The sequence below is a fragment of the Capricornis sumatraensis genome, chromosome 6 (assembly GCF_032405125.1).
Source record: "Capricornis sumatraensis isolate serow.1 chromosome 6, serow.2, whole genome shotgun sequence".
In the NCBI taxonomy this organism is placed as follows: domain Eukaryota; kingdom Metazoa; phylum Chordata; class Mammalia; order Artiodactyla; family Bovidae; genus Capricornis; species Capricornis sumatraensis.
In genome coordinates, this window is record NC_091074.1 from 53681774 (window position 1) to 53825952 (window position 144179).

At 44.4% G+C, this 144179-nt stretch overlaps 1 protein-coding gene across 1 annotated transcript; it reads right to left on the reverse strand.

The window, feature by feature from the left end:
* Nucleotides 1–20937: 20937 nt before the first annotated feature.
* Nucleotides 20938–102796, reverse strand: APBA1 (amyloid beta precursor protein binding family A member 1). The gene is made up of 12 exons (XM_068974432.1): nucleotides 101609–102796; nucleotides 62092–62187; nucleotides 57697–57736; nucleotides 54133–54278; nucleotides 43043–43075; nucleotides 41922–42008; nucleotides 40847–41032; nucleotides 37144–37323; nucleotides 33591–33803; nucleotides 23854–23973; nucleotides 21726–21866; nucleotides 20938–21009 (listed from the first exon to the last, which is right to left on the reverse strand). The coding sequence occupies exons 1-12, from the start codon at nucleotides 102794–102796 to the stop codon at nucleotides 20938–20940; spliced, it is 2502 nt and encodes an 833-aa protein (XP_068830533.1).
* Between the last annotated feature and the right edge of the window lie 41383 nt (nucleotides 102797–144179).

Consider the following 144179-nt stretch of genomic DNA (forward strand, 5'->3'; position numbering starts at 1 on the left):
ATTATTTCTAAACATATCCACGTGTTCCTACCCCTGAGCTTTGGTACCTGCCCTCTCCCTGCTGGGAACAGTTTCCTATCACTTGCGCCCTCACCTCCATCATGTTTTAAACATCTCCTTATCAGTGAAGCCTTTCTGCCTCCCCCATCCCCCACCCGCCTCCACTGCCAAACTGTAACTCTCTGGCATTCCCATGTTTTCTCTGCTTAATTTTTCTCCCTATCATACATCATGATTTTAAATTAACTATATATTTTATTTACATTTTTGTCTCTTTCACTGGAATGTAAATTGCAGGAGAGCAGGAATTTTATCTGTATTGTTTGCTATGGTCTCCCCAGTTTCTGGGGCACAGAATTAACCATAAATAACTGCTATTTGACTGAATGAATGCCCATAATCTAAATAACCCAAAACATTCCATTTACCCCCCAAAAACCATCAGATTTACCATTGTTAAGTAAAGGCTATTAGATGGTTAGATTTCTTGGTGCATTTAGAGTCCATTAAAAAGAATTTTATTCCCACATGATTTTGTTTGCTGGTTTCTTTTTTTGGGGGGTGGGTGGGGAATAACCTAACTCTATTTGTGGCTTAGAAATTAGGGTTGGAGGTAGGTGGCTGAGTTGGGGAGCCCAGGATTGCCAAGAGCATATGAAAGCGCCATCTTTGGTGTGCTTGATCCAGCACGGTGCGCTGGATGCTCTGGTAGCACTTTTTAAAAAAACTTAATTTACATGTTTTTTTTTAACACCAAAACATCTTGTACTGGGGTATGGCCAATTAACAATGTCGTGATAGTTTCAGGTGAACGGCCGAGGGACTCATCCATACATATACATGTTTCCATTACCCCCCAAACCCTGGTCTTTGGTAGCAACTTTGGGATTGGTTCTGGGTTGAAGAAGTGCTAGTCCAAGGGTGGCATCAGTGGTTTTCTTTTGGGGGGTTCCTGGCATCAATACCCAGCCTCCACTGAGAAAGCGACTCCAGGCCAATGTTAAAACATACCCGGGTTGCATTGTGCTTGTGGCATTTGAGGTGGTGTCCCTTGCTTTTAGTGTCAAAAGCTGCAGAGTTCCAGCCCAGGAAAAACACCCCTGCCTCAGCTGGACTGGCCTGAACCCCTGGAACCTTGGCCAATGAAAGCCACTGTGCTGAGTGGAGGGTTCTGGAACTCAGGGTGGGGTTCTTGGAGACCTCACTCCTGCCTCCTACTTCAAGCCAGATATTTCCTCTCTACCTATTTTTTAAATTAATTTTTACTGGAGTATAGTTGTTCTTGGGCTTCCCTGGTGGCTCAGCGGTAAAGAATCCACCTGCCAATTCAGGAGACATGGGTTCGATCCCTGGGTTGGGAAGCTCCCCTGCAGAAGGAAATAGCAATCCATTCCAGTATTTTTGCCTGGGAAGTCTCATGGACAGAGGAGCCTGATGGGCTATAGTCCACGGGATTGCAAAAGGGTTGGACATGACTTAGCAACTAAACAGCCACCTTAGTTGCTTTACAGTGTTGTGTTAATTTCTGTTGTACAGCAAGGTGAATCAGCTGTCTGTGTGCATGTATGCATGTATACATGTATCCCCTCTTTTTTGAATTTCCGTCCCATTTTGGGCTTCCCTGGTGGCTCAGATGTTAAAGCATCTGCCTACAATGTGAGAGACCTGGGTTCGATCCCTAGGTTGGGAAGATTCCCCTGGAGAAGGAAATGGCAACTCACTCCAGTGTTCTTGCCTGGAGAATCCCATGGACAGAGGAGCCTGGTGGGCTACAGTCCATGGGGTCGCAAAGAGTCGGACACGACTGAGCGACTTCGCTTTGCTGGGTCACCACAAAACACTGAGTAGGGCTTCCTGTGCGATACAGTAGCTTCCCATTGTTTATCTATGTTATGCATAGTCTCAATAGTACATACATGTCAATCCCTCCTCCCAGTTCAGTCCTCTCTTCCCCACTTGATGTCCATACTCTTGTTCTCTACATCTGTGTCTCTCTTTCTGCTTTGCAAATAAGATCATCTATACCATTTTTCTAGATTCCACATATATATGTTAATATACGATGTTAGTTTTTCTCTTTCTGACTTCATTCTGTATGCACCTAGTCTATTTTTGTACGGAAGTAAATCACTGCAGATGGTGACTTCAGCCATGAAATTAGAAGACGCTTACTCCTTGGAAGAAAAGTTATGACCAACCTAGATAGTATATTCAAAAGCAGAGACATTACTTTGCCGACTAAGGTCCGTCTAGTCAAGGCTATGGTTTTTCCTGTGGTCATGTATGGATGTGAGAGTTGGACTGTGAAGAAGGCTGAGCACCGAAGAATTGATGCTTTTGAACTGTGGTGTTGGAGAAGACTCTTGAGAGTCCCTTGAACTGCAAGGAGATCCAACCAGTCCATTCTGAAGGAGATTGGCCCTGGGATTTCTCTGGAAGGAATGATGCTAAAGCTGAAGCTCCAGTACTTTGGCCACCTCGTGCAAAGAGGTGACTCATTGGAAAAGACTCTGATGCTGGGAGGGATTAGGGGCAGGAGGAGAAGGGGCCGACCGAGGATGAGATGGCTGGATGGCATCACTGACTCAATGGACGTGAGTCTGAGTGAACTCCGGGAGATGGTGATGGACAGGGAGGCCTGGCATGCTGCGATTCATGGGGTCGTGCAGAGTCGGACACGACTGAGCGACTGAACTGAACTGAACATGAGCAAAGCCATAGAATGGAAAGTGTGTGCTCCATGCTCTGTCTTCACCCACTGTAGAAGCCTGGAGAGGAGATGAAGTAACTTACCGAACACTTCCCTGCTGTTAAGGGCCCAGGTAGTGAGGGAACTAGAACTCACCACGCACTTACATCCCTCCACACAGCTGGGGCCAGGTCCCGACTGAGCCCCCAGCACCTGTGGCCCCTCGGGTCCAGTTCCCCTGTTCCCTCAGTTCCCAGCACAGTGGTGGCACCTAGCCGTGCTCAGAAGTTGAAGAAATGAACCAAGGAAGTCTCAAGGGTGAGAATGGAAACTGGCAAGTATCAGTACAGGTAGAATTTCTGTGTGCCCTCGCATAGAGCTCTTCCGTAGTGAAGAGGGAAATCACATGAGGTTGCAAATGGCCTTGCTCCCGGCTGCAGTGAGTGGGCCTCAAAATTTGAGTCTAGTCAGCCTTTCCAGATGTGCTGTGACTTGACTGTTCCCCACACTTCCTGATCCTAACCCCTTCCTCTAAGGTGGCTGCTCATCTATCTCCTCAACCCTCTGTCCTCACCCCAACCACATCCCCCACCGCCAAGCTTGAGCATGCTGCTTGGCAGAACACATACCTGTGTACATGGAGGCCATGCCCCTGACCACACCCTCCTGCAGGGAGAGTCGATGGTTATGCGTAGCCAGGACTGACATGAAGTCATCTCTCTGGTACTTTGGGCAACTTCCTTGAGTTCAAATCTTTGCTCATGGCTGGTTTGGGACACTGCTGTGTGATGAAGTGATGTAACTGACATACATGTAACTCCTCTGCCTGCATCTTCGAGGCGGTCAAAGGATGCAAGTTTTCACTGTGACTGGTTAGCGGGGCTGGTTGGAATTTATCAAACCCTGGTGAGTGGTGAGTGTTTTGTTTTGCAAATAAAGATTTGCAAGCTAACTCTCCACAAGTAAGCTTGGAAATGACCCAAGCCAACTGGAGAAGCTGGATTGGAGCAGGTGTGCTGGTAAGGGCTTAACAACCGGCTCTCTGGTGGAAACATATGAATGTGTGCATAGCCATGCACATACATACACATATGTGCACTTATGTACTGTAAATTCAGTAAGTCCCCTACACGCAAATGAATTCCATTCCAGGAGCACATTCATAAGTCTAAGTTGCCCAGAAGTCCAATGAAGTTAGCCTAGGTACCCAACTAACAGAATCAGCTATATAGTACTATACTGTAATAGGTTTATAATACTTTTCACAGAAATAATACATTAAAAAACAAACATAAAAATAGACATTTAAAATCTTACAGTGTAGTCCATTGGAAATTACAGTAGTGCAGTACCCCAGCTGGCGTACAGGGGCTAACAGCGAGTGAACAGGCAAGAGTTACTGACTGGAGGAGCTGGGAGATGGTGGAGCTGAAGGGCTGTCAGCGATAGGAGATGGAAGTCAAGCTGCAGCCTCACCAATGCCGGCCCTGATGGCACAGGTTCTGGTTCGGCGTTGCTGGAAGCAAAGGTACGTTTGCATCTTTGCAAGTTCGTATGTAGGGGACTTCCTGTGAGGACCTAGCTCAGGACTCAGACTGGAGGAGCGGTTGAAGGGTCCCACCCTGAGCTGACAGTGGACCCAGAGCCCGGTGACCCTGTGTGTGCTGTGGCAGCATTCAGCTCTCCGCCTACTCTCAGTGTATTTTGGCTGATGCCTCCTATCTGCCCTCCAGATCTCACTCTGACTTCTCTTGTGGTCAACCAACTTCTCCTGGAATCACACAGGGAAGGGAAATCTTGAAAACCAAGACTACATTAAGTCTTAGCTAAATTAACTCAGTGTAAAGGCAACCACCACACTTCCATAGTACCAAGCGCTTCTGTTTTTTAAAAAATGTTTATTTCTTTGGCTGTATTCGGTCTGAATTGTGGCATGCGGAATCTTTTAATTATAGCGTGTGAACTCTTAATTAGGGCAGGTGGGTATCTAATTTCCTGACTGAGGATCAAACCCTGGGCCCCTGATTGGGAGCATGGAGTCTTAGCCACTGGACTGCCAGGGAAAAACCCCAAGTGCTTTTAGAACCTCTTGCCACATTCTTCCAGGCCTCTGTGCCTCTTCATGGAATGTTCTTCCCAACCATGGCACCTGGCAAACTCCTATCGCCAGAAATATTACCTCCCCTGAAAATTCCCTGATGGTTTCCCTCCAGGACTATCTGTACTTTGTACAGGATGACTGCCTATATTGCACTTGCTAAAGTTTCAAGAGCAGAATCTCTAATCTTAAGAACTGAGCCAAGCTGTGCCTATTTTATAAATGAAGAAATAGTGGCTCAGAGTAGTTAATAAACGTGCCCAGGGTCACACAGGGAGAATATAAGTAATGTAACAGCTGAGCTGTAGTTTACATCCCTGTCCGTGACTCTTCTAATTATAACCTGTCATGACTAGAAAGTTGAGAAAAATTAGGTCCCTACCCCTAAGCAACTATGTAGAGCAGGGGAAGAGAGCTGTCGTGTAGCTGGACAGCTGATGAGACGGCCGGTAGGAGCAGAGCGGGCAGTGGGCTCTGGGAAAGGGGTGCAGAGCAGTGACAAGGCTGTGCTGCTCGCCTTCTCCCTTCTCTCTTTCTCACGATGGCATCCTCAGCCCTCCAGGCGTGGCTTCTCCCAGCCTAGCCAGGAGGGTTGGCGAACCAGCAGTTTGCTGTGTTTTTCTGTCTAGCTCTCACAAAGGCTCTGGAGGTGGCCCAAGGCTGAGGTCACAGCAGTGCTGAGCCTGTCTCCAGGCTGCCCCCAGCCTGGCCAGTAGGGAGAGGATGCTCCCCTCACCCCAAGGGTCAGCAGCTGGGATTAGACCAAGGAGCGGGAGCCTGGGGGCCAGGGAGTGCGGATCTAGCTGACTACTCACTGTATGGCTTTCTGTGAGTCTTATTCTTGTTTAGGACATTTGTTTCCTTATTTGGAAAACAAGGGGCCTGTAATGGATGGCCAAGATTCCTCATTCCCTCAATCACTATCTGAGATTCTAGCTTGTCTGAATTTGGCATTTCCAAGGTTATAGGGCACAAGAGGGCGCCAAATCCTAGGTCTTACTAGTGATGAGAGCTCAGAGGAGCTGATGAGGAGTGTGAGCTGAGTGTGATGGAGTGTGTGGGTTTGAGTGGAAGCAAAAGCACTCAAGGGGAGTGTGTGCGTGTGTGCATGTGTGCATCACCAGAGTTCTTCCACCACCGACATTTACCACCATCACACCCCACCCCCTGCCTTCATCTCTTGCCACTTGCTGCCTCCCTCTCTGCTCCAGCAGCACTGGCCTCCGGCTCTCCCTCAGGCCTGTGTGTGCTGTCGCTGCAGCTCGGAACCCTCATCCCTAGACATCCACAGGGACCCCTTACTTTCCTTCAGTGAGGCCTTCTCTAACTAACGCATATAAAATGACACCTCCAAACTCAGTCCATATTTGTGTATTTTTATTTGGAAAAATTTCGTAAAACATGCAGAGTACACCATGAGAAACGCTGGACTGGAAGAAACACAAGCTGGAATCAAGATTGCTGGGAGAAATATCAATAACCTCAGATATGCAGATGACACCACCCTTATGGCAGAAAGTGAAGAGGAACTAAAAAGCCTCTTGATGAAAGTGAAAGAGGAGAGTGAAAAAGTTGGCTTAAAGCTCAACATTCAGAAAATGAAGATCATGGCATCTGGTCCCATCACTTCATGGCAAATAGTTGGGGAAACAGTGGAAACAGTGTCAGACTTTATTTTTTTGGGCTCCAAAATTCCTGCAGATGGTGATTACAGCCATGAAATTAAAAGACGCTTGCTTACTCCTTGGAAGAAAAGTTATGACCAACCTAGATAGCATATTGAAAAGCAGAGACATTACTTTGCTGACTAGGGTCCGTCTAGTCAAGGCTATGGTTTTTCCTGTCGTCATGTATGGATGTGAGAGTTGGACTGTGAAGAAGGCTGAGCACTGAAGAATTGATGCTTTTGAAGTGTGGTGTTGGAGAAGACTCTTGAGAGTCCCTTGGACTGCAAGGAGATCCAACCAGTCCATTCTGAAAGAGATCAGCCCTGGGATTTCTTTGGAAGGAATGATGCTAAAGCTGAAACTCCAGTACTTTGGCCACCTCATGCGAAGAGTTGACTCATTGTAAAAGACTCTGATGCTGGGAGGGATTGGGGGCAGGAGGAGAAGGGGCCGACCGAAGATGAGATGGCTGGATGGCATCACGGACTCGATGGACATGAGTCTGAGTGAATTCTGGGAGTTGGTGATGGACAGGGAGGCCTGGCGTGCTGTGATTCATGGGGTCGCAAGGAGTCGGACGTGACTGAGCGACTGAACTGAACTGAGCTGAACTGATACATAACATGAAATTTACCTCTTTAACCATTTTTACATGTAAAGTTCTGTAGCATTAAGTATATTGCCATTGTTTTGCAACCATAAATTCCCACCATATCCAGAATTTTCCCTATCTTCCTAAATGGAAATTGCATATCTATTAAATAATAACTCCCCATTCTGCCCTCCCTCAGCCACCATTCAACCACCATTCTTCTTTCTGTGCTATGAATTTATCTACTGTAGATAGCTTATCTGAGTGGAGTCATACAATATTTTCTCCCTTTTGAGTAGCTTATTTTACTTAGCATGTTTGTCTTCAAGCATCGTCCACGTTGTAGCAGGGGTCAGAATTTGCTTCCTTAGTAAGGCTGTATAATATTCCATTTTATATGTATATGACACGTTGTTTATTCATTCATCCCTTGATAGATACTTGGGTGGTTTTCACTCTGATTTCTGTGTATACAGCTACTACCAACATGGGTGCACAAATATCCGTTGGAGCCCCTGCTTTTGATTCTTTTTCGTGCTTTATTCTTCTGCATGACTTTTATTATCATCGAACAGTCCTCCTTCTCACCCCAACTAGAGATGCAAATGATTTCTGCTTAGAAAAGAGGATTCCAAAGGTGACAGTTATAGGGCCTTAAAGGACATTAACCAATTTTATCTAACCTAGCAGTTTCATTCTAATTCCTTTTTTAAAAAAACTATAAATATTTAGTTCTTCAAAGTACTCTTTAAATCAGCTTTATCATCTTACTTGTTTCATCGTTAATGAGTTAATAAACATTTGATACATGTTCGTTCTATATTTGATACATGTTCATTCTGTATTTGCATGAGATTCAGATGTAGTTTAGTCTCTAAGTCGTGTCCAACTTGTTTGCAACCTCATGAACTGTGGCCTACCAGGCTCCTCTGTCCATGGGATTTTCCAAGCAAGAATACTGGAGTAGGCTGCCATTTTCCTCCTCCAGGGTATCTTCCTAACCATGGGATTCATAAGTGTGTATATATGTGTATATATACACATATATAAATTCCTTTTAAATATTCAGTTATATATATTATATAACACATATATAATAATACACACACACACACACTCACACTAGAGTAGGTTGCCATTTTCTTCTCCAGGGGATCTTCCTGACCCAGGGACCAAACCCAGGTCTCCTGCATTGCAGGCAGGTTCTTTATTATCTGAGCCACCAGATAAGTTGATATATGTATATATATTCTTTATAATTTGGTTTATCACAGGATATTGAACATGGTTCGCTGTGCTATGTGGTAGACCTCGCTTATCTGTTAAACATATACTAGTCTGCATCTGCTAGTCCCAGCTTCCCGCTCCATGCCTCCGCCATCCCCTCCACCTTGGCAACCCCAGTGCTCCTCAGCCCATGGTTCTATTTCTGTTGCATAGGTTCACTTGTGGCTTATTTCAGATTCCACATACAAGTACGATATTTGTGTTTCTTTTTCTGACTAAATATGTCATTTAGTATAATCTAACTTTGCGTCCATGTTTCTATAAATGGCATTATTTCATTTAAAAATTTTTTTATTGCAATGTATTTGCTTTAAATTGTTGTGTTAGTTTCTGCTACACAGAAAACTGAATCAGCTATATATATACATATATCCCCTTCTCTTTTGGGCTCCTTTCCCATTTAGGTCAACATAGAGCATTGAGGAGAGCTCTCTGTGCTAAACAGGCCAACACTAGTTATCTGTTTTATGCACAGCATCAATAGTGTGTATATGTCAATCCTATTCTCAAAATTCATCCCACTCTCCCTTTCCCCCTTGGTATCCATCTACATCTGTGTCTCTCTTTCTTCATAGATAAGAACGTCTATACCAATTTTTTCCGATTCCACATATACGCATTAACATGCAGTATTTGTTTTTCTAACTTCACTGCTTGACAGTCTCTAGGTCCATCTATGTCTCTCCAAATGACCCAATCTCATTCCTCTTTATGGCTAATATTCCATTGTATATATGAACCACATTTTTATCCATTGACGTGTCCGTGGACATTTAGGTTGCTTTCATGCCTTGGCTCCTGTGAACAGAGCCGCTGTGAACATAGAGGAATGCATGTTATCTCTTTGGATTCGAGTTTTGTCTGGATATATGCCCAGCACAGGGCTTGCTGGACCATGCAGTAATTCTATTTTGAGTTTTCCGAGGAACTTCCATAGTATTCTTCATAGTGGCCACACCAACTATGCACCGACCACCCACGGCGTAGGAAGATTCCCTTTTCTCTCCAGCGTTTGTTCCTTGAACAGTTTTTAACGATGGCCATTCTGCCTGGTGGCTCAGACGGTAAAGAATCTGCCTGCAATGCAGGAGACCCAGATCTGATCCCTGAGTTGGGACACTGTCCTGGAGAAGGGAATGGCTACCCACTCCGGTATTCTTACCTGGAAATTCCTTGGACAGAGGAGTCTGGTGGGGTACATTCCATGGGGTCACAAGAGTCAGCCATGCCTGAACGGCTAACACACTTTTTAATCAGACTGATGTGAGTGGTACTTCGCTGTAGTGTTGATTGCATTTGAGAGTGAGATTTTTGACTTTTAAAAATTGAGGCATTGACATTCCAGAAGTTTCTACTAGGAACTAAAATCGGCATTTGTGGGAAATTAAATGCTTTAGTAGTCCATACTACTACTACTACTACTACTAAGTCGCTCAGTCGTGTCCGACTCTGTGCGACCCCATAGATGGCAGCCCACCAGGCTCCGCCATCCCTGGGATTCTCCAGGCAAGAATACTGGAGTGGGTTGCCATTTTCTTCTCCAATGCATGAAAGTGAAAAGTGAAAGTGAAGTCACTCAGTCGTCTCCAACTCAGCAACCCCATGGACTGTAGCCCACCAGGCTCCTTCATACATGGGATTCTCCAGGCAAGAACACTGGAGTGGGTTGCCATTTCCTTCTCCAATGCATGAAAGTGAAAGTGAAGTCGCTCAGTCGTCTCTGACTCTTAGCGACCCCATGGACTGCAGCCCACCAGGCTCCTCCGTCCATGGGATTTTCCAGGCAAGAGTACTGGAGTGGGGTGCCATTGCCTTCTCCCAAGCCAGGCTGGGGCTGCAGGTGTGCTGGGGTCCTCTCTCTAAGTGGAGCCACCATCAGTACATATGCCTACAGGGTTGGGGCCCTCCTGAGGTGGGGCCCTTGCTTGCACAGTCCGAGGATATGCAAATCCCAGGGAGCTTATGAGGACCCGGATCTGTGGGGCCAGGAGAGAATGAGCCCCCTGACCCTCACACAGTCTGCACAAGGCAGACACCATTTTGCAGACGAGGAAACAAGCTTTGAGGGGTTAAGGAACTGAGGTCATGGTGGTGTGAGGGGAAATGAGAGAGGACAGACTGAGATGAAGGTTCTGTGATGGTTCTCACATGAACGGTTCTATGTGTGATGCAGTGGTCGGTGGATTTTTTTCTGGGTTCCACAGTTACAGTGGAGATCAGAGCTGAGAGGGAAAAGTGTGAGGTCCTGTGTGTGGTAGAGGCAGCCTCACCCATGGGGGCAGACACCACCCACAGGGCAAGGTGCATCTCCAGGGCTCTTGTGAGAGGAGCCAAAGGATAGGAGCCTTCAGCAGCTGCCGTCCCTCATCATCCTGGTGACATGAGGACTGCCAGGGGGTGGGCGTGCCGCCTTGTCGGGGAGAGAAATGCAAGAAAGAAGCTCTTTACCCCCCTTCCTCCCATGGGGTCTAGGCAAGAATGTTTTCTCCTGCCCCATGCCAAGGGAGGGGACCCCGAAAGAACCACTTGTGAAGTTGGGGTGCTCAAACCCACCCCCCACACTGGTGACCATCTTATCTGAGGGACTGGCTGATGGGAGGCATTGTTGGTGGAGACAGGGTTCATGGGATGGCCACATGAGAGGTCAAGGGTGCCTGGCCTTGTGCCCTCTGAGGGGTGAGGGGAATGGATGTCACTGAGCTTGTAGGCTGTTGGGACTAGGGGCTGCAGACTTGCTCAGGACAAAGCTCGGGTTGAAGATGGGTACACTTTGGAAAACTGTGGTTTGAGGGGCCAGTGCAGAGGATGGAGCCGAGGGCTGGAGGGGGCTTCTCATCATTTGTCTCTGTTCAGCCCCTAGACAGTGAACTGGATCAGCAGAAGGACCCAGAGAGGGAGAGGCAGGTAACCTTGCCAAGAGCAACATCTGAAGTGGGGAAATCTCCCCCCATGGGGACGCACCCACCCATGCCCTTCCTTAAGGGGTCTGTGCAGAGAGGGAGGGAGAGGGGGAAGCTAAGCCCTGCCCCCAGCACCTGGAGCCCAAGTCTAGCCTGTAGGTAGGGCAGCTTTTTGTTTTTTTTTAAGATTAAAGTATAGTTGGTTTGCAATGTTGTGTTAATTACTACTGTACAACAAAGTGAAACAGGTGTACATATGTGTACATTCTTTTTTTCAGTCTTTTCCATTGTGGTTTATCACAGGATGCTGAATATAGTCCTCTGTGCTATACAGGAGGGCCTTGTTGTTTATCCATTCTGTATATAAAAGCTTACGTCTGCTAGCCCCAACCTCACACTCCATCCCTCCCCCAGCCCCCCACCCCCCACCTTGGCAACCAGCAGTTGTTCCCTATGTCCGTGATTCTGTTTCTGTTTTATAGATAGGTTCATTGTGTCATATTTTGGATTCCATGTATGGATAATATCATATGGTATTTCTTTCTGACTTACTCCACTTAGTACGATAAGCTCTGGTTGCATCTGTGTTGCTGCAAATGGCATTATCTGATCTTCTTTATGGCTGAGTATTGTATGTATGAGCCACCTCTTTATTCATTTATCTGTCCAAGGGCATTTAGGTTGTTTCCACTTCTTGGCTATTGTGAGTAGTGCTGGTGTGAACACAGGGGTGCATGTATCTTTTTGAATTTTAGTTTTGTCTGGATATGTGCCCAGGAGTGGGATTGCTGGATCATAATGGTAATTCTATTTAGTTTTCTGAGGCACCTCCATACATTTCTCCACAGTGGCTGCACCGACTTATATTCCCACCAACAGTGTAGGAGGGTTCCCTTTTCTCTCTACCCTCTCCAGCTTTTGTTATAGACTTTTCCATGATAGCCATTCTGCTTGGTGTGAGGTCGTACCTTACTGTAGTTTTAACTTGTATCTCTCTAACAATTAGTAATGTTGAGTATCATTTTATATGCCTATTAGTTATTTATATTTCTTCTTTGGAAGTTTAGGTCTTCTGCCCATTTTTGTTCATGGTTGTTAGGTGCTTTTTTGTTTGTTTTTGTTGAGTTGTATGAGCTGTTTATATATTTTGGAAGTTAAACTCTTGTTGGTTGCATTATTTGCCAATATTTTCTCCCATTCCGTAGGTTGTCTTTTCATTTTGTTTAAGGTTTCCTTTGATGTACAAGAGCTTGTAAGTGTATTAGGCCCCATTTGTTAATTTTTGCTCTATTTCTTTTGTCTTGGGAAACCTAAGAGCATACTGGTACAACTGATTTCAGAGAATGTTCTGTCTACATTCTTTATGAGTTTTATGGTCTCATGTCTTAAGTTTAAGTGTTTAAGAGGTGGGACAGCTTTAACAAAATAGCCATTGAGGTTTGCAAAAGATAGGAACCTGGAAAGAAAATTGTAAGGACCAAAAGACCAAAAAATATAATGCTGAGTTCATCATTTGTGACAGAACCGGAAGTCCTAGCACAGTTGGGAGCAACTGGAAAAATAAATGTAAGTCCTTGATTTCTATGTCTCAGTTTCCTCATCTAGATAATGGGCACACTAGCTGAATCTACCTCTAGGAAGCGCTGTGGGGATTGTGTTAATCTGTGGAAAGTGTTGGAACATTGCCCTGTCCACATACAAGGTGGTAAAAGATGGGCTATTTCTCATTCTCCAAGTCGTGACTTCCACACACATCAGTGAGATGTGTTTTCTCTCCACTTTCCTTGAAGCGGACATCTCTGTGTGATGAGATCTGCCTTTGGTGAGAGGGGACGATGGTGGGGAGAGGGCCCCTAGGGCCAGGCTGCAGAAGGCTACCACAGGACCCCTGGTATAAGGCACAGTTCCATCCCAAAGGCTTGCAGCAGCCCTGACTCGCAGACCCTCAAGGACTGGACTGGGCTTTGCAGGAGGACTGGGCAGTGTGTCCACAGAGAAAAAGCCTGAAGGGCATTTTGCTTTAGAAACAGGACTAGATACTCGACTGGGGAACTGGATGCCCCCAACCCACCACTGGCAGCAGAAGGGTTACACAGAGTGAGCTTCAGAAAGCAGAATTACAAAGAACTCTGAAGAACACTCAGTTAGATGATGTCGGGGGAGATGCTACGGGAAACATTTCCTTCTGCGCTCCCAGTGCAGGGGGCCCAGGTTTGAGCCTGGGTCCGGGCGGCCTGCATTGGGAATGTGGAGCCTTAGCCACTGAATCACCAGGGAGGTCCCTCAAGTGCTTTGGGATCCTCTTACCTCGTTCTTCCAGGCCTCCAGCACTCCATGCCTCTGCACAGAACGTTCTCACCAACCATGGTATCTGGCAAACTTGTATTGTGCCTTAAAAACTCTGCAGAAATATACCTCCTCCAAGAAGAGCTCCCTGACAGTTTCTCTCCAGGACCAGTTCTGTACTTTGTAAATGACTGCCTATATTGCACTTCCTGAGCCTCATGGACAGGATCTCCAATCTTAAGAACTGAGCCAAGCTGTGCCTATTTTACAAATGAAGAAATAGTGGCTCAGAGTAGTTAATAAACGTGCCCAGGGTCACACAGGGAGAAAATAAGTAATATAACAGCTGAGCTGTAGTTTACATCCCTGTCCGTGACTCTTCTAATTATAACCTGTCATGACTAGAAAGTTGAGAAAAATTAGGTCCCTACCCATAAGCAACTATGTAGAGCAGGGGAAGAGAGCTGTCGTGTAGCTGGACAGCTGATGAGACGGACGGTAGGAGCAGAGCGGGCAGTGGGCTCTGGGAAAGGGGTGCAGAGCAGACAAGGCTGTGCTGCTGGCCTTCTCCCTTCTCTCTTTCTCACGATGGCATCCTCAGCCCTCCAGGCGTGGCTTCTCCCAGCCTAGCCAGGAGGGTTGGCGAACCAGCAGTTTGCTGTGTTTTTCTGTCTAGCTCTCACAAAGGCTCTGGAGGTGGCCCAAGGCTGAGGTCACAGCAGTGCTGAGCCTGTCTCCAGGCTGCCCCCAGCCTGGCCAGTAGGGAGAGGATGCTCCCCTCACCCCAAGGATCAGCAGCTGGGATTAGACCAAGGAGCGGGAGCCTGGGAGCCAGGGAGTGCGGATCTAGCTGACTACTCACTGTATGGCTTTCTGTGAGTCTTATTCTTGTTTAGGACATTTGTTTCCTTATTTGGAAAACAAGGGGCCTGTAATGGATGGCCAAGAGTCCTCATTCCCTCAATCACTATCTGAGATTCTAGCTTGTCTGAATTTGGCATTTCCAAGGTTATAGGGCACAAGAGGGCGCCAAATCCTAGGTCTTACTAGTGATGAGAGCTCAGAGGAGCTGATGAGGAGTGTGATGCAGTGTGTGGGTTTGAGTGGAAGCAAAAGCACTCAAGGGGAGTGGGTGCGTGTGTGCATGTGTGCATCACCAGAGTTCTTCCACCACCGACATTTACCACCATCACACTCCACCCCCTGCCTTCCTCTCCAGCCGCTTGCTGCCTCCCTCTGCTCCAGCAGCACTGGCCTCCGGCTCTCCCTCAGGCCTCTGTGTGCTGTCGCTGCAGCTCGGAACCCTCATCCCTAGACCTCCACAGGGCCCCTCTTCCTCTCAGTGAGGCCTTCTCTAACTATCCCATGGAAAATAGTACCTTTAAACTCATTCCATGTATGTGCACTTTTCTTTAGAAAAATTTGGTAGAATATAATACGTAATTTACCTTTTCAAGCATTTTTAAGGTTAAAATCCTGAGGCATTAAGTAAATTCTCACTGTTGTGCAACTATAACCACCACCCATGTCCAGAATATTCTCCATCTTCCTAAATGGAAACTATATCCATTAAACAATAGCTCCCCATTCTGCCCTCCTTCAGCCCTTAGCAACCACCGTTCTTCCTGTCTGTGAATGTGTGTACTCCAGATAGCTCATGTAAGTTGAATCATACAATATTTGTTCCTTTTTGACTAGTTCATTTTACTTAGCATGTTTATCTTCAAACATCAACATGTGTCAGAATTTGCTTATTAAGGCTGTATAATTGTCCATTTTATATGCATATCTTGGGTATTCATTCATCCCTTGATAGATTTGGTTGCTTCCTGTGTGACTACTGGGTATTAAGCTGCTATGAACACGGGTACACAAATATCTGTTGGAGCCCCTGCTTTTGATTCTTTTTCATGCTTTGTTCTTCTGCATGGCTTTTACTATCATTGAACAGTCCTCCCTGTACCCCCAACTAGAGATGCAAATGATTTCTGCTTAGAAAAGAGGATTCCAAAGGTGACAGTTATAGGGCCTTAAAGGACATTAACCAATTATACCTAACCTAGAGGTTTCATTCTAAGTCCTTTTAAAAAACTCAATACTTAGCTCTTCAAAATACTCTTCCCATCTTACCTGCTTCATCAATTCAGTTCAGTCGCTCAGTCGTGTTTGACTCTTTGTGACCCCATGAATCGCAGCACGCCAGGCCTCCCTGTCCATCACCAACACCCGGAGTTCACGCAAACTCATATCCATCGAGTCGGTGATGCCATCCAGCCATCTCATCCTCTGTCGTCCCCTTCTCCTCCTGCCCCCAATCCCTCCCAGCATCGGTCTTTTCCAATGAGTCAACTCTTCGCATGAGGTGGCCAAAGTATTAGAGTTTCAGCTTTAGCATCAGTCCTTCCAATGAACACCCAGGACTGATCTCCTTCAGGATGGACTGGTTGGATCTCCTTGCAGTCCAAGGGACTCTCAAGAGTCTTCTCCAACACCACAGTTCAAAAGCATCAGTTCTTCAGTGCTCAGCTTTCTTCACAGTCCAACTCTCACATCCATACATGACCACTGGAAAAACCATAGCCTTGACTAGATGGACCTTAGTCGGCAAAGTAATGTCTCTGCTTTTCAGTATGCTATCTAGGTTGGTCATAACTTTCCTTCCAAGGAGTAAGCATCTTTTAATTTCATGGCTGCAGTCACCATCTGCAGTGATTATGGAGCCCCCCCAAAAATAAAGTCTGACACTGTTTCCACTGTTTCCCCATCTATTTCCCATGAAGTGATGGGACCAGATTCCATGATCTTCGTTTTCTGAATGTTGAGCTTTAAGCCTACTTTTTCACTCTCCTCTTTCACTTTCATCAAGAGGCTTTTTAGTTCCTCTTCACTTTCTGCCATAACAGGGGTGTCATCTGCATATCTGAGGTTATTGATATTTCTCCTGGCAATCTTGATTCCATCTTGTGCTTCTTCCAGCCCAGCGTTTCTCATGATGTACTCTGCATATAAGTTAAATAAGCAGGGTGACAATATACAGCCTTGTTGTATTCCTTTCCTAATTTGGAACCAGTCTGTTGTTCCATGTCCAGTTCTAACTGTTGCTTCCTGACCTACATATAGGTTTCTCAAGAGGCAGGTCAGGTGGTCTGGTATTCCCATCTCTTGCAGAATTTTCCAGTTTATTGTGATCCACACAATAGGCTTTGGCATAGTCAATGAAGCAGAAATAGGTGTTTTTCTGGAACTCTCTTGCTTTTTCGATGACCCAGCGGATGTTATCAATTAGTGAGTTAATCTTTGATACATGTTCATTCTATATTTGTATGAGTCAGATTTTTGTTATTATTTACAATGTTGATTTTTGCTGTGCAGCATGGTTCAGTTATTGTTCCGTCGCCAAGTCGTGTCCAACTCTTGCCACTCCGTGGACTGCAGCCTGCCAGGCTCCTCTGTCCTCTGTGATGGGGCGGGGGATGGGACAGGGAACTTTTCCTTCTGCAGTCCACTTAAGCAGGGCTACCTCCCCTCCCTGGAGATTTCTTGGGGGAGGTAATTCACTTCTACTTCCCTTCCCTCACTGAGAAGCCCTGAGGGTTCCTATGTCGCATTCAGTGTGCTCCCAGGAGATCGACGAGACAGTGGACTTTCTGACAGCTGACGCCGCCGCTTCTGTTTTCTAGCCAAGTTGATTCACAGAACCTGCCTGTTTAGGCAATGGGCTCTGAGCACTGAGCAGGCCCCATGGGATGAGTAGGAGGTGGCCTTTGGGATGATGACATCTTTCACCCACCTTCAGTCTTGTCCCTCACCTGAAACATGGAGACACTCAGCCAGGGCCAAGAGGTGACGTTCTTGTTTATTGTTGCGGCAACTCTTACAGACATTAGCGTTCAGTTAAATAAAGGAAGAGAACACATTAAATACATCACAACCCCCAAAACAGTACGGAGGAGGGGAGGGCGGGCCAGCCCAGTGACCAGACTGTCAGGGGAAATACATTCAGTGGGTGTGCGGCATCAACATTCCAGGCTCACGTGTATATATATCTTATTTATATATATTTATAATTATATATAGAGATCATTGAGTTTTGTGTATACAAAGAACCATATTGTTACAAATACAATACTATACTTCTCCCAACGCTTTACAATAAGCTCTATTTCACCCTCTTTACAGAACAATAGTACAAGTCGAACTCTAGGGGCTGTGCTGAGTATGTACAAGGAATATTCTTCCCACACAGTCCTCACCATGGCCTTGACGGAGGGTCGGGACGTAAGATCCGGGTTGTGTGTTCAAGTTGGCCTCAATCAGGGAAGGGGCGAACGGACATGAAACTCAAACCAGCAAGTGGCCTTGGGAGTGGGAGAGTAAACACGCCTCAGAGGAGGTGCCCCTAATTGTAAACATTGGTAACAGCCTCACTGCTGGGCTCGGGGGCGGGTCTCATCTGCGTGCAGACAGGGTGGCGGGTGTGACCGGGATAGCGGGAGCGATGGGGAGGTAGCAGGTTACTCTGGGACTCTCTGAGGCCGGGGCTGATGGGCAGTGTTGGGAATGCAGACCCGGATGCAGGGACTCAGAGTCCAGCGCCCCGTGATGGGCTCCAGGCCCTGGTCTCTGGGGGCTTCATCCTCGCGTGAACCCAAGGCTGAGGGTGGCTCCCTGAAATGGTCACATTTGAGAAGGCAGAGGCAGGGCAGGTTCTGGTGCATCCTGGCTGGACCAGGAAGAGTAGATGGATCTGGGAATGTATCCCCAAAGCTGAGTCACCAGCACGTCCAAGCCAAGTGGCAAGAGTGGCTTTTTGCCTAGGGCCATGTTTGGGAAGGCTGCTCTGTACATAGTCTTCACCATTACACAGGGTTTTCAGATATTTACATATGTAACTATATATACTGGGATGTCAGAGGGAAACAGGCCATCACTTCCCGTGAGACTTCCCAGTTACTGTTAAGATCCTGCCTCTTGGTTAACTTCTGAAGATGGGCTGACTCCCCTCGGGCAGCCAGGCAGGGAAGAATACACGACAGCTGACTGAACCTCCACCAAGTTAGAGATCTGACTCTCTGGGCATGAGGAGCCACTCTTACTGACACAAAGGTATGTGGTGAGATTATCTTATACTAAAACGTTAGTCTCCTAACTGGCAAAAACACCCATCAGACTTTCCAGATATTTGTGCAGTAGCAATAGCAGTGTAGCCTGCCGCCTCCTCTCCTTTGGGTGAAGACACTGCATTGTAATGACTTGGGGGGCTGCACAGGGATGTGCTGGCAGGGTTCCTGTCCAGTGGCCGATCACAGACACCTCTGATCGGCCAGAGGCGAGCCCCCTGGGGGCCGGGGGCTCGAGAGTTCACTTGGGAGAAAACGGCACAAGCCTCTCGTGGTTATATCCCAATACCACTCAGAATGCTGCATTCCTGTTTTACCCACTCTCTCTGGCAAAGGTAAGGTGAACTCAGGACTCTTTAGTATTTAATTGTATGTCATCAGACACTACAGTTTGGTAAATGGTACTGAGGTTCGTGGCTCCTCATCTTGGGGCTGGTCTCCTGCTTAGCAACATTGAGCTAATTGTCCTCAAAAGTTTTCCAGGGGTCCCATACTGCCCACCTTGGACCCTTGGAGAAGGGGCAGCCCCTTCCCAGGGGTAATGTGTGGGCAGCATAGCCCCTCTTTGGCAGGGTCTGACCCATGGTCACACTGGGAGTCCAGCCACTAACACCACTGAAGCACCTGGCTTTCCTGCCTAAGCAGAAAACTCAGCACAGAGATCCCAGACTGCACAACCTCTCTGGCAGAAGTTTCTCGTTCCCAGTCTTTTCTCATTCACTTTCTCCCTCCCTGAAATCCCTCTGTTTGAGGTATAAATCCATACTATCCAACATGTGCTCACCAGGTTGCTATTTCCACAGACACAACATAAATAGCCCAGATGTTGAGAACAGGGACTATAATAATATCACAAAATAGTTTCTCTTACCCTGTCTCTGTGGAGGTCACAAACGGAACAAAAACGAAAACCAAACGAAGCCACACCCCACCCACATGGAAACAAAAGTGCTCTTTGGACCAAGAGTAAGTGAAGACTGGCTCAGAATCATGGTATTACAAAAACATCTGCACTGACCTGCGACGAGCGAAACCCACGGACGTGAGGCGCCTGATGGGAACACGTAACATCCCACACTAAGTAAAAGCCTTTTCAGGCCCCCGAGGCAGCAAGATGTTTTTGGAATTCATCTGGGGATTCTTAGGCATCGCTTGAGGTCATGACTGTCCCTAGTTTGGTGGTCTATGTACCGTGCTGGCCTCTCAACTGTCACATCCTGCCTCGTGGTCCTGAGAAGAGGAGGCTGGTCCCACCTTGGACCAGGAAGCCTAACACGATCACACCAGGTTCCTCATCTTCAAGGGCAGCAGTCCATCCTGTCCAGACTCCCAGTGTGTGTGGGCTGTGTGTGTTGGGGTGAGGGGGGTGCATGGGAGTCCACCAGAGCCCCCTGAGCCAAGGAGCTGCTGGCAGGGCCGGACCTCAGCCTCAGAGGGCTGTCTCTCTCCGGGCAGGGCTCACCAGCCCCTGTGGCCCTCACCTGTGGGGGAAGGGGCCTCACAGAGAGGCCATGCGGGTTTTCCAGGGGCTCTGGGTGCCTCACTGGTGGTGGGTAGGAGGGCAGTGTGGAATATATGCAAGTGAGACGTGTGTACATACGTGCGGTGTAGAAGGCGGCAGAAGTACCTGCCTGTGTTTACCTAACAGTTGGTAACCGCGGGAATCGCCCAGTTCTCTGCACAGGTATCTGCGTCCCAGCAGTTCCCCTTCTATCCCGGGGTGAAAAGGTTCACATTAGAAAATACAATTATGTTGAAACTAAAACTGGCTATAGAAGAGGCATAAGGTTGGCTCAGAAATTCTGGGAGGAAATAGCGTATGATGCCCCAAGTACCCGGTGGGCCGGCCCCCCATTACTGCCACATTCCCATGAACTGACCGGAAGAGAGCAGAGATCAGCCATTGGATCGTAGGCACTGCGGAATGGGCTTCTTCACCGTCCCTAGGGGCTCCTCCGAAGAGGTCTGCACCTCCTGGAAAGGGAGAGTGCGGGGTGGTGACAACCCTCCTCAGGCCCCCTCCCGCAAGGGCCCTTCAGGAAGGTCCTCGGCAGATTCTGGGTGGCTTTGACCTGCTCTCCAGCCTCAAAGGAGTGTATACAAAACTGCCCTGGCATTTAAAACAAACAAAGCAAACCGGGGGGAGAGAGAGGGAGGTCGCTGCGGATTCTCTTCCTCCGGTTCGAACCGAGTGCTGGGCGTGAGGGGGGAAGGTCCCGGTGGGCACACAGAAGCAGCACGAGAAACACAACCACAAGTGAGGAGGGGCCTCCATGCATGCCGCCGCGGGGCGCGGCCTCAGATGTAGACGGGCTGCTCCTGGGCTGTCAGCAGTCTGTACATGGCAGCCGGCATCGTCTTCATGTGGATCTGCGGGCAGAAACACACGTCAGCGGCGGGCTGGCGCTCCGGGGCTGTGTGGGGGCCGCCGCAGGCTGGGGCGCCTTTCAAGGCACACCCCTCTTCCCCCCTCCCCCCATTTCTAACCTGACCCAGGCAGCCTCCAGCAAGAGCAGAATCCATGGGCTTTCTAAAACATTAGGGGTGACAGTGGAGACTGGAAACCAGTATGCTCTACTTTCCCCAAAGCTCTAGCTCTCACCAGGCTTTGGCTTTTCTTCTTTTTTTTTTTTTTTAGGAGAAACCCCCTTAAAACAGGAGGAGGACAACTGTGGGGTTTTGGCTGCTCCTGCCTTCCTCCCTTCCCCAGCTGTTCAGACCCCTGTTCAGCCTGGCCATACCAGGGAGCTGCGGATTAGACTTGAATCTAAGACTTTAATCTTGCAGGCTCATTTGGTGGGATTAGCTGGGAAAAATGGAGAAAACTGGGTAGCCACAGAGAGAATAATGCCCAGATTAGAGAACTAGAAGAGAAGGTGGGTAGATGCTGCCGGAGGAGAAGGCTGAGGTGATGTGATGATGTTTTTGAGGAATAGCTCTCAGACAACCACTTGTTATTGGGTTTCAATTCTGGTCCAAGACAGTTTGGTTGTGAAGACGTGTTCAGGATATGGACGAACTCTCAGGAGGGCTTCCTGGCTGGGACGAGGGGAGCCAGGGGACTCCCACCCAGGCTCCTCCCCTACCTCCCCCACGGCGTTGGAGAGGATGTGGACGATCTTCTCATGTGGGGTGGCCACCACACTCTGCCCGTTGATTTCAATGATGCGGTGTCCCACGCGGACGCCTCCTCTCTCTGCTATTCCCCCTCGCATGAGGCTGCAGATCTGTCAGAGTCGAAGGCCAAATTTAGCCAGAGGTCAAGTGACCCATCCTGGGGGGGCAGTGCCTGCTAGGAAACCCACTGGGGCAGGAGAGTGTCTTTTCTGGAATTTTCCACCCCCAGTGCTCTCATCTCTGAGAAGCTGCCATGGTCAGGCTTTGGACGTTTACATCTTTGTTTCTACAAGTGAGAGGACACTGGAGCCCCAGACGGCCCCCCTGTGTTCGCACACTCTGCACAGAGAATGCAGCATGTCCCCGGATCTCACGGCACCGTGAATTCAGACTACTTTCATCCAAGCTCAGCTTTGGTAAAAAGAGCTGTCTGGGCGTGTCACAGAGCTGCCAGTGTTTTCAAACTGTCAGACGCAGGTTAGTATTATCTGGGACTCAAACACTGAACTGTGTGATGCTAGCAGCTGGCTTTTTAGGGTCAGTTACCTGACTTATGCTGGGGCTAGAACCTGCTAGAACCCCACTGTGTGTGCCACAGTTTGGCCAGCTGGAGGGCAGAAGCTCACTGGCCTTTTCAACTCAGTGGTCCTTGTTCCACTCCCCGCTGGCAGAAATGCTAACGTGGCTATTTCCTGTCTCAGTGCAGCCAGGCATGGTGGTGGGCAGAGGCTGGAGGCCGGGGGAGGGCTCTGGCCTGCACACGGCAGCCGCAGGCACCCCACCTCACCCACAAAGCAGGTGGAATTGTCCCAGAGGAACAGGGCTGACTTTTCACTCCTGACTGTGCACCTTTCTCTAAAAGCCGATGCAGATGACACTGCCTCAGCTCGGGACAACACGCTTTCTGTGTCTGTGTGCGTGGGGACCCTTCAGCCTGTCAGGTACTCGGGGAGCCAGGCCCTTAGGTGCTTCCCACACTTGAGATAAAACTGAGGGCTCTGCATCTCTTATAGGACAATCCTCTGTTAACAGCTGAACAACTTCTAATGTTATTCAACTTTGGAAAAACATACCCAAGGAAGTTTAAACTGATAAAAATAGGTTGTCAGATCAAAATAAACTGATAAAAATAGGTTGTCAGATCAAAACTATAAGAAGTAACCTTGGCTCTTCTCTTAAGAAGGAAATGAGGCTACATGGGTACAAAAAACAGATAAAGTGGGTTAGGTATTTCAACCCCAACTGGGAACTTCAAAGGTATTTCTTAAGACACACTTGGAATAAAATTTTAATTACCTACAAGTCAATGAAAATTTAAGGGAGGAAAAAGTATAGGTTTTTCTATCTGAAAAGATGAACGCAAAGAGAAGGAAGGCACGTCCAAAATCTATAATATCCAGAAGGTTACAGATTTGTCACCAAAGCCCAGAATTACTATGAGTCTAGAACAAGGCAAACCAGGATGAAAGGGGAGGAGTACCGAATATGGAGTTTCTGTCTGGGATAAAGAAAAAGTTTTGGAAGCATGGTTACAACCACTTCATGAATGTCCTATAAAGGCTCTGAACTGTATGTTTAAAAATGGTTTAAATGGTAAACTTACTACTGTGTATGTTTTATCACAATAAAGGGGAAAAAAGGGAAGTACTGAGTTGACCAAAAATTTGTCTGGGTTCATCCCATAACATCTTGTGGAAAAACCCAAATGAACTTTTTGGCTAACCCAGTATTTGAAAGCAGACATCCAAGTGATGAAAATACACTTTATCCCCAAAGTGCCAAATTCAGGTCAAGAAAGCAAGGAGGAAATCATTCACACATAAGCCCCACAGGGCTGGGTTCTCAGCCAAGGCTGTGGGGAAGGTGGGCACCTCCCAAACTGTCTCAAGTTGGCAGCTGGGAGGACCATTCTCCTCCCAGAGGAGGCACTGAATTCTCTGCCCATGGAGGAAGGGGGTCTGCCTCACCCATCCGCCCCTCTCTTGCCAGATTCTTTCTGGGAACTGACCAGCTTTAAAAAATACCCCCCAAAGACCTAAACCCTGGGCCTTGGTTTCGTGGGTCAGACTTCTGGAAGAGGTATGGGGCTGAACTTACAATTCCGTTCTGGACGCTGAACCCCAGCTGGTAGCGAAGGTCTGGTCTCCTGATCAGCACGGTGGTTACTGGGGGACACCTCACGATATTCAGCTTCACCCGGGCCTGATTCTTCAAGCCCTGCAGTGTGAATAAAAGGGAAACTGATGACCATCGAGGCTGACACAAGGTAAGAGCAGACGGCACTGAAGGCAGAAGATGCTGCATGGAGCCTCGGTACCTGGTCAGCCCGTGCAGTGCCCCTCGTCCAGCTGGACGGCGCCCGAGCTGGACAGTCCAGGCGAAACTGTTAACCTAGGGGAGAAAACTGCTGGGCTTACATGGAGCCCTTCTGTCCTGCGAAGAGACTAGTTTCTGTGAGCAGGGAAATGGGCTGCGTGTAAGGCATCTGAAAAAAGCAGTCATCTGTACCGTTAAGAGAAAAACTGCCAAGTGTGGTTTCTGGCTTGAAGGATGAAGGATGTACAGTCTCGCTTCCGGACAGGTGAGAGACAGGCTTTCGAAAGGAACTTTACTCTGAAAGTCACAGTCGTAGCAATTCCTCCTTTTCTAACAAAGGACATCTACCTCACAGCAATGGCCCAATTCATTGGGCTTGTTCTCTCTCACCCCTGAGGGTCCTACTTCCTCATTCCCTCTGCCTGTTAGGATCTTACAGTTAGTGACCATTTCCAGGTGCACGTGGGGAGAAACAGGGCGCAGGGGCAAGACGGCAGTCCGGGAAGACCCCCTTGGGAGACTGAAGGGGGTGTTAGGACCAGCGCTGGTAGAGCAGGAAGTAGACGGAAAAAGGTCTTGGAAAGCATCTTCTGATTTCATGCTCCCTGGTAACTTACCCCTCCCTCTAAACCAGAATGGAGTGTAGAAGCATGTCGGTCTTTTGAAGATAAAGAGGGACTTCAGCTGGTTTCTGAGCCTAGACCTCCTGCACCTGATCTGACTTCAGCTGAGCCCAGGCCTGTCTTCCTGCCCTCTGAACATTTGCTCAGCAGGGACCAGGGCCTGGGTCTATGCAGAGGCACTCCTAGAAAATCACCACAAAGCCCCTCTTCTCCTCACTCAGGCAATGGGAAGATTCTGCCCCTGCTGGTCCCACCACCAGCTTGTGAGCCTCACCCGAGAGGAAGGGGCTAGACAAAAGTCATTCAGTCCTGAAATGAGCTTCCCTCTCCTGTCTGCAAGGCTGTGTGCTCTGCCTCAGAGACATCCTACCTGCCCTCTGGTCCAAACTGAATGGCTACAGCAGGTGCTTTCCAGCCTGCTTCAATCGCGGCATGCAGGAAGAAAGGCTGGGTACACAGACTGCTCGGCTTGTGGCCAGAGGCCCTGCTCTGAAAGGCGAGACGGGGGAGAAGTCAGTACTCCTGTCAGACGCCTGCCTCACTGGACTCCCAGCAAGTGAGGCTAGCTGTTCAGGAAAGGTTTCAGGCCTGCCACAGCTCCTCTCCTCCAAAGGGGAGAAGCTCTTCCTAAAAGATGCTACTGCAGGGTTGAGGCAGGAGATGGATGGACCCCAGGTTGAACAGTTTCTCCCCTGTGGACAGAAACTCCATATAAGCAGGATGATGTAGGAGGCCCTGTCTAGATAAAAGACAAAAGACCACATATTCCTCATTCCTGAAGTTAGGGAGACCTCCCCGACGACACCTGTGCAGAAACTCTCCTTGGGGGTCAAAAGAGAGAGGGTGTCACCCCACAGTAAGTGATGGCAACCTACCCACAGGCCTCTTCACTAGAATCCATCTTGGCTAAGAGATACATACACACCTGGGAGGATCCTGAGATACCTAGTACACTCAGGACCAGGCAAAGCAAGATGACTGAGCAAAGGAAACTCACAAGAAATGCCCCATAAAGGTGATTCAGACTACCAGAAAGGCACAACTCTGGGCCCGCATGACATCTATCCACATAAACCATATTCTTTTTCTTCCTAATCAGCACTTTGTTTCACTACTTTCCGACTGTGTGTGGAAATTTGTTTCTGCACAGCTGATGGGTTAGGATCTTGCCACTGGTCCCAGGTGGTCTAGTTCCTGCCCTTGATATCTGGCTGGGAACCGAAACCCTCCCTCAGGGCGCTGCAGGCCAAGGGCACCCGAGATCAGGGGGAGTGGACATCCCGTCCTCCAGGAGGGAGCAGCCAACAGCGGAAGGGCAGGGAAAGGTGGGCTCTGTGCCACCCAGTCTGGAGCATCCCCTGGAGACGCCCCCTCCCCGCATCCCACCACCACCCCCATCATTTCACAGATGGGTCCAGTGTGTGCCCCTTACAGGTGAAGCAGAAAGAGAGGGCCCGGAGGACAAGGACAAATCTGTTTCAGCCTGCAGTGTGACCTATGAACAGAAATCTGTAAATCGCCTAGTCGCTGGTGCCCGCTGTCACTCTCTAAGCAGTCTGCAGACACTCTCTCTGCAGTAGGTCAGGACTCCTACTTCAGGTTTTTATGGATGAGGACACAAACACGGACATTACACCTGCCTTGTCCGAAGCTCAGTGGGGTCAGCAATGGGGTGACGGAAGACTCTGCTCAGGTCTCTGCCTTCCTCACAAGTGTCCTGCCAAGCTGAGAGGTGAAACTGGTGTTAGATAACTTCAGTGTCAACAGAATTTGCAGCAAGAGCGTGACCTGCCCCTCTGAGTGGCAGGAGTGATCCACACTCCTTTTGCTTCTAAGTAATGAAGATATGCTTTAGACTAAGGGATGGATAGCGGGGTTTTTGGCCTCTAGTTGTCTGGCTTTATGCTGGGCCAACATGTTCTCAAAGTGAGGACCCCACACAGCAGCCCCAGGATCATCAGCTACTATTGTTAGAAATGCAGGATGGGGGAGGGATGAATAAGGAGGCTGGGATTAACATGTACACACTACTATATAGAAAACAGATAATCAACAAGGGTTCACTGTATAGCACAGGGAACCAAACCCAGTATTTTTTAACGAGCTCCAAGGGAAAAGAACACAAAAAGGAATATATACGTATATAAATAATATACCTGGGCAACTGCATCACCGTGCTGTATACCTAAAACTAACTCAGTATTGCAAATCAGTCCTACCTCAATAAAAAACCTGCCGAGTCTGGGCTCCAGCCAGAACTACAGAATCAGAAACTCCAGGGGTGGGACCCAACAGCCTATATGTTAACAAGTCTTCCCAGTAGCAGGACACACATTTCCTGGGGATACACTCAATTTTCAGAACAACCAACTCACCTGCGCTCAGGGATGATCTAAGGTGTCAGTTTTCTACTCACACCGGTGGCCAGTGTGCTCTGTGAGAGCATGGACTAGCCACACCAGTTGGCCTCGTGCACAGATGCAGCCACCCCATGTGTGTGAGCACCCCAAGGTCACTGACCATCAAAACCCACCCTGATGATGAAACCAGCCAAACCACCTGTCACTGCACGCTGACTCCTGCCAGGCACCAACCTGGAGAGTCACAGGAGCTGTCTCCTTTAATCTCCTTGACAAACCAGCAGCTCTGATTATGCCCATTTTATAGAAGAGGAAACTGAGGCTCCACAACTCACCCAAGTTCACCCACAGCAAGACAACATCCCATGTGTTTGTATTTAAACTCAGAACACATTCTACTCAATGATCCGCCACTTAGACAACTGGATGATGTGCACTATTCATGAATAAGGCCTGCTCAACAGAAGCCAGAGAGAGTGACTGGAGAACGAACTTGTGCCCCCAGCCTTGCGTGGGGCCATGGTTTTACTCTCTTACTTGGGGTGAGAGTTCCTCAGGGCTCCTGCTCCCTGGCTGCCCACTTCCTTTGGAGGTTCCGGGCTATCCTCTCAACATGTGCATTGTGAGGGGTTCAGCTGAACTCCCCACCTCCAGCTGCACCCTCAGGGTCCTGAGTTGCTGTGTTCTGTGGGACTGGAGCTCCCTATGGCTGGGATTTGGCTTGCGGTGGTGTGTGCGCATCGCAGGAGCTGTCACCAGCATCTCTCTGTGGTTCTAGAACAGCTCTAGGAGGCTTCTCTGGTTCCAGAAAGGTTTTCAAACAGGAGCAACAGAATGAGCTGAGGTGAGGGCAACCTGTGCAGATCCAGGCATCCCTCCTGCACAACAGGCAGTCCTGTCACCTGTGCCCAGGGGGACATGTGCTGGGATTTTGCCTGACAGTGTGACCAGAGGGACCTGTGGAAGAGGCCTCTGCTGTGGCAGCAGACCTGGGCTCTAGCTGTGTTTCCCCCACCACAGCCCCGGGGGTCTTAGGCCCTCTGTTCTACCTCCTTCTATCTCAGTCTCCATGTCTTCAAAACAAAGGCTGACACCCACTAAGGGCTCTTCCATCTCTAGTTGTGACAATTTTGGCCCTTGTCATGCATTTTTATTCTTTCCTAAATGCACTGGCTGACAACACCACATCTCAACCATTGTGCTTAGAAACAGCTATTGCTAACATTACAAGTCAGCTTCTCTTCTGGGGGTGCTGCTCAGATACCATTTGTACATGTATTCTCTCCCCCTTGAGTGCTTCTTTCTCACCCAATCAGTAAATACTTACGGATCACCTGCAGTGTGCCAAGACACGAGGTGCTGGGAGTTGGTGGAGCTGGGCCACGGTGAGCTCAGGGGAGGGCTGTGGGCATAGGCAGGGCAGCCAGAGTCCCTTCCCTCTGTCTCCTGGTTACAAACCCCCAACCCCGACCCTGAGACGAGGGGGTGGAAAACAACAGCAAAGAATGCTGCAAACAGGGCAGCCAGAGTCCCCTCCCTCTGTCAGAAACAACCCTCCAGACAAAGCTGCCTGCTCTAAGTGTTTAACCCTGCGAATCACTGGGGTGGCTCAGGTGTGCCTGTGAGGTACAGGAAGACCTTGGAGAGCTCCTGAAAAGCAAGAGAAGAACTCTGGGTTCTCCATGGTACCCAAAAAGTTCACATAGGTCCGGTAGGCTCTTTCCTTTTCTGTGAACTGATTTCAAGATGCTGATGTGTCCCTTGATCTAGACTCGGGATACTTGCTGCAAGATGAAGCTCAGAGAGACAGCAATTGAAACAGGCAGACCACACATGCACGTGCTCTGCTGTTCTTCATCTATGCTCCAAGTTGGGTTCCACGAACGTGGATTTCTCAGCTGCCCTTTTATTGGAGGTGCCAATTTAAATAAATGGTCATTTCATCCCCATGACAACAGCGGAATGGTGCAGCAAATTAAGGAATATGGTGGGAGGGTAAGAGTAGGGAAGAGGGGACGGGAAAGGCGAAGGCAGAATGGTCTCCATAGCAACAGGAAAGCAGACTTGTGATGATCCTGTTGAAGGTAAGAAAGCGGTGCTCTACTTTCAAAAACAAAACAAACCTGAAGGGCAGGACCGTGGAGGTGAGGGTGTGAACAGGTGGTGTGCTAACACGCTTGCCTACCACTAATTATGCTTTAGGAATTATGACAGGAAAAGTAAGAGCTAGCGAAGAAAGTAAAACAATTCAATACCTGTAATCTAGTCTAGAAATGTACTCTGTTCGCTGTAATCAGGGAGAGAAAAGGCCAACATGCATCACAGTGACAAGATGCAGAACTCTCGGCTTTAGACTCTTGTTTCTCAAAGTCCAAGGCTGGCCAAGTCATCATCCAGCAGTTTATTGAAAATGCAGAATCCTATCCCAGACCCACTGTTTCAGAACCTGTAGTTTAACAAGATCCCTGAGTGATTCAAATCAGAGTTTGCAAAGCACTGATTTACCAGGATGAGAGCTGCTCATTAGATTCATCGCAAGGAACACAGACACAGCACTGAAGCAAGTAATACTAACGTGAAGCCTTGAAGAAGCCCAGAATGGTCCCCTGCAGTGGCCTAGAGGGTGGGGTGGGGCAGTGTGAGCACCTGCTCAGGTGCAGGCAAGAGAGAGAGGTTTTTAGATAAAAACAAGAATATAAGCCATTAAACATCTTCATCCCATCCTGGTAGTTCTAGCTGAAACCAGTGGGAAAATCCTCAGGGTGGGAGTGGGGAGGGGGGATGTGGTTGGGCCGATCACACTTTTCCACTTGACAAGGTCGTGCATCCTGCAGCGCCATCCTAGCTGGGGCCTGCCTGCTACGTACTTCTCTGCCAGGGGTGGCCACAAAGGTGCAGTCTTTCCTCCTTTCCATCTTCATCAGTTACATCTGTTTTCATCACCACATGGCCTTTTAATTTTCCAATTCCAGAGAGACTCCATTTATAGACATCAAAGGTCAGCTACGTGTGCAAACAAACCTTTTCCCCTTAGGAAACTGCCCAATGTGCTGACTGAATCCTGCGCTAGTCGGTCTCCACCTTGCTGTGTGAGGCACCAGGCAACAGGCCAGTCCCTGGGTGGCACCACGGGAAGGCAGCGCAGGCCTCATGGGTCTCACAGCCTCACCCTGTCTGCCTCCTTTGTGCACAGGCAGCGAGCGGTGGAGGGGGTACTGGACATGTCTGCACCTTCTGAGTAGCTGATGACTTATCTGTGAACTGGATGTCTGCCATTGCCTTCCCTCGTGGGCTACCTTTTATGAAGAGGAAGGAAGGTGGCCAGTACCAAGAGCTGAGCGCTGCCCGGCTGGTGTGTAATAGGCTCGGGTATACAGCCCCACAGTCCTTCGGAAGCCTGGCTTCTTCCCACCCAGGCCCCAGCCCCAACTCAAGTTATCCTCTCTTCTGGCTCCTCCTCCCCAAACTTCTCCCCAAACCAGGTACAGATCAACCTCCGCCTTCCCTCACCAACCTCCCTTTCTCTCCCAAGGCAGGCTTTCTCAACCTACAGACACTGGGCTGGGTGTTCCTTAGTTGGGCGGCTCATCCTGTGTATTTCAGGACATTTGGTGGCATCCCTGACCTTAGGAGAGTCCCTTGGACAGCAAGGAGATCAAACCAATACATCCTAAAGGAAGTCAACTCTGAATATTCATTGCAAGGACTGATGCTGTAGCTCCAATACTTTGACCACCTGATGCAAAGAGAAGACTCATTGGAAAAGACCCTGATGCTGGGAAAGATTGAGGGCAGGAGGAGAAGGGGACGACAGAGGATGAGATGGTTGGATGGCATCACTGACTCGATGGACATGAGTTTGAGCAGGCTCCGGGAGTTGGTGATGGACAGGGAGGCCTGGTGTGCCGCAGTCCATGGGGTTGCAAAGAGTCGGACATGACTGAGAGACTGAACAACAACTGACCTCTACCCACTGGATGCCAGCATCTCCTCCTCCCTAGTGGTGATGACCCAAACTGTCTTAAGACACTGCCCAATGTCCCCTGCAGAGGTCAAGATCCCCCAAGCTGAGAACAACTTCCCTAGGGTCTGATCATAGATGCTGCTGGAATGATATCAGGGTGGCCGAGCAACCTGGCTTCAGGCAAAACAAAGTGAAAAGACAACCGTCAGACTGGGAGAAGATATTCGCAGACAAGGCAACCAAGAAGGGCTTAAAATCCAAACTATCCAAACAGCTCTTACAACTCAACAACAACAACAAAAAACCCCAATTGAAAAATGGGCAGAAAACCGAAATAGACATTTCTCCAAAGAAGAAATACAGATGGTCAACAGGCACATGAAAAGATGCTCAGCATTGCTAATTATTCAGTTCAGTTCAGTCACTCAGTCGTGTCCGACCTTTGCAACCCCATGAATCGCAGCACGCCAGGCCTCCCTGTCGATCACCAACTCCCGGAGTTCACTCAGACTCACGTCCATCGAGTCAGTGATGCCATCCAGCCATCTCATCCTCTGTTGTCCCCTTCTCCTCCTGCCCCCAATCCCTCCCAGCATCAGAGTCTTTTCCAATGAGTCAACTCTCCGCATGAGGTGGCCAAAGTACTGGCGTTCCAGCTTTAGCATCATTCCTTCCAAAGAAATCCCAGGGCTGATCTCCTTCAGAATGGACTGGTTGGATCTCCTTTAGAGAAAGGCAAATCAAAACTACAATGAGGTACCACCTCACTCCAGTCTGGATGAACCTCATTAAGAAGTCTGTAAAAAACAAATGCTGAGAAGGTTTAGAGAAAACAGAACCCTTCTACACTGCTGGTGAAAATATAAGCTGGTGCAGCCACCATGGAAAACAGTATGGAGGTTCCTCAGAACACTAAAAATAAAATTACCATATGATCCGGCAATCCTACTCCTGGGCACATATCCAGACAAAACTATAATTCAAAAAGATACATGCATCCCTGTGTTCACAGCAGCACTATCCACAGTAGACGAGGCATGGAAGCAAACTAAATGTCTGTGCACAGATGAATGGATAAAGAAGATGTGGTTCACATATACAATAGCACGCCACTCAGCCATAATAGCGAACGCAATAATGCCATTTGCAGCAACAGGGAGGCAACTGGAGATTATCACACCAAGTGAAGTAAGTCCAAGGGAGAAACAGATACCATATGGCATCACTTATATGTACCTCTAAACTATGACAGAAATAAGCCCATCTATGAAACAGAAACATGAAAACAGACTAGACTGGTGGTTGCCAAGGTGGAGGGAGCTGGGAGAGGGATGAAGTGGGAGGCTGGTGTTAGTAGATGGAAGCTTTTAGACACAGACTGGATAAACAGCAGGTCCTACTGTCTAGCACAGAGAACTATAATTCAGTATCCTATGATAAACCATAATGGAAAAGAATATAAAGAATGTATATGTATGTATAACTGAATCACTTTACTGTACAGCAGAAATTAACACATTGCAAATCAACTATACTTCAATAAAAATACTGAGTAAAAAGCAGGCAAGAAGAGAAAAATTCCTGTATAACATTAAAAAAGGAAAAAACAAGCTTTCCTATACACTTACCTTGACCTTTCCTCCACCCGAGGCCCCTTGGCCAAGGATATTGTCTCTTGTGATTTTCTCCTGCTTAGAATAACTATTACATGAATTCATATTTATTCTCTCTCATACTCACACCCAGAGCTATGTTCTAGTTTACAGGCTTTACAGGAAACCCCAAGGAACCAGAGAAAGTCATAGGATCCCAATGTGCCTGTACCTCAGTGCTTGCTACAGAGCTAGAAGGGTCTCCAGATACTGTAGTGGGGGGAAATATTCTTGTTCCTATTGGCCATGCAATCAGAAAATTCCAATGTGCTCCAGAGACTACACTTGCATGCTTTGTTTCTAAGAAAATCTAATTTCTTCCCCTTAAATACTCATATTCAATATTCCTTTAAGTAGCTCTTCTCAGTCTTATGAAACAGCATAAATTCAGGTTGAACAAGAAATAATTATGTTCAGGTTGCAGAAGGTGTACACAGATGGTACCAGTTTCCTTCCTTCCACTTGGCATGTGAGAATCATGTTATGCAGGCTCTGGGGAGCACACACTCACCTGGATCACAGTGGAGGACAGTGCTCTGGCATCTGAAGCATTTCCTTGACGTGTGATAGGGATGGCAAGTCACCTCAGGCACACCTAGCTGACTCTATGTGGTGTCTTGATTACTGAGCTGAGGAAAATTCTGTTGAGGCTGAGTCTTAGTGGGAGATAGTGCTGTGATTGATTAGTGATGTCTGCAATGGGCATGGTGTTAGTCAGTGGTGTTACGTGAGCCAAATATACACCATCACTGAAAAAACAGTTTCAGGGAGGATTCTGTACAGAGGAAAAACAGCTCAAGTGCAAGTCCATGCCTTTTGTATTTGTGTCTTTCTTAGTGTTTGGTACTCAGAATATGTTCAATGACTTCATGTCATTTTGGGTCTACAATGACATTGGACTTTTCCCATCTCTGGTTACCTTAATAATGCTCTGGCAGGTCGACAGAGGCAGGCCCACCAGGCTGGTGCCATTGATGGACATGATCTGGTCCCCAATATTCAGCTTCCCTGACTTCTCTGCTGGGCCTCCGTGCATCATGTTGGCTATGATCACAGTTGGCAAGATGGATCCCCAGCCAGACTCCACGATCACCACACCTAGGATTTCCCCTTTCTGCTTCTCTATGAAGACCTGAAAGGAGAAACACAACACTTACAAAGGCTGAGTCAGCAACCATCCAGGGTAGAGAGAGAAGTCAAGGCATTTCCCCTGTTCCTGTCCTGATGAAACATGACAGACACTTCCCTGATGACTCCAACCCAGACGAATGCTGTCCTCTCTGTATTCCATGGCATCTGGGGCTGGTAAGAAATGATGTCATGCAGGCACATACCCCTTTTTTTCTAATTCTTATTCTGTAAAAGCCATCCTGCCTTGGGGCTTCCCAGTGGCTCAGTGGTAAAGAATCCACCTGCCAATGCAGGAGATCGAAGAGATGCAGGTTCAATCCCTGAGTCAGGAAGACCCTCTGGAGTAGGAATGGCTACCCACTCCAGTATTCTTGCCTGGAAAATCCTGTGGACAAAGGATCCTGGCAGGATACAGTCCACAGGGTCACAAAGAGTCGGACTTGTGCAAGTCAGACTCAGCACTTGTACCTGCCTTGGTGCTACAACCACAAGGGGTGTCATATTTTGTTTGTTTTCCCTGTAGTCCCCAGCGAAGGGCAAAAGAGACTGTAGGCGGGGGCTCTGGTGGGATCTTATGGTTTCCAGAATAGCTTTTGGATTCTAGCACAGATCCCCTGTTTCACAGTGCCTCCTAAATTCCCTCCAACATTTAAGATTTTTGAGTTAAAAATAAACATGCATTATAGAAACACTTCTCTGCAACAAGAAAGTTAAGAAAAAGGTTGGAAGTGCAAAAACACCGGCCCTAGATATGCGTCATTACTGTGGCTTTCCCCAGCTGGGCAGAGAAGCCGGGAGCCGATTTCAGATATGTTCAGTTTGATAAGGCAGACATACCATAGACAGGTAAGACGCTTCTTGGAAGCAACCAACAGAGTATGTGTGTATTTCTTTCTTCATATTTACAAATCCACACATGCTCAAACACATACTGGAATGGGGGCTGCTGGGGCCTGACAAAGTCCCTTCATGGGCTGGTGTCCTCCTCGCTGTTGCTGTCGCTCACAACTGGCCCTTTTCCTGGAGAACTGCCCTAAGCCACATGGCAGTCACCACCTCCTGGGAGTTTAACCGTGTGCCCCTTCACCCCCCAAATCCATACATTGGAGCCCTAACTCCTAGTACCTCCAAATATGAACTTGTTTGGAGATCGGGCCTTTTCATAGGCAATCAAGTTAAAATAAAAATGATTAGGGTGAGTCCTAGCTCAATATGATTAGTATCTTTATAAAAAGGGGAAATGTGGCCACAGAGACATGCACAGAGTGAAGACAGAGCGGGCAGAAGGTGACCATCTACAAGCGAACGAGAGGCCTGGGACAGATCTTCCCCCTCACAGTCCCTCGGAGGAACCAAGCCTGCAGACACCCTGATCTCAGGCCTCCAGCCTCCAGAACTGGAAGACAATGCATTTCTGCTGTGGAAGCCCTCAGTCTGGGGAACTCTGAGCACAGGCACACTTACCTGCCTCCGTCTGACCTCACTGCCAATGACTGATGAGCGCTGGGCACAGGCCTGCCAGCTCTTTTGGCTCCAGGTGGGACAAGAGAGTCCTGTGACGTGTGACCCAGTGCTTCCATCTGGATCAGAGGATGCTCATCCCCAGCGAGGCCACAGTCCTCCGTGGCATCCCCACCACCCTCGTGCCCACACTCACTGTTTCCTGCGTGCACCCTGCCCCCACCCCCCTACAGATCCCTTGAACCAGAATTCCCATCTCAGGTTTTGCTTCCAGGGAACCTAGGACACCTAGTATCCATGAGTGAATTAAAAGATCACTGGCCCGCATCTTGGGCATAAAGTCCAGGCCCCTCACCTTGGCTGGACTCTCAAGCCTGCCATTTCTGACCCAGGCCCTGCATCCTCTCATACAGTCCAGCCTCAATGCCTCATCCGTGGCTCCCCAGATGATTCCTGAGTGTGTGAAACCTCATGCTTCTGTTACTGGGGGCAGCCCTCTGCGCTCCTCTACACTTCTCAGAGAATACCCAGACCCCAGAGCAGGTCAGATGGCCCTGCTTTCCTCTAGCTGTTCCTGCAGAGCTCTGTCCCAAGGGGAGCCCAGCACCCCTCATCTGACCCCAGAAAGCCGGGACCAGCTTCACTCTGCCGGGCACAGCTGTCTCTGAACAGTGCCCATCCAGCATCATCATTTAAGATCCTCCCTGTTATAAATCATGAGAAACGCTGGACTGGAAGAAACACAAGCTGGAATCAAGATTGCCGGGAGAAATATCAATAACCTCAGATATGCAGATGACACCACCCTTATGGCAGAAAGTGAAGAGGAACTAAAGAGCCTCTTGATGAAAGTGAAAGAGGAGAGTGAAAAAGTTGGCCTAAAGCTCAACATTCAGAAAACGAAGATCATGGCATCCAGTCCCATCACTTCGTGGGAAATAGATGGGGAAACAGTGGAAACAGTGTCAGATTTTATTTTGGGGGGCTCCAAAATCACTGCAGATGGTGACTGCAGCCATGAAATTAAAAGACGCTTACTCCTTGGAAGAAAAGTTATGACCAACCTAGATAGCATATTCAAAAGCAGAGACACTACTTTACCGACTAAGGTCCATCTAGTCAAGGCTATGGTTTTTCCACTGGTCATGTATGGATGTGAGAGTTGGATTGTGAAGAAGGCTGAGTGCTGAAGAATTGATGATTTTGAACTGTGGTGTTGGAGAAGACTCTTGAGAGTCCCTTGGACTGCAAGGAGATCCAACCAGTCCATTCTGAAGGAGATCAGCCCTGGGATTTCTTTGGAAGGAATGATGCTAAAGCTGAAACTCCAGTACTTTGGCCACCTCATGTGAAGAGTTGACTCATTGGAAAAGACTCTGATGCTGGGAGGGATTGAGGGCAGGAGGAGAAGGGGACGACAGAGGATGAGATGGCTGGACGGCATCACGGACTCGATGGACATGAGTCTGAGTGAACTCCAGGAGTTGGTGATGGACAAGGAGGCCTGGCGTGCTGCGATTCATGGGGTCGCAAAGAGTCGGACATGACTGAGCGACTGAACTGAACTGAACTGTTATAAATGTGCCCTTTCCTAGATCGGGAGCTTGTAAAGACAGGGTTTAGGTCCTGTCTGGTTCTGGAACCCATCCCCAAAGTCAGCTGTGGGTCACAGGGGGCAGAGGACACCCTGCCTCACTGGCCACGGCCCTCAGCTGAAGTCTTTAAGAACCTGGGCCACACGTGCGGGGAGCCAGAGACAGGCCTGAGCGCTCTGCCATGTCCTGCGAACACCGCGCTCCACCCCAGCACCCTGCCTTCCCCTCCTCGGTGGGCAGGCCCAGCCGGCCCAGCCTGGGCAACAGGTTCAGGGAGGTACTTGCATCTTTGCAGTTTTCTGACTTGGAGAAGTGGATGAGGTCGTCGTTGTACATGTCTTGGGTGTTGAGCAGGTCGCTGTACTCCTTCTGGCTGAGATCTTCGGGGTTAATCCCATTGGCCCTGAGGAACTCCTGGTAGGCCACGCTGAAGGCCTGCCCGATGGACTGTGCGATCAGCTGGGCCTGGAGAGGAGAGACAGGGTCAGCAGGCCAGTGCTGCCGGTAGATGACCCGGGTCCCTGAAGTCTGCCAGGCCCTAGGCACTGGCTAGCCCAGCGGGTCTCCATGGCGCAGCGGCGCCTTCTAGAGGGCATTTCCAAAATTAGCGGCAACATTTTTTACTATGACAATGATCATAGGGAGCTCCCGGCATTCAGTGGACAGGAGTCAGAGATGCTCTGACACAGCTTACTGCTGTGCAAAGGACAGTCTTGCCCAGGATGAGCTGTTTTACATCCTGCACAGTCTTAAGATATCCCCCCAGACAGTCATGTACATATAACACCCGTGCTCAATTACCTGAGTCTAGGACTCAACTCTAATTTATATAAAACCACAAGACTTATTGCGTGGCTCTAAAACACAGTGAATGTTTCAAGAATATAACTATTATGTGAATTGAGAAAAGATGTTTTATCCAACACTTTACCACGAGTAAGCTTCATGACTTTAGAAAATCATCAGCATCAATGCTGTTTGTGAAATTATCTCCGTCATTCTGCACACTGGCTATGGAGTGTAGAGGTTCTTCATGTGTGCATGCGTGTGTGCGTGCACGAATGTGTCTATCAACTATTTTATTATAGCTATCAACAATCTTATTTTAGCTTTCCTTTTATTTCTCCTTTGTATTACATTTATGGCAATAATTTGGTTATTTTGTGAAAACTTTTTCAGAAAAGGAGATTAAATGATCTATGAATTTCATTCATATTGTCTATGAGTGGGGCATTACAAAATATTTGCTATGTGAAAGGACTGTTGGGTCCAACAGAATTGAGAACCCTGATCGAGTCCAACCCTGCATTTTCTAGGTGAGGAGGCTGAGAGGCCCAGAGATACAAAGGAACCTGTTCAGGGTCACACAGCTCACAGGATGGGAACTCTGCTTCCGTTGATCTTTTTCCTGCACTGGAATATGATAACCTTGCCCTGCATTAATCAACATCACAACTTGGGAGAGCCAGCAGCAACCAAGTCTGTGCCACATCACATCCCATATAAACAGCATCACATAAATTCACATCAAGTCTATGATGAAAGTATGACTGGTCCACAAGCCTTCATCCTAAGCTCTGAGGGCAGTGTTTAAGAATTCAGATATGTTCAAATTTTATAAAGGTAACAGAGTGCATACATCATACATTGTGTAAAAACCCCACTAGAGCTTGGAGAAGTGCCTAAACACACTGAGTAATATTCCTGCAGCAAAATGTGTGAGATTCACAGTAAGCTGGACAAATCCTATAAAGTGTCTCATCGCAGCTCAGAGCAAGCTTATCAGCCAAATGAGTACAAAAATCTCTTCTGTTTCTCAGAGCTCTTAGACTTTAAAACTGCGTATGTATTGTTTCCTTGTTTGCACTGGGGAGATGAGGAAAAGGAGGTTGAAAGCTTAAGTTGGGGTGGGGTTGGAGGCTGAGAATCCTGGCAGCTTAATTCCAGAGCCGACCTCCTGCCCACCCCTGGTACTGCTGCTCTCTCAAATTCCAGTGGGTAGAAAACCCACAAAACAACAACATGCTCTAGGGCAATGTTTCAAACACACAACTCTCATCTCAATCCCTCCTTTCCCTATCTTTAGTCATTTTTGCTGAAAGCAGTTAACTAACAGTGATATCAGAACTTTCTGCGTGGTTGGCTTGAGGGAAAGAAATGCTGCTTAACATTTCTCACTCTGAGAGTCTGGTGACATCACATGTCATGCCAAGGACCACCACACTGCCTCCTGCCAAGGCATCGCTGTGGGCATCAGAGGTTCGTGTGAACAGACAAATTGAAAAAAGTGTCTGAGAACACAGTCAGTGGGCTTTCCGACCATCGTGAGCAGAGGCACCGGGCCAACAGCTCAGACTACTCTCATCTCTGCTGGGTCTACCTGAGCCACACGGCAGCCTGTTCTATAGAAACTGAGCAGCTGCACAGCCCTCACATGGAGGTGGGCTTCACATGTGGGTCTCCCAGCTCCGGAGCCCATGCTCTCCTCTTCTATCCTGGGCCTTGGAAGCAAAGATTTCTAGGTCCACTCTTGCTTCTTCCTTCTTCCCCTTCATTGTCTCCCCTACAGACCCAAAGGAGCCCCAAGGGAGACAAAGTCCTCCTTTAGGAGCACCAAGCCTGGGAGAGGTGGCTGAGGGCTGAACGGGCACCTCATGTCTGGTAGGCAGAGCTAATGCCATCTTTTCACAGGCCTGCAGGACACATGAAACAATGTTCTAAATGTTACTCTGTTGGAGCTTTATAAGAACCTTCTCCCAGTTTGCAAGTTTGGTCTCAGTTTCACAGGAAAAGTGGAGACAATGGCCAGGACAGGTGCTTCAAAGCTCTCTGTCTTCTCAGCAACCTGTCTCTGGAGCTGAGAACCAGACTAGTAAAAGCTGGTACAAACATGTAAGTGTCTCCTCCTGTCTGAGGCTACAGCCATGAGGGCTCTGCTTCCCTGGAGAATTGCCTCTGACTTCTAACTTCTTAGAGGCAGGCCATTACTGTGGCTCAATGAATACTCTCTGGCAGAAAAACAGCCCCTTTTAAGGAGCCAAGGCTACCGGCGGCAATTTTCCTTAAGTAGATAAGGTTTCTCTGCTCAATATGAGAAAGATAGCTTGTTTCACTGTGGCAGGAGGAAAATTTATCTCAGTCAATGGCACTGACCTGGCCATCTCCGGGCAGGCTCTATAGTTTGAAACCATCATGGGGCTGTGGCCCTGGCCTGGAGGGAGCTGCCAAGGCCTGTTGAGCTTTGGGAAAAGGATGGTGCTGAAATAGCTTGAAGCCCGGTGGCCTTGCCAGCAACTCTAGGGACAACTGGAGAAGAAGGCTGAAGGGAAGGAGGAGCCCCACCTCTGTTTTAAATTAGCTTCCTCTGCTGACTTTATCATGTGGAGAGATGGGTGTCAGGAATCCCTGGCTTTGTGACTGGAGGAGCAGTTGGGTTTGCAAAGGAGTGGGCGGCTGGTGCTCATGCCATGTGGTGGGGAGGGGCAGGGACGCCGACTTTCCTGTTAGGAAAGGGCAGTCCTGCACAGCCCTCTAGCGGCTGGTCTCCTTGCCTTTCCCCATACTCCATCAGCAGGCCTCTGTCTCAGGGCCTCTGCACCTGTTCTTTCCTTACTCTCAACTCTACTCAGGTTTGGCTCCAATGTGACTTCTGCAAGGACTCTGATCACTGCTCTACCTGAAACAGCCCCTGCCCCTCTATCCCTTGACCTAGTTTTTCCTGAGTAAACATTCCTCTGCCTAACTTTACATTAAGTATATTTATCTATTCATTTTCTGTCTCTCTACAACCTTCACGAGGAGTACCTTATCTGTTTTACTCAGCCTCATATCCCCAGCACTAAAACAGGGCTTGATACATAGTAAGTGCTCAATAAGTATTTGTCTCACCTATGATTAAGGTTCTGAGAACTAGAGGGAACCAACCCATTTACCCAAGGGCAGCTCAGATCAGATCACGGGGAGGGAGATGAGAGGAGGCCACCCTTACATCTTCAGACTCAAAGACATGGCAGATCATCTTGTACTGCCTTTTTCCATCCTGGGATGGGTGGGAGGCTTCCACGTTCTCCTGGGAGTTGGAGCGGGGCATCCGCCTGCGGGCCATCAGCACAACAATGTTCCCGATATCCGCGATGTAGGAAATGGTCCTCAGAGGGTGGTCCATCATCGTTTCCTGGAGGGGAGACGGGAGAGGCTGGTGAGTTCAGAGCATCATCTAAGACCCCAGAGAGAGTCTGCCACCCATAGCGTAGCCTAGTACAGTCCACACATGCTGCGGGTGTGGGAGTGGGTGGCGGTGCTCTGGGGCTCACTGCAAACACTGTGTTCGCAAATTTACATGTACCTACCCAGACCTGGGGGCAATTCCCTTGACTGGTGATAACCCAGAGCAGGAAGTGGTCTGTGGTATGTGAAAAGGAATTTAAATCATTTTACGACCAGTAGGATATCTGTGGGTGTGTGCTAAGTCGCTTCAGTCATGCCTGACTCTTTGCGACCCTTTGGACTACAGTGCCCACCAGGATCCTCTGTCCATGGGATTTTCTAGGCAAGAATACTAGAGTGGGTTGCCATGCCCTCCTCCAGGGGGTCTTCCTGACCCAGGGATCGGACCCGCATCTCTTGCACTTCCTTCACTGGTGGGTTCTTTACCACTAGGGCCACCTGGGAAACCCCTGGTGGGGAAGCTAAAAAAATAAAAAATCTGCATGCAATTACTGTGTTTTGCTTAACGTGTGTACGTGTGGCTTTAAACAAAATTTCTTGAAAGGCTAATCTGTTTAAATTCATGAATCTTCTGACAAAGGTTTGTGAGAATTATTAACAAACAATATCTGTGGCTTGTTTTTCCCTTTGATCTTTAACAGCCCCAACCTTCCTTACCAAGTCCCTCCCTAACCCCCACCCCCTACATCAGCAGCAGACACTGCAGACAGGGCCTCCGAGCTTGTGTGGAAGCCAGCCAGCATCTGGGCACAGCTGCCTGACAGACAAGGGCACAATCTCCTGGTTGCCATGCTAAGCTTCACCCCCTAGGAAGGTGGGAGCTGGCGAATTAATACCTGTGTGTCGGCGTTCAATACTTTGATTCTCTGGGTAGAAATGAAGAGATCCACCTCGGTCATTGGCTGAGATTCACCTTCAGGAGCCTGAGAAGGAAAACGCACCAAGGGAAAGCTTAATATGTTGCTCTGACCCAGGTGCGTGGGAGCAAGCTTAACTCAGACAGAGAAGCTTCGAGACACAGTCACCAGAACAGCGATTCAGACTCCAGAATGAGGCTGCCAAAGCCAGAGGGGCCACACAGAGGAGGGACACAGGGACAGGAGTGAGCACCTCCAGGCTACAGGGGAAATGCGGACGCCCTTTGCCTCTTCCGCCACGGAAGCAGTAGCTCACTGCAGCAGATCTAACTCTCTGAACAATGACGTGAATGGCACTTTCTGCAAGGGTTTCAGAGCCCAACAGATTGAAGGAATCAGGGGGACTCACTCATACCCCCAGGACCTTGGAGAAGGCAGAGTTTGCTCCTGCTCAAGAGATTGGGGCGGGGGTGTCGATGTTTACAGCAGGTGCAGACAAGGCAGCTGGAGGCAGTTCTGGTAAGAGGGTCTTCACGTTCCCACATACCACAGCAGCACAGAAGCAGCGCCCACTTCAGAAGCCACCCCATTAAGAGCGAGCCCCAGTGCCTCAATGTCCCATGGGTAGCTCTTAAGCACCTGGAAGCTCCACAACCAAAAAAAAGCACACCAATCTGGTTCATTTAGGGCTTGACTCTGCACACATGTGGTTATTAGCGAGTTTTCTTTTTTGCATCCAGCAATCTGACAAATCCACAAATCAAACGTAACTAGAATCGAGCAGACCCAGGTCCCTGCCATGTGAATGCTCCTGAACGGTGGGCACTTGCACAGTACTGCAGGATCCCTTCAGCATTCCCAGTCTGCCCCCTGGCCTTCCTCTGGAGTGAGATGACTAATGAGCAACAGAAAACAGCCACTTTGGGCAACTGAGTTTTGAGAAACGTTGGCTTATGGGGCGGTTCAAAAAGAAATCTGAACAAAAACTTGCTGGATGCAGAAAACAAAAACACGAAATAAGAAAAAAGGCAAAACATAAATAAATGAAAAATAAAAAAAACAGGCATAACATCAAGCTGATGAAGTCGTTTGTACTGCACCTTCTTCCTGCTTTTGGCTAATTTCTGGGCCATCTGCTTAGCATGGAACAAACAGAGACAGGAGAACAGTTAGAAAAGAATTTGCAGAGACTCAAAGTTGAAAAGGGAATTGACAATCTAATATCGACAGTGGTATAATGCATTTCTGTGGGAGGTGGACTGGCTTTAAAAAAAATCCCACTCGACTACTGATTTCCTAAATCAGAATTTGGTAGTTGGCGGGGAGGAAGGACATGTACTGAGGTGCCTTATACTTAACTGCAATTGATGCTTTCAAAGAACCAACTTTCGGTTCTGCTGATTTCCTTTATTGTATGCCTATATTCTGTTTCATGGATTTCAGCCTATATCTTTGTTTCTACTTTGGGTTTAATTTGCCAATTTTTTTCTAGCTTAAGATGAAAACTTACATCATGGATTTTCAAACTTTTTTCTTTCCTGATAATATTTAAAGCTATGAATCTCCCTCTAATCTCCACTTTAGCTATATCCCACAAATTTTGATATGTTGCAATTATCCTTTCATTCAAAACACTTTCTAATTTCCACTGTGATTTCCTCTCTGAAACCTTACTTATGTTCTTAATGTAAACACATTTGAAGATTTCCTAGTTATCTTTTTGTTATAGACTTCTGAATCAACTGTTCTTCCTCTTTATTAACTCCAGTAATACTTCTTGCCTTAAATTTGTATAATATTAATAGAACTTGTGTGTGTTAGTCGCTCAGTTGTGTCCAATTCTTTGCAACCCCATGGACTATAGCCTGCCAGGGTCCTCTGTCCATGGAATTCTCCAGGCAGGAATACTGGAGTGGGTAGTCATTCCCTTCTCCAGGGACCTTGCTGACCCAAGGATCAAACTCTCATCTCCTGCACTGCAGGCAGATTATTTACTATTTGAGTCACCAGGGCTTCAATAAAGCCTACTGCTAACTAGAAATGGATATAAGATTTATTCAAGATAGCAGAGTTCTGTAAGAGTAGAAACTCTGAGGCCAGACTGTCCAAAACTGAATTCTGGCTCTGCTACGTACTAGTCATGTGACTTGGGATAAGACACTTAACATCTGTGTGCTTCAGTTTCCTCAAATGTAAAATGAAGGTAAAACCAGAATTTACTTCATAGGGCTGTTGTGAGGATAAAATGAGTACAGCTGACTCTCGAACAATGTGGGGTTAGGGGTGCCAACAACCACGGGGTCATCCGGGTATCACTTACAGTTGGCCCTCTGTATACACAGTTCAGCTCCTCTGCACCCACTGTTCTGCGTCCTCAGAGTCTACCAATCACACAGTCAACTGATCTTGGACCACATAATACTGTACTATTTACTCCTGGAAAATATCCAGGTATAAGTGGACCTGTGTCGTTCAAGGGTCAACTGTACACACAGTGTTCTCAAAACAGTGCCTGGTGTGTTATAAGCACTCTATTTGTGTTTGCTCTTTAAAGATTATGATGTTGGACGATTATAATTTGCCTGGGTCGGGATGCAATCTCTTGGCTTTGGTAAGGCCTGCTATATACACGCAGACATTACCTGAACGACGGTGAGTCAGTGGCCGAACCACGGGCACTGCTGTGGTGATGGGGGTGGGGTGTGGGAAGAGCAGCTCCCTCACACCCTTGGTACTCACCTGGCGCCAAAGCTCTTGCTCTCAGCCACACGCCACTACTCATAAGCAACTAATTGTGTTGTCTGTGCTACCTCATGGTGGAGAAACTGGATGAGTCAGCCACCCAAACACTGAACAGCTGATCTGGTACACCCAGGAGACCAGGGCAGCCCCAGCCCCACAACTCATACTGATGGTCAAGACTTCGTGATGAAACAGTCTACTATGGGAAAGTCTGGAGGCAGCAACTGCAAGTGTTATCCTAACTGCTACAATGACCGAGGAAGTATCTGTGCATCCGAGGAGCGGCCCTAGGCTGATGCTGTGCCACACAGATTCCTGATCTGTACCAGTTATAATCCTCAAGATGAACAACTGCTGTAAGAGCCTAACCTCTGTCTTCTTACCTCTCCTGAAATGATACAGCAGCAATATGTGAATTTCCATTATTTTTGATACCAAAACTTAATGGCCTTTGGTCAAAATTCTTCGCCTGCTGGATGAGAAATCTAATCTGAAGGGTCCCTCTCAAAGGAAAGCAAGCCTGCCACCAATGAAACGCCCACTTTCTGTTTTTACGGGGATGGGTGATGAGGAAGAGGATCCAAAAGGCAAACCGAGGCTTCCATGAAAGGCGTTTTGAGAATTTTTTTATGAAGTCAAAAATATTTTGTACACTTAAGAGTAACACCACCTTTAAATCACTTATGATGTCCAAGTGCCCTGAAACAAATTAGAATTAAAAATTTAGGCATAAGTTTGGAAATCATGATGGGGGTCAGGGCCAGAATGAGCAGCTGGAGCCGCAGAGAAAGGTTTTAGAGCCTTAAGGCCCACATGCATCTTGAAGCAGGGGCTGACAACATCCATTTAAAGCCCTGGCTTTCATGAGACTTGGGGCTCACCACCAGCAGGCTGGTGGTCACCAAAGGACACGTGCAGCACAGTCCATCCAATCACTCCATCTACAACGTGTACTGAGTACCTGCTGTTGCTAAGACCCTCTAAGGCTAGTTATGCCCGGGAGACTATTCTAGCTTTTCTTTCCCCAGCTAACCCTGGCTGAGCACTTAGCACATGCCCATATCCTTCTAAGCACTTCACATGTATCAATATAGAAGCTTACAATAACCCTGTGAGGCAGGCAGTGCATCATCCTCATCTTTCAGAAGAGAAAACTGAGGCACAGAGAGGCTCATTAACTTGCCCATGGTCACACAGCTATTAAGTGGCAGAACAGATAATTAAAGTGGAGACCTAATTCTATATTCCAAATTGCTACGGTGCCAGCTGGACACGTCTCTCCTCTCTAAACTTCTCGGTCCGTCTGTAAAATGGGGTTAATGATACCTACCTCACAGGATTCCCCACCCTCTCCATTTGGAGGAGTAAATGAGATAATGCACGTAAAGGGGCTGCTATCCATGTCAACATCTTCTTTATCAACCACAGACTTCTTTGGGTCAGATGGGAAGTCAGCTGGCTTAGACAAGGTTACACTAACAGAAATTCTCATTTTACAATTCAATCATAATTTTGAAACACCTAAATAAAATCTCTCCATAAAAGAATGGAAAAAAAAATCTGATCTTTTGGGGCAGGCTAGTAAAGACAGATATAAGAATATTTGATAATGAACACGCCTTACAAAAATGTGTGGACCAAAACAATACCAAAATGCCATGGCGACAAACACACCACATTGCGTGCACACGAAGCAGTTTCTACAGCTCAGGCAGTTTCAGCACCTCGCCCCGTCTTCAGCGGAGGAGCAGAGAATGAAGTGGGAATGAGGGTGAAACGGAGCATGGAGATGCAGTGAGAGGAAGGGGCGAGTGAGCTGGCTGTACAGGGGATGTCTCTGCCTGCTTTAGATACTGACTGAGAGTAGGGCAAAGCTCCCTCTGGAATTTCTTCCTAAAACATATTTAAAAGAATCCCAGCAACAAGACGATCAGGTATCACCATAGGGATAATGTATTCGGCTTTCAAGTAATTGTGGACGCTTCTGGTTAAACAAACTGAATTATATCTCCTTAGTACAGGACTTCTCAGAGCCTTTACTAGGAAAATACATGTGACAGATTCCAAAAATATCTATTTGGCGGCGTTTCTTGTGCTTATCTGCCAATGGGAGCCCATCAGTGAGAAGCGCTGCACTTGACCAGAATGTGAGAGCACAGCTGGAGAACAGAGGCTCCTTCACACTGGACGGATGGTCCACACTTCTCGCAGGGGCCAGCTCCCGACCTGCAGCATACATTACCACCTCCTGGAGGGCGTATGAAAACAGGTTCCTCCCTGAGTTTCTGACTGGGTTGGGGCCTGAGAGTCTGCACTTCTAACAAATTCCCAGCTGGTGCTGCTGTTGCTGGTCCCACTTTGAGGACCATTGCTCTAATGCATTTCTGAATCATATGGGAAGCTTTCTGGAAGGTTATTCTTACTTCTCAAAAAAAGATGAACTAAGGCAGAAAGAATAGATTAGGGAGGGTGCAAAGATGAAAAAAAAAAAAAAACTGCAAAAAAATGGCAGATACCCTCTAGCTCTGCTGCTGCATTCAGATGTCCCTTGTATCTTACATTTTGGTAGATGGAAATGTCTTAGTTACAGATTCCTCAGCCTGCCTTGTATTTCAGTTACCTAAACACTCTCCCTGGCTCCCTCACGAGACTGCAGGTTTCTCAGGGTCAAGGACGTGGTTGATTTTTATCTGCTAAGAGGCCTTATCACAGGGCTCCTGTATAGGGACAGTTTGCTTTTTGAGCCAGATTCATACCTAGAAAAATCACAACTCCAAATCTTCCCCCCATTTTGGCAAATAAACCTGCACATTATTTGTAACTTAAGAAAACTGCAATTCTTCAGACTCCAAGTGTAAAGCCAGTATCACTATTAAATGTCAGCCCACAGTTGGTGCTACGTGAGTGACAGACACCACATAATTGACGGACAGACCAGGAATTAAAGCCTGCTTTGAAATGGAAACCCAAACATCAGGGGCAGAGCTGGCTCAGAGCAAAAGCACCTCACACACAGGGCCACAGCGGGGCTCCTGAGAGGAAGGCCTCCCTGGCATCCATCGTGTCAAATGAACAATGCAGGCAGAGGAAGGAGAGGGTCAAGCCAGGAATTACTCCAGTTTGTGGTGAGGATATCACTAAATGGATTTCCAAATAAATCCACAGAGCATCCCTCCCCTCTTCCTTCCTGGATGGACGTGGCTAGAAAATCGGCAGCCTCATTCTGCTTGCACTGCATCTCTCTAGAGGTGGCCCAGAGTAACTCATTCCTGAAAGGCCAGCCTCTTTAGGAAGAAGCATGCAGCACCTTCCTCAGAGAAGGGAGTGCATGTGGGCACCCCAGTGCAGGCTTCCCCGGACCACCCGAGTTCATCTGGAGACCTGCTCTCAGCCCCTGGTTCCCCGTGCACGTGGTAAAGTCTCTGTGAACTATCCCCACAGTAACTTTCTTGGGGGCAAGGAAATAAACCACAGGTTCTGAACACGGCCTTCTCCACTTATAATCTGAAAAAGTGGCAGGCTGGTTGTAAAGGCAAACAATCTGACAGGCATTTAAATGGATGTAAAAGGAACACGAGGCAGAAAATATTTAATGATAGGCAACATTCCTTTCAGATGCAAGAAGCACATTGTGAAATGATACTTATACATGAAATGCGACTGTTTAATCTCACCACTCTATAATGAATTCCTCACACTAGAGCAATTTGCTGTAAAAATAAATATACATTTTCCAGCTGCTTACTCTGCTCTAGGCAGGTCTAAAATGGATTTATAATCAGAGAGCCTGTCTTGCCTGTTCTGACTGACAAAGCCTTCTAATTTTTTGTTCAAATGATTTGTGGAACTTCTGGATACTAATCCTTTTTGAAGATTCAAAAGTAAACTTTCTGGTTTCTCATCAGGGAGCTGGACTTTAGAAATGGAAAAGAACACTCTCAGAAACCACTGGGGAAATCAGAAAGTATAACGTGCAGAGCACTTGGCCCTTGGAGGGGTCTGGCATGAGGATGCTGGAGTCTGGGGTCTCTCCCAAGACCTGCCCTACATTTGGGTGATGTGGCTGTGCCTGCTGTCCCCTTAAGGTCACTGAACACACACACGTGTCTCAGGGCAGCAGAAACACAGACTACTCTAGCTGTGGAAGTCAAGGACGACCCATCAGGAAGTCAATAAACAGAAACTAGGAAAAACTCATCTCAAAGCAACATGCAATACTTGGTCTCAGGGCTCCTCAGTACTCTTTCAGGAGTGGACTATTGCTTTGTTCTGGAGGATTCACCTGAATGGACCCTGGTAGTGTGCCTCAACAGGGAAACAGGTGCTCTGGCAATCTGGAGGAGATAAATCTTTGTCACGTGGCTCTGTCTTGGATCTAACAGGGAGGCAAAGATCTCTGGTTCTAGATTCTCATGCCAATAAAAATGTCCCAGAGGACACTGCAACAACCAAAAGCACTGCCTCTTTTCCAAACACCCCCTTTAGTGGTGGTCCCTGCCTATCAGAGAACCATCCAGGGTCTCTGTACTCCCACTGACCCAGGGAGAGCTAACAGTACCATTATTAACCCAGGAAACTCAGCGCTGGGTCAAGAATTCAGCTAAGTTACTCCATGGTATTACTGCCTCAGCATCCATTCTGTTTGGCCAAGCAGCCTGCCTGAACCTTAAACTGGTATTATTCCCTTCATGCACGCAAATGCTGTGGAAAGCAGCCTGCAGAGTCACACGCACATGTCAGCTCCTAAAGGGACCCCACCCCCACTCATCAGCCCTGTCTCCCCTGGCTGCCCAGGGCCTTCCCCAAGGCGCCCCTTAGGTAATACCTCCACTGAGCTCAAAAAAGCCCCATTCTGGTTTGCACTGACCAATCTGGCCTTCATCTGGGAACCTCAAAACATTCCACCCATGGACCCCAGTAAAGGCATGTGCCCAGGTCCTGCCTGCCTCCCCGAGTGGCCTCTCTAGGTGTGCAGGTGCTTCCTCCAGGACTGCTGAGTCTTAAACTTCTCCATCTCAATTTCTCTTGTAGTCTTCTGCTCACCTGGGGGGTTTACTTAACAAATGCTGATGTAACAAAATTATAATCATAACATATCTGGTAACCATGGGGACAGGAGGAGCCAGAACTCTGTCCCTAAAGATTGTGCTTTTCAAGTTCTCCTGTATGAGATAAGGCAGGATAACGCCTGAAAAGCAGCTTATTCTCAGGGAGTTTTGTGCATTCTTGAACTCTATACCTGGGAGATCCTAAATTAACATGGAAAACACTGTGGGGACATCTCCAGGTATTAATGGCACCTCTTTATGTTCAGGGAGAGGGTAAAAGATCAAGCAAGCTCTGACACACAGCTCAACAGAAACCTGAGATTCTACCAGCAGCATTATTGCGTCTGAAGGACCCAGAGGGCAGGAGGGTCGGTCTGATACATAGGCAGGAAGTGGTCTAGTTGGGAGTCACAGGGTAAGATGCACCTCTGGAGGTAGGGGTGGGACTTGATATAGTTGTAAATTACTCTCTGGATCATACATCCTAAATCCTAAAATGTCAGTAGTAGTAGTAGAAATAGTAGTAGTAGTGTTGGTCCCTCAGTCGTATCTGACTCTTTACAGTCCCATGGACTGCAGCCCACAAGGCTCCTCTGTCCATGGAACTCTCCAGGCAAGAATACTGGAGTGGGTTGCCATTCACTTCTCCAGGCAATCTTCCTGACCCAGGGATCGAACCTGGGTCTCCTGCAGTTGCAGGCAGATTCTTTACCATCTAAGCCACTAGGGAAGCCAATAAATTGTCAATAGTGCTATCAAAAGTTGCAGCATGGGCTTCCTGTGCAGTGATGGGTAATGAAGGGCAGGGCCAGCGCTGACCTTGTCTACTATTCAGGGCATAGCAGAGCCTGGGCAACTTCGTGAGACGAGCACCAGCCCTGGAGGAGGGGTGTTGGAGCGGGGGTAGAAGGACGTGAAGTACCACCCCTGCTCTGTGTGACCTCCACGACCTCCGTGGTTGCTGCTCTCTCCTCCCTCAGGCTTCCAGGCAGTGTCTCACCTCACAAGGGCGCCCCATGCTCCTGTGGCCTTTTGATCCTGACACCCCTCTCTCCTCCTCCGGCACCCCCTTGTACATCTGCTGGCTTAATTCACTTCTCATTTGTGCTGCTGAACTTGAGGGTAAGGATCTCACCTTATAAATCACTATTTTTCCTCCCTCCCAGGACCCTGCACAGCCTTGCATACATAAATGCTCAACAAATATTCTTCCCTTGATGAAGAGAGTTAAGGACTCTTGCTTCTCGTTCCACACTGCAATACAAAGCTCAGGATGAAGCCTGGGGATGTGTGAGAGAGAAGACACATAAAGGGAACAGCCCCTTGAGGAGGGAGTTGACTGACCAATGGAAACTTGACAGAACCTAATCTGGCAAGTCCTAAGCTATTTCAACTTGCTCGACGTCCCCAGCTCTGATTTCAGTGGTGATGAAATGCCTGCGGCTCTAGCTGAGAACAGCCTCAGGAGCTCGCGCCCGAATGACACGATGGCACCCTCAGGGTCCCTGTCACCACCGGCTTGGCCACGGTTCTAGGGGCACTAGCGTCGTTGTGGGTATTCTAGAGGCTGCATTTCCATGGGGTCAGACCAGTTCAAACCAGTTCAAGCTAGTTTGGCTGGTTCAAACTAGCTGTGAATGACTTAAAACTAGACAAAAGTGGTTTCAGGGATCAAACAAGCTCGCTCCTTTTAAATCTTGACAAAACAGATGCAAACAGGTGATGGCTGGTTTGAACCGAGTTAGCCTTGCACTGACTTGGTTCAGATTAGCCAGAGAAGATCTGATCAACTGCTTACTTTTAGGTGAAGCAAGCCAGTTCAGCTGACTGTGGCTCAGATCATGAACTCCATATGGCCAAATTCAGACTTAAATTGAAGAAAGTAGGGAAAACCTCTAAACCATTCATGTATGACCTAAAACAAATCCCTTACAATTATACAGTGGAAGTGACAAATAGATTCAAGAGATCAGATCTGATAAAGTGCCTGAAAAACTATGGACAGAGGTTTGTAACACTGTACAGGAGGCAGTGATCAAAATCATCCCCAAGGAAAAGAAATGCAAAAGGCAAAATGGTTGTCTGAGGAGAGCTTACAAATGGCTGAGTGAAGAAGAGAAGCAAGCAAAGGAGAAAAGGAAAGATATCCATTTGAATGCAGAGTTCCAAAGAAGAGCAAGGAGAGGTGAGAAAGCCTTCCTCAATGATCAATGCAAATAGAGGAAAACAACAGAATGGGAAAGACCAGAGATCTCTTCAAGAAAATTAGAGATATCAAGGGAACATTTCGTGCAAAGATGGGCACAATAAAGCACAGAAACGATATGGACCTAACAGAAGCAGAAGATATTAAGAAGAGGTGGCAAGAATACACAGAAGAACTATACAAAAAAGTTCGTCATGACCCAGATAATCACGATGGTGTGATCACTCACCTAGAGCCAGACATCCTGGAGTGCAAAGTAAAGTGGGCCTTAGGAAGCATCATTATGAAGAAAGCTAGTGGAGGTGATGGCATTCCAGCTAAGCTATTTCAAGCCCTAAAAGATGATGCTGTGAAAGTGCAGGACTCAATATGGCAACAAATTTGGAAAACTCAGCAGTGGCCACAGGACTGGATAAGGTCAGTTTTCATTCCAATCCCAAAGAAAGGCAATGCTGAAGAATGTTTGAACTACTGCACAATTACACTCATCTAACACGCTAGCACAGTAATGCTCAAAATTCTCCAAGCCAGGTTTTAACAGTACATGTACTGAGAACTTGCAGATGTTTAAGCTGGATTTAGAACAGGCAGAGGAACTAGAGATCAAATTGCCAACATCCGTTGGATCATAGAAAAAGCAAGAGAATTCCAGAAAAGCGTCTACTTCTGCTTTACTGATTGTATCAAAGCCTTTGACTGTAGATCACAACAAACTGGAAAATTCTGAAAGAGATGGGAATACCAGACCACCTTACCTGTCTCTTGAGAAATCTGTATGCAGGTCAAGAAGGAACAGTTAGAACCAGACATGGAACAATGGACTGGTTCAAAACTGGGAAAGGAGTACGTCAAGGCTATATATCATCACCCTGCTTATTTAACTTACACGCAGAGTACATCAAGCAAAATGGTTGGCTGGATGAAACACAAGCTGGAATCAAAACTGCTGGGAGAAGTATCAATAACCTCATGTATGCAAATGACACCACCCTTATGGCAGAAAGCAAAGAACTAAAAAGCCTCTTGGTGAAAGTGAAAGAGGAGATTGAAAAAAGTTGGCTTAAAACTCAACATTCAAAAAATGAAGATCGTGGCATCTGGTCCCATTACTTCACAGCAAACAGATGGGGAAACAGTGAAAAGGGTGATAAGACTTTATTTTCTTGAGCTCCAAAATCACTGCAGGTGGTGACTGCAGACATGAAATTAAAAGATGCTTGCTCCTTGGAAGAAAAGCTATGACCAACCTAGACAGTATACTAAAAAGCAGAGACATTACTTTGCTGACAAAGGTCCATCTAGTCAAAGCTATGGTTTTTCCAGTAATCATGTATAGATGTGCGAGTTGGACCAGAAAGAAAGCTGAGTGCTGAAGAATTGATGCTTTTGAACTGTGGTGTTGGAGAAGGCTCTTGAGAGTCCCTTGGATGGCAAGGAGATCAAACCAGTCAATCCTAAAGGAAATCAGTCCTAAATATTCATTAGCAGGACTGAAGCTGAAGCTCCAATACTTTGGTCACCTGATGTGAAGAACTGACTCATTGGAAAAGACCCTGATGCTTTGAAAGACTGAAGGCAGGAGGAGAAGGGGATGTCAGGGGATGAGATGGTTGGATGGTATCACTGACTCAATGGACCTGAGTTTGAGCAAGCTCTGGGAGTTGGTGATGGACAGGGAGGCCTGGTGTGCTGCAATTCATGGGGTCACAAAGAGTCGGACACGACTGAACGACTGAACTGAAGCCAGTTCAATCTAGCTTGAACAGGATCGACACATTCAAAAGTAATGACACCTAGTTTGAACCACAGTGTAGCATGAATTTTCAAGGCACTGATCTCTGTCAGCAGAAATGCAGTGATATTGTGCTCACATATTGGAAAGATAATATTTAAAATGCTGTCCTTCCTCATCTTTCCACCTTTCCAAAGCTTATCATCGTATATACTTCTTCCTCAAGGCTGGCCATTAAGAACAATCAAATTATGTAGCATGTATGCATCAAGACTCCAACACACTTTGCAAATCTTTTTTCTGTTGAGAACTTTGGCAGGTACAGGTATAAGCCCTGCCTGTCATGTCACCTCAGTCCTCTCCACTAAACTTGGGACATGTGGTGCGGGGTGACCACTCTGGACGGCTCAGCTGCCCACATTGGCCCACCACCCCCCCTCGAAGCACAGAGTACCCCCTCACCTTGATCCTGCTTACTGCTTCCTGGGCCTGCATCATTCGCACGTTTTTGGAGGGAGTTTTGTCTGAGAGCAGCTGGGTAGAGCCAAGGTAATTAGCAGCAAAAATGATTCCATCAATCAAGTCCTCAGGGTCACAAGGTCCAGGAACTGTAACACACAGACCGTGGTGGTGAGTGAGGCCACGTGTGCCCCTCATCACGCCCCCTCCCCTCTGCTACACGCCTCCAACACAGGTGGTCAGCTTCCGACACCCCTGAGCAGGTGCATCTACCTGAGACTCTACGGCATCTCTCTGATCTCCCTTCACTATGCCCTCATTTTCAAACAGAAGGGAAAATTCTTCCTTAGAGGAGTCAACTTCACCCAGACCATTTACTATGAGAAACAATGTGAATATTTATTTAAACATGAAATATAAAATCCATTGATAAATGATGTTGTTTTTTGGGACAAGGAGCACTATACCATCACCTCTGGCTCTCCTGTGTCTAGTCAGCTTCTGTCACACAGTGGGTATCAAATAAATGTTTGCTGGACAAATGGTTAGATGAGCAGAAGGCCATCTTGTTAGACAGCCTCATCATACAGTAGTTCCTCTGCTTGCCACTGATTCATATCACCTACCCACTCCATTTTATCCATAATGGGGAAAATAAATATTATAAATCAGAAAAATGAGTATTTGCTGCAGAATGTCTGGATTCCCCAAAGAGCCTCTAACCTAAAGTCTGCAAGAGAGGTAACACGACCTCAGAGTTGTGGTCTTGTGCTAATAACCTTGTTGACTTACCCGCTATAACGTGCCCGGCCTGCGTCCACATACATACCAATTCCAAGGAAGTTTGGAATTTCCTGTTCTCATTCACCAGCCTTTTAAATCAAACCTTTAATTTTAAATATTTAAAATGGAAGCATCTGATTCTAACCACTGTTGTTGTTTAGTTGCTCAGTTGTGTCTGACTCTTTTGTGACCCCATGGACTGTAGTCCATCAGGCTCCTCTGACTGGGATTTCCCAGGCAAGAAGACAGGAGTGGATTGCCATATCCTTCTCCAGGGGATCTTTCTGATCCAGGGACAGAACCCATGTCTCCTGCATTGGCAGGCAGGGTCTTTACCACTGAGTCACCCGGGAAGTTTGATTCTAACCATGATCACCTATAAACGCCACTGAAAACTAAAATGTGCTGGGACTAATACATAACTTTACAACAGATGTGATAAGACAGGCATTTTAATTCTGCAATGAAAACATATGTATTTTCTTTGGCTTGAATGCTATATTTGGAAAGACTAAAATATACTTTTTAACCCACTGTTAAAAACTCAGGGTCTTAAATTAGACAACTCGAAATGGAAACAATTTGCTTTTTCCTCTTGAGGAGCTAATCTGGAATGATTTTTTATTTTTATCCTTACACATCAAGCTCATCTTGAGTTTAAACAGCTGGTTCCCATGATAAGCTGCTTATCAGGGTACAGACAATGTAATCTATTTGTTTTCCTAAAACCACGGTGCTGGTGGAAAAAAAGAAATTAACTGTTTTAGGAAAGGTCTTCACAAAGCATCTGGATAGAAATTTAATCAGGAAACCTGTTAAGTTTTCTGATTCTCAATCTTTCTGAGAAAGGTTTCTGGACAAACACTGAGGGATACAGCCAAACCTGCCTCTACCACATACCAGTCATTTCTGTGCTTCTTGAAAGACACATGCTTCCTACCCTGAAGGTTTTACAGATATGAGCAGAATTCAGGTTATTTACAATGTATAACTTTAGTTATATGGCAGGGAAGCACTGTCAAAGTAAAATAATACATGGACAAGTTTGGATCTATACTATGTCTTGTAAAAAGTAAAATATCACCATAAATCCCAGTGATGGATTTACAATGTTAGATAAATATAATCATTTTTGACAAACAAGAGAAAAAAAGACCTCATCCGGAATAGCAACTTTTAAAAAACTTCCATTTATTTTGTGAAAATAATGAATGTTAAAAAAAAAAATGAAACATCTTCTCTATGGGACTTCCACTATCATACATTCATCGGTGGGTTTAGCTCTCTTTACTGAAAAGGGTCCCTTTTCAACCACAGTAAGTATGAATATGCAGATATGTTTAAGAGTAATCCAGGTGATATTTAAAGCGACTATATAAATGTCAAGAAGCTGAGAGAGAGAAATATTGGACCTAAACAAATACATATTTGAGATACAATTTCATGTCAATTATTTTCTAGTGAAATTGACTAGAATCAAATGTCACTGTACTACACTCACAAAAAAGATCCTAATTTCATTTTACGCTTAGTGCTAGTGTAACTTTTTTAAAGTTAAAAAAATTAAAGTTATAGTTCTCCTAAGTCAAAGAACTGCAGACTTTCCTTCTCAGCGATGCCTTTGTGTTGCCCTCTGGGTGAACAAGCACACACATTATAGCTTCACATTCATGTTGATGCTGAGCTTGGAAATCTTGAAGAATAATAGTTTCTAAATTCCTCAAAACTCCCCCAAGTGCTCTTGTGGAGTTCTGGATCTTTGCAAAAACAATGCATACAATTTCCAGGTTACTCAAGAAAGAAATTGTCCTGGGCTTCAGGCCCAAGGGTTCAGAGGAAGGTTTATGGATTCAGGTAACTCTCGGGCAGTGGAACATACATAGAACCTAAAGGTCAGACACAATGTCTGGGTATCCTATGGCCCCAGAAAACCCTCCTTCAAGAATATGATAATCCCCCTGCTCCCTCAAATCATCTGCCATCCTCCCTGGTAGAGGATCAGTAGCCGTACCATGTGTGTGGTCTGACCTCAAGTTGCGGCGCCTAGTCTGCACCGAGTTTTGGCCCCACCAGACCTGTTGATGGAGTACACTTGGCCAGGGAATAACCTGCGCGACCACATGTGGCTCTCCTGCATAGATTATCAATTCCATGGAGAATGGTGAAGTTAAGACTGCCGGTTTCCAGCCTGTCTCTGAGACTCTCACTGAAGGATCTAGGGAAGGCTGCTCACCCTCACTCCATGCCTTAGTTCTCATGCATTACATGGGGATAATGATAAAAGCCACTTCACAAGATCAATCTGAGGATTCAACTAGTTATCAGTACCTGGGAGAGTAAGAGAGCTTGATAAGTGTTACTATAATTAGCTCACCCAAGCAAGAGACAGGAATTACTGGGAATTTTTTTTTTTTTTTAAACTTCCCCGTTAGTTAAGCACTGTTTCTAATTGAATGGTTCCTGATAAATGCAAGAGGTATACTGGATTGGAAATAAGGAGACATGGGTTTTGAATCCAATATGGCCAGTTCTAGGCTAGGCAAAACCCCCCAGACACCCCCCAGCCTCACTGTCTTCTGGACAGAATCAGCAAGGGCAGGGAGGAGGGTCTTTTGAGAGATTCATGGCTATTGCTGTTTTAGTCTAAGATTCTAAGACTGAAGACTGAATAAGTGACTCTGCGGCCTTTCCCACTAGTATCTTACAGCCCAGTTCTTCCAATACTCAAAATGCTAAAAGATTCATGAATGACTCAGTGTTTAGTATTTCCTTTTCAGCTCTTACCTTCAACGTAGGTTGGGAATGAAGCCAAGCTTTTTCTTGACTGTAATTAAGACAAAAAGTTTCAAAAAGGGCAAAGCATCATTAAAAATGCATTAACACAACCATCCATGCAAAATGAAAAATAAATATATCACCAATGGCAGATATTAACCAGATGTCAACTATTTTTGGCTATGGACAATGAAGTGTGAATAAATATACGCATTTATTATTAAAAGCTACCTGCAGCCCAGAACCATCCATTCATATTTTAGATAATCTAAAAACCCTACATCCCACAACCAGAGAAATGTTTGTTATCTTAAAAAATAATCCATGGACCAAAATTCATAATCAGCAGTAACAATAGAAGGCTCAATGTATATTTGTAAGAATCTAGGTGTGTGAGAAACTGTTGGTTAGTAAAGGCACCAATAATATGATTATATGTTAAAATTAAGAATTCCCGTTGAGAATTTTATTCCACTTTAGGTCTTTGCAGGGCAAATTTTATTTGTACTTTAGGTCTGATCTCTCACTGTGCTAAAAATGGTTGCTAGGGTTTTTCTTTTATCTCTTCCTTTCATCTCTTACTGGTGTATTTTAGTTTAAAAATTCCATTACATAAGTCATTATTATGTGTTACCATGTATTATATATTATTCTTAAAATAAGAGTCCAATAAACAAAGACGTTTAAGAAGCAGTTAAAAAATCTGTCACAATAATGATTTATGTAATGGAATTTTTTATATTAAGTAAAACCCCATAGCAAAGGTTAGTCTCCCAACAGCATCCTTGAAGTGGATATAATCAGTTAGAAAGTTTATAGAACCTGACTGGATGACAGTTTAAATGCCAGCTCTCAGAGGACCAACACTTAACCCTTGGTTCCTTTCACAAGCAAATGTCCCAGAGATAACTCTCAGTGGAATAAGAGTCAGTAATTCATTTCTACTTCAACCATAACAGAATTTGCAGCTAACAGTCTGGGGCAGGATGAGGTGAGCATTGTAGGAGGGTCGAGAGCTAGTGTAGAAGTGTCCCTAAAATGGGCAAAATCAGAGTCTGCATGGCCAAGGGTTATCTTCAGAAAGCCTAAGGACTGTCACTGCTAAGAATCTACCAGGTGTTAGGTGATGATTTCAGAACAAGACTACCTAATACAACACAGCTGCTCAGCAGGGTGACTTGAATTGATGGAATACTCTGGGCTGCCTAGTGGACTGATAGAGGGAAGGGCCCTGGGTGATGGCTGGGATATCACGGGGAACAACTTCACATCGCAGCACTTGATATAGTTTATACAGTGCTCTTCATTTGGAAGATGGGAATGGTAAAGGGGTGATAAATTAAATTTGCATAACATTCAAAAAAGAAAAACAGTAATGTTAACTGTTATGTGAAAAACTGGAAGGAGTAAAAGAAACAATTTTAAGACTTTAAACTCAACCCAAGACAAGGACAAGAATTCAACACTAATCACACAATACACAATTCAGGGTAATCTCAGTAAATGTGCTGGAGATGTGCTCACTGGGATGAAAAAGCTCCTCATACCAAAGGAGGGTTTCTGGTTTCAGAAAAGAATTACCTTTAGGGACACTAAGGATACAAGTTCACCAGGAATGAAAAGTTCCTGGCTGCTAAAGCATTTATGGCAAAATGTACACCTACTGAACTTATGTGGATAGGATTATGTGGATAGGAGAAAAAGGGAACTCCGATTTCAAAAATGCTTTACGTTAATTTTACTTTCTATTTACTCAAGTGAGAAGACAGGCCCAGTTGAGTGCCTGCTGGCTTAAAACTCTGTTTCTTTAAAGAAAAAAAATCTATAATTTCATGGTATGCAGATGAAAGCTAGCTTCTTCACAAGTGCCTAAGACTTTTAGATTAGTATTCCCCAACCATTTCCCTCTCCTTGCCCTCAGCATTTAGGGGCAATAAGGGCTTTATTTCATCTAATCAAAATGGTTTAAATTCCAGGTACAACTAAGAAGCCAATTTATATTTTCTTGGACTATTTGGATATTTTTCTGAATGTGAATCTCAAGGACAGTGCCCAGATTTGAGCAGAAGCTACAAAAGAATCGCTTTAGTCTACAGCTCTAAAAGCTACCATTTTCTTTAGAGTCACAACGAAGGGCATGTGGTTCATTCGTGTATTCTCTATTCATGGGCTCATGACTGGCTTTCTTTAGTCTCGAGGGCAGTAAACTTTTTTTTTTTTTTTAAAGAGTTTTGTGAAATGAAAGAATCTATAATTATTGCACACAACGAGGATTTTCATCATTATTTCTAAAGATATGCAGAAACATGTGCCAGGTCCTGTAGGAACTGGGAAACTAACAAATTTGCCTTGCTTATTATATCTGATGAATAATCAAATGCTGAAGATTCAGATGTCTGATGAGACCTTTGTTTTCTCACATGTGGACAGAAATGAACATTAGTTGATCCTTCACATTCAAGAATTAACAGAGACACATTCAAGAAGATAAAGGCCAAATCTTTGGGATGTTCAAGAGGTCACACAAATCGTGTGTAGAGCCTGGAGTCCTGAACAATGAAATAATAACACACAAGCTACCTGTTCATACAGTGTTATGTCCTGCAAGTGCTCTTTACCCCAGGGACAACCGACTGTGATGTTAAGAGCTTGGGCTCTCCAGAACTCTGGATTTTAAACCTGGCCCTACCACTTGTGACATCTGGGACGTAAGGTCAGTTACTTAACCTCTCAGCTTCCTCCATGAATAAATGAAGACAATAATTCCTACCTCATAGAAGTCATTTAATGCTTAAATGAGATACCATGTGATTTGCTTGGCCTGGTGCCTGAATGCTATAAATGCTCAAGAAATGGTAACTCTCACCACCGTTATCATCACTGTGGCTTTCCTTCTTGCCATTCTGCCACCTATTCGTGTGCTATGAATAAAATATATGGCGTGCAGGGCCAGAAGAAACCACCCTGTTACTCCTGTTCCCGAGGCCTGATCAAGACCAGAGGAGGACAAAGCATATTTCAAATCTAAATTCTAATGTTGCTGTCATTTCTGAGACTGTCTCCCTGTGTTTGTTTGCTTTAAAATGAATAGATTAATAAAAAATACTTATCCCCTGCATGAATATTTAATGGCAAACGCATGTGTATTCAATGATACGTCAAGGGTAAATTTTAACTAAGACTCCTTTTTAGAAGTGATCTGCCACTCAGGTTAAAATGGAGATCACTTTCTCCACTGAATTTAACTTCTTTTATCAGCAAAAGGAAGGAAAATGAGACAATCATTCATTATGTGGTTTATCTCTTTCATGCATATCCCCAGTGCTGATTAGGCATTATCTATATTTAGAGTGAGCTGAGCCCACACATCAGATGATCGTGCAGGTCAGTACTGACCTGATGCTAGTTCATACACAGGTGGGAGGAGCAGTTAGCCAGGTGTAAAAGGACAATGGGTGCTGGAGAAGGCAATGTTTCCCCCTCAGGGAAAAACACCTGCCCTTTTCTAGCCTCAGAAACCTTCGTAGGAGCCAGCAGCATCTTCTCTCTCAAATATTCTCTGCCAGAGCAGAGCATGGCCTCCATCAGCAGGGTGACCATATGATTTGCAGTTCAAAGAGACACTTTACAGTTGCACTTCCCAGCAGCCCCTAGCCACACGTAGTTATTTAATTAAAATGCAATAAAATGAAAAATTCAGTTTCTCAGCGCTGCTGGCCACATCTCAAGGGCTAGCGAGGCACACAAGGCTAATGTGTGTCTACCAAAGAGGACAGTCCAGAAGCAGGACGTTCCCAGCAACACAGGGACTCCTCTTGGATAGCACTGCTTTAGAGTGAGAAGGGGTGCTCACCAGGTGTACTGCTTGGACAACAAGCATGAACAAGAACCACCCCAGATAAACAGGACAAGCAGTCGCCCTGTTGTCAAAAAGCTATTTCACTTGTGCCTGAAATAAATGAGTATTTAAGAAACCAGCCCACTTCCCAAACCACACAGCAACTGTAATGCCATGGCATCGAGGCTCATAACCTCACGGCTCAACAGTTTTTGATGTTTCACGTTCAAGAGAATTTTCTGCAATCAAGGAAATGTTCTGTAAACTCTGCTTCCAGTACAACAGCCACTAGTCACGTGTGGCTACTGAGCACCTGAAATGTGGCTAGTGTGCCTGAGGAAGTGACTTTTTCATCTTATTTATGAATTAAAATAGACACAAGTGGCTAGTGGCTATTGAACGGGATGGCACAGCTTTAATCACTGAATTCCATGCTGGAGAGATGAGGATTGTTCTCCCTACGGTACTCTGGGTCAGCAACTCTATGGGAAGCCGGGTAAAGCATAAACCAGAATTAGAATAAAACGTAATGGACTGATGGCTTTTGAAACAAAATGGTATCCTACCTCTTTATTTGTGGAGGCTTCCGCGGGGTCACCAGGATGAAGGGGTGTGCTCAAAGACTCTGCACCCAGGGGTGAGGAACTGCCCGGAGATGGGGACTGGAAAACAGCAAAGAAAAACACAGTGAGAACTGCACGGGGAAGGACAGGGTGAACCGCTTGGCCTTGGGGACCTGGGGAGAGAGGAGAAAGTTGCAGGACTGAAGAACATTTCAGTAGTGAGAAAACTTCCTGGAACGGAGCTGCCAGTGGTGCCTAGAAGGCTTGGATTTGTCAAGCTTTCTTTAAATTCCTGCCCTGTTTTCAAAGAGGCCCTTACAGTTCCCCTTCTCCCTTCATCCACCACCTCAGGCCAAGTGCTGAAACACAGCAAAAGCTGATGACCGAACTTCAAGCACAGATGAATAAAGCTAATAGTGATACTCAAGTGGTTGGTTTCTGTTTTTAAAACATTTTTCTTATTGAAGGATACAAAGACTTTGGATGCTAAATGTCTTAAAAAATCACCTGTCCAAGATGACCTAAATGAAAAAGTAAAAATTAAAGCATAAAATTTTTAAAGAGGCAGCTGGGACTGGTTTTGATGAATGGAAACTGAACCAGTTGTAAAATATTTTGTCTGATTTAACTCAGCAGCCACGGAAAACAGGTATTTCAGCATCCAAACAACATTACCTTGGTGACTCTTAGAAGAGTTAAACTCTTTGTTAAGCAATATGTTTAAAAATAAGGCTTATCACTTAAAATGAACAAACTACAATAAAAGATACAACACGGCTCAATCTCAAGAATATTAAGAAAAAGTTAAAGGCACAGAGAAGCAAAAGCAGTTTGATTTCTTCAAAAACAAGGAAAATGAAATAATTTATTACATAAGGAGAAGGAAGAGAAGGGTATAGACTTGAGGAAGAGAAGGAGCCTTCAAAATTACTGGTAATTTTCCATTTGTCAAATTAGGTGATGAGAACACTGTTTTATTTTTTATAATAAACACATCTTTTTTAAAATCTATTTTTAATTGGAGGATAATTGCTTTAGAGCATTGTGTTCATTTCTTCCCTACCACAACTTGAATCAGCCCTAAGTATACATATGTTCCCCTCCCTCTTGAACCACCCCCCACCCTATCCCACCCCTCTAGGTTGTCACAGAGCACCAGGTTGAGCTTCCTGTGTTACACAGCAACTTCCCAGGAGCTATCTTTTACCTATGTTAATGGATATGCTTCAATGCTACTTTCTCAATTTGTCCCATCCTCTCCTTTCTCCACTTAAAAAAACACTTTTAAATACTCATTGATCTACTATAATCTAATATACTATAAGATCTACTATAATAAAAGAAAAAGAAAAAAAAGAAGACTTAGAAAAGGTTTGGAAAGCAGGGGTTCCATCAGGCATGTTACTGCCCCCAGGTGATGGGCTCAGGCTCCCTGTGCGGGCCCCTGCTTGAATGGATCTGAAGCTCCAGGCCAGTGAAGGTGTTTAAAACTCTCCCCAGCTGATCCCCAAAGATTTCTGCATGCTCCCAAAATCTGGGGGATGAAGAAAATCTTCAGGTAAGCCACAGGGATGCTTAAGAATTCTGTAGCCATGGTCCTCTGAGAGCAAGAACACACCACTTTGATGGAAGGCATAAAACCTAGTCCAGGTAAAGACCTATTCTCTGAGGAAGTGTAGGGATATGAGTGAGGAGAGGTACATGCTGGGCAAAGAAAGCAAAATCACACGAGCAGTAGCTTGAGCCTGCTCCTGATCTCTGGAGACCGAGCCCCAGGGGAAGTGGGGGTACAGAGACATCAGGAATGTATCTCTGCTTGGGGAAGGTGAACGTTCCATGGAGCATGGTGCAGAGGAGGGGAGGGAGCATGTTCATACATGGGGGGCGGGGGTGGTCAGCAAGCACTGGGTGAAATCACAAAAACAATAAATTCTTTCCAAAAAGTCTCAGTTACAGGAAATACCCAATGAACTGAAGGATGATGTGAGACAGAGTTACATGCACAGACATGGTGCTGTCTCATGTTGCTGCGAGGCCTGGATGTGTTTCCCATGAGCTGATGTACCTGATTCTGAGCAGAGAGGTGAGGACTAGCGAGCCTCTTCATCACACACGTGCAGAATCAGCTGCTCCATAGTTAAGCCAAGAGGACACACATCAGGGTGACATGAGGTACAAAGTACCTGAGCCCCTTGGTCTCTGGATGCAAGAAAGGTGCCCCGTGTGCCTCTGAAAAGAACACACAGAACTTTTCATTTGGCACCCCCAGAGAGGTGGTGGGGACTTGCTGAGTTAGCTCTATGTCTGGCCTACTCAAAATTAATGGAGTAGTTTTCATGAGAATTTAATGCCTTTACATTTTCCTAGTTTTTCAAATATAAAGCACTTCTTAGATATTTATGTCTATTTTTCCCCAAGTAATTTTCTCTGTCACAAAGATTTTAAAGGTCTAGTCCCTGGGGAAGCTAGCACAGCTGCTTTTTCTTTAATTGCTTGGTTTGAGGGCCAACGTATCACTTTCATTAAAAAAAAAAAAAGCTCCCAAAGTATCCCATAGTGCCTATTTCTCTAATTAGTTTCTGTTGCAAAGCTTCTAAAAATGGAGGCTTTACAGTGCTGTGAGCACCAGGTCATCTCTGGATGATGTGAGAAGACAGGTTATCTGCAGAGCAGGCTGGGGTACAGAAGAGGCAGGTCGGACCCCACGATAAGGCTTGGTGACCAGCGCCAGTCACCCACCACGGAACCCCAGAGAAGAGGGTACACGTGACTCTGGTGGGCACTGTCTTGCCGAGGCTCTCACGGGACCCACACCAGGCCTGATTAGGAGCCACTTCTCTTCCCTAGCCTTCCACATGCAAATGAGGCCCCTTGAGCTTCCGTTTGCACATGCAATTACTGACCTCCATCTAGAGCGTTCTCCCTCGTTCTCTCCTTCGAAACTGCTCATCTTGTTGAAGCCTTCTCAGACTCTGTTCAAGCTACTATTCTCCCCTGATGGCACGTCCCAGGTTTTGTAATTATCTGTTTCTGTGTGTGCCTCCCCTTTCCCAAGAACTCTTTAGAAAAGCTCTTGTGTTCATCTTGGTGATCCAAGTGCCTCGCCCTGGGCACTTGTGAACAGCAGGGACTCACTCAGTAAATGTTCACTGACTAAATGATGTCAATGTGGTTTTCAGCCTTACCATGTTTTCCAGCTTGTGCCCAAAGCAGTCAACAACTACTCTCTTGTATTATTTCTGGAGGTCAGTCATAAGCCTCTTTCTGTTATGGGACCCCTACAGTGCTACATCTGCATTTTGAAGTAGAAAAGTAGAGAAATGGCCTTTGCCAGTGAAGACTCCGACCTTAGCTCCGGCAAAGTTCCTTTAAAGCACAAAACTGTCCCCAAGAGATTACCCTACCTGGAAGCCTACTACCCAGCTACACCACTGCTGACAAAGTCAAGATGGACAAACACCTTCAGAGCAGACACGGACTCCACGGAGCCCAAGCCAAGGGGTTAATGTCAATTCATCTCAAAGGTCTGCTTTAAAAGTCCTTTGCCCCTCACCCCAACTTCTGCCTCATCATATGCTGAAGAGTGGAGAGAAAACCAGAAATTGGAAAATAGTTTTTACTTTCAAAGAATGTATGGGAGGCAAAATTTAACCAATGATATGAGGCAAAAAGTAAAAACTATCATTACATATTTCTGTCTGTAGTTTCATGCTTTCTGGGTTACTGCATGGATATTCAATTTCAGGCAAATGAGACCAAGGGTGGGAAGCAAAGGTGGGCTTGGAGATTCACAAAGGTAAGTGCCATATCGGGTCTCTAGGAAGGCACTGTTCAAAGATGACTCGACAACTCCCTGCTCTGGAATTACAGGAGGTCTCCTTAAGCTCAACAATTTGTTTTCTATAGATTATGTTCTAGCTCTAGGGTGGTAAAAGCAGAGCTCCCAGTCTTCAGACTTAGGCTCTTCAATGCCAGGACAAGAGATGGATAATCCTGTCCTTAGGTCCAAGGATGCAAGAGCATCTGGAGGGAAAGCCAACCAGTCATTTTCATTCACTGGACATCTCTTAGGGGCACATAAACTGTTGATGGTTGGGGGAGAGATACACAAACAGTTTGTGGCACTTTCAGGCTATGCTTGTAGGGGTGAAAAGCAGTGCACGATTAATTATTACTTATTTATTCCTCCAGTAGATATTTCAACACCTCCTTGTGTTCCTAGCACTGGACCCAGAAACAAAGAGGCAAGAGATGTTATGGTTGTTCCATCCACCCTTTTCCAAGGAGGAGGAGGAAACGTATGAAGTCTGCGCCACGGCAGGTGGCGCAGACATGCATTCATACACGGAAACACAGAGTTGGGAGGGCCCACTTCTGCAGGAGGGAAGGAGTGTGTACCGGCAGTGCTACTGCACTGGGAAGGCTCTGCTTCAGCTGAGCCCTGAAACCTGGACGGTCTTCGTGCAGCAGGATGGGACTGGGAAGAGGTTGAAGGTACTAGAGACAGAGGCAGGGAGGGAGGCACAGCTCTGCAGGGAGGTGAGAAATGGGCTGAACAGCGGGGCTGGGACCAGTCACTGGAGCCCCACTTGGGGACAGACTGTGCCTACTCTCTGCCTAGAGGCTATTTTCTTTATAAGTCACTGGCCTGTTGTCCTCATTGGAGAAGCACAGTCTAGGCACTTTAATAACTATTTCCTGAACTGAACTGGAAAATCTAAAGGACTGAGGGGCTGAGTTACCATTTTGGTCTTCCTTTCCCCCTAATCCTCTTTCATCCTTGGATATCTGCAAAAAGAACAGATTATCACCCAGAAAAGCTGACGGAATGACCCTGAGAACAACCCAAGGCCACGGGTAAAGAACCGCTGGCTCTCTCCAAATGGACAGTGCTGTTTTCAGAAAAGCCTAAAGACTGAGGCAGTGCCGAGAGCAAGGCTGTGATGTGGAGAGGTGCACAGGGATGGCGAGAGACTTCTGGAGGAAGTCTAGTCAAAAGGCACAAAAAACTGAGCTTGACCTGGGTCACTCACTCGCTTATCTAACACGGAAGTGCTGGCAGTATCTGCAGAAGCCCAGGTCCCTGCCTGTGCCCAAGGAGCTCCTGGTCTGGCAGGGCAGGCAGACCCGTGAACACATGTGAGATGTCCTCTGTAAGGAATGTCACTGAGTCCCTGAGAAAACAAGTTACCTTAACATAAAAACCACTAAGGAGCTAACTACTTGCAGGGTTAGTGTCTGTCTTCACAGTCTTCCCTCTCAAACACTAGCGTCTATCTGGTCCACATCTTTGTCAGCTGATCTCTGTTGACTGCTGGGACCATCTGGTGTTTCCAGACAAAACCAAACCAGAACTAAACAGCAACTGCATTGCAGGGCAGAAGTGCAAATACTGCAAAAATAAAGAAAAAGCAGAATTTCAAAACTGAAGGTGGTAAAACCGGAGAACTGCTCAAACCCACTATGAGCCTTCGAAAAGCTGGTGGAGCTACACCAGTTAACAATTAAAAAGAGAAAAATGGAAGGATAATGATGTTCAGGTCAGTCGCTCAGTTGTGTCCGACTCTTTGTGACCCCAAGGGCTGCAGCATGAAAGGCCTCCCTGTCCATGACCAATAATGATGTTAGAGGTGCTTCAAAACAAGCATGACTGGAACATCTGATAACAGAGGCCCTTGGGAAAACAGTCTTTAAATATTTTTGCTGAAATGGTCCTTTCTGTGATTGAAAGGACTGTTTCTGATCATGCTGCAGGAGTCATGTGTGGATTGAAGGCAGTTGTTCTAGTGTATGATTCAATGACTTTTTTCTGAGAAAAATTATGACTCTTTAAGTCAATACCTCTTCTCTAAGCTCATACAACTCAATAACAAAAAACAAACAGCCCAGTAAAAAAAATGTGGGCAGAACTAAGCAGACATTTCTCAAAAAAATTCATACAAATGGCCAATAGGCACATGAAAAGATGCTCATTACCACGAATTATCAGAGAAAGGAAAATATAACTACAGTGAGGTATCACCTCACACTAAGAACAATGCTGGAGAGGGTGTGGAGAAAAGGAAACCCTCCTATACTGTTGATGGGAACGTAAATCGGCGCAGTCACCATGGAAAACAGTATGGAGGTTCCGTAAAAACTAAAAATAGAGTATGAGCCAGCAATCCCACGCTGGGCATACATCCAAACAAAACTATATTAAAGAGATAAGTGTACCCCTATGTTCAGAGAGGATGAGATGGCTGGATGGCATCACCGACTTGATGGACATGAGTTTGAGTGAACTCCAGGAGCTGGTGATGGACAGGGAAGCCTGGCATGCTGCAGTCCATGGGGTTGCAAAGAGTCGGACATGACTGAGTGACTAAACTGACCCCTCTGTTCAGAGCAGCACTATTCACAGTAGCCATGGAAACAACCTAAATGTCCGTCAGCAAAAGGATGGATAAGGAAGATGTAGTACATATATCCAACGGAATACTACTCTGCCACAAATAAGAATGAAATAACGCCATCTGCAGTAACCTGGAGGGACTGAGATCACACTGAGAGAAGTCAGAAAGAGAAAGACAAATACTATATGGAGTCTAAAATAGGACATAAATGAACTTATCTGTGAAACAGAGACAGACTCACAGAGAGAACAGACTTGTGGTTGCCAAGAGGGAGGGAGGGAGGAAGGAGGGACAGATTGGGAGTTTGGGGTTAGCAGACGCCAACTATTACATCTTATATATAGGGTAGATAAACAACAAGGTCCTACTGGGGACAGGGAACTACATTCAATACCCTGTAGTAAGCCATAATGGAGAACAACATGAAAAATAACATATATATGTATAACAATCACTTTTCAGCACAGCAGAAATTAACACAACATTGTAAATCAACTATACTTCAATGAGATAAACTGAAAAAATACTTCTCTAAGAATTCATATACAGATGAAATTATAACTGACATGTTGTTAATCAAAAAATAAACTAAGCTTATGTTTGTAATTTTTAGTATGGTTTTTCAAGGTAAAGTTCTAATCAAATCCCTTTCTCCCCATACTTACTTTGAAACCTTGGCATTTGCTGTAAGAGAATGAATTTTAAGTAGACCTTTGAAGGTACACTGACACGAGGATCCTTTGGGACAGTCCCTCTGTCTCCCCTGGTTGGTTAAAATATGACATGACAGCAGCCATAACAGATATGAGCAGGTGGGAGCAAAGACCATCTGGACCAGAGAAAGCTTCCAGTGGAGAAGACACAAGTCTTCTGTGCCACAGTGCCCAGGACTTGGAAGGCCCTGGAAAGGCTCCTGGTTGTTGGGAAGTTAAAAAAAAAAAAAAATCAATGAATTCCTAAGACACTGGCCAAGTTTTCACAGCTACCATGTTCTGGCTTTCCAATATTAGAGTCCATTTTCAAAAGCATAGGTGATTACAGGGAACACAAGTTACATATCTCCTTTGAAAAATACTGACGTTTTAATTTTCTATTGTGGCAGAACAAGCAAGATTGCAACTCAGGTTTCAGGATACTGAAAGGGCTAAGTGCTCCAACACCAGCATCTGGCAGACCTGCACTGCGTGTGAATCCTGGCTTCACCACTCACCGCCAGGTTCCCAGCCTCTGACTCTTTTGAGAATGACATGAGGATTGGGAATGACATGAGGATTAATTGGTAACAATGCACAGAGAATCAGCTCAGTGCCTGGGCATGCACAAAGCACTTAACCAATATTTGAGAATCTTTTAAGATTACAATAAAAACAAAAATTACTTTGCCCTTATGGGAGAGTGTTCACAAGGACAATGCATACCCATGGGGATATTTTCTTCATCTCATCTTGCTTCCTTCCTTATTAACATTTTATTCATGAATAAAATTAAAAAGCACACAGAAGGTTCTATAAAAATCATGCCACAAAGATTTTAAATTACTTTATAAGCCCCAAGACTCTTACTGGTATAATGGCAAGAATAGCTCATTACTGGCTATGGCTAGGGGGTACACACAATGACTGCATGAAGTTTCTGGCATGTTCAATTCAAGACAGTGTGTTGGAGCATGAAGACTGAGTATGATGCTATTATGGTGATTGATTTACAAAAGAGAGCCATGTTCGTATTCATTGCTCTAGGGTTAAATGACGACAGCTCACATAGACCATGACACACTGATACACTCCACTGTTTAGGACGCCTGCTACAAGATCCCAGCTGGCTCCAGCCAAGTCTGATGAATCCCAGCACACAAAGGTCCATTTCTTCAAAGGGAACTCAGGGACAAAAATCTCACTGCAACCAAGGGTAGGAGAAATAATCCTTTAAAATCATAGTTTTACCAAGCCTATGAAGTATTTAGCAACTTCAATTATATGGAGAAACTCACAGAGCCTGAAAATAAGGTGTTGTTTTTTTTTTAAAGTCACCAAACAGCTGACATATAACATGTAACCCAAACACTAAGAACTCATAAACATTCTTCACCAGTGTTATGGATAATGTCCCTCTCAAACATATATATTAAAACCTCAACCTGTCCCCCTCCCCACAGTGGGATGAAATGGGAAGGTGGGGCCTCTGGGAGGTGATTAGTCATGAGGATGGAGCCCCTGTGAACAGGATTAGTGCCCTTCTAAGAGGCACAAGAGAACTTGGTTCCTCTTTCACTGCCTTCCACCCCAACACAGCAAGAAGATGGCCATCTACAAACCAGGAAGAGAACACTCACCAGAAGCTGACCATCCTTGTACCCTCATCTCAGACTCCTAGGCTCCAAAATTGTGAGAAATAAATTTCTGTTGCTTAAGCCACCAGGTCTATGCTATCTTGTTACATCAGGCCAAACTGAGTAAGACATTGAGACCTCTCATGAAGCACCTATTTACTCTCATTATTTTAAATACAATTTTAACAAGCTCTGAGGAATTCATTCCTCAATTGGAAAAACTTAAGTGGTTCCTTTTTGCTTAAAGAATAAATCCTAGACTCTTTTACCTTGGCACTTAAGGCATCCAAGGTTTGGCCTGAATTTCTTTACCATTTTCCACCCTTCCAAGTTCTTATTGTCTGCAATCAAGCCACTGAACTCCTTTCTGTTCCCTGTGAGTTTCTGGTGTGAACCTTTGTTTATGCTCTTGTCTGAGCCCCACATGTTCAGAACCCTCCAAAGGCCCACTTCAAATACTAGTTCTTTAATGAAGTCTTTCCAGTTCTCTTAGGCAAAATGAATCCCTCTCCTATGAGAATTGCTTGTATTTTATCTGTGTCATTCTTACAATGCATCACTTTCTCCATTATATTTCATAAAATTATAATACTATTAGATAATATTTTAGTTACAGTATTTAATAATCACTTTGAAGGCAGAATTTATGATTAACTTACATTTTCTTTTTCAAGTGCTTAATCAGGATTCCCCATAAAAAATACAAAAGGTGTTCCAGAAAAGTCTTAAATATATGGAAGGATGCATGGGCACCAATTCTTTAATATCAGAGGAAAAAAGGAAACACAAAAAAGAAAAAGGTTTACATACGAAGCATGTTCTAGACACGTGTAGCATTGCACTCATGTGCTCATATGGAAGTCTGTGGGTACATGTAGCTCAGGGTTCTTGTCACTATTTTTAATTTATTTTATTGATTTATAGTGTTGTGCTAATTTCTGCTGTACAGCAGTGATTTAGTTATACATATATATATATATTCTTTTTCATGTTCTTTTTCATTACAGTTTATCACAGAATATTGACTATACAGGGCTTCCCTGGTGGCTTAGATGGTAAAGAATATGTCTGCAATACAGGAGATCTGGAAAAGGTCAGTTTTTCATTCCAATCCCAAAGAAGTGCAATGCCCAAGAATGCTCAAACTACTGCACAGTTGTGCTCATTTCACATGCCAGCAAGGTTAATTAGTGGTCAAAATCCGTCAAGCTAGGCTCCAGCAGTATGTGAACCAAGAAATTCCAGGTGTACTAGCTCGATTTAGAAAAGGCAAAGGAACCAGAGATCAAATTGCCAACATCCTTTGGGTCATAGATAAAACAAGGGAATACCAGAAAAACATTTGCTTCATTGATTACGCTACAGCCTTTGACTGTGTGGATCACAACAAACTGTGGAAAACTCTTAATGAGATGGGAGTACCAGAACACCTTATCTACCTCCTGAGAAACCTATATGCAGGTCAAGAAGCAACAGTTAGAACTGGATATGGAACAACGGACTAGTCCAAAACCAGGAAAGGAGTACGCCAAGGCTGTATACTGTCACCCTGCTTATTTAACATATATGCAGAGTATATCATGGGAAATGCCAGGCTGGAATCATGATTGCTGGGAAAAATATCACCAACCTCAGATATGCAGATGATACCACTCCAATGACAGAAAGTGACGGGGAACTAATGAGCCTCCTGAAGAGGGTGAAAGAGGAGAGTAAAAACATGGCTTAAAACTCAATATTCAGAAAACTAAGATCATGGCACCTGGTCCCATCACTTGGTTGCATCCAACTTTTTGTGACCCCATGGACTGCAGCATGCCAGGCTTCCTTGTCCTTCACTATCTCCCAGAGTTTGCTAAAATTTATGTCCACTGAGTCAATGATTTCATCCAACCATCTTATTCTTTGTAACCCCTTTCTCCTCCTGCCCTCAAACTTTCCCAGCACCAGGGTCTTTTCCAATGAGTAGGCTCTTCGCATCAGGTGGCCAAAGTATTGGAGCTTCAGCATCAGTCCTTCCAATGAATATTCAGGGTAGATTTCCTGTAGGATTGACAGATTTGATCTCCTTGCTGCCCAAGGGACTCTGAAGTCTTCTCTTTCAGCACCACAGTTCGAAAGCATTGATTCTTCGGCACTCAGTCTTCTTTATGGTCCAACTCTATTTTAATTTTCTTGGTCTCTAAAATCGCTATGGATGGTGACTGCAGCCATGAAGTTGAAAGACACTTGCTCCTTGGAAGGAAAGCTACGACAAACTTAGCGTATTAAAAAGAAGAAACACCACTTTGCTGACAAAGTTCCATATAGTCAAAGCTATGGTTTTTCCAGTCACATGTGGATGTGAGAAGTGAAGTGTTAGTTGCTCAGTCATGTCCAACTCTTTGTGACCCCATGGAGTGTAGTCTGCCAGGCTCCTCTGTCCATGTAATTTTCCAGTTAAGAATACTCGAGTGGGTTGCCATTTCCCCTCCCAGGGGTCTTCTGACCCAGAGACTGAACCTGGGTCTCTTATGTCTCCTGCACTGGCAGGTGGGTTCTTCACCACTAGAGCCACAATGATTTTTTCAGTAGTCACGTATGGATGTGAGAGTTGGACCATAAAGGAGGCTGAGTGCCAAAGAATGCATACGGACTTTCAAAGTCAGGGGGTTTCCGAGGGCAGGTCACAGTATAGGCTCTAGTCTTTCTGAGAAACTTCCACTTTTGGGGTGGGGTGGGGTGTAGGGGGTGACTTCTGTGTCTCTGGTGTTCTCAGATAGCTTTTTCAGTATGTGTATCAGTTTAACCAGTGTTATCCTCTTCCTCAAGTAAATGCACACTGTTTTCCTCACTGATACAAAGTGTTTTAAATTAACCTATTCTATGTTACGATTATTAAAAAAATACCAAATATATGATTAGTTTTTTCTTGCTCCGAGATATGTTTGTGCTTCTGAAAATCAAAACTGCTGAAGAAACCCATAATTATTCACTTTCAATTCAAACTGTATTATCAATGCACATTTGTATTTCCTTAATGTGGTGAAGCAGGAAAGTTAGCATAGGCATAGTAGGGGCATAATTATGTCATTAAAATGATAATAGCCTGGGCCTAATGAAGTGTTTTATATACACATTTATAATGGATTCAATTAATACCAATGGAACATTTTGAGATAACTGTCAGAATATTCTAAGCATTTCCATTTTCTTTTCCCACAGGGAAAATGCTCACATTCCCAGTCCCAAGTCTGCTAAACCCTCGGCAAGACTGCTAGTGTGAGGATCCAGTCCACCTAGCAGCTCGGAGAAAGCCTTGCACTGCAGCGATCTCCTAGGTACAGGCTGCTTTCCTCTTCAGGGGACCACACAGATCACTCATTTTATCACTACCTGAAGGGCTCTACCATGTTTCAGAATATGGGAAAAAAAATTGACTAATTTGACTCAAAGGAAAAAAAATTGACCAATTAATTATTAACTAAAGTCATTCCTGAAACATCTGATAACTTATCATCTGTTAAAACTGATCTATAAACCAATGTTATCTTTCCCCCTTTGAAATAGCCTCATTGTATTTATTTGAAATGCATTACAACTTGTGATGGACTCATTTATGAGGAGGCTTCCATCATGTTCATTTTCCATCTAGGTCCGTATCCCTGATGGTCCTCCTGCACGAGCATCCTCAGGCCATACGGAATGTGAGCTCAGTGAGAGGAAAACCAAAGTGGCTTTTAGTTTGTATTAAGAGATGCAGCTAAGAGCAAACCATTTGCTGTAATAACACGTTATCTACTAAAAACAATAATAGCTACTGTTTGTTGACAGCTTACTATGTGCCAGGTACTATACAGGGTTCACTTTGCCCATCAGCTCATTTATTAACAAATCAGTTCCTAACGTGCAAGGCACTAATTTCCATTCATTTTCATTAGCATTATGGAAGCAAAAGACAAACAAAGAGCCTGGAATTAGAGGCTACAGTGCCTAAATGAACTCATTTATCAGAACACAGCAAATAACAATGTGACGCTGACGGAGAGGAAGCAAAGTGCAATCTTTCTAAGTGGTCAGCCTTTTCTTTTTTCAGGTCGTCTTGGACTTACCAGCAACAGGCAAACCTGATTACATCTCTTCCCATCCTATTCCAGCTCTGTTCACTTACTCCTACTGTCAAGGGAAATGCAGAAAATGCACAATCTGACAGGACTAGAAGAAAACCAAGAGCAAAGCAGCAAACACAGCTGTGAAGCTGAGGATCCACCTACCTCATCTTCGTGACACTCAAATTGGTACATCCAGAAATTCTCCATCTTTATGGGTACTCTCTGGGTAGCAGGGCCAGCTCTTGAGCATCCACTTGTGAGCTGAGGCTAACTCCTGATCCCAGTGTGTGCCTGGTGGATTGTTTCCAGTGGTGTTAGGTGGCCAAGTCAATAATGTAACTTGTAACAGGAGATGTAACCAACTCCCAGGGTGTCTGACCCAGCTGCATTAACCCCTCAGTGCCCGATGGTCCCGGCAGTCATGCGTCACTACTGGAGCATCATCACCTGATGTTTCTGAGGAGGGGCTGGCCTCCCTCTTCTGGCAGTAATGCCTACTATTTCTGGGGGAAAATAAACTCGGTTCTGAGGTGCTACCAGAAACTTTCACACACTCTAAACTCTGCTATGTTTATAGAACCTGTGAAAAGAGCATCCAGTTCATATGGAAGGAAGGGGCGGGAGCTGGAAAAAGAGGCTCGCTCAGAGCCAGTGTCAGAACAAACCTGGGCTTGTGGCCAGCCAGGGCCTGGGGGCACAGGATGCTGACAGTGGACCCTCCCCACCTCTTCACATTTGCTGAATACCCCCACACTGAAATCTGAATAAGCTGAAATGGCAAGTCAGATACACAAACACAAAAAGAAGCTGCCCCCATGGTCAACATGGTGCGATACACACCAACAAGAATACACAGAAGAATCACACAAAAAAGATCTTAATGACCTGGATAACCATGATGGTGTGCTCACTCATGTAAAGCCAGACATCCTGAAGTGTGAAGTCACTTAGGACGCATTGCTACAAATAAAGCTAGTGGAGGTGACAGAATTCCAGCTGAGCTATTTCAGATCCTAAAAGAATGATGCTGTTAAAGTTCTGCACTCGGAATACTCAGCAGCAGCAACAGAACTGGAAAAGATCAGTTTACATTTCAATCCCAAAGAAGTGCAATGCCAAAGAATGTTCAAACTACTGCACAATTGCACTCATTTCACATGCTAGCAAGGTCATGCTCAAAATCCTCCAAGCTAGGCTTCAAAAGTATGTGAACTGAGAACTTTCAGATGTGAAAGCTGGATTTGGAAATGGCAGAGAAACCAGAGATCAAATTGCCAACATCTGCTGGATCACAGAAAGAAGAGAATTCTGGAAAAATATCTACTTCTGCTTCATTGACTATACTAAAGCTTTTGACTATGTGGATCACAACAAAGCGGAAAATTCTTGAAGAGATGGGAGTACCAGACCACCTTATCTGTCTCCTGAGAAACCTGTATGCAGGTCAAGAAGTAACAGTTAGAACCAGACAGGGATCAATGGACTGGTTCAAAATTGGGAAAGGAGAATGTCAAGGCTGTATATTGTCACCCTGCGTATTTAACTCATATGCAGAGTATCATGCAAAATGCTGGGCTGGATGAAGCACAAGCTGGAATCAAGATTGCCAGGAGAAATATCAATAACATCAGATATGCAGATGACACCATCCTAATGCCAGAAAGCAAAGAAGAACTCAAGAGCTTCTTGATGAAGGTGAAAGAGGAGAGTGAAAAAGCTGGCTTAAAACCCAACATTCAAAAAATTAAGATCATGCATCTGGTCCCAACACTTCATGGCAAATAGGTGGGGAAGAAATGTAAACAGTGACAAACTTTTATCTTCTTGGGCTCCAAAATCACTGCAGATGATGACTGCAGCCATGAAATTAAAAGATGGTTGCTCCTTGGAAGAAAAGCTATGACCAACCTAGACAGCGTATTAAAAAGCAGATTCTGCCAACAAAGGCCCGGGTAGTCAAAGCTATGGTTTTTCCAGTAGTTGTACATGAATGTGACAGGTGGGCCATAAAGAAGGCTAAGCACCAAAGAATGGACACTTCTGAACTGTGGTGCTGGAGAAGACTGTTGAGAGTCCCTTGGACTGCAAGGAGAGCAAACAGTCAATCCCAAAGGAAATTAACCATGAATATTCACTGGAAGGACTGATACTGATGCCGAAGCTCCAATACCTTGGCCACCTGATGCAAAGAGCTGACTCACTGGAAAAGACCCTGATGCTGGGAAAGATTGCAGACAGGAGATGAAGCGGGTGACAGAGGAAGAGATGGTTGGATGGCATCACTGACTCAATGGACATGAGTTTGAGCAAACCTCTGGGAGATAGTGAAGGATGGGGAAGCCTGGAGTGCTGCCATTCATGGGGTCACAAGGAGTCAGACACTCCTGAGCAACTGAACAACAGTAGGTAAACACAAACTGGCTTTCAGAGCTGGACTGTGTCCACTTATTCCCAGGAAAGACAAGACTAATACAGGTGGAACTGAGCTGGAAGGAACTAATGGAAACAGAGTTGGGCAGGTTGGTGCTAAAGACAGACAGACAGACCTCCCAGAGTCAATCACCTCTTAACTAGCCACGGCAATTGGGGAGGCTGCGGATGCACAAAAGATGAAAGGTACAGAACATGCAAGACACTCACTGTAACAGATGGCTTCAGCCTTCCTTCTCACCAATCCCTTTATGAGACGGGATGACAGGTCTCTCTCCCTAGTTTACCTGATGAACTGTAAGAGTCAAAAGGTAGAAGAGAGAGAAGCAAAGGACCTAATGATCCACAACTGGAAAATCCGCCCATGTGAGGCGACAGCTTCCTGTGCTGTGGACATCTCTGCAGGCCAGGCCAGAGAGAGCAGGTCCTCGGGGACTTCTCTGCCCTCCTCGCCTGTTCTTGTGTTTCTGACTGCTCTGCTCACAGTCAGATTGTACCTACTATAATCTGGTTCAGTCTGCTGCAAAACTTGTGGCTGTCGGCCCCATTCAAGGAGGCTTTTTCTAAATGGTGAGCAATGCAGGAGGTATTTCCTCTAAATTTATAGCACTGGGCATTTCTCCAGATACTGTCTTCTTTCCATCAATTATTTAAAACACAGAAAACCTTTGGGTGTTGATTCTCAAGTGTCCAGATTGAATAACCCCTACCACTGAACTCCCCCGGCTGAAGGGTGGAACCAATCTGCCATTATCCCTCTTAAAAACTGCTCTGATTTGAACTCATGAACCATTCAGGACAGGCTGAAGTCATCAGAATCTTTACTGTTGCTGTGGAAAGGTTGGAATTTTTTCAGTTATTAACCAGAGAACCACCATCACATCTAAGACTTAAAAATCACTAGAGAGACTACAAAGAAAAGCAGAGCTTCTAGAAAGTTACAGAAAGCACCTTCACATAGCATCCTCTTGTTGCAACAGAATCCAGAATGCTTCCCCTGGCTCTCTTCTTTTCAGTCTTTCCTTCCCTTTGATGTTCAATCTGCACCCGAAACCTGCTGAATTATTCACCACGGCCTTCTCCATGCCTCATCCATAATGGATAACACCTGCGATGGAAAACGGCCCCCACAACAAGATGACGGTTGAGATGGGAACACAAAGAATTGGGAGCCACACCCACATGTGGGGGAGGACTCAGGCACTAGGATGCCAGCCAGCCTCCAAGGCTGTTCTCTCAGCACCAGCAAGACCCCTCATCCTAGGCGCCTCGCCACCTCTTTTTGTGTCATGACGTGTGGAGAGATGGTAACATTCAGACAACATTCTGGGTCGCCCAGAGAGGGTCTGGAGCCCCAACTGATGCTGCTGGAGTTGAAAGCAACATATCCATTGGTCCAGGCCTCCCCCATCCCCAAAGTCCAGGGGGATCAGCAGAACAGTGGTTGAAAGCTCTGCCTTAGCTTAAGAAGCACTCTTTATGGCAAAATCTTTTGGCCCTGGAAGTCCCTTGACAATAAGGTTAAAATGCTTCTACTCAAGAATGCATGTGGTTGTGCATTTTCCTTCAGGACAATCCCTCTTCCTCCCTATTTCCATAGGTTCTCCTGAATCCCACTGTCTCTGATGTAGCCACCTGCCTCTCACCCCTATTCTCTTGTGCACCAGTGTGGCTTCATTCTTTGCTGGCCAGCAGGATCTACCCAGATCCTGGCCAGAAGACAAAATTAATACAGCCTACGAGTTGGGAATAGCTGAAGAGGTCAACTGGGGAGGATGAGGGCAGCAGCTTCTGGTTTTAGGCCCAGCAGCTCTTTGCCAACACAAGGTGATGACAAGACATCAAATGGAGTAGACAGACTTCTCGAACAGGCCCTGCGATCCCCAACTCTTGGTATACAGACCCTTGTGTAATTCTCTTCCTGGGGAGGGGGTGTGGGCTAGTGATTTACTCTAAATATGGCAAAGGTGATGGGATGTCATTCTGTAATTAGAAGTCACGGTCTTTTATAGCCCAGTTTGGTAACAGACTCAGCTGGCATACTTTATTAACACAAGCAGCCAAGGAGAGTACCCATGTGGCACAGAACGAGGAGGCCTGTGGGCAACAGTCAGCTAGGAACCAAGGTCCTCACTCCAAAGGCCTGTGAGGAGCTGTATCTTGCCAACAAGCTCACTGCGAACAGAGCTTTCCCCAGGTGAGCCTTATGATAACTACAGACCACTGACCCCTTGACTGCAGTCTCAGAGAGGCCCCAAAACAGAGGACCAGCAAAGTAATGCCAGAATCTGGACCACAGAAACTGTGAGATAATCGCCACGGCACAGTTCATGCCACTAAGTTCTGGGGCAATTTGTTACACAGCTGTAAGTAGCTAAGACATTAAAGGTGGGTTCAGAGGAAAGCCTGAAAGCAGGGGAGGCCTGGAGGTTGGACTGAGGGCTCAACAAAGAACTAGCCTGGAACAGATCATAAGCTCTGCACAGGCAGGGTCTGTGTTTGTTTTAGACAGCAGCTGTGTCTCCATGCCTGCTATATCCCTGGCGTCTTGTACACTGTTTGAGATATAGGAGGAACTCGAAAATATTTATTAAATGTGCAGATGGTAAGTTGAGAGAGACCTTCAATTTCTGATGAGATACAGTAGTCGGCACTCTCTCTGGCTCACTGGCAAAGCAAAGAATAGTGTGGCTTTGTGGCCAGGCTCTATTTCTTACTTACAGACAGTGTCTTATATGTAGCTTGTGCTCTATTTAACCCAAAAGTGTTAGCAAGGGAAGTAACTGCTCAACTCAATCACTTCATGGCAGTTTGCATGGCAGATGGCTGAGAGCACATTTATTCCTCTGCTATCATTCACCTAAGAAGAGGTTTCTTATTGGTTTCTGAGGTCTATTTGGCAAAGTACACTGCGGCCCATTTTTGCTGTCCTGACAGCAGATCCTTTGGTTCTAAAGTTGTGCTTTAGGATAGGCTTCTGGGATGCTAACCTAGAGGGTCTGCCAGCCCCCCTTTTCTAAACAGTATGAACCATATCGTAGAACAAAGTTGGTTTTAGAACCTATACTGGGATGCATATTCTTCTGCAGCAAGCCAGGAGAACACTCTGAGTTAAGGATGCTTGGGGTCTAGTCCTTTTCAAGCCACAAAATGACATAAAAGCGAGCTGACTCCTCTTAGGAAAACTCTCCTTCCTGACTCCTACCTGCTAAGAATACATCACATTCCAGCTGAGAATTTATCCACTTAGGGAAATCAGGCCTCAACAGAATGCATAGTTCATTCTGAAGTCTGTCTACCTGACTACAGATCCCATTTCAACTCCATCCTTTGCTATTCAGATCTTGGAAAATCTATGGCTGGCCAGAGCTCCCTGAGATGTGAGCTGGCAAAAAGGACCTCTCAGAGAAAGATACTTTTACCGGAATCCTTCATGAAAACAATCCTTCAGCAGCAAAAACAGTTCTTTTCACTCACTCACATACACTTGACAACACAATCACAACAGGATAAGATGTTGCTAACAAGCCTTAATGAATCAGCATGTACACTTGACCTTGGTCAACAGTTTCCTAGCAACAAGAACAACAATCAAGTCCATATAGGTTGATGCTGAATTCAGGGCAGAGGGAAGGGATAGAGGACAGGGAGCAGATGATACCAAGGAAACCAAGGCCGAGATGAAGCCAGGATGCTTCTCCACCCTCATCACATCACCTTTCTCAAAAAAAGAAAGAAAGAAAAACTTTAGGCACAAAAGTACACATGATCGGGGCAGGTGTTAACGTCAAGTCCTCACTTCCCAGGATTTTGGCAATACCTTCCTCTCAGCAGGAGAGTGGCTGGTTTCTGACTAAGAAGTGTTAGTGCCAAAATCATTTCCTGCCTCAAAAGATTTACAATTGGTCTCTGGAATTGGGGACATCAATAAAAGCTAAATGTTATCTGAAGGGAGTGGTGCAAAGTGCCATTATCACTAATTAGCAGTTTTGACTTAATCAATCAGATGGGGGGGTGCGGGGGGAGGGGATGGGGGAGGGGAAGCACTTACAATATGACAGTATAGTGCGGCTTAAGGTGGCAGTGGAGACCTTGAGTCATTCAGAGTGCCTGAGCAGATGGGCAGCACCATGTGAGTGCTCGCAGAAAACAGAGAAAGTGGAGAAAGCGTGCTAACAGCCAATTTCTCTAATTCAGTCTGCCACTGACCAGCCCTAAATGTTAAATGAATTTCGACCTACTAAGGGCTTCAACCCTGGGATCTCTTTGGAAGGAATGATGCTAAAGCTGAAACTCTAGTACTTTGGCCACCTCATGCGAAGAGTTGACTCATTGGAAAAGACTCTGGTGCTGGGAGGGATTGGCGGCAGGAGAAGAAGGGGACGACAGAGATGGCTGGATGGCATCACTGACTCGATGGACGCGAGTGAACTCCAGGAGTTGGTCATGGACAGGGAGGCCTGGCGTGCTGCGATTCATGGGGTCGCAAAGAGTCAGACACGACTGAGCGACTGAACTGAACTGAACTGAAGGGCTTCCACTGTGACTCAGCTGGTAAAGAATCTGCCTGCAATGTGCAATGTGAGAGACGTGGGTTCAATCCCTGGGCTGGGAAGATCCCCTAGAGAAGGGAAAGGCTACCCACTCCAGTGTTCTGGCCTGAAGAATTCCATGGACTATACAGTCCATGGGGTCGCAAAGAGTTGGACATGACTGAGCGACTTTCACTTTCAAGGCAACAAAATACCCCAAAGTTGTAATTCTGATTTCACATTTCCATGGATGACTTAGGATTTGCAAAACCATTTTGCTCCGTAATTCTGGGGAAAAAAATCTGATAACTTATTTTACTGATGAAGAAACTGAAGTTGAGGAAGAAAGCAGGTGACCAACTCAGTTGAGCTGCAGCAGGTCAACGACAGGGCTAAGATTTACATATAATGAGTGCTTATTGAGCATCATCAACGTTGTGCAATTTATACTCTGAGTTAAGAAGAGGAGAAAACACTACACCTTCAATAGACTGACAGTGGCTAATGCATGTGAGACAAATAGAACGTAAGATGGCAAAGAATCAAGTGTTAAACTGCGGTTTACAGTTTAAGCTGGTGGTTACCAGTTTTGGGGCTTCCCAGGTGGTTCAGAGGTAAAGAATTCGCCTGCCAGGCAGGAGACACAGGTTTGATTTCTGGAGAAGGAAATGGCAACCCACTCCAGTATTCTTGCCTGGGAAATCCCATGGACAGAGGAGCCGCGTGGGTTCATGGGGTCACAAAAGAGTCAGACATGACTCAGCAACTAAACAAGAAAAACAAATTTTGATTGGGCCTTAGAAATAATGATGGTAAGACCAAATCTCCAGAGATTCTAATCAAGAATCCTGGAATCTATTTATTCAAAGAGTAGGGCCCTGCCTGCACTAAATAGGAATGCAATGTGGACAGAGGTGAGAGCCAATTTAAGAAGTGGAGTACAGACATAAGTCTGTGTAAACAAGAGCAGATTTAGGATTTGTAATTACTAGTCCAATGAGTAAGCCAATGCAGGGTGGGGTGGGGATACAAACCAAAGAAGCCATGTCGTCTCTGTCCAGTGGGGTCTGCTTAATCACACCCGAAATTTACATCAGGAAATTACTTCCTAGAGGAATGTCTGTCTTTGCCCAAGATAAAGGGCATAGACATCCGGGATGATTTGTCTTCTTAAGGTGTAAAATATGTCAAAGACCAGTGGGACTCTGGGAGAGCAAGGTGGCTTTAGTCAAAACAAAATAACATCCTCTCTACGGCTGCTCTCCACAAAGTGGTCAGTGAAAATCTGTGTTTCAAAGAAAGTGGACTGAAAAGCTACATCTCTGTATTAAGAACACGTCAGTTACACCTGTAATGGGATCACTTCCCATTTAAACGATGATCATGTTTATAGATAAAGTGCATTTCATAATTCCCCAGGACGACATGGGTCCAGGATTTAATTGGGTTACATATGGAATTCAATTATCTATGATCTATCTGCTCCTCTCCCTGCACCTTCTCTTCGTCCCCTATACAGCCCCAGTCCACTTACGGAAAATACCAAGGGTGCACAGCTGGGAGAGCTGACACAATTTTTCTAAAGACTCCTGGGAAGTTTCTGGAGTCCCAACTTATTAAGCAAGCATGTCAAGACACCCAAATCGTGGTCCCACGTGCTGTGATTCTATCTGGAAAGTGATAACAAAATGCTCTCTGGTGAAATCATCCATTTCCTTCCCTGTTGCTTTCCCCCTATTTCCCCGCACGGTAGTTTCACAGATACACTGACTAGTGAGACAATTCATTACAAAGTTGAGGAAGATTCCTCCTGGGAGTGGGATCAGGTCAAGAGAAAAAACTGGAGCCTGGGGTTAAAAAAATCAATCTTTCCCATCACTTATCTTCATTCCACTGAGCACAGGGTAGCTGGAGACCTTGCCTTCTGCTGTGCAGATCATCAGACCAGTTTGCCCCGATCATTCCAATTCAGTGATGATCTGATGACAGCGGGGAGACAACTGCTTGGTCCTGTAGACAGGGCAGGCCTGGAGCTGAACTGACAGGTAACACTCAAAAGGTGAGATAAATTAATCAGCAAAACTTCAAATCCAGGAGGAGAATGCAAAAGCACACATTCTTCTAGCTCCTTTTGCTTTTCCATGATTGAAATAAACTATATATTTGCTCTCTGATAGGGACTTCCAGGTCAAATCTTTTCATTTCCAAGTTGTAACAGCAAGATCATGACATGTTTAAAAACATTACGCTGGTCGCATCAGGTCCTCACAGTTCATAGAAAAGTGTATTTTTGTTGTTGTTACTGACAACGAAGTTCTGTTATTTAAGAGCACTACTCGCCATTGGCAGGGATATGGCAATTTATTGCTGACCCTCAGTTGCAGAATGGGCCGTTATATGTACTCTGGTAAAGGTAGGCACGTTGAAAACATTTCATTTTAAAAGTATGGACCATTAACCTAAGTAAGTATATAAACCTGAGGAGAAATCAATGCATCCGCTTTGACCTCAGCAAACATCATTCTCACTGCAGCTATTCACATTCTGGCTGCCATCCTTCCCACATGTGTTCAGCAGTTTCTACACTTTAAGCCCATTATCAAACCCACAGATCCTGAACTCTTCAGGGTTTTCACTGTCAAGATGCAAATCCACTTACCAATTAGGGTTCTTCACCTGAAGTAGTACAGCCCACTCCTTGACCTACTTTTTACCTCTTTACTCTTCTGTGTGTAATATAAGCCAAATGTAAGTGTGTATACTCAATGCATACACAAACACAGCATGAAATTAAAATGAAAAACTCAGGACACTTAGCTCATCATATAACAGAGGTAATACAGTAGTCATTTTCTACAAATTGTGCACATAATATACAGAAATGTTTGCCTTTATTATTTTTTTTCAAGAAAGCGGACAGTAATGTGGAAATAATCCCTTTATACAGTGACTGATCTCTGCATAATGATTCCAACTCTTATTTTTAAAACATAAAGCAAAGAAATACAGAAACATAGTTTTGAAAGTCAAATGGTACTATAAGGTTTACAGCAAAAACCAAAGTCCTTTTCTGTATTCCTCTGCGCTCCATGGTTTCCTTTCAGCATTCCTCCCTGTATTTGCTTCCACAGGCATAAAGATTGTGTTTATACAGCCTCACCTGGATTTTCAACTGCTTACATTATTTCCCAGGGCTCTCCTGGTAAAGAATCTGTCTGCAATGCAGGAGACCTGGGTTTGATCCCTGGGTTGGGAAGATCCCCCGTGGAAGAGAATGGCAACTCACTCCTATATTCTTGCCTGAAGAATTCCATGGACAGAGGAGGCTGGTGGGCTACAGGCCAAGGGGTCGCAAAGAGTCAGACACAACTGCATGAATGACACTTTCACCTTCATTTTTCAACTGCAGATACTATAAAAGACTAGGATTTATCTCATTTATACTATACCTTCCCTCATCTACTCAATGATACCGGTTTGGTTAATCAATATTGGGTGTTTGCATTCTGAAGACACGCACATGCTCTTCTCTGAGACACACACAATGTATTATTGCATTTCTTGCATAACGAATGCTTTTAGTGAGGTAAGTAGCTGAACTGTTTTTCCATTTGCTTAGTTTTCTATGTTCTGAACAATAGCTTATACCAAACTCAAAGGCAATCTAAGATTCCTCTTAGTACAAATGTATTAGGAAATCCAGGACAGAGACAAGATGGTGGAGTAAAAGGACATGAGCTCATCTCTTCCTACGAAAACATCAAAATCACAACTAACTGCTGGAAAATCATCAGCAAAAAATGCTCAAAGGTACCAATAAAAGATACCCCACAGTTCTAAAGGCGGATGCCACAGTGAGACGGTAGGAGGGGCAGAGTTATGATAAAATCAAATCCCATATTCGATGAGTGGATGACCCACAAACTGGAAAATAAATGTACCACAGAAGCTCTCCCACAGGAATGAAAGTTCTGAACCCCACATTAGGCTCCCCAGCCTGGGAGTCTGGCAATGGGAGGAGGAGCCCCCAGACAATCTAGCTTGATCGCAGGAATTTCATGGGACTCAGGGAAACAAACTCCACTCTTGGAAGGCACACGAGGTCTTGTGCACACCAGGAACTAGTGAAAAAAAGCAGTGACCTCATAGACACTGGGCCAGACCTATCTGCTAGTACTGGAGGGTCTCTTGCACAGGCAGGGGGTGGCTGCAGCTCACTGCAGACCAAGACACTGGTGGCAGCAGTTCTGTGGAATATTCACTAGCAGGAGCTCTCCTGAAAGTCGCTATTTTCTCACCAACACCTGGCCCCACCCAAGAGCCTGTAGCTCCAGTGCTGGGATACCTCAGGCTAAACAACCAACAGGCTGGCAATACAGCTCTTCCCACAGCAGACAGGCTGCTTAAAGCCATTCTGAGCACATGCTGCTGCTGCTGCTAAGTCGCTTCAGTCGTGTCCAACTCTGTGAGCAGAGCTGCCCACTAAACACACTCCTTGACAGAGCCTTGCCCACCAGAGGGACAAACCCAGTTTCATCCGCCAGAGGGCAGGAACCAGTCCCTCCCACCAGAAAGCCTGTACAAGTGTCTTAGACAGCCTCATGCACCAGGGGGCAGACAGCAGAAGTAACCCTAGGGCCTGCAGAATGAAAACCGTAGTCACAGATAAAGTAAAATGAAATGAGAGAGCAGAGGAATATCTTCAGGATGCAAGAACAAAATAAGGCCCTAGAAGAACAACTAAATGAAATGGAAACAGGCAATCTACCTGAAAAATACATCAGAGACGTGACAGTAAAGACAATTCAAAATCTCAGAAAAAGAACGGAGGCACACATTGAGAAGTTACATGCGATGTTTAACAAAGACCTGGAAGGACTAGAGAACAGCTGTGAACGATACAGCAACTGAAAGTAAAAATACATTAGAGGGAATCAATAGCACAAGAACTGAGGCCAAAGAATGGATAAGCAGGCTTGAAGGCAGAATGGTGAAAATCATGTAACAGAATAAAGAAATGAGGACAGTCTTAGAGAGCTCTGTGAGAACATTAAACGCAAGAACATTCACATTAAAGGGGTCCCAGAGGAGAACAGAGAGAGGAAGGGCTTAAGAAAATATTTTAAGAGGTAATAGCTGAAAATTTTCCCATGGGAAAGGAAACAGTCACCTGAGTACAGGAAGCACAGAGTCCCAGGCAGGATAAATCCAAGGAGGAACACACCAAGACACACGGTAATCAAAATGACAAAAATCAAAGGAAAAATGTAAGAGTAACAAGACAAAAGGAACAAATAACATACAAGGGAACCCCCATAATGTCATCAGCTGATTTATCAGCAGAAGCTCTGACTCAGTCTTGACAGAGAAATCAAGGTTTTACAGATAAGCAAAACAAAGACATTTCAGCACTAACAGATCAGCTTTGCAACAAACGCTAAAGAAACTTCTCTAAGCAGAAAAGATCACAACTAGAAACAAGAATATTATGAATGGAAAAGCTTACTGGTAAAGGCAAACGTAAGTAAAGGCAGAAAATAACCTGCATATAAATACCCTGATAACCACCATGGTGCTGTCACTCACCTAGAGCCAGACATCTAGGGTGTGAAGTCAAGGGGGCCTTAGGAAGCATTGCTACAATCAAAGCTGGTGGAGGTGATGGAAGTCCAGCTGAGCTATTTCACATCCTAAAAGATGATGCTGTGAAAGTCCTGCACTCAATATGCCAGCAAATTTGGAAAACTCAGCAATGGCCACAGGACTGGAAAAAGTCAGTTTTCATTTTAATCCCAAAGAAAAACAATGCCAAAGAATGTTCAAACTACTCCACAATTGTGCTCATTTCACATGCTAGCAAGGTAATGCTCAAAATCCTTCAAGTCAGGCTTCAACAGTATGTGAACTGAGAATTTCTCAATGTTCAAGCTGGATTTAGAAAAGGCAGAGGAACCAGAGATCAAACTGCCAACATTCACTGGATCACAGAAAAAGCAAGAGAATTCCAGAAAAATATCTTCTACTGCTTCATTGCTAAAGCCTTTGACTCTGTGGATCACAACAAACTGTGGAAAATTCTTGAAGAGATGGAAATACTAGACCACCTCATCTTCCTCCTGAGAAACCTGTATGCAGGTCAAGAAGCAACAGTTAGAACTGGACATGGAACAATGGACTGGTTCAAAACTGGGAAAGGAGAACGTCAAGGCTATATATTGCCATCCTGCTTATTTAACTTCTATGCAGTGAAATGCCAGGCTGGATGAATCACAAGCTGGAATCAAGACTGTTGGGAGAAACAGTGATAACCTCCGATATACAGATGAAACCATCCTAATGGCAGAAAGAAAAGAGGAACTAAAGATAAAGGTGAAAAGGTGAAAGAGGACCCTCTTGATGAAGGTAAAAGAGGACACTGAAGACGCTGGCTTAAAACTCAACATTCAAAAACTAAGACCCTGGCATCTGGTTTCATCACTTCATGGCAAATGATGTGGAAAAAAATGGAGTGACATACTTTATTTTCTTGGGCTCCGAAATCACTGCAGATGGTGACTGCAGCCATAAAATTAAAAGGCGCTTGCTCCTTGGAAGGAAAGCTATGAAAAACCTGGAGAGCATATTAAAACATACAGCCATCACTTTGCAGACAAAGGTCCATATAGGCAAAGCTATGGTTTTTCCAGTAGTCATGTATGGATGGGAGAGTTGGAATTTAAAGAAGGCTGAGCGCTGAAGAATTGATGCTTTCAAACTGTGGTGCTGGAGAAGACTCTTGAGAGTACCGTGGGCTGCAAGGACATCAAACCAGTCAATTCTAAAGGAAATTAGTCCTGAATATTCACCGCAAGGACTGATGCTGAAGCTCCAATACTTTGGCTACCTCAGGTGAAGAGCCAACTCAGTGGAAAAGACCGTGATTCTGGGAAAGATTGAGGGCATGATAAGAAGGGGGAGACAGGGGATGAGATGGCTGAATGGCATCATCAACTCAATGGACATGAGTTTGACCAGTCTCTGGGAGATAATGAAGGACAGAGAAGCCTGGTTGCTGCAGTCCATGGGGTCACAAAGAGTTGGACATGACTGAGCGACTATCACAATATCAAAACTAGCAATTGTGAGAAGAGGAGGGAGGGCACAAATGCAGGATATCAGAAATGCATTTGAAATTAAAACTCCTACAACTTAAAACAACCTTATTTATGTATAGACTGCTATATCAAAAGGGCCTCCCTGGTGGCTCTGATGGTAGAGAATCTGCAATGCAGGAGAGTCAGGTTTGATCCCTGGATTGGGAAGATCCCCTGGAGAAGGGAATGGTAACCCATTCCAGTATATTCTTGCCAGAAGAATTCCAAGGACAGAGGAGACTGGTAGGCTACAGTCCATGGGGTCCCAAAGAGTGGGACATGACTGAACCTCATGGTAATCGCAAGCCAAATATCTACAACAGATATACACACACACAAAAAAAGTTAAAGGAACCCTAACACAACACTAAAGTTAGTAATCAAATCACAACAGAACAGAAAAAAAAAAGACCTACACAATTAAATCGAAAACAATCAACAAAATGGCAGTAAGAACATAGATATGAAGCTTCCAGTTCAAGATGGCAGAGTAGAAGGATGTGCGGTCATCTCCTGCTGTGAGACCACCAAAGTCACAACAAGCTGTTGAACAACCGTCAACAGGAGGATGCTGGAACCTACCCAAAGAAGGTATCCCATTTCCAAAGACAAAGAAAAAGCCATAGGGAGACAGTAGGAGGGGCACAATCGTGATAAAATAAAATTCCTTACTCAGCCAGTGGGTGACCCATAAACTGGGTAACAATAATACCAAAGAAGTCTTCCCGCTGTTGTGAAGTCTCTAAACCCACGTCAGGCCTCCCAGCCTGGGGATCTGACAAACGGACTGGGAATCCCCAGGGAGTCTGACCTTGAAGGCCAGTGGGATTTGATGGCAAGACTTCCACAGGACTGGAGGAAACAAAGCCTCCAATCCCAGAGGGCACAAACAGAACCTTGGGTGCACCAAGACACTGAAGAAAGCAGCAGTGACCCCACAGGAGACTGAACCAAAACCGCCTGCTGGTGTTCAAGAGTCTCCTCTGGAGGTGCGGGTTGCCAGGGGCTTACCACAGGGGGCACTGGCTGCAGCACTCTGGGAAGGCCCCTCCTTGGCATAAACTCTATTAACCCCACCATAAAGCCCGCAGACCTGTGGGCTGGGTCGCCTCAGGCCAAAAAACTACCAGGGAGGGAAGTAAGAGAAAGAAGCAACAACAGAATAAAACAACATTAAAAGAGGCCCTGAAGGTCTGTGAGTAGGATGAGTGTTTTTGGCGAGATGAGTGATCTGGGTGTGTATTTTCTACTTTGATTTTAAAGTGCACATTTTTTTCACATCATAATGTCTCTATACTGATGGCATGAAGTGAAGTGAAGTGTTAGTCGCTCAATGGTATCCAACTCTTTTGTGACCCCATGGACTGCAGCCCGCCAGGCTCCTCTGTCCACAGAATTTTCCAGGCAAGAATACTGGAGTAGATTGCCATTTCCTTCTCCAGGGAACCTTCCCGACCCAGGGATTGAACCCACGTCTCCTGTGTCTCCTGCATTAACAGGTGGATTCTTTGTCACTGAGCCCTAATTATTAATTAATAATTATCAATAATACTGTGTTGCATATTTGGAAGTTGCTGAGGGAACAGGCTGTAAAAGTTCTCATCCCAAGAAAAATTTCTGTAACTCTGTATGATGACAGATGTTATCTAGACTTATTGTGGTGATCATATCACAATATATACAAATATCACATCATTATGTTTTATGTCAATTATACCTTGAGAATATAAAATAATAATCACAAAAGAAAAAAAAGTACATATTGAAAATTACTTTAAATGCTCCAACCAAAAGACACAGACTGACTGAGTGGGTACAAAAACAAGACTCATGTATATGTTGTCTACAAAAGACTCACAATCTAGGGAAACATACAGGCTGAAACTAAGGAGATGGAAAAAGGTAGTCAATGCAAATGGAAATCAAAAGAGAACTGGAGGAGCAATACTCAGACAAAATAGACTTTAAAGAAAGTTAAAAGAGACAAAGGACAGAACATAATGATCAAGGGATCAAGCCAAGAAGAAGATAAAACAATTGTAAGTATAAATGCACCCAATGCAACAGCACCTCAATATGTAAGGCAAATATTAGCAGCCATGAACAGACATCAACAGTAATACAATAGTAGGTGACTTTAACACCTCACTTTCATCAATGGACAGATCATCCAGGCAGAAAATCAATAAGGAAACACAGGCCTTAAAAGATACCTTAGACCAGATGAACTTAATTGGTATTTACACAGCATTCCATCCCAAAGCAGCAGGATACACATTTTCCAAGTGCACATGGAACATGTTCCACAACTGATCACATGCTGGACCATAAAATAAGTGCTGGTAATTTTAAGAAAACTGAAATCATATCAGTCGTGTTTTCCCACTACAATGCTACGAAATAAGAAATCAACTACAAGCAAAAGACTGTAAAAAACACGAGCATGAACACATGGAGGCTAAATAATATGCTACTAAACAACCAATGGATCACTGAAGAAACTGAAGAAGAAATAACAAAAAAAAAAAATCCCTAGAGACAAATGGAAACAAAAGGATGATGATCCAAAGCCTATGGGACACACCAAAAGCAGTTCTAATAGGGAAGTTTATAGCAATACAATATTACCTCATGAAACAAGAAAACTCTCAAATAAACAACCTAACCTTATTACCTAAAGCAACTAGAGAAAGAACAAACAAAACCCAAAGTTAGAGGGAAAGAAATCATAAAGATCACAGCAAAAATAGACAAAGAAAACAGAAAAAAAAAATCAATGAAACTAAAATTGATTCTTTGAAAAGATAAATGAAACAGATAAACCTGTTAGCCAGACTCACCAGGAAAAAAAGGGAGAGGGTGCAAATCAATAAAATTAGAAATGAAAAAGGGAGAAGTTACAATGGACGCCACTGAAATGCAAGCGACCATAAGAGCCTGCTAAAGGCAACTACATGCCGATCAAATAGACAGCTTAGAAGAAACGGACAAATTCTTAGGTACGATCTTCCAAGACCGAACCCAGAAGAAAGAGAAAATACGAACATCAATCACAAGTACTAAACTGACACTGTGATTACAGAACTTAAAAGAAACCAAAGTCCAGGACCGGATGGCTTCACAGGCAAATTCTATTAAACATTTAGAGAAGATGTAACACCTATTTTCTGAAACTATTCCAAAAAACTGCAGAGGAAGGAATACTTCCAAACCCATTCTATGAGGTCACTATCACCCTGATACCAAAACCAGACAAAGATATCGCAAAAAAGAAAATTACAGGTCAATATCACTGATGAACAGAGACACATAAACAGACATGGTGTATGATTAAAGGGATCATACACCATGGTCAAGTGGGATTTATCCCATGGATGCAAAGATATTTCAATATCTGCAAATCAATCAGTGTGATACACTACACCAACAAACTGAAAAATAAAAACCATATGATCATTTCAATAAACACAGAAAAAAGCTTTCGACAAAACTCATCACCCACTTAACAATAAAAATTCTCTAGACATGTTGTTCAGTCGCTAACACCTCAACATAAAAGTCATATATGACAAACCTACAGCTGATATCACACTCAATGGTGAAAAGCTAAAAGCACTTCCTCTAAGATCAAGAATAAGGAATGGATGCCCACTCTGACACTTTATTCAACATAGTTTTGGAAGTCTTAACCAGAGCAGAGAAGAAAAAGAAATAAAAGGAATGCAATTTGGAAAAGCAGTAAAACTGTCACTATTTGCAGATGATGTGATACTATACATATAAAATCCAAAGATGTTACCAGAAAACTACTAGAACTCAATGAATTTGGTAAAGTTGCAAGATAAAAAATTAATTCATAGAAATCTCTTGCATTTCTATATGACAATGAAAGATCAGAAAGAGAAATTATGCAAACAATCCTATCTACCATTGCCAACAATAATAATAAAATTTCTATGAATAAAAACCTACCTAAGGAGACAAAAGACATGTACTCTTAAAACTGTAAGGCACTGATCAAAGAAATTGAAGACGACACAAATAGATGGACAGATATACCCTGTTTCTGGATTAGAAGAATCAATATTATCAAAATGACTATACTACACAAGGCAATCTACAGATTCGATGTAAATCCTTTCAAATTACCAACAGCATTTTTCCAGAACTAGAACAAAAAATTTTTTAATTTGTATGGAGACACAAAAGACCTCGAATAACCAAAGCAATCTTGAGAAAGAAAAATGGAAGCTGGAGGAGTCAGGTACCTTGACTTCAGACTCTATTACAAAGCTACAGTTATCAAAAACAGTATCACAGTGACAGAAATATAGATGAATGGAACAGGACAGAAAGTACAGAAATAACCCACTCACCTATGGCCAGTCTATGACAAAGGAGGCAAGAGTACACAATGGAGAAAAGACAGTCTCTTCAATAAATGGTGATGGAAAAACCGGACAGCTACATGCAAGAAAAATTAGAACATTCTTTAACACCATACACAAAAATAAACTTAAAATGGATTAAAGATCTAAATGTAAGATGGGACAGTATAAACTCTTAGAGGAAAACACAGGCATAACACTCTGACATAAATTGCAGCAACATCTTGTTTGATCCATCTACTAGAGTAATAGAAATAGTAACAATAAACAAATGAGACCTAATTAACCTCAAAAGATTTTGCACAGCAAAAGAAATCATAAACAAAATGAAAAGACAACCCACAGAATGGAAGAAAATATTCGTAAAGAATGTTAACTGACCAGGGATTCATCTCCAAAATTTACAAAGAGCTCATGAAGGTTAATATCAAAAGGCCAAACAACCCAATCAAAAAATGAGCAGAAAATCTAAATACACATTTTCCCAAAGAACACATACAGATGGCCACGAGGCATATAAAAAGATGCTCAACATTGCTAATTATTAGAGAAATGCAAATCAAAACTGCAATGAGGTATCACCTCAGATTGGTCAGAATGTCCATCATCAAAAAGTCTATAAATAACAAATGCTAGAGAGGGTGTGGAGAAAAAGGAACCCTCCTACAGATGGGAGTATAAACTGGCACAGCCTCTAATGGAGAACAGTATGGAGATTCTTTAAAAAACTAAAAACAGAACTATCATATGACTCAGCAATTCCATTCTTAGGCATATATCTGGAGAGAACCATGGTTTGAACGGATATGCACCCCATTTTTCATTGCAGCACTGTTTACAATAGCCAGGACATGGAAGCAACCTAAATGTCCATGGATAGATGGATGGATAAAGCAGATGTGGTGTATGTGTATACACACACACACACACACAGGAATATTACTCAACCATTAAAAAGAATAAAATAATGCCATGAAGCAACATGGATGGACCTGGAGATTATCACACTAGATGAAGTCAGAGAAAGACAAGTATCATTTGATATCACTTATATGCAGAATCTTTAAAAAAATGATACAAATGGTTATTTGAGCTTATTTATAAAACAGAACCAGACTCATAGACTTAAAGAACTAACTTATGGTTACCAGGGTAGGTGGGGGTGTGGGGAAGGTTCAGGGAAAGGGTAAATTGGGAGTTTGGGACTGACAAGGATCTACTGTATAGCAAAGGGATCTCTGTTCAATATTCTGGAATAACCTAAACGGGAAAAGAATTTCAGAAAGAATACATACATGTATATGTATAACTGAACCACTTTGCCATACACCTGAAAATAAACAACACTGTTAATCAACTGTACTCCAATATAAAATAAAAAACATTTTAAAGTAGTATATCCTTCAAAGATAAAAAGTCCTAATGAAATACAGATTTAAAATATTTAAAAAATATTAGGAAATCTCTCATTTCGTGCTTTCTGGAAACCTCCCACGTGGAGCCCTTCAGACTCCAGTCCACCCTGGGCTGGCCTGGGTGCTGCCTTGTCTTTCTACACAGCTCTCATCTCCTTCCCTATCATCACAGGCAATGCCTGGTCTCTTTCCTGTGTGGAAGTCTGTTTCCCAATCCCATCTTCTTTCTTGAGTTTGATTTACACTCCCATTTTGTGGGGAGCAATTCCTGAACAGCTTCCTGAGAAAAGGTGCGAGGGAGGTAAATTTTCTGGGGTTCTGCGAAACTGAACAAGTCTTACTCCACCTTCACACTTAACTGCGTGTTGGCCAATTAACTGGCCAATCTCACACTGAGACTGGGTGTTGGCCTCCCAGTTTCCGGTGTTGCTTTTGAAGAGTATACCATTGTTGTGATCCCTAATATAATTTGTAACCTGTTTCTCCCTCTCTGAAAGCCTGGAGGATATCCTCCTTCTCCCCTCTGTTTTGAAATTTCTGTAGGTCTTTTATTGTTCTAGGCACCTAGTAGAATTTTCCAAATTTTCCAAAGGTCCTTTGCCTTGAGGAAATAGCTTTTCATAACTTCTCCATTTTATCTATGTTCCTAATTCTTTCCATCTAGTGACTTAACTATTCTACTTATTTGAAGATTTTTTTCTACTTTGTCTTCTAATCATCCCACTGAAGGATTTTAAAAATTCCTGCCATTTAAAAAATTAAATTTTGTTTGGAATGTTCTCTTTTAAAATGGCATCCTATTTTAATTTATGGTTCCCCATCTTCTTAACCGGTCCCATCACTTCATGGCAAATAGATGGGGAAACAGTGGAAACAGTGACAGACTATTTTGGGGGGCTCCAAAATCACCGCAGCCATGAAATTAAAAGACGCTTACTCCTTGGAAGAAAAGTTATGACCAACCTAGACAGCATATTAAAAAACAGAGACATTACTTTGCCAACAAAGGTCCATCTAGTCAAGGCTATGGTTTTTCCAGTAGTCATGTATGGATGTGAGAGTTGGACTATAAAGAAGCTGAGCACTGAAGAATTGATGCTTTTGAACTGTGGTGTTGGAGAAGACTCTTGAGAATCCCTTGGACTGCAAGGAGATCCAACCAGTCCATCCTAAAGGAAATCAGTCCTGAATGTTCATTGGAAGGACTGATGTTGAAGCTGAAAATCCAATACTTTGGCCACCTGATGTGAAGAACTGACTCACTAGAAAAGACCCTGATCTGGAAAAGATTGAAGGTAGGAGGTCCAGGAGTTGGTGATGGACAGGGAGGCCTGGCATGCTTCAGTCCATGGGGTCGCAGAGAGGTGGACATGACTGAACGACTGAACTGAACTGATCTTCTCTTTCTGACAATGTTAGTGAATGTTTTATAGTTTTTCCCAGCTCTAAGCACTGCCTTTATTTCTCCAAGTTCCTTTCCATTTGCTTTTTGTGTGTCTTTCATGTTAGAGATGTTCTTTAAATGTCCAGTGATCCTTAGATATCCACTCATATTTAACAGAGGGTCCCCCAAAAGCCTACTGGAAGATCCATAAGCGGCAGTAAACTTCACTGTGGGGTGATCAGGTGGCGACCCAGAGTTTTGCTGGGAAGCCCCCAAACATTAGTAACTGAAGGTGTCTATTCTTGGGCCTTTTTGTTTCCTCAGAGAGGAATATTCTAATCTCTGGCTGGCGGGTGGGAGGGGTAAGTTCTAAGCCTGATGGCTAAGACTGCAAGACCTTCTCAGGCCCAATGGTTAGTGGGCCCTGTGTTCCATAAGGCACCCCTAACACCCACTTTCAGCCACGGCTAGTGTCCCCAGTTCCAGCACTTCTCTGGTCCATGATTTCTTTCCAGTAAGCCTCCCACCTTCTGTGGAGGCGAGGGAGGCATGGTAGTCTGGTGGCATGGGCTGGAGAAGGGATCTGGAGTTTAATCTCTCCTATGACACAACTCCAAACAATCCTCTCTTCTTTTTCAGCCATACTCCTGCCATCTGAGATATCCAGTGTTTCATTCCTTAGCCTTTTAAGGGGCCTACAATACAAATCCTCACAGACACTAGGCAGAGTAGGGAACACAGAAACCTTATCAGTGTATTAGTGAGAACCCATCAGGCTATGCGGAGAAGGCAATGGCAACCCACTCCAGTACTCTTGCCTGGAAAATCCCATGGACGGAGGAGCCTGGTGGGCTGCCGTCTATGGGGTTGCACAGAGTCACACGTGACTGAAGTGCCTTAGCAGCATCAGGCTATGAGGCTATGCTGTGGCAATGAACCACCCCAAATCCCCAAGGCTTCAAGCAACAAACATCGAGTCCTCTCTCACACTACATGCCTGCAGGGGCAGCAGGGAGCCCTGCTCATCAGTCGCTCAGGACCCAGGTGGACAGAGGCTCTGGCATCCCGTGACACCAGCACTTTCGCCCGAGGCTTCAGCCGAAGACGGCGCTCTGGGCTGCCCCCGCCTAGAAGCAGCTTCAGGCTGCAGCCTCCCACGTCCCTGCCGCGTCTCACCCTGAGGGGATCAGGGGGGCAGGGCAGTCCTCCCTGGGCTAGAACGCAGAGAGCAACTGGCAATACGGGGTTGGGGGCACACATGTCTACCACAGCCAGCCACCACTTTGGTGTTCCAAAATTTTGTTCTCACCTGCTGCCATTTCCTGTCTCCTGGCACTTATGGGTTTACATATTTTTACTATTTTTACTGTCACTTTAGCGTAGCTTAAAGAGCAAGGAGAGATAAACACCAATTCAAGCCACACAACACACCATTCCAAGTAGCCAAAACGCTCCCATTTATGATGTGTGCTTGCCCCTACCCATGTCTCTGATTCTACCACGACTCTGTTCTTTACTCAGAGTCAATCTGCTGCCTAAAGAGAGAGGGGCTCAGCTCGGTGCTCTGTGATGACCTAGAAGGGTGGGAAGGGGGTGGGGGTGGGAGGGAGGCTTAAGAGGAAGGGATATAGCCATATGTATAGCTGATGCACTTTGTTGTAAAGCGGAAACTAACACAACATTGTAAAGCAATTATACTCTAATTTTTTTTTTTTTTTAGAGAGAGAGATGGGTAGACTGTGGGACTTTCAGAACTAGTCATTCATTAACAACATTTTCAAGAAGGGGACTGGAAGGCAGTTCTCAAACATATACCTGGAAAAGAGCCTCTACTAGAAGCAAAGCATTTATAAAGTACTTTTTTTCAGAAAACAATTATTTCCACTCACTGCTGAGCATCTAGTCTGTATTCAGTAAGTCCTTGCTAATGAGCAGTTCTATTTTCGCATTCTGTAGGATTCAGTAGCAAGCAGATGTCAGTTTCCTCCAAGTCAGAGAAAAATGCTCAAGTTCTGAGGGAATTAAAAGTAGTGTGAAGAACAAATTTAGCTATCAGCAGGTATCTCTGGCAGGTAGTAGTACAGGTGGTTTTTATTTCTGTCTATTTGCATCACTGCGGTTTCTGATGATGCTATTTTGAGAATGCACTGCTCCTGTAACAAGAATCCCAGCGCCCCTTCCCCCGGCCTGTTGACCATAACCAGAGTGGGAGAGACCATTCCATGAAACCACACCCATGTTAATATGAGATTTAGCTAGGTCTCTACTCCACAGGGGCTTACATGGAAAAACTACCCACATGATACTTGTCTTTTAAATCAGTGGTTCTTTTTTTTTTAAACATACTCAAGAATCATAGGGAAAATGTACAAAACAAAAACAAAGCAAGGAAAACAAACCCAAAGAACAGATCACTGGACCCCACCTAAGGTATTCTGGTTTGGAAAGGGAAGGTAGTAATGCCATTATTAACAAGTACCTTCCAGAAAGACTTCAGGCCACAGTGCTTTAAATAGTGCTTTTCCATTTTCTACAACAGCATACATGAAATGAGCACTCAGTAAATATTTTTTGATGCTGAGGTGGAAACTAACAGAATGTATACACTTGTATTTCCCCCATAATACCAAAGAGGTAGCAAATGAAGGGATTTCCTATGGCATGACAGATGAAATGGAACCCACAAATTCAGATGGTTTAAAGACAACTGGTGGATTACTTGAAGGCACAGGGTTTTGGGTTTGCTTTGTATTAACTATTAATAACTCAGAAAGCCCTATTCACCAATTTCTTGGTGTTAAGTTGAATTTCTGACAAGATGGGATTCTGAAGCATCACCAACTATTCTAAAATCAATTCTACCTTCTGAATGAAACAACTTGTAAGAGGGTTGTTTTAGTAGTTCAAATGGATAAAAGCAAGCCCCCAGCCCTAGTGGAGGGTGTGTGGTGGGTTCATCACCAGGTTGCAGGGACCAGGTGGTGAAGCAGGTCGTTTCACGGAGCTGGTACAGGTGAGAAAGCTGAAGGAAGAGGCCAGCATCTGTACCGAATGCTCCTGTGGCTTTTTTCCAACAACTTTCCAAGTTTCTAAAAGGATTTAGAACCTGTTCTCCTGCCAGCTCCCTGCTTTTAAAAGCCTGCTCCATTTCTACTACATCTGCAAAAATGCTAGCTGCACTCCATCCCTCCAAGCCAGGAGACACCCGCAGAGACTGGAGGTCACTCAGAATCCTGCATAGGCGCACACCTGTTTTAAACTGAATGTGAAGCGTGGACTACAGAGGGGAAACACTGAGGAGGCTGAACTGACCCAATGCCGCCCCCTGGCTGGGGAGGATGCACATCCTTTTCCAGCCTGTTCCAGCCCTGCCTTAAAGGTGACTGAATCAGCTAACAGCCTTTGTTGAAATTTCACTTAAGTGTTAGTTGCTCAGTCGTGTCCGCCTCTTTGCAACCCCATGGACTCCTATGGCCATGGAATCCTCCAGGCAAGAACACCAGAGTGGGGATATTCCTGATCTGGGAATCGAACCTGGCTCTCATGCATGGTAGGCACATTCTTTACCATCTGAGCCACCAGGGAAGCCCAAGATTTAAAGGTGCCTGTGATTTAATCAGCTAACAGCCAATGTTGATTGTTACTAAAAGAGGAGGCAAATGACATCTCTGACCTGCACAGCGTTTTACCTAAAAGTAAAATGAACAAACAGCTTCCAATAATGGTTTCTCACTCCAAAAGATATACTCAGAAATAGACAGGTGCAATCATAAAATGCAGAATTAAATGAAACCAAATTTAACCTCTTGACCCTTCTTTTACTCCAAGCTCCCATTTTAAATGAAAGTGCTTAAAAATTATTCAAGAGAATGGAAAAGTGAGAGTCAGAGGAGAAAGAATCTTCAGAGTCAGGTAGTGGGGGCAAAGGTTAGCCTTCTTGATTTATTTCTGAGTAGACTGTGACACCCAAGCTTGCTGAGTTATCAAATTTCTTGGTTATTTCAAAAAATGGAAAGTGAAAGGCCGACAAGGCAGCAACAGCTTTCCGTAGCTCTTCACAAGAAAGTAATTTCAGTACAAAAGCATGTCTTTCGTGACGTGAGAAGCTCCTTCTGGTACTACCAGAAATGAAAACTAAGTCACAAAGAAGGGGAAAAAAAAGGCAAACAAACTGTAGACATCCTTTGGCTGGAAAGGGCCCAGAAGAATCTCCTTGATTTCCTCTAAAAAGGCCACTATTCATCCTAAACCTTTAAGGGGTTGATTTAAGACAGTGGTTCTCAAATTGTGGTCCTGGGACCAGCAGCCATCAGCATCATCTAGCAACTTGTAAGTGACAATGCTGAACTTAACGTGAGCCCTGAGATCCCAGAAAACAGCAAAGGTTAAAGACCCCCATCCTCCCATTTCGTTTGTGAATATGCCTTATGCAAAGAACCTCTTTCCGGTAAGACTTGAGTAACTCACAGGTGCCCCTTTGTTTACCTATGACAAGGCCAGACACAGACCCCTCAAATTCCCATTCTTTGCCTGAGAAATGATTAGCTGAACTGATTAGTCAAAACAGAATGCTTATTAACCAACCTTTGATTAAGCTTCTCACCTTCTTCCAGGTACCTGAACTTTTGCCAGTTTACCACCCCTCCTCACCAAACCCTCCTGGGAAAATGCTGTTCTCAGATTAAAACACTATCAAGGGCAGTACGTTCAAGCCATGCTTCATCCCACTTCCTCACATCTTGTCCTTTCAGGCCTTGCTTACTCCTACCTATGAAAGAATCCTCTTTTGCCTAACCCTAGGCTGCAGTCCATGAGGTCGCGAAGAGTCGGACATGACTGAGCGACTTCACTTTCACTTTTCACTTTCATGCACTGGAGAAGGAAATGGCAACCCACTCCAGTGTTCGTGCCTGGAGAATCCCAGGGACAGAGGAGCCTGGTAGGGGGCCGTCTATGGGGTCGCACAGAGTTGGACACGACTGAAGCGACTTAGCAGCAGCAGCAACCCTTGCAGATCCCACAGTTCTGCTACTGCAAGAGTTCTTGTTACAACAGTACCTTCCCAATGAAGTCTCTCCTTCCTCAATCCAGACTTTTTATTTAACGTTGGAAATAAATATTCGCAGGCCCTGCCCCAAATCTAAGTGTGAAACTAGGGGATGGAAAGAGGTGCGTCTGGAAATCAATTTCTGAACAAGTGCTCCAGTAACAGTTTGAGAACCACTGATTTATCGCAACCTCTCAGCACTTAGCTCCTTCCCACCTGGTTTTCGCTCACCAGCTCTTAAGCGCAAGCTGTTTCTGAGCATGCCCAGAGATCATTTCCGTCAAGTCATTTCTAATGACAAATGACGCCACCCAGCGCCCGTCTCCCCACCTGGCCGCGCGTAGAGCTGAGCGAGCCCGAACCCGCACACACTTACATCGCCATCCACCGGCCTCTGGTCGTCACAATCCCTGGTGGGACTAATGTCCTGGCGCATGACCCAGATGGGCTCTTTGGGCTCGTCGGGGGTGTAAGGCGAACGGATGGTCCTGGTTTTCACCTCCTCGATGGCCTCCTTGATGTCCTTGATGGCCAGCGAGATAGCATCCCTCTTCTCCTTGCTGTATCGCTGCACCGCCTCGCCGCCGGGGGCCCGCTGCGGCCCCGCCGGCGCTTGCAGCCCGGGGCTGTCGGGGCGGCCCCCGCCCGGGGTGGGGGCGCGCTCCAGGTCCTGCTCGGCCTCGGGCATGTCCTCGGCCGCCTTGTCGAGGCTTTGCGAACTCATGCTCTGCTTGACCTCGGCCACGATCTGGTCGATGTCCTCCTCCTGCTCATAGCTGTCCATGCGCGGGTAGGGCGCGAACTCGGCCTCCTTCTCCGGGCTGTCGGACTCGCCGTCGGAGCGCTCGTCATAGTGGTGCAGCCGCGCGCCCAGAGCCTCCTGGCGGTAGGCGGCCGCCTCGTCGCGCTCCTGCTCGTACAGCCGCAGACCGTCGCGCGCGTCCAGCTCGGGCGCGTCCCCAATCTCCTCGTACACGTGCTCCTGGAGGCCCCCGTAGTCGGCGTAGGGCTCGGCGTAGGGTTCGTCCTCGCCGCGGTGGAAAAGCCGGTGCGTGTAGACGTAGCCCGAGTAGGCCGCGTTCATGGCCTCCTCGTGCTCCAGCGAGTGGAAGTGCAGGTGGTTGGGCAGCGCGCGGCGGTGCGTGGCCTCGGCGTGCTCGGCCTCCGCCTGTTCAGTGTACTCCTCGGCCTCGGGCCGGTACTGCACAGCGTACGCGCTCTCGTCGTCGGGGTCCTGCGCGCGCTCGGCGTCGTAGCCGTCGCGGGCCGCGGCGATCACGTCGCCCTCGGCCGTGTCCGTGTGGTTGTGGAAGCCGCTCTCCGTGCTGGCCGAGCGCGCCAGGCACTCCCCACGCTCCTCTTCTTCCTGCTGCTGCTGCTGCCCAGGCTGGGCGCGAGGGTCTTCGACGGCGCGCCGGCGCCGGGGGCGACCCGCATAGTGCTGCTGCTGCTGCTCCTCCTCCACTTCGGGGTGCTCCAGGTCGGCCTCCACCGACTCGTTCACCTCCCCGCCTGCCGCCTCGTCCGTCACCTCCACCTCCGCGGCCCCCTCCAAGTGGTTCATGGTGGGCGTCGGGGACGGCTGGGAGAGAGGCTGGGCCGGCTCACTGCGCTCTCATTTTGCTCCACCCGGCTGGAAAAACAAGAAGGGGGAGGGGCTATTACGTGGTTCAGACTGTAGGCAGAAGCCGAGTACCAAGATAATCATAAAAACAGCTGTTATTGATCTCGTCTGAATCGCGGTCAATTAAAAAGTGATTGCAAATTTAGGCTCAAGCTGACACCACATAGTTCATCATCTTCGTAGCACGTGTTGTAATTTGTAATTACATGTCTCCTTGTTTCATTGCTTACTGGCTTTCTCTCTTCCCCACCCCTCAGACCGACAGCCTTCTGAGCCTTTAAGTTCCCCACCGCGCTTACTATTCAGGTTCTGTTTCTGATGCATATGAATAGAGAGTACTACCAAATTGAATGAGCCAATTGACACATTTTCCATCTGCTAAGGGATAAATCTCTCTAAATTAAACTAGGATCCTTGATACTTTAGAAACTATTTTTTAAAATAAATTTCAAGGGAAAAAAGGACTTTCCTGGTGATCCCGTGGTTAGGACTCCGTGCTTTCACTGCAGGGGGAAAGGGTTCAATCCCTGGTTGGGGGATCTAGGATCCTGCATGCTGCGGGGGCCAGGGAGAAGGAGTATTTCAAGGAGGAAAAAAGCCTTGGGATGTTTTGAATCCATTGCTGTCAGTACAGATATGCAGCCATTCTGAGGGAGGCTTCAGCCATCAATGGGTTCTCATCCTGGCATTACTGGCTCTGTCAACTACCGTTAAGTGGTTTAATTTTCTGAACCTCCACCATGAGACTGGACTCATTTCCTGCGGCAGGATGTTAACAGCTACTACGCAGAGTAAAAAGGCTCCCTGCTCAAGTAGTTTGGGAGATGCTGACTTCAGTTGGCTTTCCTTGTGAATATGCAAGGAGAGGAAGATGCAGGGTGCAGGGGTTACCCAACTTGTCTGGCTGGGAAAAACCTTTTCCCTAGAGGCCAGAGTTCTGACGACTGCACTTAAAACACTAATATTCTGATTTCTAACAGTCGCTCCCTCATACACTCTGGATCTAAAATTCTTCGATTCTGTAAGTTAGCATTATAGCTGATACTTTATAACATGCTAACTTCTTTAAAATACGGGTATGTCTCTTTCCCTGTTTCCAGAGGGACTTGTGACTGCAGAGGTGGCTTTGGTTTCAACCACTCTCAAATTTGGTATTTGGTAAATTTAGTATTTTGGTTTCTTTTTATCCAAAATAGCTTTATAGCATAATCTGCATACAGTGTATGGAAATAATTGCAGGGGATGTAAAGAGCAACAAAAACAGGCAGGATCCCCATGATTTTAATGCAGTTGTGGTAAATGGGTTCAATGTGTGTAAACTTTCCTTAGTGTCCTTTCGGGGGGCTCATTTTACAAAAGGACAAAATTGGGAAATGAACTCTTTAATGTAAGAGCAGAAAGCTCCAGGAGGACCAGGGACATCTAATGGACTCTAATATTAGGATGCATTATATTCTACTCAACTCCCACCGTAACGATCGCAATTTCCTTCAAGCACTATGATGGCCCCAGTAGTAAAGGAGGCCATTTTGGAGCTGCCAAGTTCATCTTAAAGCAGTAGTTACCATCTTTACCCCCTTCTTTGATGGATCCACCCCTGACTAACACTCACTAGAAAACAATAATGGTTTAGCAGAGATGATCAATCCTTACTGCTCTCCTCCTTGACAAGAGTCCCACTTCACACAAATTAGACCCATTCTTCTTCGAAAAATTGTGGCTTCCTCTTATTTAACCCCTGAGAATGGTGACTGTGGACAAGGTATAGGAAAGTTTTCTAAGTACGTATTTCTGTTCAGACCAGATGGATGGTTAATGCACGTAACAGAAGAGGCAAATATTGGTGCTGACAGCGCCCAGGTTTCATGCCTCCAGTGGTGCATGAAAAACAAATATTCAATTCCATTCAAGGCATGGACAAGAACAGTCTATCCAAGTTTCCCTCGTAAGGACTCTCTGGAAAAGACAACAGATAAAAACCACACTCACGTTGAAATCTAAGTCTGCTGAGAACAAAGCAAGCGTTCATAATGGAGGGATACAAAACATGCCAGATACTTCCCTGGGTACTGTTACCCTGCAGTGTGTCAGCTGTGTGTAGTTAGAGATGCAATGACCACCATCCAAAACACATGAGCAGGCCAGCAATTCATAATAACCATGTGCAGAACTGACCAAAACCCTACTTTCAGTGAAAATGGCACTTTCTTTTCTAGCCTGATGAAAATCTATTGATATATGTATCAAAAAGAAAGTTTATTCTGGGTTAAAATCATGTCTGACCAGGAAATAGTGCTGTCTTATAGAGCACTGATTGATCCACAGACAATGCGATTTCTGTGCATGTCCATACACTGAGTCACGTAAAGAAAGTGACCAAAACACAGTTATTTGGGGGAAATATGTTAAACTAAGGTAGTTTTGATACACTGAAGCTTTCCTTTCACTGGGTGTATGGTCCTTATACCCCTTCCCCAGCTTCAGGGGAATGTTCACACACAGTGAACCATCCTGGTTTCAAGAATATAGTTTGGGTTATAGTGTTGGCAGCATGTTAATTAATAACAGGCATCAATTTGAGGGATTCCCTAGGACAAAGGCAACTACCAACTTTTAAAGATGGAGCTGACACTGGTGGTCAGGTCCATCGGTAGCACACAAGAGGACTGACCCTATACCTTGGCAAATTTGCTTACTTAAAAAACCTCACTCAAGTTGTTTTCTTTTTCTTTTTGTTAAGAATCCCAGGTTATTGTAGGATTATATTATTGGTACCACTTTTTTGAAAAGAAATTTGGCAAGATGAATTAAAATCTTCAAAAGGTAATATACCTTTGCCCCAGTAATTCTACTTATAGAAATCTCAAAGGAAAAATGCAGATACGGACAAAGATATTTCTCATGCTATTTGCTTAAAAGGCAAAGATAAACATTAAATATTAAGCACTAGCATTAAGTATCAATAAGTACAGAGCTAATAAGCACTTTAGCATATTGCAGTCCAGGAAGGTGTGGGGGGACCTTCTGGCTGGGTAGCTCTACCTGGAGTTCCCATGGCACCCAACCTCTACCTGCCACAGCTGAACAAAACATGCCTCCTCAACCTCCTTCCCCATCCCAGCTCCCAAACCTGGCACCCTATCCCCACCCCCGTATTTCCTGTACAGGTGAAAGGCACCACCAAGTTCCCAATCCAGGAATTATTATTGACTTGTCTCTTTCCCTCACCTCCTTTCCCAAACTGATGACCAAGTCCATTGTCTTAACAACTCTCGCATCATCCTCGGTGCCGCTACATTGTCTTGGTCTCTCTTGCCTACGAAATTATTTCCTTAACTAATTTCTCAGTCTCCTCTGATCCATCTGTACGACTGCTAACCTGCTCATCTTTCTAAATACAGACCTGAATCCCATAACCCTGTTTCTTAAACTCTTCAGTGACCCTCCTCTGTGTAGTACGGGGTGAAAGTGCTTAGCTATCTACCACACATTACTAGGCATTTTCCACACAATGACTTATTTAATCCTCCCACTAGCCTACGAAGAACGTACTCTCCTATTGTCTTTACAGAGATTATTGTCAGCTCTTTTAAAAATGAGGGAATGGAGGCAAGTGGCATTAGGTGATTGCCCAGTGCTGCACCTGGCAGGACTGGTGTCTGATCCGTACTTTCTGGCTCTAGGCTCTGGGTGCTGGAGTCCTACTCCTGATGCTTCATCAAACAAATGAAGCCACATCTCTCCTCCAGCCTCATCTTCATGCTTCATCTGTATCCTGCAGTCTAATACCCAGAGTCCTGACACTGACCCTAGCTGCCTTCCCTATCCTAACATATTTTTTCACTTATAATTTTTTGCTGGTGAATCTGTCTTATCTTCCCCAAAGCAAGGGGAAGTCACTTCCTACCTAATGAGTGTCTATTACATGTCAGCCTCCAGGCAATATTCTGGGCATAAAGGCAGAGTAGTGGCCGAGCTAGAAAGGCTGCTCTGTTTTTGCGAAGACCCCATTCTAATGCATGGGGGTGAAGGGGAAGGAGAGGGGGAAGAGACAATGATTATGTTAATAAGTAAATCAGATAACATCGGAAAACAAAAAGCCTTATGAAGAAAATGAAACAGGGTGATGGCAGAGAAACTGACTGAGGAGAGAGGGTTATAGAGTGGCCAGAGGAAGTGATTTTGGAGCTGAGGCCTGAATGATAAAGAAAGAGCCAAGTAAAGATCCGAGGGCAGGGCCTTGAGGTGAGAAAGGACTTGCTGTGTTCAAAGACAGAAATAATGTTTGTGAACTGAGTAAGAGATGATGTGCTAGGAGATGAGGGTGGAGAGATGGGAAGGGCCAGCAGGGCAGGGCCTGGTACATCACAGCAAAGCTATTTCAAGTGCGCTGGCACGCTACTGGGCTTCTCTGGTGGCTCAGATGGTAAAGAATCTGCCTGCAATGCAGGGTTTGACCTAGGTTCGATCCTTGTGTCAGGAAGATGCCCTGGAGAAGGGAACTGCTACCCACTCTAGCATTCTTGCCTGGAGAATTCCATGGACAGAGGAGCCTGGTGGGCTACAGTCCGCGGGCATGGTACTGGGGAAGGTTTAAGCAGGGGAATAATAAAATCTGATTAACCCTTCCCATCATCCTCACTGAACTCTATCTAAATAAAATATCATAACAACTGTTGTTCTGAGTAGTAATTCTTTATAAATATGAAATCCTTGAGAAAAGTGTGCAGGTCATTTATGTTTGATTCCCCAGTGCCAAGTACAGAGCAAACATTGTAGGTAGTCAATAAATTGTTAGTGATTAAAAAGAAAATAATTATCTTCCCACTTTTCAATATCAGGGGCCTTGTGGACGTTGCCATGCTCAGCCTTTTGAGAACTCATTTCTTCTTTCCATCTTGAATCTCTGCTGCCCTCATCCACCCCTGCAACCTTCTCTACCTTCTTTTGATGCTTTAAGTGCCCAAAGAACTCCGGTGATTCAACATTTGCCTGCATTTGAGGGTGTTGATCCAGTAGTAGGCACTGTGCAAGGTGGGGGGATGCAAGTTTCTAAACCATGGTCCCAGCCTTCAAGGGCAGACAAGCTTCAGTAATTGTAATACCTGGTGATGAATGCAAAGCAGAAGCAGGTCCAAGCTACAGAAGGAAGCTAGAGTTAAAACAACCACCACTGCGTCACCTTTGTGAATCATGTAAGTGCTGCTGTTCTTACAGGTTCTGGAATTTCACAGCTCATAAAGTCCTAGGAACTAAGGCTTAAGCGATGACTGCTATTATCTAGCCAGAGTCCTTGATTATGACCCCTGTGCCTCCAGAGGCTGGGAGAGTAGAAGGGAGGAGTTACAGCTGGTTGAAGAAAATCCCTCCCCTTCTACAAAAAGGCTGGGTGACCTGGATGACACAGGCAAGGCAGATCCCTCTGCAGGCACGACCATGTAACATGAAAAGGAGGTGCTGTGGCATCTTGGCTGCAGGGGTCAGGGAATCCAGGTTGTAGTGAAGCACTGGTGGCTTTTCTGGCTCCTGGTTCTAGAATGTTCTACAGCTGAGTTGGAAAAAGTGAATAAAAGGAGGGAATCCATTGCAGCACACCATTTAGAAATAAAGCATTTCATGATTCAGCAGTTGAACCCAGGCAGCTCATAACGTTAGCTGAGGCTCATGTTGGTTTGGGATGAAAAGAAGGGGAGGCTATAAATTACTTTGGTTGATCTGTCCTTATGTAGTTGTTAAGAAGGCTTTCCAATAGACTGTCCCTTTTAACACATTCAGAAGTAGTTTTAGTAGTTCAGTAGTCAGACTGAAGACGAAATGTAAACAGTAGCAAAAGGAATGACACAGGCTTGTTAATCTGGAGAGCGCTGTGTGTGTGGGGGGAGGGGTGGAGCAGTGATGCAGTTGTAGGGAAGACACACGAAGGTGGAGGGGAGAAGAAGGTCTGCACTGGCCATTCTTTCCTCTGGAAAAGCTAGAATGAACAAAACGATTCCATTTATATAAGTTTTTACACTTTTGCATGTATTTAAAGTATAAGAGTACAACTGCTTCTCATGGACTTAATGAACGCTGCTGGTCTTCCCCTGCTGGAGTTGGAAGGGAAGTCCTATATCTTGGGACTGCATGCACGCAAGAGTGCTCAGCTGCTCAGTCGTATCCGATTCTTTGTGACCCTATGGACTGTAGCCTGTCAGGCTCCTCTGTCCATGGGATTCTCCAGGCAGCCTGTCCTAATCCACCAGCACACACACTGTTCCAGTCAACATGACGTCTGACATCAAGCCATTGGAGGGGCCGTCGCTGACACTGAGACTGTTATTGATAATTTCCATAGAAACAGCTTGCCAAACAAGATTATGTCCTATATGTAATGTAGACACACACACACACACACACACACACATACTCGGCATAGGTTGGGAGATTAATGGTTTTCATTCAAGGAAAAAAAAAAAAGATGAGAGAATAGGAATACCCAGGTATTCTTATCTACCTTCCCTATTGTATAAATGGGTTTCCCTTCCATGAGTGAAATCAGTCATGAAACATCTACTATGGAATCCAAAGGACATTAAGAACCCCACTCAAATCATCAGCTTTTCTAAACAAAACACATCTATTTATAAGAGTAACATAAAAGACAGAAATATAAAAGACTAGAATTCATTAAAGTTTAATCTCCTTTGAATCATCCAGAAATTAAATTTAATGATACCGGGAGCCAAGATGGATATGGAATACACATTTCACCTTCCTAAAATCATTGTCAGTTTAAACAAGCTCACGTGGTCAGAAAAAGCCTCCCCACACAGAATTATCTTGCCTCAACAAACTATTATTTTGTTTTCTCTGATATCCTTGTGCCTGAAATTGTGAACTATGGCTTGGCAGATTGTACTGGTAATGGTTTCAGAGTGAGCTGAGTACCAGATGTCAACCAGGGTGAGGTCTCTGTGGTTGGAACTCAGGGCTGTATCCTCAACCCTGTGCAGCTTTGATGAAGACACGGGGGTTGGACATCTTCCATTTCTCTCTCCAGATTCACTCTGCACCTTCCCTTCCCTACTCTGTTCCCTGCAAGGCTGGCCTCTTTGGGTGGCATCAACAGCTCCCTATTCCTCTGGCTTCTGTTTGGGCTTGGCCAATGGAAAGCTCTGGTGGATCTTCCCATTTCCTGATCTTCCATTCAGGGACTTGTGTTCCTTCTCTGTGGACAGACTGCTCCAATGTTGGCTGCCTCACCACCTTAGATACTCATTTTTTTTTGGATTAAGAATGCCAATGACATCTGGATGGCCACTCGTTGATCCCTTAGAGATAGTAGACTGCCTGCTAGACTACATGTCTGACCATACTGTAGCTGAATTTGCCTTCTAGCACCTGCCCAGCACAGGTTAGTGAGTCCTGGGCCTTCTCAACAAGCCATGGTACACTGGATACTTGCATGTTTCAAGGCCACTGCCATTGCTCAAAACACTTTGGCCACTCCTTTACAGGAACAACTTTTGAATTTAATTTATGGGGTTTGAGGTTACCAGAAAATTGTTCTCAATATTCTATTCTAATATTTAGTCATATTGACTTTTGACTTTAAAGGATTATCCCCCACCTTATTTACAAGAGTTGGCTATAAATGGTGCTTATTAGTTTTCAAATACCAAGTTTATCCCTAATAGATCTTCCTGTCACTCACTATATTTAATTAGCTATTTTAGTGGTTAAGGGGCTTCCTAGGTGGCACTAGCGGTAAAGAACCCACCTGCCAATGCAGGAGACACAAGAGATGCGAGTTCGATCCCTGGGTGGGAAAGATCCCCTGGAGGAGGGTGTGGCAACCCACTCCAGCACTCTTGCTTGGAGAATCCCATGGACAGAGAAGCTTGGTGGGCTACAGTCTATAGGATTGCAAAGAGTCAGACAGAACTAAAGTGACTTAGCAGGCAGGCTGGCAGGTAGTGGTTAAGAAGATAGGTGTGGGTGAAAGACTGCCTGAATTTGCATTCTAGTTTTATCTTTCAACTTACTAGTTCTTTGACTTTGAATGACTTAATCACCGAAAATGCTCTCATTTTACCATTTCTAAAACCAGTATGTGTGCTTAGTCACTCAGTCGTGTCTGACTCTTTGTGACCCTATATATTGTAGCCTGGCAGGCTCCTCTGTCCATGGGGATTCTCTAGGCAAAAATACTGGAGTGAGTTGCCATGCCTTCTTCCAGGGGATCTTCCCAACCCAGGGATCAAACCCAGGTCTCCTGCATTACAGGTGGACTCTTTACTGTCTGAGTCACCCAGGTAGCCCAGTATATGAGTGTTAGTCGCTCAGTTGTGTCTGACTCTTTGTGACCCTACATATTGTAGCCCATCAGATGCCTCTGTCCATGGAATTCTCCAGGCAAGAAAACTGGAGTGGGTTGCCATTCCCTTCTCCAGGGGATCTTCTCAACCCAAGAATCAAACCTGGGTCTCCCACATTGTAGGCATATTCTTTATCATCTGAGCCACTCATGGTTACTGGGTAATACAAATTAATATATATATATAATACTTAGAACAATGTCTGATATGTTGTAAGGGTTGTTTAACATCCATTACTGCATTTTCTCACACACTATAGTTAGTATTGAGCAGACAATACAGCATTTTTAAAAAGCAAAATAAGTTAATATAAATGACTAGGGTACATGGTTTACTTACATTTATTAATATTACCCTTTCCTAAATAAGGCTATATAGGGGTGGAAAACATATAATTAAGCTGCTGCTGCTGCTGCTGCTGCTGTCGTGTCAGTCGTGTCCGACTCTGTGTGACCCCACAGATGGCAGCCCACCAGGCTCCTCTGTCTCTGGGATTCTCCAGGCAAGAACACTGGAGTGGGTTGCCATCTCCTTCTCCAAAGCATGAAAGTGAAAAGTGAAAGTGAAGTCGCTCAGTCGTGTCTGACTCTTAGCGACCCCATGGACTGCAGCCTACCAGGCTCCTCCGTCCATGGGATTTTCCAGGCAAGAGTACTGGAGTGGGGTGCCATTGCCTTCTCTGAAGTTAAGCTACCTTTAACCAATTTTGAAACAGGCTGGATATAAATAAATCCATCAAATAATCACAAATGCTGTACTACATGTAGGCCAATAAATGTGGTGTTTTACATGCTGCTGCTGCTGTTGCGTCAGTCGTGTCCGACTCTGTGTGCCCCATAGACGGCAGCCCACCAGGCTCCTGTCCCTGGGATTCTCCAGGCAAGAATACTGGAGTGGGTTGCCATTTCCTTCTCCAATGCATGAAAATGAAAAGTGAAAGTGAGGTCGCTCAGTCGTGTCCAACTTAGCGACCCCATGGACTGTAGCCCACCAGGCTCCTCCATCCATGGGATTTCCCAGGCAGGAGTACTGCAGTGGGGTGCCATCACCTTCTCCGGTGTTTTACATACTATATTTCTAACCCTCACAACAGCCTCAGTGGGAATTATTATCTCTAATTGCTAATTTTGAAGCAGAAGCTAAGGTAGCTTAAATAATTTGTCCAAGGTCACTCAGAGCCAGAAGTGAAGGTAGATCCCTCTGGCTTTTTGCTGTTCTTCCTATTACATTGCACTGCACTCATAAAGTGATGTGATTGATTTTTTTTAAACAAACATCTAAATTGGTATAATCCCTTTTGAAATAGTCACCTTGGCAGACTCTATACTTACATGTTCCAAGGGCACTGTCTTTGCTCAAAATACTTTAGCCACTCCTTTATTGGAACTGGTTTCAAAGTTAGTTTGAGGTATTTGAAGCTACCAGCAAACTGTTTTCAATATTCTATAGTCATATCCAGTCACATCTGATGTTTGACCTCAGAGGGTGTCATCCAAATTTATCTTCCACTTTATTTACAGAATTTGGCTGTGAGTGCTGTTTGATGATCTCCAAATACAAATCCATCTCTAAAGAACGAAGATGTGCGACAGCCAAGATTATTAAAAAGACTCTGTTTGGGCTCTGAAATCTACTCCAATAGAGGGCTTTAAATATTGTTTTGGCCAATGGCCACGTTTTTCACATCTGCTTTTATCCTTGCAGAGTAAACAGAGGAACTGAGGCCATTTGAAGCAATACATTCTTGTGTGATGGCTACAAAATCAGGTTCATTATTTTCATCCACCTTGAAATCTGTATAATCGTGGCTAACACTAAACAGGCAGGAAAATTAATTCACTCACTTGGATGAATTTAGTTACTCCAACCTCAAAGCTCTGATCACAACCCCGCCTTTGATGAAAGAGAAAATTTTGAATGGATGCAGATTACCTGATTGTCTGGCTCTTTGTCTAACACTCTAACAATCAAATCATTCATTTATCATTTTGGTTTCAGTAAAATGCATGAAAGAAGCTTAAGATAATCATGCAAACTCAGAGGGAAAATCTTGTCAATTTTATAGAAAACTCAAGGGACATTGTCTGGAAATCAAAGCTGATTAAAAGTCTATCTGCATTTTTGGGAAATGACCCTGGTACAAAATCAGACATAGCCACATAATCCATATTGACTGCGGGTTACACAAAATTGGCATTTTCCCTCCATTATAATCCCTCTTTTTCATGGCCCATACATAACTTCCTTTCCTCACTCTCCCCTGCATTTACTATCTCTGTGGTACACGACATTCACTTCTGGGGTGCTAATCGCCAGTTACAATCAACTTGAACCATTTTCCTGGTATTTCTTTTCTGTTATACAGTAAGCCATGGACACACCACACTTTCATATTAAAGACAGTAAATCTCTAAAATCAGTTCAGCCATGTTAGTTTTCAGAGGCTCATCACTTCATCCCGGAAACGGGAAATACTGGCTCAGGATGAATTGAACAGTAATTCATTAAAATATAGTCCTTCCTTTGAGACGATACTATCTCAAATTTACCGCTACTATCACTTTTACAAATTATTTGGCTCATGAGGAAGTCAGTTAACTTGCTTCTCTCTATTCCCTCAAGTTTTCTGTAATTTCCTCTAACATTTTCCTTCCCAAAAATTAATGCCAGAATGTCAGCCACAGTCCTAATTATGAAGCTTCAAATCAAATTCTTGTCTCTGACGTTCTTTTTATTCACGGGAAGACAGCATCAGGTATTCTGGCCACTGTCCTCAGACATTTTTTCTGTTATGCCTCATATCTGATATCCAAGGGTTACAATAGATGATTAGAAACAGCTGTATCCAGGAAGGATAGCTCCCTGACAATTCAGCTTCACAACACCCAAAGAAGCAACCCATTAAGCAACTAGTAGGTGGCAACATTGGTGCTGACTTGAATTTGAATTTGATGAGTCAGAAATCTCATATTGATTCAAAGCCTGGACAATCAACTCTCTCAATTGAGTCACATTAGCAAAGTTAACAGGGAAAAAACCATAAAGTGGGGAAAGAAGAAAATCACTTTCTCTTAAAAATGATTCACGGATAATCTAGAAACTCTTAAGAGTTCCTTGGACATGCTGGCTAGAATGTAAAGAGGTAGAGTATCTAACTCTCAGAATTTCTAGTTTACTGATTTCATTTAGGTCCCAAATATGGACCAGTGAAATTCAAACAGTTTTTTTAGGATCCAGAGACTTTTAGTCACCTCAAGAGAATTCATGAGTTTCTCCAAAAGGAATTATTTTTATTTAAAAATTGGGACTTCCCTGGTGGTCCACTGGAAAAGAATCTGCCTGGTAATGTAGTGGACATGGGTTCAATCCCTGGTCCAGGAAGATCCCACATGCCACCGGGCAGCTAAGCCCGTGCACCACAACCACTTTGCCCTAGACCCTGGGAGCTGCAACTACTGAGCTGGTGAACTGCACACCTAGAGCCTGTGCTCACGCGAGAAGCCACTGCAATAAGAAGCCTGTGCACCTGAAAGCCTGAGTGGTAACAAGGGTCCAGCGCAAGCAAAAATACATAGATAAATAAAATTTTAAAATGGTGTAGATTTTACTGAAGATTTCAGAGGGAAGACTGAGATGAGATTCTACACTGCACAGCACACCCATTACCCTTCCAAAACCTCATCGATTAATTTTCTGTTGTTAGCTATAGGGCTTCCCTGTCTCGTGAATTTTCCCCTAATAGTCCTGAGTCTTTGTGGTTCTTTCCCTCTCCTCTGGATCATCACAGTTCAGTAGAAACCTACTGCAAATCACATAGGTAATTTAAAAAATTCCAGTAGTCACATTTTTTAAAAAAAGGTAAAGAATGTACCATTAATTTAATAATATGTTTAATCTCTAAAATAAATCCAAAATATTATCATCTCAACATATGCCCAATATAAACAATTATTACTAAGACAGTCTGCATTCTTTTTTCCCTAAGTCACCAAAATTCAACGTGAATTTTATACTTACACGCATATCAATAGCCCTGTCTGTTCACTATACTGTACAGTGCAATTCTGGATCTTCCTTTCAGGCTTCCTAAACTCTCTTCTTTTGTTGGAAAATCTAACTGTGTTCAAGCTCTTCCAAAAGTATATAACATCACCCTGTTCAACAAACGAAAGACCTTCCAGTTATCAGAATTTTCCCTCCAAATAACAGGAGATTATGAACAAATAAATGAATGAGTAAAACGCCTGCTTGTTGTAACCTGGAACGAAGTGTCCCACACCGTCTGGTGTTTGGTCTCTCGAAGGAACTGGTCCCGTGTTCTTTCCTCCCCTGATTTTCAGCGCTGTCCTTTAATATCAGACCTCTGTGTCTCTGAGCCCAGTGTTGCGGTACTGCTCCTCTCCTCTCTCCATCACTTGCAGCCTCTCCCTCCCTTTCCCCTCTGTCCTCCTCACTGACAACCATGAGGCTCTAGCCACAGCTAACCCACAGCTCCCTGCTCTTCAGCACCCCGGGCTCCTGCTGCAGAGAATAACAGAAGCTGCTCAAAGATTCCTCAAACAGACAGCGAGGCTCTGGGAGAGCCAGGTAAGTAAGACAGAAAGAGCCCTTTTGCTCACCTGGAGGAGGAGTGGGAAGAGTAAAGAGAACCCCAGGGATCGGGGAACCAAATCAGAGGTAGTATAGCACAGCAGTTAAGAACATACCCGAAGTCACATTGCTAGGTTCAAGTTCAGTTCCAACACTCACTAGCTACGTGACCCTGGCCCAATCACTTAACTTTATGCGCCTTAGTTTCCTCTTCTCTAAATGGGTGTAATAATAGCACCTATCTCACAGGATTGCTGGTGATGTGTTAATGTAGCACTAAGAACAAGAATAAAAAATATACTTGTTGACCCACAGAATGTACAACACCAAACATGAGTCTTAAGGTGAACTGTGGACTTTGGGTGATAAAGTCGTGTCAATGTAGGTTCATCAATTGTAATAAATGTACTGCTCTGCTGTGGGAGGTTGTTAGTGGGGGAGATTATGTATATGTGTGAGACAAGGTATATGGGAACTCTCTGTACTTCCCACTTAATTTTTCTGAGAACTTAAAACTGCTCTAAAAAATAAAGTATGTGGAAAATTCCATCACCTAAATATTTATTAAATATGTATTTAATATGTAATTTATATAAAATATGTATACTTTATATGTATGTATAATTTCTATTGTGCATGCTCAGTCATGTCCAACTCTCTGTGATCCCATGGACTGTAGCCCACCAGGCTCCTCTGTCCATGGAATTTTCCAGGCAAAAATACTGGAGTGGGTTGCCATTACCTGCTCCAGGGGATCTACCTGACCTAGGGATCAAACCCGTGTCTCTTGTGTCTCCTGCATTGACAGGTGGATTCTTTACCACTGCACCACCTGGGAGGGCATCTGGTCCCATCACTTCATAGGAAACAGAAGGGGAAAAAGTGGAAGCAGTGACAGGTTTTATTTTCTTGGGCTCCAAAATCACTTTGGATGGTGACTGCAGCCATGAAATTAAAAGATGCTTGCTCCTTGGAAGGAAAGCTATGATAAACCTAGACAGCATATTAAAAAGCAGAGACATCACTTTGCCAACAAAGGTATGGCAAAGATATAGTTAAAGCTATGGTTTTTCCAGTAGTCATGTACAGATATGAGAGTTGGACTATAAAGAAGGCTAAGCACTGAACAGTCGATACTTTCAAAGACTCTTGTTGAGAAGAGTTGAAGTGCTGGAGAAGTGTTGGAGAAGACTCTTGAGTGTCCCTTGGACTGCAAGGAGACAAAACCAGTCAATCCTAAAGAAAATCAGTCCTAAATATTCATTGGAAGGACAGATGCTGAAAGTGAAGCTCCAATACTTTGCCCAGCTGCTGGGAAGAGCCGACTCATTGGAAAAGACACTGATGCTGGGAAAGATTGAGGGCAGGAGGAAGAAGGGGGCGGCAGAGGATGAGATGGTTAGATAGCATCACTGATTCAACAGACATGAATTTCAGCAAACTCCAGGAAACAGTGAAGGACAGAGGACACTGGTATGCTGTAGTCCATGGGGTCACAGAGTCAGACATGACTGAGTGGACAAATAAAAAATAATTCTATATGTTTATTTGTATATGTAATTATATATGCATACATATTAAAATATACTTCATATTATATATTATATAAGCAAAAATAAGATGTATAATTATATATTATATGTAACTTATATGTAAGTAACATAAATATATAAAATATTTAAATATACCTAACATAAACATCGTATTATCCCGACCCAGGGATCAAAGCGGGGTCTCCTGTATTGTAGGCAGATTTTTTACCATCTGAGCTATAATGAGTGGCTGCCATCATATTATATAGGAATATATAAATAAATACACACACATACATATATATATATATATACATATTTTATTATTTAAAATATGCTAGCAAGGCTGCTTCATTTTAACAAAACTACCCCACTATCCCTCACTAAGCTTAAGTGATATGGTTGGTCACCACTCTGCCACTGAGCTATCCATGTCCCAAGTCTAAGGCCCAGTGAAGCTGGGTGTGGGTGGCAGGAAGCTGACTGGCACAGAGAATCACCCCCTGGCCACCTGGCTCAAAGACCACCCTATGATGAGTGGAACTGCTATTTCTGGAGCCTCTACAAGCCAGTGTGCAAACCCTGGGCTCTGGCTCACAAAGCGCCTGCTCTGACATTGGTAGTGCTCGGCTCACATTTGCTTTGTGACTTCCCAGTGCTCCACTGTGACCAAGCCTCATTCTTCCAGTTTGCACTCTGGTGAGCTGTTCTGCTCGCCCACCTCACAGCAGCCCCCCTTAGCTCACAACAGCAGACCCATCACAGCCATCTAGTTCCGACTCAGGAAAATTACACTTGTGAGCAGGCAAGCTGGATACAGCCAATGATTTGCACTTACAAATTCTTACCACTATTCCTCATCTATAAAATGGGTCAATGAAGGGTAATTTGAAAATATCTACCAATATTACCACTCTGAGGCATTTATGTATATATCCATATGCAAGTGTATGAAATGACTTATGTACAACTCTATTTAAATTACTAAAGCATAATCTGTGTTCACAAAAGGCTAGAAACAAAACAAATAAATTTTAGATAGAATGCTATAAAACACAGAGTGGTTTTTATGTACAGATAATAGAAAGAACTCCCTGATATATTAAATTAAGCAAGGTCAGAACAGGGTCTAATGAGTATTGTGCTATACGCAGAGGAGGGAAAAGAATATATATGCATGACAATCTCTAAAATGACAAAAAACTAGTACAAGTACTTATTTCTTTTGGGAGGTGGGAGGATGAAGAATGAGAACTAGACAAATGGGGGACTTTTCATGACATGCCTTTCTATACTTTTTAATGTTTGAACCATGAAACTATTAAATCTGTAATGAAAATAATACCTGCCCTGCTTACCCTATAGGGATGGTGATGGCTTTATGAACTGTAAGGTGCCTGGAAAAATTGATCACCCTGTCTTGCTGAGGAGGGTTTGTGGTGGGGATAATGAGCTGAATCCCCATAAAACCTTTCTTTTCTAGAATCAACCCACTCCAGAATTCCTGCCTGCAGAATTCCACGGACAGAGGAGCCTGGCGGCTACAGTCCATGGGGTTGCAAAGAGTTGGACACGACTGAAGCGACTTAGCACGCACGCACACACTGATGAAGATTTCTCACCATGAGTCTGCTTCCTTGCTACCACGCTGTGTCTCAAGCTTGTTTTTCTTTGAGCCTCGCTATTCAAGAGTGAAGTCTCTGTGATGGGTTGCAGGGGTGGGTATGGCGAAGACTTTAAGAGTTGCTATACTTCTAGTCCTGGAGAAGGAAATGGCAACCCACTCCAGTACTCTTGCCTGGAAAATTCCATGGACTGAGAGGCTCCTCAGAGCCTGGTAGGCTACAGTCCATGGGGTCGCAAAGAGTCGGACATGACTGAGCGACTTCACTTTACTTTACTTTTAAACTTCTAGTCCAGACTGTGGTCACTCTGTCTGCACACCAGAAACTCAGTCTTATCAGTTCACTGATGGAGAGAATTATAAAGGAATAAACAGTAAGAACAGACAGGACTGGCAAAACCCAAGTCCCTTATTTTACAGATAAGGGCACCAAGGAGTGGAGGGATTACTTGACCAGTTCAAAGTCACACCCATGTTAATGAAGCTGCCACTAGAGGGCAGCATATTGCCCAGTCTCTCCTTTCACTGTTGTCGCCAAGCCAAGTCTGAGTTATTATGACCCCATGAACTAACTGCAGCACTGTACCATTATGTTAATAACACTGATTTATTAATTTACAAAGAGGACATACTCTCCAGTTAAAAGATACAGATCTACTAAGTTAAGGGAAATGATTATAGAAACGTGCTTGGTTATATGATATCAGAGCAAAGGAAAGGAATTAAAAATTTTCAAAAAACTCAGAGCAAATCTGATCAACACACCAGCCTTTCTACCTGCAGGGCCCTTGATTCTGCAGTGTCCAGAATCCACATGCCCTTCTGAGGGGGTGCAAGGGGTACACGCCATTTATACTTAGCTATGAGGATATAGAGTGTGGCTGAAATTGTTTGTTTCTGCTTCCCATCAAAATTTGGAGTTCATCCTCCATGATGCAGAACGGTCACCAAGAACTACATTTACAAGCCCTCCTGACATCTAGATGGGGCCATGACTGGTTCTCCCTAAGGGAATGAAAGTGGAAGTGAGGATGTCATTTCGGGCCAGGTCATTTAGGAAGTGAGGTGCCCTTTCCCATCCCATCATATAACCCTTCCCCATCCATGGATGCATGCAGAAGAGTCTAAGGCCTGGAGGATATCAGAATCACAAGAAGGAAGCAGCCTGGATCCCTGAATTGACCACATGGAGGAAAACTGCCTACAGACCAAAAATAACCTGCACTGGACTGCAACTGTTAGCAAGTTAAGTTTTAACATGTTACAACAGTAAAATTTTGGAGTTTGTTTCTATTATTCTAAGCAAGCCATGCACAAGTCCATTTCAGAGAGGCCTCAAAAAAAGTTACTACCTCTCAGCTTTAAAAAAGAATCACTGAGTAACAGGAGGAAAAATATCCTGTCACTATTTTTAGTTCTTCTACAGGTTACCTCCTTAGCTCTACATAGTATTAATATGTATCACGATTCACTGGCTTAATTTAGGCACCATCTATTGACTTCTTGGCATGAAAGATGATGAAAAATGAGAATTCAGTTCAGTTAATCTCCTTTTCCTTTAGTTTCCCAATGTTTAATAATTATATTTTATTGGTTGCATTTATAATTTTAAATACTATCTTTTTTTTTTTTTAAAAAAAAAGGAAGAGTATTTTTAGAGTAGTTTTAGCTTTGTAAGAAAATTGAGAGGGAGGTACGGAGATTTACCATTTACCCCCTGCCCCCACACATGCACAACCTCCCACATTATCTATATCACTAACCAGAAGGGCAAATTTCTTGTATTTTTTTATTTTGCCTCCCAGGTGGCTCAGTGGTAAAATGCATATATAGATAGACAGATATATCTTTATATATCTCTATCACATTTTCTTTATCCATTCATCATCCGATGGACATGTGGCTTTTTCCATATCTTGGCAATTGTGAATAATACTGCAATGAACATGGGAGTACAGAGATGTCTCCAAGAGATTTCTCTTTTCTCCGCTAACTTTATCTCTTTCTCTTTTTTGCTCCACTTATTTTCCCCAAGGTCTTCTATCAGATTTCTGGACAGCCTATCTTTAATCTCTAAAAGCTCTTTCTTTTTCTATTGTCTGATTTCATGTCATTTTAAAATGGATATTATGAATTCTTGGATCACTCTGAACACATTAATGGAGCTGTTTGAAGTTTCCTGGGTTGTCTTTGCTTCCTCTGGGGGTCAGTTTTTCTGTTTATCTTAGCCCTTTCTCTTTCATGATGCTATTTTTTCCCCTGTGTATTTGATGGTTCCTGTCTGTTCATACTTAAGAATAAAGGATTAAGTAGATGGTGTGAATTTTGCTTGATGCTACACGAGACTGTTTCCCCCAATTTACTCTGTTTAATAATTAGGTCAACATATATGTTGTTTACATAATCATTTTCTTATTAATGATTATTAGCTTATTTGCATATTTTTCTTATACAGTGTCTTAATAAACATCCTCATAGATATATATCCATATGGACTGCTACAGTTATTTCTAAGAAAAATATTCCTAAAAGCGAGAATGCTAGTTGAAAGTAATACACATTCTAAAACAATTTTTTTACTATGGAAAATGTAAAACACATAGAAAGCTAGAGAGAATAGTATAACTACTCTCTTAATTTGATTGAAAAGATGTAAAAACTTTCAGACATGAAAAAGGATACTTTCGATGCTTCCATACCTGTACCCACTTGTGCCCTCCTCTTGGATTATATTGAAGAAAATGAAAGAGACCAAATTACATCATTCAAACGTGAAAGTGAAAGCGAAGTTGCTCAGTCGTGTCCGACTCTTTGTGACCCTGTGAACTGAACCCCACCAGACTCCTCCATCCATGGGATTCTCCAGGCAAGAATACTGGAGTGGGTTGCCATTTCCTTCTCCAGGCGATCTTCCTGAACCAGGGATGGAACCCAAGTCTCTTGAATTGCGACAGATGCTTTACCCTCTGAGTCACCAGGGAAGCCCATTTGAACGTATACATGTTCAATTAATAGAAACTGCTGTAACCAAGCAGGACCCTATGGGGCCTTCCAGTGATAGACACCTTGCCCCTCACCCTCGCCCTGCTTCTTGTTTGTAGCAAAACCTTAGCCTCCTAGGCTTTCCCTACAGTCCAAAGAATAAACTTAATCAGAGGAGCGAGAAAATGTAGAAACAAAGGAACACAGTCAAGCAAGACAAAATAATCATAGTTTGGCCATTAAACAAAGTCAAGTAACTTTAGTTCCTCCTCAAAGATTGCAGACAGTCATCTGAGCCATGTCCTTTGAGCTGTTTTGCAGATACTGAAGCCCCTACCTGGTGGAAGAAGCTAACTGTGTGCTGACCACAAGCATGTAGACCTCAGACTGACTGCAACCAGAAGGCTGATGATATTGGCTTCTGGTCACCTCACCACTGACCAATCAGAAGAACATTCTCAAGCTGATCACATACCCTGCAACTCTTTCCCTCACCTTGTCTTAAAAACCTTACCCTGAAAGTCTTTGAGAAGCTCAGGACTTTTGAGCATGAGCTGCTTGCTCATGCTTCTTGTTTGGCACCTGCAGTAAATGCTGAACTTTCCTTCACCACAATCCAGTATCAGTAGATTTCTTTACTGTGCTTGGGCGAGTAGATACAAGTCAGGTTTGATAACACTGCTAGCTGTTTCCCCCCTAAATTTTAGTTCTTCCCTTCCAACCCCCAGGAATCTCAATCTTCCCATGTGTGTTCATGGATATATGTATTCTTTTTTTTTTTTTTTCTGGGAGGAGGGGCATACAGGAATCAATAAACATTCGTCTATTTTCTTTTCAAATTCTGAGCCAGCAAAGAGATATAGGAGCTGCACAAAGAGAGATTTTAAAACATCATCTGAAAAGCTGGGTTGGCTAATTGGTCTGTATAGTTTTAGCCAAATTGTCTTATACTTCACCCCTGCATTAAATAAATGTACCCCACCAAGTCACTGGGATATCAGTCAAACACAGGTGTCCCTCACAGGTGCTGTGTCTGTCTAGGGAAGCTTACCAAGTGGTTGGAGCACATCAGAATACACACACTGCAGGCAGGCAGAGCTGGAAATGAGACAGAGATGGCACCAATCCAACACAGTTTCCTTTCTCAAATTCACGACACAGTCCTCCTCTTCTAGGCAGAAGGGAATGGGGGCCAAGCAGAGGGGCTACCAGTGTTATTCCACAGTGGATCTTGAGACAGAGAAATCCTGGAGTGTGAAGTCAAGTGGGCCCTAGGAAGCATTACTATGAGCAAAGCTAGTGGAGGTGATGGAATTTCAACTGAGCTATTTCAAATCCTAAAAGATGATGCTGTTAAAGTCCTGTACTCAATATTCCAGGAAATTTGGAAAACTCAGCAGTGGCCACATGACTGGTAAAAGTCAGTTTTCATTCTAATCCCAAAGAAAGGCAATGCCAAAGAATGTTCAAATTACTATATAATTGCACTCATTTCATATGCTAGCAAGATTATGTTCAAAATCCTTTAAGCTAGGCTTCAGCAGGACATGAACCAAGAACTTCTAGATGTACAAGCTGGATTTTGAAAAGACAGGAACTAGAGATCAAATTGTCAACATCCACCAGATGACAGAAAAAGCAAGGGATTCCCAAAAAACCATTTACTTCTGCTTCATTGACTATGCTAAAGCCATTGTGTGGATCACAATAAACTGTGGAAAATTCTTCAAGAGATGGGAATACCAGACCACCTTACCTATCTCCTGAGAAACCTGTATGCAGGACAAGTAGCAACAGTTAGAATCAGACATGGAACAATGGACTGGTTCAAAACTGGGAAAGGAGTACATCAAGGCTGTATATTGTCACCTTGCTTATTTAACCTAATGCAGAGTACATGATGGGAAATGGCAGGCTGGATGAAACACAAGCTGGAATCAAGATTTCTGGGAAAAATAATAACAATCTCAGATATGCAGATGACACCACCCTTATGGTAGAAAGCGAAGAGGAACTAAAGAGCCTCTTGATGAATGTGAAAGAGAAGAATGAACAAGCTGGCTTAAAATTCAATATTCAAAAAACTAAGATCATGGCATCTGGTCCCATCATTTCATAGCAAACAGATGGGGAAAAAGTTGCAGCAGTGATAAATGTTCTCTTCTTGGGCTCCAAAATCACTGCAGATGGTGACTGCAGCCATAGAATTAAAAGGCACTTGCTCCTTGGAATAAAAGCTATAACAAACCTAGACAGCACATTAAAAGCAGAGACATCACTTTATACAGCCAACAAAGGTCCATATAGTCAAAGCTATGGTTTTTACAGCATGTACGGATGGGAGAGTTGACAGTAAAGAAGGCTGAGCACTGAAGAATTGATGTTTTCCAATTGTGGTGCTGGAGAAGACTCTTGAGAGTCCCTTGGACAGCAAAGAGATCAAACCAGTCAATCCTAAAGGAAATCAGTCCTGAATATTCATTGGAAGGACTGATGCTGAAGCTGAAGCTCTAATACTTTGGCCACCTGATGTGAAGAGCTGATTCACTGGAAAGGATCCTGAAGCTGCGAGAGATAGAGGGCTAGAGGAGAAGGGGGCAACAGAGGATGAGATGGTTGGACGGCATCACTGACTCAATGGTCATGAGTTTGAGCAAGCTCCGAGAGATGGTGAAGGACAGAGGAGACTGGCGTGCTGAAGCTCATGGGGCTGTAAGGAGTTGGACACGACTTAGTGACTGAATAACAACACAACAATAGTTGTCATCAGTATATTTCACTTTTGCCAATCTGGTACGTCCTATTTCACCTTGAGTTTCCCTCACAACTGCCTGCTTTCCTATCAAGTCCTTTTCTTACCCACTTGGAAGAGGATTTTTAAAAAAGAGTGAAGAATATTAACCTTTTGACTGTCATACTGTTGCAAATATCTTCTCCTAATGTATTATTTGTCTTTTGACTGGATTTATAGTTTCTCTTTTTATAGAGAAACAAAATTTTCATTTGGTGGTGCCACTCAGCACAGATAAAGGCTGCTTTGCTGTGATGAAATACAACAGAATTTCGGCATTCCAGGTTTATTGAAAATACTGTAAAAGCCCATTGAAAAAGTATGAAGCCCCCTTCTCCTTTTTTATTGATGCAGTAAAAAGACAAGCTATAATAGTTTTTATCTTTTTTTTTCTCGATTGACAAGGGTAATCTCATTAAAATATTCTAGTAGTTCCCTCTATATATCATCTGGCCACTTACATGGGCAGAAAATCGTAAAATCAGTTTAAACATTTTGGGAAGTGAATGCGGTCACTTCAAAATGATTTTAATCTACTGCACTAATTGCACCTAAAGTGCCTGCACACATTTCTCCCAATTTAAAATTCTAATTAAGGGTTGACATCTTTAAAATTTCTTGGTGATACACCCTGGAAGGGGTGGGAAATTTGTGCTGATTTTCTCTTTCTCAGTCTGTAGGCGAAAGAATTTGCTTATATCCCCAATCCATGGAATTTAAGGGAAAGGCTCTTAGACCTTTCCTCGGCCAACTGCTCTTTTTTAAGAAACAAGAAGAAGAAGAGTTAAAATGGCTGTTCCTCCTGTCTCTAGGAGCCATCCCTCTCTCCCTTTCTAATTCCCTAGTCTGGGTCAGGAGTCTGATGTTCATCTCTGTAGCCCTCGTACCTTACACTGTGCCTAACACAGGACTTCAAAGAAGTTTGTTGAATGAGTTTCTCAAGATTACAGAGCAAGTGTGAAAGCCCCACTGGTTTCTGGTTCAGGATCTCTTCCCCTATTGTAAAATCTCCAGACTTTGGAGTAAGAAAGATGTGAGTTAGAATCCTGGCTCTGCTACTTAGTAATCTGTTTGAGATCATCTCTTGGTCTCTTCTTTCTCTTTTTTAATTCTGTTGTAAGCCAGCTCCAGTCAGGCTCTCCTCCCTACTCTTCCACTCAATCAGCTTTTGTCCAGGTCATCTACAAGTTTCATGCTGCACAATCTCGCCATCATTGAGTTTGACTGATGGGCAGCACTTGATAGAGCAGACCACGGCCTCTCTTTAAGTACTCTCCTCTCCTGGCTTCCAGGCACCATTTTCTCCTGGTTCCCCTCCCTGACTCTTCTTCACCATCACACTTGGGTCATCTCCCAGGGCTCTCTATGCTAGAGAGGTCAGTCCTTGGATCCTTTTCTTCACCATCTACATACACCATGCCCTCAGGGGATCTCATGCAGGCTCATAGCCTATAAACCAACTATACAATGACAATTCTCACATTTATATTTCCAGTTCAGGCTGACACCCCTGGACTCCGCTTGACACCGTCTACCTCCTCAACAACTCACCATAGATATCTGACAGCCACCTCAAAATGATGTCTATAAACAAACTTCTGATTTCTCCTTCTAAACCTGTTCCTTCTACTATCTTCCTCAATGGCCCTTCTTGCAGTTGCTCGGGTAAAACCTTGGCATCATCCTTAAGTCCTTTTTCTCATATTCTGTATCAAATCTGTCAGCAACTCATGAACTCCCTTCCTTCAAAACAGATCAAGAATCAGCCAAGCACGTTCATCCCTCCACTGCCACCACCACCAATCTTACCTGGGCAATTTCAACAGCTTCATAATGGGTATCCAGGCTTCTAGAATCCTGCCGAAACATAAGCTAGATCGTGTATTTTTTCCAGTGATTTCCTGCATTCTACCAAGTAAATCCCCAAATCTTTACAATGACTTACCTAATCCAATCTGGTCCCCACTGCCACTCTGGTCTCAATTAAAGCTCCCCTCAACTAGATGCTTGCTCAGCCAGCCTAGCTTCTATGATATTCCATGAAATGCCAACATGTTCCTTTGCACTCTCTGTTCCCTCTGTCGAGCAGGATCTTCCCCCAAATGGTTACATAGCTCATTTCCGTCATTTCCTCATGTTCCTGCTCAAATGTCACCTGTTAAGAGCAGTTCTCCCCAACTATCTATCTAAAATAGCAGTTCCCCCGTCACTATCTGCTTACCTTACTTTCTTCTTTCTTTCTCTTATCTTTATTATTATTTAATATTATACTGTGTTTCTTACTTTTATCACTGTATTCTCATTTCTTCACAGCATTTTTCACCTGATATAGGACGCATTTGCTTGTTTATTGTCCGTCTTCCCTTCCACTGCTATGTTCCCATTTTCTGGAACAGAGTGTGATAATTAACAAGTGCCCAGTACATTTTTGAGAGAACGAATGAAAAAGCTTCTATTTAGTAAAGACTAAAGTAATGTATGTAAAGCATTTCATAGAGTATGGGCACAGTGTGAGTTGCTCAATAAATTAGTAATGAAAACCTGGAAAAAAAGGAGAAAAGTTTAACAGCATGTTTCCAAAAGAAAGGTAAATACACTATAGCAAAGCAATTTATCAATAAACATGCTATCTTTTGTTTTCTTTTTAGTTCCAAATCAGAGAATTTTGCTTGAGAAAGATGACCACACATCTCTGCTCTCTGGGATAATCCCAGTTGATATCCTTTTTTTTTTTTTAACAGAAGAATTTTACTTTTGTAAAAATAATTTTGTTTTTGAAAAGTTTAAAAATATAGCTATCTATAATAAAACTGATTAATACATACATCCAAAAATTACATAATTAATAAATAATAGACTTTACTTTCTTAGAGTTTTAGGTTCCCAACAAAATTGAGCAGAAAGTGTATAGAGTTCCTACATATCTCCCTCCTACTCATCTTCCCCAGCCTAATATCTCCCACTAGTGTGGAATATTTGTTACAACCAATGAATCTACACTGAGATGTTATTATTATCCAATGTGCATAGTTAACATTAGGGTTTATTTTTTGTGTTGTTCACACTACGTGTTTTGATAAATGTATAATGACATCCACCATTATAGTATCAAACAGAATAGTTTCACTGCCCTAAAAATCCCCTGTATCCCACCTCTCATCTTTTCCTTCCCTTTAACCCCTGGCAACCAGTGATCTTTTCATTGTCTCCATAGTTTTGCTTTTTCCATAACATTATACAATCGGAAACATTCAGTAAGTAACCTTTACAGACTGGCTTCTTTCACTTAAGAAATATGCATTTAAGGTTCTTCCATATCTTCTCATGGCTTGACAGCTCTTTTTTTTTTTTTTAAATGCTGCATATTCCATTGTCTGGATATATCACAGTTTCTTTATCTATTCACTGATTGAAGGACACCTTGGTTGCTTCTAAGTCTGGGCAATTATGAACAAAGCTGCCGTGACCATCCATGTTTGTGTTTTTGTGGACATAAGATTTTTACTCCTTTGAGTAAATACCAAGGAGCATGCTTGTTGGATCATACACATGGAAAGAGTGTGTTTAGTTTCATCAAGAACCTGCTGAATTGTCTTCCAAGAAAATCTGTATAATTTTAATTATGCTTAGTGCCTCCTTTTATTCCCAAGTGTCCAAGTTTTATCCAATTTAAATCGAGTGGTCATTTCTATTTAAGACAGATAATCTCTCATGAATTACAGAAAGACAGTATTTCACCCAACTCTAGTATCTCTATATAGCTGTATTTTTTTGAGCCAAGTCAAAATGAATTCCAAGTAGCTATTAATCCGTGGACGACTGGGGAGAGGAGAGAGGGCAAGTGAGCGGGCTCTCATTTCCCTTGCAGGGAAAATCAGCACAACGAGGTTAAGAGGCTTTTGCAGCCGCAGCCGACTGGCTGCAGAGCAGGAGTGCAATCAGGATCTCTGCAAACTCCATTAAGCGTGCCGTCGTCTCTAGACCAAAATCTTCTTTTATTGTCCAATTAGTTAGGGTTCCTTAGTTTCTAAGGATGGCACTCGATGGATTTAAAATGGAAGTGTGGCTGTTCTGAAAGGGGCAGCAGCTGCTAATCGGAGGAGGCCCCTGACAGGTCTCGGAGCCTAGACTGTGGGCCGTGCTGGGACTGCTCCGCCTGGCCAGTCCTCCACAGTCCAGTGTCCGGGCTCCTCACTAATGTGTTAGTGCAAAGAGGTCTGGAAACCATTAGTACATGGAGAATCACGAGTCTGAAGGAATACCTGCTGTAGTACCACACTGCCTTTCCAGACGGCCCCATTAATCTGGCTCCTGGGCTGACAGAAGTAGCCCCAGGAAGATCCCTTGGCTATGCTAACACCCCAAGGGCACAGCACCTCCAGGCCAATCAGAAGCACCCAGTTGGCAGTTCCTGTGCTCCAGGAACTCTTCTATGCACTTAAATATGATTTAACCATCATAGCAACTCAATGAAAGAGTTACTATTCATCTCCATTTAAAAGAGAGGAAACCAAGGAACAGACAGGTCAAGTAACTTTTCCAGAGTCACAAAGCAAGTAAGCAGTGGGGCTGGAATTTGAATGTGCACAGTCTGGTTTGTTCCAGGACCCAGTCTTAATGATGAAGCTATACGTCCCTTCAACGTTACAGCAATGTCTGAATTTTCCCCAGTTAACCTAATGGGTTAATTGGATCTCTCTCTGTCAACATTTCTTCCATTCAAAGGAGTATTTTACAAACAGTAAAAACACATTTGGATCCAAGTAATTTGACATAAATTGCAGGCTTCTCAAATTCAACTTCCTTCCTTATAAAATAGGGGTAGATATGGTATTGACATTTGTTGCAAAAATAAGATGAAAACATGCTTATAAAGTGTGGAATTCTTGTATCAAGAAACTGCCACAGTAATACTAGCTTCTACTATTATTTTATTATTACTGTTATTTTTAGGCTGAAATGGGAACTTTCCCTTTGCAATATCTAGTAAGAGAGTTTCTAATAAAATGCTTCAAATAGTACTTTCAGTATTTAAGGTATCTTTAAGGGACATTTTAAAACACTTTAAAAGCATTTGCTCCTGTGTCAACGATCACCGTGCAATTACATGCCGGGCTTAAATATTGCTCATGGCACATTACAAAGTTCCTCTCTTATTAACCCTTTAGTTGGCCAAGTTCCTGTCACTAAACAGAGTTGTAAGTAACACAAAATCAATTTAAATATTCCTTATTAATCAGAATGGGCTTTCTACCAACTTACTATATCATGGATATGAAGCACCTCTGTCCAGCAAGGTGGTTACAAATTCATGACAATACAAGAAAATAAAGGAAGGACAAATAAAATAAAATTCACGTGTGAAGCTTCCTGTAAATAAACTGTGATCCTCACAGCCAACACCTACAATGATGTATGTAGTCTCTCAGTCCGTACCTAACCTTGTACATAGGGGCCCTCAACTATTTTCCCTAAAAGGGACTCTCACACAAGAAGAGCCTTACTACCTGTGTCCAGTGATTGAAAAAGATACAGGATGACCAAAAGACAGGATGACTTCACGACACATGTAAAAGAATTTAAATTGTATTAATGATAAGGGCATCTACACACAATTAAAAACCACCTTACACCTATATGCTCAGGTTTCAAGGAACGACCCATTAATAAATATGAGACTCTACACTCCCACCTGCATTCCCCACCCACGGTCTTGGCCCACTGGTTAGAAACCAAAGTGTTGTTCTTCAGTCAAACTAGAAGACAGCTTATTACAACCCTACCTTCTCTAGAACTGCTTTTACATCATCCACATGTTCCTAGGGGTTAGCCATTGTTAGTCTCGTTAATTTCACTGGAACTTTGACAAGTGACCAGGGTGAGTCCCTTACCCACGACAGGTTAGAGCTCTTTCGGCAGAAACTCAGAAGTGGGACCAAGAGTTTTCAGTTCTCCTCTGGGCTGGTTGCATGAATGGAAGAAAAAAAAAAAAACCAACTTAGTCATTGTGGACAAAAGGAGCTTGGTAAAAGATGTGTTAATTGTCATAGACTGAAACTGGGGAATGGTGTATGAGTGAGAAAAAAAAAGACGAAACAGACACCTGCCTGAATTCTTGCTAGTTTTCCAGCCCCTTCTGTGGTCAGGCTACATGTTATTGGGATCCATAAGATGCTACATACTCTTGACATGCAGATGGCCAAGAGGCATATGAAAAGACGTTCAACATCACTAATTATCATAGAAATGCAAATCAAAACTACAATGAGGTGTCACCTCATATGGGTCAGATCATACGGGTCAAAATGGCCATCATTAACAAATCTACAAATAACAAATCCTAGATAGGGTGTGGAGAAAATGGAACCTTCCCACATTGTTGGTGGGAATGTAAATTGGTGCAGCCACTATGGAAAACAGTACAGAGGTCCCTTCAAAACCTAAAAATGGAGTTGTCATATGATCCTGCAAACCCACTCCTGGGCCATATACCCAGAGAAAATAATACAAAAAAATACATGCACCGCAATGTTCATAGAAGCACTGTTTACAATAGTCAAGACATGAAAGCAATCTAAATGTCCATCGACAGATGTATAAAGACGTGGTATATATATGCATATATGTATGTGTATACACACACACACACACACACACACACACATACATACACACAGTGGAATACTCAGACATAGAAGAAGGAAATAATACCATCTGTAGCAACTTGAATGGACTTTGAGACTCATACTGAATGAAGTCAGAGAAAGACAAATACCATGTATAACTTACACGTGGAATCTAAAAAAATGATACAAATGAATTAATTTACAAAACAGAAACAGAATCATAGGCATAAAAAACAAACTTATGAAGGGGTAAGAGAATGGGGAAAGGATAAATTAGGAGTTTGGGAATAACAGATACAAACTACTATATATAAAATAGGTAAGCACCAAGGTTCTACTATAAGCACAGGGAACTATATTCAATATCCTGTAATAAACCATAATGGAAAAGAATATGAGAAAAATATACGTGTAACTGAATCACTTTGCTGTACACCAGAAACTAACATAACATTGTAACTCAACTCTACTTTAATAATAATAAAAAGACACTACATAGTATACTTTCTCACCTTAATTGAGCTTTCTCCTTAATCTTACTTTCTTCCCTCTTTAATCTAGCTTGCCTTGGTTTCTATTAATTACAACCAACCGTCCTAACCGATATAAACAAGATCATGTTAGGCAGGAGACATATACTAATTCAGATAAAATGCTTGCAAATTGTCATAAAGCACTGCATCACCTTTTTTTTTAAAAATCAAGTGTTTAGTCGATCTCTCCCTTTAGACTGTAAATACTTTCATGGTAGAGACCAAGCCTCCGCTACAATTAGGAACTCTCAGGGTGCCTTTTATAATGTACATGTGCAGGAAGCGCTCTATAAATTTGCATGCAGCATGATGATTTTTCAGTGTCCTGAATCTTCTCATTTTGACTCAGATATGAAATTATTTTCAATACTGAAAAAAAACCACAAAACAGCCCTAGAATTTGAAAACAAGATATTTAAGCCAATTAATTTATCAACAAATGACCTTCAACATAGGGGCTTTTAAACGTCATAGAAAATCGAGGTCACAGTTGTCATCTTTTCAAAGAACAGAAAGGCTTTTGAAGAGTGACCTCTGCTCTGCCTAGTGGAAACACTCTTTTTCTCCTCTTCAGTTAATAAATTTTCTAAAGCATTATGATCTTTGAAATTATACAAGATAACATTTACCTTTTAAAAGTTCATAATCTGGACTGAGATTTCTTCAGTCCTTCAGATGGGGGCTGTCACTGTACTCTTTGGCATAGATTCCATGGTTTAATTAGAGGAGGAGGTGGAGAGAGTTGGAGGAAGTCAGAGAACCATGGGGTGACACTTGCTAGTGGCTTCTGGAGCCACAGATCAACATGCAGGGCCTGGCCACCCTCATTTCCAAGAGGTCCCTCTGGCTCTGACCAACTCCTCCTTCATTAGAACCAGCATGCATAAGTTGCCCAATGCTGGGGGGAGAGAAGCCTTGAGAAGGTTAATCTTATAGTTTTTCTGTGTTAAATACACGTCACAGGCAAAGAAAACAATTTTTGTCCTTTTATCACATCCTATGTTAGCGATTCTTTAAAAATATAACATTAAGAAATAAATATTATGAAGCAAGGAGCAGGAGACAGCAGATGGCTTAGAGTTAAAGATAGAAATAAGGACTTGGGGTCCGTAAGAAGGCCACTAAAGCCTTCAGTTTCTTGAACTGCAAATGAAAATGCCAGTGTCTGACCTACTTGCCTCATGGAGTTATTTTGATAATAAAATGAGATAATGTGTCTGAAAATGATACTGCAAGTCTTTAAATGTATGCTACACATACATGTATACCTACTTTTGTTTTGAAATCATTTGATAGAGTTAAACGTATTAAGAAGTGGTTATTTTTCATAGCTCATTTCCTATTGGCAGGGGACACTTCCGAATCTGGTGATGCTTCTCAGAGTAGAGACCAGCGAGGAACTGGATCCAGCGGCTTAGAACCAAACAACCTCTTGCTTCCTCTCTCCTCTGTCATTGGCATCCTTTTCTCCCACAGGAGAGAAATCTGGAAGTGGGCAGTCCAGGGCTGGTGTGGGAGTTCAGCAGTCTTGCTGGGCACTCGGCTCTCTCCAGTCTGCCGCTGTTAGGGCTTGTCTCTCATCCACACCTTCCAAGACAGCAGCCCAAGTGCTTGTTGCCATGTCTGCATCCGGGCAGGTAGATGAGGCAGGGCACAGGGCAAGAAGGAGTGTGTACCAGCCAGGTCAGTTCCTGCTACAGAGCTTTCCTGGAATGCCTATTCAGTAATTTCCATTTATTTCTCAACCAAAAATGTGTCGCACTGACCACCTCTAGCTGCGAGGAAAGCGCTAAGCCGCAGATTCTGTTGATTGGTTTTTGGCTGTAGGCCTTGCTACCTCAAATAAAACCTGGTTTCTCTCAGCAATTAAGAAAGGAAGAATCAGTAGGTCTCTGTCATACCAATAATAGAAAATGCTGGTTACTAGAATGTCAATTTTATTCATCTTCGATTTCTAAGTCAATTTAAAGCTGGCCATCTTGGCAGCATCCTGAAAGAAACAAAGCTTCAGAGCCTTGGCTGGGGTCATAACCACAGGACTGGGATGAAATCTAAGCTTTCCCCATCCCTGGCCAAGTGCTTTACTAAGCAGGCTACCCCACATCTGGTTTCAAATACAATTACCATGTGAGGTTCCTACCAATGAAAGAGCCAGGATCAGCAGTGTGGTCAGTACGATAACGGCTCTGAAAGACATCCATGCCTTGATCCCTGAAATTTGTGCAGATGTTACCTTATGTGATAAAGGGACTTGTAGTTGTGATTAAAGGGAGGGACCTGAGATGGGGGAGATTATCCTGGATTATCTGAGTGGACCCAACCTAATCACTTGAGTTCTTAAAAGCAGGGAATCTTTTCCAACTGTGTCACAGAGATGAGATATGAGGAGGAGAGATTGGAAACTGGAGGGACTGGAGCCCCATTGCTAACTTTGAGGATGGTGAAGGGGGGCAGGCTTGAGCCAAGGAATGAAAGTGGCTTCTAGAAGCTGGAAGGGCTGTTAGCTGCTGGCCAGCACGGAAATGCAGACATCAGTCCGACAACCTCAAAGAACTGAATCTGCTGACAATCTGAATGAGCAAAGAAACAGATCCTCCCCAGGCACCTCCAGCAAGGAACAGAGCCCTAAAGACACCCTGATTTCAGCCCTGTGGGGCTCGTGTCTGTTTCTGATTTACAGAACTACAAGGTAATTTTTGTTGTTTTAAGTTGATAAGTTTGTGATAATGTTACAGCACAATAGGAACGTAACACAAGTAGGTTGACAGCTTCCAGACAGAGGCTGCAAGCTTGTCTATAATATCTTTCATATTTGTGAGCACTATGTCTCCTTACTTGCACAGGAACAGCTTCTGACAAATTAACAGATGGAAAGCATTAAAGGGTAAAAAGAGGTGGTGATAACCTGAATTCCCAAGTATTAGAAGAGTCCCATCTTATTAGTAATAAAAGGCATCACACGCATTGTTTCATTTAAGTAACCTCTGGAGCACGAGTTGGGATCAGAGCTGGGGCTAGGCAGGTAAATGAATGCAGCTATAGGTATGTGACTGTCTGAGTGGTAGGGACTGTGGCATGAACTGAACAGCACACAGTGTTCAAAGACCTTCGAATGCAATTGAGCCAAAACATACCACCAGCCAAACAACATCCACTTAAGCATCAAATTCAGCTCCTGTGTTAGTGTTAGTTGTTCATTTGTGTCTGACTCTTGCAACTCCATGGACTGTAACCTGCCAGGCTCCTCTGCCCATGGAATTCTCCAGGCAAGAATGCTGGAGTGGGTTGCCATTCCCTTCTCCAGGGGATCTTCCTGACCCAGGGATCAAACCCAGGCCTCCTGCATTGCAGGCAGATTCTTTAGCATCTGAGCCACCACCCCTGTATCCCCATCAGTTTCTATTAGAGCAGAAAGCAATGAGAACATGGGATGAAAGAGGTAAAATGGGAAAGACAATGAAATAAGGTAAGAAATAAGAAAAAGAAAAAGATAAAAAGAAAAAAAAAACCTGGGAAGAAAAAGGACAGAGTCCCATATGCCACTGGTGGTTGCCCGGTGCCACCAATATTTGGGCCAACAGGTGCCCTCAGGGCTAGCCACATTCAAGATGCTCCAGTAAGATCATCCTGCTCATCTGTAGGCCCCCCTCCTTCACAGAAAGCCCTCGGTTCTTCTGTTTGAGGCAAACAAGGTCATTTAACCTCAGATCTCATCTGGAGAAGAACTAGCTTACACCTCCTTTGTTACAGCAGCTGCTGAGGCAGCAAAGCAGCTGAAGCCCTGAAATGCCCAGGGCAGTGGTAACCAAACCTCTCTCTCTCCCTCTCTCTCACGTGGGCGCGCGCACACACACACACACACACACACACACACACACACACACACACACACACACACACACAGCCTAGAGGTAGACAGGGCTTGTTTTCACAGTGGGCAAGGTGAAGGAGGACAGATAGGGAAATCACAGGGACAAAACTCAAATGTCTACAGGAACCAGGCAGTTAATGTAAAGAGAGTGGAACCAGCTGGTTTACAATAAAGCAAACTATAACAGGTATGGGGCAGCATGTGGGCTAACACCAAACACAGCCAGCTGCAGGCCATTGCAGGTTTTCTGTTTGCAATCTCATCTCTAAAGCAAAACACAGAGATTAGTGGGCACAGGCTGTCAGTCACCTTGCTAGACAGAGAGTTTGGGGGAAGAGGGGGCTGTGTCCTTGCTGTCATTGTTCAGACATCCAGCACAGAGCCTGAAACATTGTAGGTGATCAGAGTTCAGTTCAGTTCAGTTCAGTCGCTCAGTCGTGTCCGACTCTTTGTGACCCAATGAACTGCAGCACGCCAGGCCTCCCTGTCCATCACCAACTTCCGGAGTTCACTCAAACTCACGTGCATCGAGTCAGTGATGCCATCCAGCCATCTCATCCTCTGTCGTCCCCTTCTCCTCCTGCCCCCAATCCCTCCCAGCATCAGAGTCTTTTCTTCTTCACAGTCCAACTCTCACATCCATACATGACCACAGGAAAAACCATACCCTTGACTAGACGGACTGGTGATGAGTAGTGTTTGCTTAAGTTGCTGAGTTCTCTGCACTATTTGTCCTCTTGTATTCTGCTACTCTCTCATCCAAGAGTGTCCAAAACCCACAGATATTTCAGTTCTTGCCACCTTGTTCCAATGAGTCATCAGTTTCACACCAGGAGTAATGACATGGTCTCTAAGTTTTCCAGTTCTTTTACCACTTCTCATAAACCCCTCAAGTGGTCTTGGCCTCACTGGCCTGTAAGTGCCCTCTTGTGGTAAAAGGGAGTAATTGCACAGTTAAGTACCTTCTGGGAAATGAAGTGAAATTCAAGCTGTTCAGTGTCCAACTCTTTGTGATTCCATTGACTGTAGCCTACCAGGCTCCTCTGTCCATGGACTTCTCCAGGAAAGAATGCTGGAGTCTGGAGTTGGTAGCCATTTCCTTCTCCAGGGGATCTTTCCGACCCAGGGATTGAACCCAAGTCTCCTGTATTGGCAGGCAGATTCTTAACCACTGAGCCACCTGGGAAGCCCTTAGATTCTAAATGCCTGGCATCTAATTTGGAATCTGGTATGCATTAGATGTAAGATGCATGTCATTTAAAGTCTCTGAGACTGAGTCTTCACATCTGAAAAATGGGAATAATAATTCTACCTGTCTCACTGATTTGGTTGTTGTGAGATCATGAAGTGTTTGCTATATTGGACCCTATACTCTTCAGCACATAATATACTCTCATCATTACTCCTCACATGATCTGCTTTTATTTAGCCACTCAGTTGTAAATAATGTCATAAACTGTATTTGTAATACACAGATATTATTTTCTCATGGATTAAGGAATAAAAATAATATAAACTCTGGGACAAATGATGCAGCTTATATCCACCAGCCATCTTTCTGTATGTAATACAGATAACATAATGGGTCAGATTGATTTCTTCTTCCTCCCTTTTAAATGCTCTCGAAATTTTCCTCCTCCTCTTTCTCAACTTGGATGGTTACTTATTTTATTTTTACCTCTCTGGACTCTGTTTCCATATTATTTCCTAATGCATTAATGCATTTTGATTAATATGTGATTGTAGGTTCTTACTGGGAATGATACAGAGGGAATTCACGTGTGTGGTAGAAGGGTGGCTGATGATTTATAAGTCATTCATTCAACATTCATTTTGCAAATATTTAATGAGCATCTGTATGTGTGTGCTAAGTACAAGGGGTACAAAATGAATAGAACAGATAAGATCCTAGCCCTTGTGGATCCCACATTGAGAAGTTTACAAGTAACCAAATACATATACTGTGAGTTCTGAGAAGGACTGAAAAGGGAGCAAACAAGGATAAAGATACAGATGAGAGAGTGAGCACATAGTTACCTGGGAGGAAAGCATTCCAGACAGAGTAAACAGCAAGTTCAAAGGCCCTGAGGCAGGAGCAAAGATGAGCATTATACTGTTCCCCTGATCATGTGTAAGTAATTTATTGGTCATCTCACAGACGTGTAGGTACACACTAGGTGTATATGTAAATATGTATAATATACATAGTATAGATATTATATATGTACGTAAGTAAAATGGGCTTCTCAGACGGTGCTAGTGGTAAAGAACCCACCTGCCAATGCAGGAGACATAAGAAACTCAAGTTTGATCCCTGGGTCAGGCAGATCCCCTGGAAGAAAGGGCATAGCAACTCATTCCAGTGTTCTTGCCTGGAGAATCCCATGGACAGAGGAACCTGGCAGGCATCAGTTCAAAGGGTTGTAAAGAGTCAGACATGACTGAAGTGACTTAGCATGCACACACACACACACACACACACACACACATATATACATATAAAATACATATATAAAAATAAAACTTTAACAGAAGTTATGTTAAATCGTTGACCATGAGGAAAAGTAGTGTTACATATTCAACCTTTAAATAATGTTCATTAAACACACATTTTTGTGAAAAAAAAAAATGTCTGGAAAAATAATTCAATGGACGTCTTTTGGCTCTCTCACCAGCTATTAGGCCTTGGTGACAGATTACAGAGGACAAGGTCACAGCAGCTCCTAACGCTGCCACACACTGTGGCTCACAGCAGAGTGTGGGGCTTCAAAACTTAACATTAATATTTTAAAACAATAATTAATATTTTAAATTTAATCTGTTTCCTGTTTACATTTTAGCATATGAGTTTAAGAATCAATCTCTTTTTTTCCCCCCTGCAACTGTTAAACTATTTTGTTACAAGAAGTCTGGGTGATCTCTCACGTTCCTGGAACAAAAATCTTAATTACTTGGTATTATGAAGATCTGAAGTCAGGGAAAGACAAGGCTTTTGAAAGGTTCCGTGAAATCCTTTTTAGTGCAAAACCTGTGTACCATGAAATGGTAAATCTGAAACATTTCATCGTTTCTTTTCATCTTCACTGTTCAGATAGATGCAGGCTTTCTCTTCACTTAATTCTGTAAACTCTCAATGCCTGTTCTGTGTAAAGCATGATGTTTGTGATTAATTCAGAGGTGGGAAGCACATGGAAGAGGCCAGAACATAATCGGCGGGAGAGTTTTAAAGGAATATCACCATAGTTCATTGCGGATAGAAAGCTAGGGGTAGGGATTCCTTCAGAAAAGTGGGGGGACATGTCTAGAAAGATTGAGGGAAAAGATCATGAAAGGCTTTGAACAGTACAACAGAAGAAGTCGGTTACAGATTTTTCAATCAATGTTTTTAAGGAAAAAAGTGAAGTGACATAGCTGACGTTTGCCTGCAGGTGATCTTCATAAGCAGGGTATTTATATAGGTGACACCTGGATATGTCCCCCCACCACCCCTTGCTTGATTCATTCATTCATGTGTTTCTTTCTTCAGCCTCAGAAAAAAAAGCACACTACAGAGCAAAAGGGGAGTAATCAGCTGAATGACTCAGTCTTTCTGCATAAAAGGAAGGTGTCCTGTATGAAAATCAATTTGAGTTCAAAAACTCTCACAGTCAACTCTGAGTAACTTATCCTCCTGCTTCTCCCATGGAGTTTAACAAACCCAAGACGGGAAGGTGAATCTACAACGTCGCATGCTCTTCTCTGTGAACTGAACTGTCAATTCATCCAAAGAGACATTTAAAATCAATATTCCTTCAAAAGTCAAACTTCTGACATTTCCGGGCTGGAACTTACTGGGAAAGCGAGTACTGTTGCTCCTGTTTATTCAGTCTCAGCTAAAACCTTACTTGAAAAGTAAAGGGATCCAATATATTCATCTACTGGGAGCTACCCTGATAAGTTTTAGTTTTAAAATCAGAATTCAATGATAGACTCATTTTTACAGAAACAGAGCTTATAAAAATGTAAACCCTAGAAAGTTTGTTATTTTAAAAGTTGATTTCTTTCTTACCTCACCTTAACTTTCTCCAAACAAAATGGCGCTCTATCTTGGACAATTTGTTTTAATGCAGGTGTAACTTACATATTGTGTATGGACAGATTTTAAGTGTGCAGCTTGACAAACATGTATATGTATGTGTGTGTGTGCATGTGTGCACATACATACCTTGTTATCTATAAGCTACAGAACATTTCCATCACCCTAGAAAATCTCTTTCTGCCTCTTCCTAGTCACTATCCCAGAGATCACTGCTTCATCCCCAGAGAACTGCCATTCCGACCTCTGTCCTCACAGACTGGATTTGCCTCTTCACAAACTTCACAAAAATGAAAGCTTCAGTATATGCTCTTTTGTGTCTGGCTTCTTTGACTCAACATAATGTATTTAAGATTCACCCATGTTGTTGCATGTCTTCATAGCACAGATTTTTTTAACCATTGAGTAATATTCCATCATATGAATATACAGTTAGTTCATCTATTCTCTTAGTGATGGGTATTTGGGTTGTTTCTAGTGTGAACGCTGTTTTTGACAGATCTTCATGAGTTTAAGAATGGGTTAGAGAGGTATAAGAAATGACCTAAGCTATAAGCACAGACTCTTTTTTTTAACAGAGTGTTCTGGATACTTTATATTACAAGTTCCTGGCAGAAATAGAATATATATTTCTCACACCCTATAAAGTGTCTGAATCAGAATTATTAAGCATCCAATTAAATATATTTGGTTCAGCATGGTGCTAATGAATACAGAATTGTGGACTGTATCCTGTATGAGCTTGTTGGCTTTTCTGGTGAGCAGAGCTCCACCACTAGGTCTCATAAAACAAAAGGGACCCCCCTCCCCCGACCATCTCACCAATGCATGCCATGGGGCACAAAGCCGGTGGAAAGGGTCTTGTGAACCACCTGGAAAAATCCCACATCCAGACTAGAAATTGAACCCAAAATGCATTGGGTTAATTTAGGTGAATCGCAAACTCATTAAAAAAGCAGCTTATTCAAGTATTTCCTCATACAATATTAATAAAATGCTAAGGAAGACTGCAAGGAGATCCAACCAGTCCATTCTGAAGGAGATCAGCCCTGGGATTTCTTTGGAGGGAATGATGCTGAATCTGAAACTCCAGTACTTTGGCCACCTCATGCGAAGAGTTGACTCATCGGAAAAGACTGATGCTGGGAGGGATTGGGGGCAGAAGGAGAAGGGGATGACAGAGTATGAGCTGGCTGGATGGCATCACTGACTCGATGGACGTGAGTCTGAGTGAACTCCGGGAGTTGGTGATGGACAGGGAGGCCTGGCGTGCTGCGATTCATGCGGTCACAAAGAGTTAGACACGACTGAGCGACTGGACTGAACTGAAGGAAGTATTAATTAATTAACATGTTGATTCTTACATATCAGATATAGAATCATTATCATCACAACTTTGCCAAGTGAGTGTTGTTATTCCCCACATGTCAGGTGAAGAATCAAACTTCACCTTATGCAAGGTTGTGTTAAGTAAATTAAAGTTAAGTAGCTAGTTTCTCGGAGAAGGCAATGGCACCCCACTCCAGTACTCTTGCCTGGAAAATTCCATGGACGGAGGAGCCTGGCAGGCTGCAGTCCATGGGGTTGCGAAGAGTTGGACACGACTGAGCGACTTCACTTTCACTTTTCACTTTCATGCATTGGAGAAGCAAATGGCAACCCACTCCAGTGTTCTTGCCTGGAGAATCCCAGGGACGGAGGACTCTGGTGGGCTTCCATCTATGGGGTCGCACAGAGTCGGACACGACTGAAGAGACTTAGCAGCAGCAGCAGCTAGTTTCTAGCAGAGCCAGAATTTGGCCCCCAGGTGACATAGCCCAAAGTCTACCCAACCTCTTTACACTAAGACATTTTTATAAAATCTGTGGGCACCATAAATCCCATCCTTGAGGAGAGAGACATAGATGCAACTGGCTCATGTGAGATCCACTCACAGTTTTTAATGGAGAGGAACCCAAACCTCTAACATCTCCATGCCCAAAGTGTCAGCACACAAACAGAGTGTCTGTCCATGGATTTCAGATTTTCATCCCTCTTTCCATGGGATTTCACAGGGGGCTTAAATATACAACAAAGACTTATCTGATGTGCTTACGAGAACAGCTTTCACTGGGGCTTCAGTGACATGCCAGTCAAAACAGTTCATCATCTCTAATTTTTTTCTACCTTAAAAATAAAATTATGTAGATTGTGAGGTTTGGCTGCCGCCTCTCAAATGAGGCACACCCTTTAGAAATAGCAAAGAATAGCAGATATTTTTAGGTTGAAAGAAACACACATGGCAGTATCTCAGATTCCGAAGGTAAGCCTTTCTTTGAGAGCTGTCTCTATTCATGTTGTTTCAGTGGTAAGGACACCTGCAGAAAGGTGGGCTGTCTTCACAGGGCGGTTTCTAAAGAATTTGTCACAGACGTAAACAGACGACAGGACAGAGATAAGCTAAGGGAGCTGAAGGACGACTGATGATTCTGATGTCTTGTGTGCGTGCATGCTAAGTCACTTCAGTTGCATCCGACTTTTTGTGACCCTATGGAATGTACCTTGCCAGGCTCCTCTGTCCATGGGATTCTCCAGGCAAGAATGCTAGAGTGGATTTCCATGCCCTCCTCCAAGAGATCTTCCAGACCCAGGGATCGAACTCGAGTCTCTTATGTCTCCTGCATTGGCAGGTGTGTGAGTTCTTTACCACTAGCACCACCTGGGAAGCCCTCCAATGTCCTGCAAATGGGCAAATATCTCCATAACTTAAGTATTCAAAACTAAGCCAGGCACTGCAGGCAAGAATGTTTCAACATCAGGAACTCATTTTGCTTGAAGATAATCCAGATCTCTTCCAAACAGGAGTTGATGATTTCACCATGGAAATGAGTTTTAGCATGTGCACAACCATTTTCCAGTGCATGGGGGGAAGTGGGCTATACCACCAGGCTGTTTCATCCAGGTGTTAAACATTCCTTAGGCTATATGAAGTGAGAATAAAAGGGATGGTTGACCACCCTGGTGATCAGTGGGCGCTCGATGCCACACACCTTTTACCCTCCCTTAGACCCTATTTGCAGCCGGGTGGCTCGGGGTTAAAGAATCCACCTGCCAAGCAGGAGATGTGGATTTGATCCCTGGATAAGGAAGACCCCTTGGAGAAGGAAATGGAAACTCTCTCCAGTATTCTTGCCTGGGAAATCCCATGGACAGAGGAGCCTGGCGGGCTACAGTCCATGGGGTCACAAAAGAGTCAGATGTGACTGAGCAGTTAAACAGCAGCAGCAGCAGCAACAGACCCTACTTGACTACGTAAGATGTGCGGCTGGGGCTATGCAAAGTGTCATTTGTCCTTTTCGTAAGCCTCTCCTCTTTGTTACTTAAAACCTTCAGAAGTATTCATTTATTTATGAAAGTATTATATAGTCATACAATAATTTCTTTTCTCATTGGCAGCATTTTTAACTTATTTTTCAATTGGAGTATAATTGCTTTACAATGTGTTAGTTTCTGCTGTACAGCAATGCATCAGCAGCACTTTAAAAATGGATCATCTCAATGTACACGAGAGTGTAGAGAGACAGGCATGTCCTCCCTGTACTGGCATACCTGGGAGTATACTTGGTACAATACTTTAGCAAACCCTTTAGCAACATACATTAAAATCTATTAATTCAACAAGGTACATAAAAATATTTAATGCCTCATTACAATTAAAAGTTTTAGAAAAACTTGAGTAACCTACCAAAGTAGAATTTTAAAGATGAGAAAGGATACTTTGTGGTTGTTTTAACTGACATTTCTATGCTTATTAGTGAGTTGAACAGTTTTTCAAATGCATACTGGCCATCTGGTTTTTCACTTTAGGGAATTGTTCATGTCCTCTACTCACTAAACTGTTGTGGCCTTAGTGTTATTCATAAAAATTATATAAGCTATTTATGTAATGAGGATACTGTCCATTTAACTGTCAAATTTTATGACTCAGGTGCCTGTGTTAATCTAAGCTTAAAACTGATGAACCTGAAATGAGTAAAGCAGTTAAGTGGTAAAAGAGAGAGAAAAGAAAACATCAAAACCAAATCACTTTCATATTTATAGCTCCACATGAATTGCTATCTGAACCTAAATCAGAAAAGTATTTAAGTAATTCATCAACTAGGGACTCACATGTGGTGAATGAAGTCTTTCATAGGAATCTTAAGGCACAGTAATTACACACACATGATCCAGAGAAATCTGTGAGTATCACACTGACGTGTCCCCTACTTTATATCACATGGAGAATACTGAATCAGTTCAAATATATCCGGGTCTGCAACAACACCAGCTCTCTTTTGGTCCGGTGTTGAGCAAGGGCAAA

Coding starts and splice junctions, on each gene's coding strand:
- APBA1 (XM_068974432.1), bottom strand. CDS start 102,796: ATGAACCACTTGGAGGGGGCCGCGGAGGTGGAGGTGACGGACGAGGCG. Junction 42,009..43,042: donor TAGCCAAAAGCAGGAAGAAG/GTGCAGTACAAA, acceptor TTTCCTTCTCAG/GCTCCTGAAGGTGAATCTCA. Junction 37,324..40,846: donor ATGTCTTTGAGTCTGAAGAT/GTAAGGGTGGCC, acceptor TCTCCTCTCCAG/GCCCAGCTGATCGCACAGTC.